Source organism: Stomoxys calcitrans, chromosome 3, assembly GCF_963082655.1.
Source record: "Stomoxys calcitrans chromosome 3, idStoCalc2.1, whole genome shotgun sequence".
Lineage (NCBI taxonomy): Eukaryota > Metazoa > Arthropoda > Insecta > Diptera > Muscidae > Stomoxys > Stomoxys calcitrans.
The window spans coordinates 173,589,209-173,731,105 of NC_081554.1; the positions used below are offsets into that span (position 1 = coordinate 173,589,209).

Below are 141,897 nucleotides of genomic sequence, written 5' to 3' on the forward strand. Positions count from 1 at the left end.
AAGATAAAATTACACACACAGTTAAACTATTATACTAAAATAAATAAATGAAAATAATAATTATTAAAAAAAACATACACATTTTCTTACAAAATCATACAAAATTTTTTTTTTTCTAAAATTTAAAAAAAAAAATTTAATTAATTTATTTAAATAGAAAATAAAATGAATGCGTTTTTTTAGAATTTTAAAAGTACTAAAGCAAAAAAAAAACGCTATATAAATATGTAAAAATTAAAAACAGCCTTTTGTCATATTGGGTTGCCCAAAAAGTAATTGCGAATTTTTCAAAAGAAAGTAAATGCATTTTTAATAAAGCTTAGAATGAACTTTAATCAAATATACTTTTTTTACACTTTTTTTCTAAAGCAAGCTAAAAGTAACAGCTGATAACTGACAGAAGAAAGAATGCAATTACAGAGTCACAAGCTGTGAAAAAATTTGTCAACGCCGACTATATGAAAAATCCGCAATTACTTTTTGGGCAACCCAATACAATTTTTTTTTTTAAATAATTTGTTTACAAAACTAATAAAAACAAAATATTTTTAAAATTAAACTTAGTATAAGCATACACAGAATAAGCAAAACAAAAAAAAAAATATAAAAATTTTATATAAAAAAATATTTTAGAGTTCCCCATTTGAGGATGTCTTATTTTGCTTTTGCATTTAAAATATAAAAAAAAATATTGTTAACAAAAATATATAAAAATTAATGTAAATGTTTCGAGAAATATACACAAGTTTCTATATAGAGAGTAGAAGAGAGTGAGAGTGACAATTATAGTTAGGGACGAGAGTATGTGAGTGTTTTGTGATTTGTTGCATAAGTTTTCATTTTGTTTTTTTTTTTTTTTTTTTTTTTGTTACATAATTATACTTATTATTGTTGTTCATTTCTTAACATAATTATTATAATATTTCTTTTATTGTTTTATGTTGTTGTTGTTGTTTTTGGTATAATGTTTTGTTTTTTTCAAATTTTATTGTAAAAGGTACAGTTACTCTTTTTCTGTGTCTATATGTCTGTGTATGAGTTGTATATATGGAGTGTTTTGTTGTTTTTCACTTTTTCTAAAATATTTTATTTTTTTGTATAATTTCTTTCTTTTTTCGCAGTTTTTTACTTAAGTGGTTTTTTCTTAGTTTAATTGTCCACCGAATTCATTCTCAATTGTCCATAACATGTTTGACACACTCGCACCGGTTTCAATATTCTCAGTCGAGATATTTCCGATTCAAAACGACTGCATTTATTGCAAAACACTTGGCCACAATTGCGACAATGATGTTTGCGTTCGTAGAGAGTGAACCTGTAAAGAGAGTAATTGAGAGAGAGAAACTATTAAAAAGAGAAAATTAACCATTGTCATTAGAGATGGGCATCTACCCTAAAAATAACCACACATTGGGTATTTAGCGGGAAAATTCCCCTAAATGTTTTTTGGGTAGATTTCCATACTTATAAGACATTAGCTGACCCGGGCCCGCTCCGCTGCGCCTTCTTTTACTTTATATGGAACAAAATTTTCCTTGGAATATTGATTTTCGACAATCAAAGAGCTTTTAGTGAAATACCATGCTACAGTCTGAATCATATATCTTTATTGGTCTACGAATTAAAAGTTTGGATGTAAGGTGTACTCCATTCTTAAAATACTTTATTTCAGCCCGATATTCTCATATCAGATTTAGGGGTGGTTTCGGTGGTCCCTGAAAAAATCTTTCAAATACCATTTATTTAAACTCCATATTGCCATTGGTTTAGGGGAGTTTACACGATGAAGCGTCCCCCAAACACATTGCCCCAAAATATTGGGTTGCCCAAAAAATAATTGCGGATTTTTTAAAAGAAAGTAAATGCATTTTTAATAAAACTTAGAATGAACTTTAATCAAATATACTTTTTTTTACACTTTTTTTCTAAAGCAAGCTAAAAGTAACAGCTGATAACTGACAGAAGAAAGAATGCAATTACAGATTCACAAGCTGTGAAAAAATTTGTCAACGCCGACTGGTCAACACCGATGGTCACTCAAAAAATTGCTGTTTGTGGGGTATTTTGGGAAAGGGGTAGACCCCCAGAAAATTGGTCCCAAAATTGGGTATCAATTCTGGCTTTACCCCCAATACCTTTCATTTAAGCACCACATTGACATGGTCGGTAAATATGCCCGATTTAGGGGTGTTTTGGGGATTGGGGAGGTCCCCCAAACAACACTAAGCCCAGAAAACATATCAGCAACGTGCTCTATTCTCATATAACTATATATCATTTATTTTAACCTCATATTGCCATTGGCCTCAAAATTGGACATCAAATTCATTTTCTCTCATTTTAACTCCTTATTGCAAAAATCAGCAAATATGTCCAGTTTGGGGTAATGGCCCTAAAAACTATGAATATTCAGTTCCACTCTCTTTAAGACCCAAATTCTCTTGGTGAGCAAATATGTCCTATTTGGGGGTTGTTATGGTGGTGGGACGTCCGCTCGACAGTTGGTCCCTAATGTCGATATCAGATACGTGGTCTACTACCAAATACCTTTAATTTGAGCTCCATATTTCCATAGTCGGCAAACATGACCGGCTTGGGGGATGTTTTGGGGGATGGGCGGCCACTCAGTGAGTTGGCCTTGAAAATATATATCGGATTCGTGTTCTACTCTAAAATCCCCCTCTTACTTGAGCCTCATATTGCAATAGTCAGCAAATACTTTCTATTTGGGTGGTGTTGGGGGGGTGGGGTGACCCCATAGACACTTTTCCCGAATATTGATATCAGATTCGTGCCTTACTCCCAAAGATGTTTCATTTGAGCCCCATATTGCTATGGTCGTAAATTTGTCCCATTGGGGGACGTTTTTGGGGAGAGGCGGCCCCCAAACACTTGGTAACATATTTGGATATTAGATTCGAGTTTGGGGAAGGGGTGTACCCCCAGAAACGTGGTCCTACATTTGGATATTAGATTAGTATTCTACTCGCAAATACCTTTCATTTGAGTCCCATATTGCCATGATCGGTAAATATGTTCGATTTAGGAGTATTTTGGGGGTTGGGTGGTGTTGTGGGGGTGGAGTGCCCCCATAGACACCTTTTCCGAATATTGATATTAGATTTGTGCTTTACTCCCAAAGACCTTTCATCTGAGCCCCATGTGGCTATGGTCCTAAATGTGTCCCTTTTGGGGGAGGTTTTTGGGGAGATGCGGCCCCCAAACACTTGGTCTCATATTTTGATATCAAATACCTTTTATTTAAGCCCCATGTTCCCATGGTCAGACAATAAGTCCTGTTTGGGGGGTGTTTTTGGGAAGGGGTCCACCCCACAGAAACGCGGTCCCTCATTTGGATATCAGATTCGTATTCTACTCGCAAATACCTTTTATTTGAGTCCCATATTGCCATGTTCGGTAAATATGTCCGATTTAGGGGTGTTTTGGGGCTTGGGGCACTTGGTCCGACAATTGGATATCAGATACGTTTTCTTATCCTAAATACCTTTCATTTGAGTCCCATATTGTCGTGATTGGTCTAAATATATGTTTGGTAGGTTTTAGGTAGGGGCAGCTCCCCTAGGTACCCCATCCGAAATTTTTATACCAAATTTTTATTTTTAGGGTACTATATGAGAGCACACAAAATTTCGCTTAAATCGCACCACCCATCTCCGAGATCTGGCGTTTCTGCATATTGCTATAGTCGTCGGTGTATATGTGTGTTTTAGGGGGAGTTTATGAGGTGAGGCGTCCCTGAAACACTTGGCTATGAAACAGATACAGATTTGACGCCCTTCTTGCCATAATCCACAAATATGTCCAGTTTGAGGGATATGCAAGGTGGGGCGGCCACCCATGTACTTACTTTATCAGCATCGTGCTCTACTCTCAAATTTCTTTAATTTGAGCCCCAATTGCAATGGTTTAGGGGGAGTTTATGAGGTGACACGACCCCCAAACATTTGGCCTCAAAATTGGATATCACATTCTTAAAGATCCGTAGGTCCATCCCAATTTGAGGGTAAAATAAAAAGTGTACTCCCCTGCCAAAGACCTTGTATTGCAGTCCTATTCTATCCTGATCGGCCTTCATATATTATTTCATATTATTCATATATTAATTTTAATTCCTTTTTTTTAATAGGTTAGGGGGAGGGGGATTGACCTCTGACACGCCCTTTCATTTGAGTACAATATAATCTCGGACATCCTACATGACAGTTTGGAGTTGCATTTATTGGGAGGAGAGGGTCGGTCACCCCGACGCTAAGAACCAAACGACAATTTCTATGAGGCTTTCATTGTCGCAATCTACTGCCCTGCGGAACGGTAGGACGTGACCCAGATACTTGAATCCTTGTTCCAACATTAGATTCGAAACGTATTTTCATAGACCTTTCTTTTAATTGGCATATTATCATGAAAGGTATTTAGTGGGTGGGCCGGTCCCAGACTTTGTCCTAATTTTGCATATCGAATTGGTAGTCAACTCCCAAAGACCTTTTATTCGATACTAATTTTGTGACATTGGACATTTATGCCCGTTTTGAGGGTTTTTGGGTTTGGGGAGGCTCCCTAGACACCTTGGACCAAATTCTTATAACAGATGTGTCCTCGGCTTTCAAATATCTTTCGTTTGATACCCATATTGCCCCAATCGGTAAACATATCCTGTTGAGGGGTTTTAGGGGGTGGGAAGGTGCCTCAGACACTAAGGAATAAATTTTTATATCAGTATTGGACTCTACCTTTAAAAAGCTTTTATTTGATACCCATATTGTCCCAATCGGTAAATTTGTACTGCTGGGGGTTTTTGGGGGGTGCGGAAGGGCCCTCAGACACCAAAAAATAAATTTTTGTGTTCGATTTGTATTTTACTTTTAAATACCTTTCATTGGATACCCATATTGCTCAAAGCGGTTAAAGAGTCCTGTTGGATGGTGTTTTTGGGGGTGGGGGCCCTCGACACCTTGGGTAACATTTTAATGCCAAGTTCGTACTCTATCCTTAAATACCTTCCGTTTGAAACCCATATTGCCCAAATCGGAGAAAGTGTCCTCTTGGGACTTTTTTGGGGGTGGGGGACCCCTCGAAAATTAAGAGTGAAAATTGTATACCAAACTCGTACTCTACTCTTAAATACCTTTCATTTGATACCCATATTGTCTCAATCGGTACACATGCCCGTTCGGGTGGGTTTTGGAATGGGGCGTCCCCCCAGGTTATTTGACCGTAACATTTTTTACCAATTTCGTGTCTTTGGGGTACCATAAGATGGCATACGAAATTTCACTTAAATCGGTGCACCCATCTCCGAGATTTGGCGTTTTTGAAAATTCGGTTAAGGGGGAGGGTCCGTCCCCCCTTCTTATAATGTTGCCATATTCTTATATGGATTTTGCTCTTCAATTATTAAACATCAATGCTTACTCAATGTTAATTCTCCTCTTCCATACTTACTTTACATGGCATTTAACACATTGATCGGCTCCCTCATCTTTAAGCCAATGATCGGCCACTCCACGACCAGGTTGTTCGGTTACACACCATGAATAGATGCGACCTCGTGCATCACCTGCAGTATATGAGAATTTACCACAGTTTTTTTAGCACATCATCAAAAACTTTACTTTAGTTTGCCTACATACCAACATATAAAATTTTGTGATCTTTGGAGACTGTCAAAGCTGTAATACTCGCCGGTTCGGCATTATCTTTACGATCATAGGCCGTGTGCATGGTGAGTTTTGAACGAAACATTAATTGACGTTGCCATTTAAAGCCTTAAATATGGATGAAGAAAAAAAAAGAAATTTAAATGCCCTTCAAATATTCTTCAAGTATTTTCCGGACTCACCTTTCTTCAAGCAATGCTCTCCACGATGTTTATCATTATCGATCATAACAAAGCCATCGGTAAGACTAGTATCAGATTTGCTTGGACGCATAGTGGTTCGTTCCTCTTCTGAAAAGTTTCAACTTAGCCAGAACATTTTTAAAGCGATAATTTTTCAATGACCTTACCTTCATTGGATTTGCTTGATCCACCTGTTCCCTCCACTGTTGACGATTTAATTTCATGCAAGGATTTCGCCCCCGAAAATGAGGATTTCCGTCGTTCTGTTGTCACGGGTAAATTCTCACATTCTTTAGCAGGTTTTTCCGATTGTGTTGAGTTATTTGAATGTTGTGAGGCCTCTGATATGCTGCTTTCGGAAGCTGATTTATGGATTTCTAAAGAAAAATTGAGAAAAAAAAATATTTTTATAACAAGATAAATACCCTATTTAAACTACCATCTCCCAAAAGAATTGATATTAATACTACCTCTTCCCAAAGGAAAGGGTAATAAAACTATCTTTTTCCTAAGTAGGGGGTACTAAAGCTACTGTATATGTAAGAAAAAGAGGACCCAAAAATGCTTAAAAGCTTAATAAAGATGAAGAAATTGGAGAGAGTTCAACATAGTATCTGTCGAACTCCTGGCTGCAACGCAGTTTCCTGTTCCACTGCACCGAAGACGTTTGAAAGAATGAAGTGATGTCGCGAAATGTGACAGAGACAAGCTCAAAAACTCTTGAATACCTAGCTGCGAGAAAAGAGGACCCCAAGATGTTTAAAAGTATAATAAAAGATTAAGAAATTGGAGAGAATCCAGCTCAGCATCTCTTGAACTCCTGGCTGCGACGCAGTTTCCTGGGTCTTCAGAAGTTGGCACTGCACGGAAGACGCTTGCAATAGTAAAGTTAAGTCGCGAAGTAAGACAGAGACAAGCTCAGAAACTCTTGAATACCTAGCTGCGAGAAAAAGGGGACCCAAAGATACTTAAACGCTTAATAAAAGATGAAGAACTTGGATAGAGGCCAGCTCAGCATCTCTCAAACTCGTGGCTGCGACGCAGTTTCGTGAGCCTTCAGAAGTGAAAACTGCAACAAAGACGCTCGAAAGAATAAAGTGAGACAAACTCAGAAACTCTCGACTATCTAGCTGCGACGTAATGCATCGGGTCCTCGCACTGTTTTGTGTTCAACAGTTCTGAGTCACACGATAACAGAAGAAAATATAGTCCAAATATTAAAATTCCCGAATGGAAAGGGTAAAAAAGTCCCCTACTCGAAGGAAAAGGATATTAAAAGACCTCTTTCCGAAGAAATAGGGTAATAAAAGTCCTCTTCCCGAAGTGAAACGGTATTATAAGTACGCTTCCCGGATATTAAAGGATACCAAACTATCCTTCACTGGGGGAAAGGGTACCAAACTATCCTGCCTTAAGGAAAGGGAACCAAAAGTGCTCTTCCTGTAGGAAAGGGTACCAAACTACCATTCCCCAAGGAAAAGGGTACCAAACTAGCCTTACCCAAGGGAAAGGGTACCAAAACTTTCCTTCCCCAAGGGAAAAACTACCCTTATCCAAAGGAAGTACCAAAACTGCCCTTATCCAAAGGAAGTACCAAAACTACTATTCCAAACAACCCTTTCCTGAGAAAAGAGGAAGCAAACTCCCCTACCCTAAGCGAAAATGTACCATACCACCCTTCCATGGGAAATGGTGCCAAAACAACTCTTTCTCTTGGGAAAAGGAACCAAAACTACCCTTCCCCAAGGGAAAAAGTACTAAAACCACTCCTCCCCAAGAGAAATTTAACCAAAACTACCCTTTTCCAAGAAAAATGGTATATAACTACCCTTTCCCAAGGAAAATGGTACATAAATACCCTTTCCCAAGGGCAATGGTACAAAACTACCCTTTTCCAAGGGAAATGGTACCAAAACTACCCTTTCCTAAGGAAAATGGTACCAAAACTACCCTTTTCCAAGGGAAATGGTACATAAACTACCCTTTCTTAAGGGAAATGGTACAAAAACGTCACTTCTCCACCAAAATTACCCTTCCCTAGGGAATAGGTACCAAAACTACCCTTTCCCTTGGGAAAAGGTTCCAAAACTACACTTTCCCAAGGAAATTGGTACAAAACTACCTTTCCCAAGGAAAATGGTACATAAACTACCCTTTCTTAAGGGAAATGGTACAAAAACGTCGCTTCTCCAAGGAAAAGGGCAAAAAAACACCTTTACTTTGGAAAAAGATAATAAAATTAACCTTTTCTTGGGAAAATATACCAAAACTATCCTTCCTCTTGGAAGAACGTGCCAAAACTACCATTCTCTAAGAGAAATTCAACCATAACTACCGCTTCGCAAGGGAAATGACACAAAACTACCTTTCCCAAGAGAAATGGTAGCAGAACTATCCTTTCTCAAGGGGAATGGTACGAAAACTTCGCCTCTCCAACGGAGAGGGCCCACAACTACCTCTTTCCCTGGGAAAAGGTACCAAATCTACCTTTTCCAAAGAGAAAAGGTACCAAAACTTTCCTTTTCCAAGGGAAAAGGTATTACAACTACCATTCCGCAAGGGAAATTGTACCAAAACTATCATTTCCCTAGGGAAATGTTACCAAAACTTTGCTTCTCGAAGTTAAATGATACCAAAACTAAATTTCTCCAAGGGAAAATGTACCAAAACTACCCTTTCCCAAAAAAAAACGTACCAAAACAACACTTTTCCAAGGAAAAGGTATTACCATTCTCAAGGGGAAGGGCACCAAAACTACCCTTTCCCATAGAAAAGGCCACCAAAACTACCCTTTCCTAAGGTAAATGGCACCAAAACTACCCTTTGCCAAGGAAAATTGTACAATTTTCCCCTTTTCCAAGGGTAATGGTAAAAAACTACCTTTTCCCAAGGGAAATGCTACAAAACAACCCTTTCCCAAGGGAAATGGTACTAAAACTACTTCTTCTCCAGGCAAATAGTACAAAAACTTCGCTTCTCCATAGAAAAGGACACCAAAACTACCCTTCCCATAAAAAAGGTACCAAAACTACTTTTTTTCCTTGGGAAAAGGTACAAAAACTAAAGTTTTCCCTTGTGAAAATGTACCAAAACTATCCTTCCCCAAGGGAAAGGGCACCAAAACTACCCTTTCCTCGGGAAAATGTACAAAAACAAACCTTTTCCTTGAGAAAATGTACCAAAACTACCCTTTTCCTTAAAAAAGTTACCAAAACTATCCTTCTCCAAGGGAAATTGTACCAAAACTATCATTTCCGAAGGAAAATGGTACCAAAATTTCGCCTTTTCAAGGTAAATGGTACCAAAAATACTCTTCTCCAAGGGAAATAGTACCAAAACAACGCTTTCCTGAGGGAAAAGGTACGAACCCCACTTTTCTCTAGGGAAAGGATACCACCCTTCCCCAAATAAAAAATACTAAAACTACGCTTTCCTAAGGGAAAGGGTACCAAAACTACACTTCCTCAAAGGAAATTTTACCAAAACTACATTTCTCTATGGGAAAGGGTACCAAGATTACCCTTCTGCAAGGGCAATAGTACCAAATCTACTCTTCCCCATGGGAAAGGGTACCAAAGCTACCCTACCCCAAGGGAAGGGGTACCAAAACCAAGCTTTCTTAAGGAAAAGGGAACCAAAACTAACCTTCTCGAAGGGAAAGTGTACCAAAACTACTCTTCTCGAAGGAAAAGGGTATCAAAATTGCGATTCCCCAAAGGGCAGGGCCAAGGCGATTCCCCAAGGGGCAGGGAAAGGGTACCAAAACTACCCTTCCTCAAAGGAAATTTTACCAAAACTACCTTTCTCTATTTGAAAGGGTACCAAAATTACCCTTCTGCAAGGGCAATAGTACCAAATCTACTCTTCCCCAAGGGAAAGGGTACCAAAATTACCCTACCCCAAGGGAAGGGGTACCAAAACCAAGCTTTCTTAAGGAAAAGGGAACCAAAACTACCCTTCTCGAAGGGAAAGTGTACCAAAACTACCCTTCTCGAAGGGAAAGGGTACCAAAATTGCGATTCCCCAAGGGGCAGGGCACCAAGATTACCCCTCCCCAAGGGATAAGGCACCAAAACTACCCTTCCAAAACTACCCTTTCCCTTGGTAAAGGGTATCAAAACCACGATTCCCCAAAGGATAGGGCACTAAAATCAACCCTCTCCAAAGGAAAGGGTACCAAAACTACCCTTCCCCAAGGAAAAGAGTATCAAAACTACCCTTCGCCAAGGGAAAGGATACCAAAACTACCCTTCTCCAAGGGAAAAGTTAACAAAACCACGATTCCCCAAGGGAGGGGTACCAAACTAACCTTTCTTAAGGGAAAAGGAACTAAAATTACCCTTCTCCAAGGCAAAGCGTACCAAAACTACCCTTCTCCCAGAGAAAGGGCACCATTCTCCAATTACGATGATACTAAAACTACATTTCTTCAAGGGAAAGGATACCAAACTACCCTTCTCCAAGGGCAAGGATATAAAATCTACTGTACTCTTTTCTAAGAGAATTCGTACCAAAACTACCTATCCCCAAGAGAAAGGCTTCCAAAACTACCCGCTCTGTGAGGTTAAGGTACCAAAACTTTCCTTCCCTGAGGCAAAAGGTACAACAACTACCCCTCACCAAGGAAAAGCGTACCGAAGCCCAATCCCAAATAGGTATTAAAACTATCCTTTCCAAAAGGAACGAGTACTTAAACTATCCTTTCCGAAAGGAAGGGTTTCTAAAGCTACCCTTTACGTAAGGAACGTTTACTTAAACTACCATTTTCGAATGGAACGGGTGGTAAAACCACCCATTCTGAAAGAAACGAGTACTAAAATACCCTTTCCCCCTGGAATGGTTATTTAAACAACCACTCCTTTCCCAATGGGAAGGGTACTTAACCCACCCTATCCTAATGGGAAGGGTACTTAACGCACCCTATCCCAAAGGAAAGATTACATAACCTACACTTTACCAAAGGAAAGGATACCTATGCTACCCTTTCCCAAAGGAAGGGACACTTTAACGACTCTTTCCTTATGGAAAGTGTACTGAAAGTAGCCTTCTCTAAGCGAAGGAGCCTTCTCTTAGCGAGGAGTACTAAAACTACCCTACCCTTAGGGAAAGAGTGCTTAAATTACACTTTCCTAAGGCAAAGAGTACTAAAACTTGTCTTTCCTTAGTTATATAGTATAAAAAATATTCTCCCCTTAGGAAGGAGTGCTAAAACTAAAATTCCCGGATGAAAGTACATTAAAATTTATCTTCCTTTAGGGAAAGAGTACTAAAACTACTCTTGACTTAAAAGTGTACTAAAAGAAATCTTCTCTTAGGAAAGGGGGAGTAACGTCATATTTCCTCTGGCAAAGTGTACTGAAAACGCCCTTCCGCTAGAGATAGTTTATCAAAACTTCCCTTCATTTCCCTTTCCTTAGGGAAATGGTACTACAACCACTTTTCTCTGAGGAAAGGGGAACTAAAACTACTCTTTTACGCCGTAAATGGTTCTCAAACTTCTCCTTCGCAATGTCAAGGGTTTTAAGCCACTTTAAAGGGAAATGCCAACCCAGATATAGACCATATTTTTCTACCCAGTTAGTTACTTTCCGAACTTTTCTCCTTCATACATTTCTCCCCCCAAATTGCTTTGTTTCACTTACCATTTTCATCATGAGAGGATATGCTTTGCATTTGTTTAAATAATTCCATTTTCTTTGTCATTTCTCCGCCTATAGCTTCCTCTTCTTTATCCGAAGAGTTTTCGGGATTCTCATGTGATTTCACTTCGGCATATCTTTTTAGTTTACGTTCAATGGGTACCTGAACATATTCCAAAGACCACATCTAGAAAAAAACCAAAAAAATGTTTACACCTTTACAAAAATGTTTCAACTCTCAACTTACCCTAACAACACCATCTGTAGAACCTGTCATTACCACATTCTGTTGATCCCATTCGCGGATCTGTGAAAAGGCCACACACAATATCTGTTGCATACGATCGGCACTGCCCACACATGTATTGACCGTCGCCAAGGGATCACCATTTATGGACCAGACATGCAACCAAGTGGCCGAACAAGTGGCAATATCGCCTGTCAACTCATTTATAGCCACTGCAGCCACCACTCCCACATGACCTGGCAATTGGCGCACAAAAGTAAATCTTGTCATATCCCAGACTATAGCGGTACCATCTCTTGAACCCGAAACAATGACATTATAAGCTGCACTGGCTGCCAAACAGGTCACTGCATCCGTATGACCATGCAGGGAATGTTTGACCGTTAAGCTTTTGCGATTCGCATCAAATTTCCATATTGTTATGACCGAACTGGTGCCGGCTGTGACAATCATCTTGGAATTGGGACAAGCACAGGTGAGTATCTCACCCGAGTTTTGAGCAGCTGCTTCGGAAACGAAAGAAGCACGATCCGTATCGTAAAGACCAATACGCAGTGAATGATCAGCAAAGCCCCAGGCTATGTATTTGGTATAAGATGGAGGCATCATGACCTGGAAGGGAAGGTAGAAATATTGGATTGCAAATATTTGAATGAAATGACTTATTATGGTTTATTTGTTGAACGATTTATTCGATCAAATTCGATTATGCGATATGTATATCGCTTATGCGATATGTACATCGCTTATGCGATATGTATGTCGCTTATGCGATATGTATATCGCTTATGCGATATGTATATCGCTTATGCGATATGTATGTCGCTTATGCGATATGTATATCGCTCATGCGATATGTATATCGCTTATGCGATATGTATATCGCTTATGCGATAAGTCTATCGCTTATGCGATATGTATATCGTTTATGCGATATGTATATCGCTTATGCGATATGCATATCGCTTAGGCGATATGTACATCGCTTATGCGATATGTGTATCGCTTATGCGATATGTATATCGCCTATGCGATATGTACATCGCTTAGGCGATATGTATATCGCTTATGCGATATGTATATCGCTAGGCGATATGTATATCGCTAGGCGATATGTATATCGCTTATGCGATATGTATATCGCTTAGGCGATATGTAAAGGGTGATTTTTTTGAGGTTAGGATTTTCATGCATTAATATTTGACAGATCACGTGGGATTTCAGACATGGTGTCAAAGAGAAAGATGCTCAGTATGCTTTGACATTTCATCATGAATAGACTTACTAACGAGCAACGCTTGCAAATCATTGAATTTTATTACCAAAATCAGTGTTCGGTTCGAAATGTGTTCAAATTTTGTTCAGCGATGAGGCTCATTTCTGGTTGAATGGCTACGTAAATAAGCAAAATTGCCGCATTTGGAGTGAAGAGCAACCAGAAGCCGTTCAAGAACTGCCCATGCATCCCGAAAAATGCACTGTTTGGTGTGGTTTGTACGCTGGTGGAATCATTGGACCGTATTTTTTCAAAGATGCTGTTGGACGCAACGTTACGGTGAATGAACACATTTCGAACCGAACACTGATTTTGGTAATAAAATTCAATGATTTGCAAGCGTTGCTCGTTAGTAAGTCTATTCATGATGAAATGTCAAAGCATACTGAGCATCTTTCTCTTTGACACCATGTCTGAAATCCCACGTGATCTGTCAAATATTAATGCATGAAAATCCTAACCTCAAAAAAATCACCCTTTATATCGCTTAGGCGACATCTATATCGCTTAGGCGATATGTATATCGCTTATGCGATATGTATATCGCTTATGCGATATGTATATCGCTTATGCGATATGTATATCGCTTATGCGATATGTATATCGCTTATGCGATATGTATATCGCTTATGCGATATGTATATCGCTTATGCGATATGTATATCGCTTATGCGATATGTATATCGCTTAAGCGATATGGATATCACTTAAGCGATATGTATATCGCTTAAGCGTTTCTTTGATGAATTTTTTCCGCTTATGCAATTTATTCGCTTATGGGACATTTTCTTGTGGAATCAAAACGCTTATGAGATTTTTTCGCTTATGGGGTTTACTCAATTATGAGTTTTGTTCTCTTATGCGATTTATTTTCTTATGAGATATTGTCGCTTATGCTCTTATACGAATTCTTACCTTATTTTGTTCCACAGCAAACACAGTCTTATCTGGTTGTAATATCTGACCCACTGGTCCTTTGAGTTCCTTAATGGGTTGAAGGCTCGGCTTAAGATTATCCAAATTATGGAAGAATAAACGATCGGATTGTAAGACGGTTGTATTGCCCTGTATTAAAGCACTCGGATCAATCAGAGTGGAATGACGTGAGCCGGACATCTTTTTGGCGGGATGGGGTTTCTTAAACAACTGTTTGGGTATTTGGCCAAAATTGTTGATGAAACCAATGGTGGCGTTCTTTTTCAAGGGATCATCAATGCTTATTTCGAAAAAAAAAATGAAAAGAGGTTTAGTTGAAGTTGCAAACCTTATAGGGTAGACTTACTTGTAAATATCCACATTGCCTTCATAGAACAAATGATGAAAAACATTGACAGCCTCAATAGCAGCTGGTCCTTGTTGCTTATGGCCAAATATTAAGTCGATCCACTGTAAACAAAAGAAAATCCATGAAAAAATTGCATTTAAAAAAAAGGTTTTATAACACAAACTTTTGGAAAGTTTTTGCAAAAATTAAATTTTGTAAAAAATTAAATAAAAAAAATCATATAAAAAATATTAAAATTATATAAAATAAATAAATCAATTATAATTAAAATTAATATTTTTGAGGGAGGAGGAAAAAACCCTTTACGTATCTGACGAAACCGCTGTATGGCGGAATTATTTGGAAGTGACAGTTCCTGCAAAAATCCACCCCTCAGTGACTCACGGGTTCATAATACACCTCGGAACCTTTATCACAATATTAAAGGTGGAATGGTGGTGCGTAACCATCTCCCTTACCATCTTACTTTGTGTCTAAATCCAGATATTAGTCACGTCCTGCTCCCATCCTCAATTTATACTCCCATCGCCTTAAATCTCATAGTGACAGTGGCTGCCTTACACTTAATCTGTATTTGACATACATATGTTGGACTATTGTGGATAATCTCCAGTGTACTAGTGGGCGTGGTCCTCATCACTCCGCCTATGCCAAAACAACATGTTCCTTGAACTTGTTGTATGGTCCCTATGTTGCACTTTTTCTCCATAGTAGTCCACCAAACTACTGAGACGTAAGTAAGTATTGGTCTAATCATGCTTCTGTAGAGCCAGTGAACTATCCTAGGATTCCGACCTCATTTCGAGCCTACGGCTCGTCTACCTAGTATCCAACATCTGTGAGCCTTCTCAGTACGCTCCTGAATGTGACACTTCCAATTCAGTTTCCTGTCCAAGATCACACCTTAGTATTTGACCGTGTCAGATATCGAAATCGTCTTATTGAGGAAATGTAAATTGCTAATTTTGCCCATAAACATTTCACTAAGGAACAGGGGCAAACTTCCACATATCAATGAGTGGAGTCCGATTCAAGTTTAAGCTCAATGATAAGGGTCCTCCGTTTTATAGCCAAGTCCGAACGGCGTGCCGAAGTGTGACACCTCTTTGGAGAGAAGTTTTACATGGCATAGTACCTCACAAATGTTGCCAGCATTAGGAGGGGAAAACCACCGCTGAAAATTTTATTTCTGATGGTCTCGCCAGGATTCGAACCCAGGCGTTCAGCGTCATTGGCGAACATGCTAACCTCTGCGCTAAGGTGACCTTCATTGTGGATATGTAGTGCGTTAAATTGGCCCACCTTCGTCTTCCTCGTGAACAGGCATATTTCAGTCTTCTCTGGGTTAACATTGAGACCTCTGGCGCTAGCCCTTTCGGCCCTTTTGCATAGCTCGTACGGATCCTTACCCCTTAGAAGTAATATAACCTCCTCAGTCAGCATCCGTAATAGGTCATTTATGGTGGTCACCCATAAGAGTGGGTGCCCCACTTTCTCCCTTATATTTATGCCATGGGACGCACAATTTATCCACCTGTTCCTTAGCATATGGTTTATCCAGTCTCTAAGGACCGGGTCCACCCGGTACTGGTCTACGGATTTGATAAGTGTGTCGGTCAGCAAATTGTTAAAAGCCCCCTCGATGTCAATGCATACCGCCAGGGTGTACGTTTTGGCAGCCTCCACCGACCTTCCCTTGACATAGACAGGCTGTTTGTATTTGAGCAGTTCGCTGGATGTCCTACTCTTTATAATGGTGTCCAAAATGCGTTCCATAGTTTTGAGTAGAAAGGACGTAAGACTTATGGGTCTGCAAGCCTTCGGTGTCGCATAACTTGCCTTGCCGGGCTTGGGTATAAACACCACCCTTGCCTCTTGCCAGGCTTTCGGAGTATATGCAAGTCCTAGGCACGCTGTGAATATAGTGGCCAGATGGGGTGCCAGATAGTTTGCCTCTTTCTCTAGTAACGCCGGAAATATTCTATCAGGTCCGGGTAAAGCTCCTCAAGGATTCCTTCACCATAAATCCGTAATTATAAACCTGCGATCAACATCATTATTTTAAGATTCTGGTGTCTCCGTGAGACCCGCCGTATCCTGTGGAAAATGGGTTTTCATCAAAAGCCTCTACATGTCCTCCGTTGTCTCTGTTCTCACTCCCACTTCGTCTGTTAAAGCTTGAGTTTGCACATTGGTTTTTGGGAGAAATTTTTTAATTTGGCGTCGTCATTAATTCTATTGACCTGTTCACAGAAAAGCTTCCAGGAGGCACGTTTTTCCACTTTGGTAATCTTGTTGTATTCCTTGAGCCGTGTGTAATACACATCCCGATAAACTTCCGCTTTTTTACGACGCGCTCTGTTAAAAAGTCTGCGGACGTCTTTCCAAATATTGCGAATCTTCCCGGTCATCCAGGGTTTTTCTTGGTCTGATTTTCTTTCCCGAAGAGGATTGCCTTTAACCGATCCGAAATCCGATCTGTGTTGTTGTTGCAGTAACCACATTTTTATGTGGATGTGGGGATCCTCGTCAAAGTCCTGTAGCTGAGCAAGCTCGTTTCTGTCCAAAGGACCTATCGCCGCGGGAACAGGGTGGCCATTGGTTATTTTAAGGCGCCAATAACTCGCCTTGTCATATCGACCATCATAGGCACTCAGTATTTGTGCAAGACCTGGTACCGCCCGGCCTCTCACTGAGATTCTCCGCTCGATGCCGCTGATTGTCCTCGACTGCGATTGCAGTATGGATATTCCACTATCCGCAACCTATGGACGCGCCCGGTAGCTCGCAGCTAAGCTTCTCGTGACAGCACCGGTAAACTGTTTGAACACCTAATGATACCTAGACTTAATAAATGTATCAGAGCAGTGGGAGAAGACAGTTCATCAAAATGTCTATAATAGCCAAAGGTTACTAGATTTTATCCAAGAAACAGATACTTAACGAGGTTGATTAAAGGCTATCTGATCTACGATACAAAATGTCAGCGAACTCAGGACCCGAACATAGGTTCCATAGGTCTGAGATCAGACCTCAGGGTAAGTGAACACATATACTGGTCCCAGATATACAGATGTGGAAAGATAGAAGGCTGAGCGACGCAGAGTACTGGGAAAATTGATCAGATAATCTACGTAGAATGAAAGTAGCCCTGAACCCAGCGGGATAGAGGGGCAGGCAAAGGTCGGAAAGCAGACACAATGAAGAAGAGATGATTAAGCTCTAAACAAAAGGTCCACTTCGAAGTAATGCGAAAGCGGTTCGAGTTGGAATCTGTAACCTTGGTTGATATAGGGTAGGGTTTAAGCCGATACTGTCAGCTCCAGCGAATTTCGGTATCCTTTCCCGCTATGCTGTGTAACCAATTTCTTTTTATACCCTCCACCATAGGATAGGGGGTATACCTATTTCGTCATTCTGTTTGTAACTACTCGAAATATTCGTCTGAGATCCCATAATTCTTCTTGATCGTCGCGACATTTTATGTCGATCTAGCCATGTCTGTACGTCCGTCCGTCCGTCTGCCTGTCGAAAGCACGCTGACTTCCGAAGGAGTAAAGCTAGCCGCTTGAAATTTTGCACAAATACTTCCTATTAGTGTAGGTCGGTTGGTATTGTAAATGGGCCATATCGGTCCACGTTTTGATATAGCTGCCATATAAACCGATCTTGGGTCTTGACTTCTTGAGCCTCTAGAGTGCGCAATTCTTATCCGATTCGAATGAAATTTTGCACGACGTGTTTTGTTATCATATCCAACAACTGTGCCAAGTATGGTTCATATCGGTCCATAACCTGATATAGCTGTCATATTAACCGATCTTGGGTCTTGACTTCTTGAGCCTCTAGAGTGCGCAATTCTTATCCGATTGGAATGAAATTTTGCACGACGTGTTTTGTTATCATATCCAACAACTGTGCCAAGTCTGGTTCAAAGCGGTTCATAACCTGATATAGCAGCCATATAAACCGATCTTGGGTCTTGACTTGTTGAGCCTCTAGAGTGCGCAATTCTTATCCGATTTAGCTGAAATTTTGCATGACGTATTTTATTCTTACTTGCAACAACTGTGTCAAATGAGGTTCAAATCGGTTCATAACCTGATATAGCTGCCATATAAACCGATCTGGGATCTTGACTCCATGAGCCTCTAGAGGTCGCAATTATTATCCGATTTGCCTGAAATTTTGTACGACGGATCCTCTCATGACCATCAATATACGTGTTTAATATGGTCTGAATCGGTCTATAGCCTGATATAGATCCCATATAAATCGATCTCTCTATTTTACTTCTAGAGCCCCTAAAGGGCGCAATTCTTATTCGAATTGGCAGACATTTTACACAGGTCTCCAACATATAATTTAACTGTGGTCTAAACCGGACCATATCTTGATATCGCTCTAATAGCAGAGCAAATCTTTTCTTATATCCTGTTTTGCCTAAGAAGAGATGCCGGGAAAAGAACTCTACAAATGCGCTCCATGGTGGAGGGTATATAAGATTCGGCCCGGCCGAACTTACCACGCTTTTACTAGTTTTGATTCAACTTACCAGATGCAAATTCTGACTGACATAATCACACTCTAAAGCATTTCGATGTAACCTTATAAACTCTCGGGGATCCTGTTTGGCCCAAGGAGGCAATATGACACTAAACAAAGTTTCACCATTTTGTTTAGTACCTGTGGAAGAAAAAACCAAAATGTTTATATTTTATAATAAATCAGCTAGTGCTGGATGAGGCCTCTTACCCAAATCAAAATTATTTGAATTTGTTATAAATTCAGGGAGGTAGAAAAATTCAGGTATCAACTCTTTGACATCGGCCATATTGAATTTGGAGGCCGATAGCCAGGCTTCTTTGATGCTGTGAAACATGCGATCGGCCAAATCGAAATGGCCACCTTGCAGGCGTAAAAAGTGTTGGGTGAAGGGTTCCAGGCGTACCAGATACGAGCAGACAATCATGGCAGATGAGTAATGGGTGCCATAGTGATAGGGTGGGGTCTCGCCATGGGGATCATCCCATTCCTGAGGAAAAGAAAAATCATTAGGTTAGGTTTTTTTCAAGTTTTTTTGCCTGTTGGGACGAAGATCGTTTTTTCACAATTTTTTGTTGGGTTCTCTTTCGAGACTAGACGAAAGGAACAGCCAGAGATCGCAATACACCCACCACTATGGGACGCGTTTCGTTTTGTGTTAGAAGACTTCTCAACCAAATTAGGTGTGGAGGCTTCAAAGGCCATACTTTGTGGTGGGTTGTACTTTTATCTTATATACCGTGAAAAAGTGTCTACGATGTAAGCTCAACACTAACACAATTTTGACACCTTTCACTCTAGCTGTTCTCTTCCAACGCATGTGTTTCGACTACCTTGCTTCCATGCTTTAGGTTTTTTCTCTTACCTTAAATCTTTTCTGGAATTGCTCCAATCTCTCCTCGGACTGGGCCCCCATGGGCTTGGAAAAATCACGGAATGTTTTGGGATTACTAAAGTCCAGCTCTTCGGAATCATAGTCGGCCAATATCCAAGGGAATACAGGATATTGCATGAGATCATTATAGGAACGGCCGGCCAAGGTATTTAAATGCATTAAATATTGGAAATTGGAGATTTCACCACGCTAAACAAAGGAAGAAAAAATGTTACAAAACATCGAGAAGAGATTTCAAGCCTTTCTCTTCCAACTTACCACCCATCTTTGTGTCACCGAGGTCTCGCCTATTAAACTGCTAAATATGCCCGAGGTCTGCTCCACACTGGCCGTTCTCTTTTGCCCCGCCACCGATTGCTGGGCATTATCATTAATGGCGGTGGCATGAGCCATAAAACGCTGATACACCTTATTTCTCACCTTGCGAGGAAAGCTAAGCAAATAGTTGCGTCCATCCTCGGAGAAGACCTCCAAGGCTATGGGCTGCAGCAAGTAACGCCTTTTATGCACCTCACGTATCTCCTCATAGGCAAACTTGGAACATTGTCTCAGCTTATGTTGGCGTGTAGTGCCTCCCGAGTTTGGTATTATGGGCTCATAGGCCCCTGGAGGCAAAGTGTCTATATCTTTGATCTCACGATTCTTGAGCAAGGTAAAGCCATCAACTATATAACAATGCTCTTTGCCAAAGAGCAATAGGCCCTCAAAGGTATCCAGGCCTTGTATGCGAGCACATCTGAACATAAAGGAGATTTTCTCCTGCTCCTCCAATAGGCGCAGAAAAGTCTCATTGTCAGACATGGTGGACATTTCCTCATCTTCCTCATCATCATCCTGATTGTTGCCCTCCAAGGATTCCTGCGGTTGTGCTAGGCGATGCTCATTGGGTGATTGAGGGGGGGTGGTGGTCGATCCACCCGGTTCACTTTTCGACGTCTGCAATTGGGGATGATGCTGCTGTTGACCTGAGGCTTTCGCCAATTGATTGGCATCTACGGAATGTTGGTGCTGTAATGACTGTTGTAGCGTTAGCGCATCCGTTTCGCATAGTATGCGAGGCGGCTGCTGACAATGGGTGTAATAAATTTTACTATCAAAACTAGTGGCCACTTTATATTTTAATTGACGATTGTCGGGAATCTCCAATTCCGGCCTATATGGGTAGTGCAGATAGAAGAGATCATTGCGCATGGTTTTCTTGCGCATACGATGTGGTCCCTCGGTGGTGTCCAATATCCATTTGTCCAGAGTTGAACAACCCTCGGGACCCCATAGGCCTCGTTCGCGTGTTAATTCGGTTTCGGATTGCACCCAATCCTGGTAGACATAGCGTTGTGTGTGTTGCAGCATTTGAATGTATTGTTTGCAGCGCAATTCCCAGAGATCTCTGCAAATAGAGGGAAAAATAGTGAAAAAAAAAGGAAAAACGTGCTAAAATCGGCCGGGCCAAATCTTGGGTACCCATCACCATGGATTCCGTTAAAAATGTACCCTTATTAACTGAGTTTGTATTTGAATTATTTAGGTCTCAAAAAGTCAAATTGGGTTATGGGTACTTAGGGGGACCTTTATCACCATATTGACCGATTCGGATAAAACTTGGCACTGATGTTGTAAGTCATAAGATAGGGTTTTGGGCCAAATCAGGTAAAAATTAAGACTTCTAAGGGTGGAAGAAGTCAAATCTGGGGATCGGTTTATATGGGGGCTATATCTGTTTATAGACCGATTCGGATCATAATTGGCAAGGATGTTGAAAGTCAAGTCTTTTTCCAAATTTCAGCCAAATCGGATGAAAATTGAAGCTTTTAAGGGATCAAGAATTCAAATCCGGGGATCGGTATATATGGGGGCTATATCTGTTTGTGGACCGATTCGGATCATACTTGCCAAGGATATTTAAAGTCATAACACAAGTATTTGTTCAAAATTTCAGCCAAATCGGATGAAAATTGAAGCTTCTTAGGGCTCAAGAATTCAAATGCGGGGATCGGTATATATGGGGGCTATATCTGTTTATAGACCGATTCGGATCATACATGACATGGATGTTGAAAGTCGTAACTTAAGTCTTTGTTCAAAATTTTAGACAAATTGGGTGAAAATTGAAGCTTCTAAGGGCTCCGGAAGTCAAATCTGAGGATCGGTTTATATGGGGGCTGTATCTGTTTATAATCCGATTTGGATCATACTTGGCGTGGATATTAAAAGTCATAACACAAGTCTTTGTTCCAAATTTCAGCCAAATTGGATGAAAATTGAGGCTTCTAAGGGCTCAAGAAGTCAAATCCAGGGATCGGTTTATACGGGGGCTATATCTGATTATAGACCGATTCGGGTCACACTTAGTATGGATGTTGAAAGTCACAACATAAGCCTTTTTCTAAATTTCAGCCAAATCGGATGAAAATAGAGACTTCTAAAGGCTCAAGACGTCAAATCCGGGGTTCGGTATATATGGGAGCTACATCTGTTTATTAACCGATTCGTATCATATTTGACAAGTCTTTGTTCCAGATTTCAGCCAAATCGGATGAAAATAGAGGCTTCTAAGGGCTCCAGAAATCAAATCTGGGGATGGGGTTATATGGGGGTTATTTGGAGGTTATATGGGGGCTATATCTGTTTATAGACCAATTCTGTTGTAGTTGTAGCAGTTTGTTGTGTTCTACCTTTGGTCTGCTTGATTCTGTTAAGTGTCAAGACCCAGGAACTCTGCGACTAAGGTGGGGTGCGTCCACAGGAATGTGTATCGTATTGTCCCTGGTCACAATCGGGACATACATCTTGCACGTCGGCATCAATCCTAGTTCTGTGGGAATTGAGGCGGTTGTATCTGCTGGAACGTAATTGAGCCAGAACTACTTTGGTTTTCCGGGGGAGATCAATTTCTTCAGGTGCAGTGGGAGGTGGTCGTTCTCCAAGGACTACACTCACCCGGTAGCCATTTACCGCTTCTGCTACCGTGTCTGCATGAATGTTGTCTGGACCTGCTTGATATGCCGCTTGATCTAGAGGTTATCTCTTGTAGCGCTGAACCTCATGCTCTAGAGACAGTCGGTCGCAGTTCGAAAGGCAGCATTCTGACAGATCTCAACATTATTCCACTGCGTGTCACAAAGCTGACGAGTTCACTGAAGCGCGGATTGGTATACTCTCTGAAGCCAGTCCAATCGGCCTTATTCTGATTGATAAACATCCGGCGCTCAGAGGTCATGAAGTCGGGTGGTCGGTCGACGATGAGAATTATGAGGAGGTGGTCTGACCCCAAAGAGATGACGGCTTGCCAGGATACGTTACTCAGGAGATCAGAGGATGCAATGGAGATATCTGGCGAGCTGCTGCACCTCCTCGTAATCATAGTGAGGCCATCCTCATTCACAGTGCAAAACGTGGAGCCTTCAATATGCTCTGCCAAAGCTATGCCACGCTGGTCGTTACCTAGGGGAGAGTGCCATGAAGTGTGATGCGAATTAAGGTAGACGATTATGGCCAGATAGTAACCCACATATATCGGGGTTATAAGCTTGGCCATTAATTGGGACACAGCTACCAACCGGCAGTATGTACACGTTGTATAGCTTTATCTCGGAAGTACCGGACCTGATTGCTATCCCCATGCACTCCATGTAGGGGTCACTAGCGCCATGGTGTATCACGAAGGCTAATCTCCCACCTTCATTACTTGAACGATCCTTACGTAGCACATTGTATCCGTGACAACTGTGTAAGCTGCAGGTGTTGGTCAGCTTTGGCTCCTGGATCGCTGTGACCAATATGCTCTTTCGACTAATTAAATCCACAATCTCATCGATCTTGCCACGGAGACCGTTGCAGTTTAGTTGCAAAAATGATACACTTCCCGGCACTGGCCTGGCAATATTGGGGCTGGGATGCTGCCGTTGCGTAAATTGTCGTACAGGAGAGGTCGGGGGTCATATAGTCTGACGACGAAGAAGCAGTAGACGACGACGCATGAGACCCACTGCTGGCTATATTCGCACAGCACCTTCCAACATATCCAGTGTGACTATACTCCCGTAGTGAAGTGAGGCCAGAGCGAGATCGGAAATGTACCCACTCCATGCACCGGTTACACCTCACCGACCGATGATGGAGGCGGTTCTTTCAAACCTAACAGAACTAGTGTCCGGGGTTTTTTTCAATCCCGTCGCGGACCAGACCAGCGTGCGGAGAAGGCACTCCGGGATGTGCCTCTCCCATGACGAAATAAGACGAACACTTACACTGAGGCGGCAGCCCTTGCCGATGAGGAGTTCCATCGGGTCAATCCGGTGCGCACATCCGGCTGCCATGGGATTGAAAGATCATACTTGGCATGACTATTGGAAGTCATAACCCAAGTCTTTGTTCCAAACTGCATTTGGAGGTGTTACAAACTGAATGACTAGATTAGCACAGCACATTTTATCCGTGGTGGGTATAAAAATAACCGAATGTTGAATCTACGTGGACTACATTAACTTTTTTCTAATCAGAACCGACCGCAGGGTGAAAAAGGCGAACGAGTAAACACATTTTATTGTTTGCAACTCATACAACCTGGAACTCTTCCGTGTTATGTCACCCCCTCCCCTGCCAAATCGGCTCTAGTACACATTCGAAATCCCATTACCTTCGTTAAACCCTACAATACCCAAGTACTTGTCCCCCTAACCTTTAACCTTCCCAGAATCACCAACATCTTCACCCCTTAATACTCACTTTATCAGCTGTACATGTATGCCCGTACACTCAAAGGCACACTCTCGTGACATGGATGATTTGGTGCGCACAACATCATCCTTTTTGACTTTTGTGCGACTGGCCAAGCGTGTCAAGCCACCGGTGACTTTTTGAATTTTCGATTGGATTTGATTGTGTATCTCCCAGGGAATGCGATATGAAGCCTTGCGTTCTGCATCGACATAGTTGAACCACAGTTTGGAGGCCAATTCCATAACCTGTTCGCGTGTGGTCTGCAAATCGGGCGCCTTTTGATTGTTGGGAGGTGCGGAAAGGGAGACCTTGAAGACCTCTTCAATGGCGGGTTTCTTGCAGACATACAGCTCTTCCCAGACACGAAAAGCGGCACCCACAATTAAATTGCGACCCTGCAAAAAAAGAAGAAAAGGAAAATTACCAATAAAAGAAACCATGATGGATGCTTCATTACTTACCTGTAACTGATTGAGATCCTCATCCTTGGGCTCTATGATATCCGCCTGTGGATTAACATGCCATGTGGTATTACGCGTGGTAGCTGGCTCCAATATAATCTTCATATCCGAAGTCAGCTGCAACAGACAATAGGTTAGACAGCCTATAAACTCCAATTCATGATTTCCGGCGCCAAAAATCAGCAAACGATGTGTAATAATTTTGTGCAAGGCCTCCAGCACACTCATCTGCTCTGTTATGGCCTCTGTGGGTCGAGATAACAAAAACAAAATGGTACGATTCAATGAGTGATGCAACTGCTCCAAAGTCAGCGAAGATGTCCTCCTCTTGGCTTGGGCTATGAGTTTTATGATGAAATCAAAAATATCATGGGGATTGCGCGTCAAACAACCCTGCCACATTTTATCCACCACGCGGGCGGTAAAATAGAAGACATTGGGTGCCACATGTTGAGTATGACTTTGTAAGAGGGGCACCAAAGACAAGGCAGCCTGTTCTCCCACCAAAATGTCCGCAGCCAAAAGATGATCCATTAAAGCGGTGATTATCTCAGTTTGATATTCGATCTGCAAAGGCATTTCCGAGTTTTCCGGAGAGGCATCCAATACCAAATCTATGACAGGGGTGGTCTTGCCATGCATATTAAGGCTCAACGAATCCACCACTATTACCCTAAGGAAATCTATGATGCATTTGCGCACCGGATGATTCGTCAGTTTTATGGTGGCCTGGCCCAAAGAGGTTGCTGTGGTAAGACTCAAAAGGAAACCCCCAGTCTCTTCCACTGGCGAACTATTGCCACTGTTCGGTTCAGATTCGACATTCTCCTCCTTGCTGCTATTGGGGAAGAGTACAGCTACCAACGAAGAAATGACATCTCCTGACATCATGACCGGCATGAAATCGGTTAGATTCTGATACAGGCTGAATAGTAATTGTATAATGGTTTCCGGATGACTTTTCAACCAAGGAGCCATTTCTCCGCCATGTACTATGGCCCGCACCATGCCCAGGAGTACACATACTCCCTCAGGGCATATATTCATTTTGGGTATATTCGTATTGGCTGAGACGGGCGCTCCCCATAGGAAGGACCATACACGATCCAAATCGAATTTGGTATGTTCTGTGGCCAATAATTTAACCGGTTGTCCCATAATTAGGGCAGTGATGAGGAAATATAACTCGGGTACGTCTAGGTGATATTGCATAAGCCATTCCAAAGTTTGGAAGCCTGAAAGGAAAAGAAGGAATGATGGAAGAATAAGAAAAAGCCTTCAAAGAATTTAAGGACAATATAATTGAATGCAGATTCTTTTTAAAATGATTTGAAAGGTTGGTGAATGGTTTTAAAACATAGACAAAGGACATCGAAGGACGTTGAACTGGGCAAGTGGAACAAACAAAGTGAAAGAGGGGTCTCGTAAAGACTACTTTAACATTTAATTCAAAAGTGGTCAGGTAATAATCTTAATTTTTGTTACAGACTGTTATACCTTAAATATGTGTCCAATCAAGGAAAGGGTGTTAGTTCGCAATTTTGTAGTTTAGAGAGAGATTCGTAGTTTTAGTTTTTTTACTGATTCATCAAAGATTGTTTCAAATTTGATTTTTTCATGTAAATCACATAAAAAGGTACGAATATCTGTAACTTAAAAATGCTTTTAACTCCTTCAAAATATTTGTTTTTAACTTAAAATGCTTGTAACTCCTCCAAAATATTTGTGTTTAACTTAAAATGCTTATAACTCCTTCGAAATATTTGTTTTTAACTTAAAATGCTTGTAACTCCACAAATGAGCGTCTTATCGAGGAAGTGCTGATTTCTTTAACCAGAAATTACTGTCCGTAAAGGTGTTTACACTCGACGTCCTCGCACTACACCACTTCACGCATTCCGTGATCGCCGGGATCTTCGCCTGCAGGACCGTATTATTATGGTCAGGCAGGCAGTCTAAAACAGATCTCAGTGCAAGGTGTTGAGTGACGACTAGCTTTTGTTGAGGAAATTTGATGTAGTAGGAGTTGAGTACCTATCTCTGGACACTCTTACGTTCCCGATTTCTGGAAAATGTACAAATCGATCCGGTTACTGAAGCCAATCAAGGGTTCGAGTAAAAAAAAAATCGTTTAGGCCGATGTCCCTCATCTCGCTAGTAGCCAAAACACCTGAAACACTGATCTTCTTTCAAATTTCTGAGCTATACCGTGAACTTCACAAATTGCATGACACGATAACTGCTTTCCCCATCATTATCGCACATATTAGCCGAGGTCTCAGGCAGTTCAAACGATGTTATATGATGGCCTCAGAAGCATTTCGGTTTTTATGGACATCACGGTCGTTTTCAGTCTTTATCTGAGACTAAAATTGCAGGTCACAATCTATTGAAGTGAGCCACATTAGGTAAGGTGCTATCTCCGGCGCTGTTTCCCATTCCCTTTATTCCTTTGTAACACCTCTCATTTTAGTACACTCTGTCCAAGGTTATGGCCGCGTTGCTCTTGCTCATGGCCCCTTGTGCTATTGGTTGTGGCGTAGGGAAGTATGCTAGAAAGACCGAGTTGGTCTTGTTTGCACGTAGGATTTCCTGCTGCCTGATGGTAGAGTTTTGATTTTATCTGAGACTAAAATGGTAAGTCACAATCTGTTGAAGTGAGCCAGATTAGGAAAGGCGCTATCTCCGGCGCTGCTTACCATTCCCTTTATTCCATTGTAACACCTCTCATATTAGTACACTTTGTCTAAGGTTATGAATGCGGCGCTCTTGGTCATGGCCCTTTGTGCTACTGATTGTGGCATGGGGAAGAAAGCTAGTAAGACTTAGTTGGTATTATTTCCACGTAGGATTTCCTACTGCCTTATGGTAGAGTATCAAGGATGTATGAATAAGCCTTGGAGCTGCATGGCTTAATCAGGATTGGCTAAATTCATTGGTTTGAGTCAAGGCAGTGAGATGAACTGGGGAACTTTAGAGTTAGAGAAACTTTTGCGGCGTTTTATTTATGGCACAAACTTATAGGTTCTAGGTGGGGTTTATATCACAGGCTGATGCACTGTATATTCGTCTATGATGCGAACTGTTCTGATGTATGAATATATCTGGCGGCCTGTGGCACAATCCATTTTGGTCTAAACCTGCAAGGCTTTTTAACCCGGGTGAATATATTGCGGCCACCAGCGCCCTAATGCATAGGCAAGGCAAGGTCCATGCCGGGATTGAAAAGAACCCCGGACCCTGGTTCTGTTCGGTTTGACAGAACCTCCTCCATCATCGGTCAGTGTCGGTGAGGTGAAATCGTGTGCGAACATAGAAAGCTGTGGGTTACAAGCCTCGTCGTCGTCGGACTATGGGAGAGGAAATTCCGAGATATCATTAACGCAGCATAACGGTTCAAACCAGCCGATCGAATACCCCAAGTGTGGCCCAATTTCCCTGCGCAGGCAGTGGTACGCGCAGACGAGCGTGATGACAACTGCTTTGCATGCCATCACCGCACACATTTGCCGTGGCTACTATCAGCCCAGGCCATATGGTAGGACGGTTCTATCATATGGCACTGGATCTAACGAAGGCATTTGACACGGTCAGCCATTCCAAACTATTTGAGGACATCGCCAAGACGTCCCTCCAGCCAGGCCTGAAATGCTGGATCGCGAATTATCTGTTTGGTCACCACTCATTTGTGGAATTTAGGGATAAGAGGTCGAAGCACCGTAGAGTGAAACAGGGAGTTCGCCAAGGAGGAGTTATATCTCTGGCACTGTTTAACCTCTACCAACACGTCCCTACAGCCGGGACTAAAGCGCGGGGTCGCGAATTATCTGTGTGATCGTCAGTCATTTGAGGAATTTAGGGATAAGAAGTCGAAGCACCATAGAGTGAAAAAGGGCGTTTGTTTAACCTCTACCTATCCTCCATTCTACCCATTGTCCAGATAGTGACCAGGGACCACACGACACACATCACCTGCTTAACTGCCCCGCCAGATACACTCGACTCAGACCCAGATCCCTTAGGACGCACACCATCTTATTCGCAGAGTTCTTAGATTTGGACATAATAAAGCAGACGAAAGATAGAACACAGCAAACTGCTACAACAACAACATCAGCAGGCTGTGAGCTACAAAACGACTATGGCACGAACACCCTATTTTACCCTATTCAGGATGATTTACCAAATCGATGCTCGGAAATATTCTCATGTACGAGGTACATGCTTAAAATTCGTTAGTGTTTCCATAAATAAGACTTGAATTGTGGGCCCTAAAGTTAATCTGGTTTAGTTATGATTGATGACAACTTAAGTGTATGTGGTTTGTTTATAGCTCTAATAAAACTCCTCCACTTTACTTACCCGGTATATTCAAAGCTGCCGTCTTCACTTCACCCGCTATATGGGTGGGTAGATGCTGCAAAACATTTGCCGTAGCCACAATGACAGTACCAGTACCCGTTGAGGGCCTAGAATTCAATTGTTGTGCTGCTATGCCCATAGACTTCTTTTGGGAAACCATTTCGGTGAAACGTAGATATCCTCCATTATGGGTGGAATCACGAAAACGCACCAGAAAACTCTCATTGGCACAAACGACCACCAAAATACGCACAGCTATGATGACAGTGGTAAAGTGTACATTGGGTTGCATGAAGAGCAAAAGCCAATCCATGCCTAGGGTCTTAGAGATATCATCGCATATGATGTAATTGACAGTGTTGCGTGCGGTAAACAGCAGGCCATGTAACAGGGAAAGACAACGATTGCGTAGATAGATATTTTGAGCAGTAACATCATTTTCGGCAGTAGCAGCTGAATTGGAAGGATTAGGTGTAGGTTTCATGGAGGGTAAGATAAGAGATTTTTCTATCTGCTCTGCCTTGGGTAGCTTGGAAGCACAGTATTGTCCGAATAGCAAAAGATCCGAGTGTCTGGGCTGACCACCCAGCAAGGCTTCAACCAAATTGAAGAGTATCTCCCGTGTGGAATGATCCTGAATATCCACTATAATGTAAAGCAGCTTATTAAGCAGTTGCAACTCCCTCATAATCTTAACATTTTGTTTTTTCTCATTCGATTCCACAGCCAATTCCAACAGATGTTCCAGCAAAGAACGCAGCAAGCCATTTGGAGCATTATGCCATATATCAAGGTCACATAGCAGATCTTGAAAAGCGGTGACATTTGGTATGGCAGACATCTCCTGGCCACTGTTGACAGTGCCCACCAGGCCAAAGGTTAGATGGAGGATATGAGAATTCAAGAGATTCTTCTTTTTCTTGAAAAACATGCCCAAAGTTTGATAGCAACGCTTGCGATCCATTTCACTTTGGGCAGCACGATTGCTGCGTACCACACAGGTAAGGGCTTTGACCCCAGCATACAGAGACTCCACATCCTGGGCCATGGCTATAATGCCCAGCAGGACATTACAGCCACCCACGGTGTCAATCATGGCTGAAACGGGGTGTGGACTAAAGACGCGCACACCTAGGTAACCTACCACCACACCACCCAAAGTGCGACCAGCTCCAGCCAAATGACCAGCAGAATTGTGGAGAATCCTAAAAAGAAAAAAACAATTAAATGAGGTTTCTCTAAGATCTCCCCATAAAGACTTACTTTATGGGTGTGGCATTCTCATGCGAGTTCATGCCCAATTGTTTGGCTATGGATTTGTTATCAGCTCGACTATAGACCTTGCGTATCTTTACCAAAGTTAGCTGCGATACCGCCTTGGCATTTAGACCCAATAGCACTTTCTCCTCAGCCACCAGAGGTCCCAGAGATTCTACCTTCTTGCCCAATTGAGGAGCCTGCAGCGAGCCCATGTAATGCGGTCCCAAATTGTATATGGTCTGCACTGTCTGTTGATTGACCACATCTTCCAGCAGATGGCAAACACCCTGCTTCCAGCATAAACGTGAATAACGCCTCCATATGGGAGGAGTGCCCAAGTAGCCAAAGACCGAAGTGGCCACTGGTAGATTGGCTGAACCTGCTCCAGGATTTTGTGAGATATAATGGAGTTTTTGAGAGTGGAGAGGCTGGAAAAGGCAGAGAGGTGATTAATTTAAAAGTTTTATTTTTAGTTTTCAATATGAGAGGCTTACCGTTCCATCCAAATACAAAGACAAACTGGAATTTTTAAGTACAGCTCGATTGAGCACCACCACCAAATGATGCCATTGCCCTTCGTGCAATAAATCAGGACACCAAATTCGTGCACTGTTGTCATCTGAACCCTCGGGTTCCCAATCGCCTAGACCTTAAAGAATTAAAACAAGCAAAAATATGTTAAGTTCGACCGGACCGAATGCTGCGGAAACCTCCACTATGGATTCTGCTTAAAATTTAATCGAGAGATCAGTTTATATGGGAGCTTAATTAGATTATAGACCGATTTAGAACGTATTTGGTACATAACAGAATAATACGTGCGAAATTTCAGCCAAATCGGACAAAAATTGGGGCTTCCAGGGGCTTAAGATGTCTGATTGGGAGCTCGGCTTATATGGGAGCTATATCAGGTTATACATCGATTTGAACCGTACTTGGCACAGTTGTTGAAAATCGTAACAGTATACTTCATGAAAAATTTTAGCCAAATTGAATGAAAATTATGGCTTGTAAGGGCTCAAGAATTCAAATCGGGAGTTCTAACTAAATCTGAACCGATATGGCCAATTTTCAATTCTCAACGGCCTACATCAATGAGACTCTCTGTACAAAGTTTCAAGCGGCTGGCATAACGCGTTTGGCGGCTATCGTGATTTCCACAGACGGAAGGAAGGACTAACGGACGGACGGTCAAGACGATCAAGAATATTTACTTTATAGGTTCTCAGATCAATATTTCGAGGTGTTATCAACGAAATGACTAGATTAATATACCCCCCATCCTATGGTGGTGGATAAAAAAATAGTCTATATGTTTTCATGCCAGTTCTCTTTTCTACAACCGTCTTGCAATTCTCTCTCTCCATCAACACTCTTTTTCGCAATTCCCTCTCACAATTAGCAAACTCAACTTTCTCGTACGCAATTCTCACCCTCTCTCACTCACATTTCACTATCGCTCTCACAATTCTCTCTTTCGCTATCCCAGTCCTATGTTTTTCTTAAAATCCTCCTACTCTTCCACAAACTATGCCGTATCTCTCAAATAGCTCTCTCACTCGCTCACATAATTCTTTCTCAAATATTTCTCTGCCACATTTCTTTCCATTTTTATAAAATTATCTCGACGAACTCTATTTCACGCAATTTTTTCCTTCTTACAATTCTTTTTTCATTCACAATCTTCTATCTCTCTTACATTTTTCGCTGACTCACCTTCCCTCTTGCCAACAATTCTTCCTCTTATACAATTTTCTCTTCCCCTCACATAATTCTCTCTCATGAAACTGTTTCAAATCAGTCTCAATTTCTCATTCTCTCTATCAATTATATCTCATTTTCCAGTCACACAAAACATTTTCAATTTTGGCTCCCTCCATGTCTCATCCACTAGTAAACAATTTCCCACTAGTCTCTCCACCACGAACACTTTGCTCTCTCTCTCTCTCTTGCATAAAATTCTATCTTCCTCTAATACAATTTTCTCTTCCCCTCACATTATTCTCTCTCATGAAACTATTTCAAATCGGTCTCAATTTCTCAGTCTCTCTATCAATTACATCTCATTTTCCTGTCACACAAAACATTTTCAATTTTAGCTCCTTCGATGTCTCACCCACTAGTAAACAATTTCCCACTAGTCTCTCCACCACGAACATTTTGCTCTCTCTCTCTCTCTCTTGCATAAAATGCAATCTCCTGTTTTTCCTTCACACATTTCTACCACTCTTTCACATAATCACTCTCATTATTTCATCTTCTTCAACTCTCAATCTAGATATTCTCTATCTATTGCAGATCTCTTTCACAACATCTCAATTCGCTCTCTCATTCCGTAACACACGCTTTCACTCGCATAAAATTCTTTCTCTTCTCTATGCACAATCAAATTTCATTCTTGCGTCATCTTCAACTCTCATTCTAGTAATTCTCTTTCTATTGCAAATCTCTTTTACAACCTCTCCCAATTCGCTCTCTTATTGCCTCACATTCTGTAGCACAATCTCACTTTCATACAATTTTTTTATCAGCTCTCTCTCTTTCTGTAAACCTCTTCGCTATCAATATTCTGCCTCTCTTTCTCTTCGAATTATGTTTCTCACTATTTCTGTTTTATACACAATTCTCTTTTGCAAGCACAATTCTCCCATTTACCCACATTCTTCCTCTTTCCTTTGAAACACCCTCTTAAGATAATTAATCTAGCTACTTTCAATCTCTAATCTCTTTCTCACCAATCTCGCATTATTTCTCACTCTCTCTCTCTCTCTCGAAAGCAATCCACTGTCTCTATCTATCTGTCTCTATTAATCTATCATTATGCTCCCACAATCAGCATTCACACTACTCTCACATAAATTTCTCTCTCTCGCTCTCTCTCTTATGTAACATTTTCTCTCTTTCTCCTTAAATTCTTTCAACTATCCTCTCTCTCTATTAATCTATCATTATGCTCCCACAATCATCATTCACACTACTCTCACATAAATTTCTCACTCTGTCCCTCTCTTAAGTAACATTCTCTCTCTTTCTCCTAAAATTCTTTCTACTATACTCTGTCTCTATTAATCTATCATTATGCTCCCATAATCATCATTCACACGACTCTCACATAAATTTCTCTCTCTCCCTCTCTTATGTAACATTCTCTCTCTTTCTCGTAAAATTCTTTCTATTAACTTTCTCTCTTCACACTCCCTCAATTTGTTTCTCTTTTCCTTAACATTCATTATTTTTACTTACTTTTACTGGGCGTCACCAATGTCTCTTGCGTTGATACCACAATGGCCTTATCTCTGGCCGATAGCAGTATGGACAGGCATACCAAATTCTCTTCCCGGGGATTGTGTATGGTCCTCACCAGCGTCAACAAACGCACGCAATGAGGATCTGTTTTGGGATCAGAAAATTTCTCCACACAAAACCAAGTGGAAAAGGAGAGTCCAGTTTGGGGTGGAAAGATACGATCTCCTGAACCTATACCGCCTATGGTATTAGAGTCGATGGTGCCTCCTGCGGTAGCTGTTGCCTGGGGTGCCAGCGAGGGCAAATATAAGCAACCAAATCCTTCGGCTGACATATCCATTTCCACAAATGGCGGTAATGTACTCGAACCATGAGCCCTAAAATCCCGAGGTGTAGTCATAGAGACCAAAGTTTTTATACGGGTCAGCGGAACCGGTCCACCCATGGTGTAGCATTTGCTTAAATCGATATTTGCACAGGACAAAGGTTCACCCAAGCGCAGAAATTCTCTCAACTCAGTGGGCTGCAAGGCCTGGGCAGCCAATCTCTCTAGAATATATTGCATGGGCACATGCAAAGGATTCACTTCCTCCGATAAGGCTCGTCGGGCTATGGTCAACAGTTGCCCTGCCAAACCATAATCACACATTATCTGCTGATTGCGCTCACTGCGCACCAAGGACTTGATGATTTCACTTAGATAGACCTGTAGATTAATGGCCAGGGTCTTTTGCTGCACATGGGTAACGCTGGGCAGTAGTTGCACCATGCACAGTACCACCCCGGGATGTACTATGCGGGGTTCTGGTGTGGGCTGTGACAAATTCAACTGGTTGGGATGTGCTGGCGGCAAAGCCAACTCCTTGGTGGGTGAACGATTGTGCTGGTCATTGAACAGAGAGATTACATTATTCAAATTGGGAGATTCAAAATTATCCAAGGCAATGCTGTACAAAAGGCGATAGACCACGCACACATAGGACAAGGAACGAGGTATGGAACCATTGAAGCTGTTAAAGGGAGAAAACCATGTAAGTTGAGTAAAAATTTCTTTGTTCTTTAAAACTTACCTATAATTCAAAATATCTCCTGAGAAGACCTCATGATAATACTTCTGTGTGGCTATGTCGGCCTTGTAGATCTCCTTAAACTCTGGCAACTCGGTGTCATTGCCAAAACACCCTAACAATCTCAGGGTATCACACAAAGATGCCGTGCAGATCTCCTGATGGAAAAACTTGGCATTGGCCGGCTCAAAACGCATGGCAGTGGCCAAGGTTTGACACACCATTTGCAGCAGCAAAACCAAATCATCTTGCGGTATTAGCTGAGCCTCGGGATCATCACTCTCCACACGATCCTCATCACAAAGTTTGCCATCCAATGACACAAAGACACTGGTCAAATAGACAAAGCCTCCTACTTTACGAAACACGGTGCGAGTGCGATGGGAATCTTTGAGACAACCCAAAAGCATATTGAGTATTTGTATCTTAAACTCCACCTGATAAGGAGGCACCGCATGCATTACGGAGAGTATGAAAAGCATATCATCATCTCCGCCGGCGGACAGTATCAACTCCCTTATAATACCCAAGGCTTGGGGTCGGCAATGCTTGAATTTGACTATATCATGTATGCACTTTGCCCCACCACTCTCTCGAAAAACATTGGCATTGTTGTTATTGCCACTCAGGAGTATGGTCAAGGCTTCCAGCACATGTTTGCCCATGCTGTCGGATAAATCTTCGCCCTCAGCTTCCTCCACCACCACAGCACTCTCATCGTCCTTGGTGATTTTGCGTACATGCTCCGCATAACGATTGAGGCAGGTGACAAATACCTCCAGGATACCCACCTCACGATACACATCCTTGAATACATTGTTATGCCTAAGCACATTCAACAGGGTTTTCAGGCACAAAATACTACAACTGGTCGAATGGTTATTCTTCAAAAGCAACGACAACGAGATCAATTCCTTGCAGGGTACAAAATTCAATTGGAACACTATGAACTCCAAGAGATCGAAGAATTTCTCTTGTATTTGGGAACCCTTCAGGTGGATTCTCTCGGTGAATTGACTAAGGGTATTCTCCGATTCCAATATAAAGTAGTTGGCATTCTCTGAATGGTAAACTCTGGAGATGGCATCCAATATTGTGCAACACAATCCGGATGAGGTGGCTCTTAGGAATACCGTTTGCAGCACTTGAAAGGCATAGATGTTGCGCACACATGTCTCCCTTGAGGTGGCCTGAGGCATTTGGAAATTTTGCATTTTAAAGAGAGCATTGATTTGGGCCTGAGGCGGTCGCAACTCATTGTAACCGCACATGCACAGGGATGAGATCATAAGGACCAGATTGCGTATGGCAGCCTGGACCTCAACGGAATGGGTGCGAGTAGTATCAAATCTGTAAGAAGAAAGGAAAAGAGAGAAAGAGAGGGAGAGATATTAAAAATATTAAAAAAATTTCCATGAAAATTCGATAATTATGAAAGATTCCATAAAAAATCGATAATCACTTAATTTTGCTACGAAAAATCGATAATCATCATATTTTCGAAAATCAACAAAATTTTTATGAATATTCGAAATTTGATCATCTGTAAACTTTCTATTCCAGTGTTTCATTTTAGTGCAATATAGTGTAAAACACGATTAACCGTATCTTGTTATCTGTTATTGCATGTTATCGATACAATACCAGTGCAACTTTGCACTGATATTTTATTCTAAACTCCATTTACATTGCTCTTTAAATCCTATGTTTCTAACAATACTCGATTAATTGCTCGATCATCTGTTTTCCCTTTACAAAATCAGCTGACGAGAGCCTTTAATCCGGATTTAATGATTAGTGTAAACGGGGTTCTATACTATATAGTGCAAATCACCATTAATCGTTTCTTACTATCTGTTATTGCATGTTATCGATACAATACCAGTGCAACTTTTCACTGATATTTTATCCAGATAATCTTACTTGCACTGCATAGGACTAAAATAAAACACAGCATATGAAACCTCGATAACCATTAAATTTTCTATGCAATGGTTACCATCTATTTTTGTGAAAACTGGATAATTATAAAATTTCCTGTGAAAATTCGATAATCATCAGGATTTCCGTAAAAGTTTGAAAACCTTCAAACTTAACAAAAAATTTTCTATAAAAATTCAATAGGTATCAAATTAGATAAATTTCAATGAAAATCGATTATAAACAGAAAAATCCGATAATAATCAAGTTTTCTAGCAGAAGTTGATTTAAATCAAATGTTGTATAAAAATTCGATAATAATCAAATTTTCCACAAAAAATCGATAACCATAAAATTTTTTACACAAATTCGATAAAACCTATTTTAAAAATATTAATTATTCCCAAAATTTCGATAATCATCAAAAACTTTATGAATATTCGATAGTCAAAAAAATTGATAAGTCTGTAAACATTCTATGAAAATTCGATAACCATTAATTTTTTTGCGATGAATTCTATGATTGCCACCAAATTTTTGTAAAAACTGGATAATCGTAAAATTTAAAATAAAAATTCAATAATCATTAAGATTTCCATAAAAATTCGAAAACCATCAAACTTTTCAAAACTTTTTCTTTAAAAATTCGATAAAAACCAAATTCGATAAAATTTAATGGAAATCGATTATAATCACAAAAATCGATAAAAATCAAGTTTTCTATAAAAAGTTGATTTAAATCAAGTTTGGTATAAAAATTCGATAATAATCAAATTTTCCAAGAAAATTCGATAACGAAAAAATCTTATACAAAAATTCGATAGCCATAAAATTTTGTGCACAAATTCCCTAATTATCCGATTCTCAATATATGAATAATTTCCAAACTTTGTGTGAAGGTTTTATATTTGTTTATATATATTTTTAAAATTGAGTAATCGATAATAATTAAACTTATAAAACTTATAATTAATAATATAAAAAATCGATAAAATTAATTCTAGGAAAATTCGATAAATTTTTTGTAATGTAAATACGATGTTTAAAATTTTAAATGAAAATTCGATCCTTTAAATTTTAAATTCAAATTCCAAATCCAAACTCAATATTAAAAATATTTTTATTCGATAACAATCAATTTTTTATAAAAATTCGATTCTACTAAAATTTTCTATGATAGGTCGATAGTCGATATCAATAAGCAATATCAAACAACTTTTTTTATGAATATTCGATAATAATAAATTTTTTCATAAAATTTCGATTCTACTAAAAAATTTTCTATGATAGGTCGATAGTCGTTAATTTTTCTATCAAAATTCCGCATTCATCAAGTTGTCCATATAAATTCCACAATATTTGTTATCGAAAATTCAATCATTATCGAAATTTCTTGAATAATTCAACATAAAATTCTGTAACCTTCGACAATTCTAAAACTTTCAATAAAAAATCATTAACCAAAAATTTTATTTTAAAAAACGATAACCCTGAAAATGTTTATTGAATTTCTAGAATAATTCAATAATAAATAGTTTTAACATAAAAATTCGATAACAAACAATTTTTCTGTAAAATTTCAATAAAAAATTGATAAACATCAATTTTATTTTAAAAACGATAACCCAGAAAATGTTTATCGAATTTCTAGAATAATTCGATAATCAACAAGTTCACCATGAAAATTTAATAACCATTAAGTTACCTGTAATAATTGGAAAATTCTCAAACTTTCGACATAAAAATCGATAACCATCAATTTGATTTTACAAACGATAACCCTGTAAATATTTATGGAATTTCTAGGTTTACCATGAAAATTTGATAACCTTTAAGTTTTCGGTAATAATTCGACAATTCTCAAATTATCAATAAAAAATCGATAACAATACATTCTATTTTAGAAACGATAAGCCCGAAAATGTTTATGAAATTTCTAGAATAATTCGATAATCAACAGGTTTGCCATTAAAAATTTAAAATCCTTAAGTTTTCTGTAATAATTCAGCAATTCAGAAACTTTCAACCCAAAAATCGATAACCATAAATTTAATTTTAAAAACGATAACCCAGAAAATGTTTATCGAATTTCTAGAATAATTCAATAATCAACAGGAATACCTTAAAAATTCGATTAAAAAATCGATAACAATCAATAGTATTTAAAAAACGATGACCCAGAAAAAGTTTATCGAATTCCTAGAATAATTTAATAATCAACAGGTTTACCATGAAAATTCGATAACCCTCAAGTTTTCTGTAAAAATTCCAAATTTCTCAAACATTTAACAAAAAAAAAACGATAACCCAGAATATGATTATCGAATTTCTAAAAAAAATCTATAATCAACAGGTTTACAATGAAAATTCGATAACCTTCAAGTTTTCTGTAAAAATTCAAAAATTCTTAACTTTCAATAAAAAATCGATAACCATCAATTTTACTTTGAAAACGATGACCGAGAAAATGTTTATCGAATTGCTTAATAATTCAATAATCAACAGGTTTACCATAAAAACTCGATAAACTTCAAGTTTTCTTTAAAATTTTGAAACTTTCAATAAAAAACGATAACCATATATAACCCAGTAAATGTTTATTGAACTTCAAAAATAATTCAAGTTTTCTGCAAAAGTTTAACAATTCTCTAACTTGCAATAAAAAATCGATAAACATCAACTTTATATAAAAAACCATAACCCGTTAAATGTATTATGAAAAGAATAATTATCAATTTTCTATCGAAATCGATAATTATCAATTTTCTATCGAAATCGATAATTATCAAAGTTCTATCGAAATCGTTAATCACAAAATTTTCTTGAAAAATTGATAATCTCAACATATTCGATTTTTTAGTTCTTTTTTTAACAAAACTGGATTTAAAAATCCGATATGTTTAAATTTTGCTTTCAAATTTTCTAATAAAATTCACAAAATCATCAAAATTTAAAAACAGATTTAAGGAAATTTCCAAAATTAATATTTTTAAAGAAAATTCTATAAGCCTAAAAATTTCAATAAAAATCCGATAGTCATCAAAATTTTAATTGTTGTTAAAATTATCACTGCAAATTAAAAAAACACCGATAATTATCAAATGTTCCGCCATTTTCGATAACCCTCTTTCTAAAAAAAAAATTCGATAACAATGAATTTAGTTTTGAATTCCATCGTTATAGCACTTTTTGTCATTCTCATACTTACTTGAGCAAAAAATCGGTTAAAAATGTGTATCCATGTGATGCTTTAAAATCGTCCATCAGTATCTGTGAGACTTGACTAGAATCCTTCAGGAAACAAAAGACCGTAACAAACATCTCAACAATTTCCAAAGGATTGCCAAATGTTAAGCGTTTCATATTGTCAACACACAAAGCCATACAGCCTTTGGCTATAATAACATGAAAAAAAGAATAACAAAAACCAACATTAATCTCTCTGAAACTTGCGAGACACCCCATACAAATACAAACTAACAATGTATGTAACTGACTACAGCATCGGTGAGACCATGCCTGGAAATGGTGGTTAGAATTTCGGCTGCATTTTTACGCCACACTATGTTGTGTGTGGGACATGGTGAGGTGATGGCGGAGAACAGCAAACTTAAATCATCCATGCGAGCTAATTCTTCGGCCGGGTAAGGATATGAACAGAGCTTTACCAGAAGCTGCACAAAAACCTTTTGCAACAGAGTTCGACGCTCAAAGGCATTAAAATCGCTAGGCCTATCGCTGGGTGGATCATCTTCAACAGCAGGCAAGTCAAAAAATAGATAGAGGCATTTGACCAGAGTGGAGGGCACTGCAGCAGCTGTCATCACCTGGAAGGGGGGAAAGAGAAACAAATGTTGTGAAAAATTCCATATAAAACTGAAGTTTAGAAATTTCAGATATAAGAAATCCAAATAATATAAACATTTGATTTGTCTTAATTTTTCTATCAAAATTCGATAAGCATCAAATTAACTAAAAACATTTGATAATCATCAAATTTTTTAACAAAAATTCGATAATCCGCAAAGTTTTCTATAATCATTAAAAATTCTAAGAAATTCGATAATCAACATATTTCATGTCTATAAAAATTCGACAATTATAAAATTTTTTATAATTATCGAATTTTATCAAAAAATTTCCAGAGAAAATTCAATAATCATAAAATTTTATGTGAAAATCCGGTATTCAAATTTTCTACGAAAATCCGGCAATCAAATTTTCTAAGAAAATCCGGTAATCAAATTTTCTACGAAAATTCGACAATCAAATTTTCTACGAAAATTCGATTATCATCAAATATTCAATGGAAACTCCTAAACCTTAAAATTGTTCATGAAAATCCGATAATCACAAAATTTTTACGAAAAATCGATAGTGGTAAAATTTGCTAAGAAAATTCGATAATCATCAAATTTTCTATGAAAATTCGATAATCATTCAATTTGAAAATTCGATAATCATCAAATTTCAAAAATCGGTAATCATTAAATTTGAAAATTTGATAATCACCAAATTTGAAAATTCGACAATCATTATATTTCTACGAAAATTCGATAATTATCAAATTTTTTTATGAAAATTCGATAATCAATAATTTTTCTATGAAAATTAGATAAATTTTCTTAGAAATTGTGATTATAAGCAAATTTTCTAAGAAAATGTGATTATCTTTAAACAGTTTATGAAAATTCGATAATCATAAAATTTTCTATAAAAATTCGATAATCATTAATTTTTCTATGATAAATTGATAATTACAATTTTTTTGTAAGAAATTTTGATAACCATAACATTTTCATAAAAAATGATAACCATCAAACTTTCTATGAAAATTCATTATTCATCAACATTTTTATAAAAATTCGATAGTCATCATAAAACCTCAACATTTTCTGTGGAAATTCGTTAATCTTAAATTTGCTTATGAAAATTTAGAAATCACCAAATTTATTTTTGAAAAATCGATTTAATCGATTCGATAAAAATCAAATTACTAAGAAAACTTGATGATCATATAATAATATCTAATAAATTATGATAACAATCGATTTTCCAAAAAATCGATGAAAATCGACTTACGATAAAAAAGATAAAAAGATTTTTTTGTCGTATTTTCAATGAATTTGTCTAAGGAAGCTTTTTCTTCATTAATTGTCATATTTTATAAAAAAATTTCGATAATTACCGATTGTCTAAGAAACTTTCGATACCTATAATATGCTGATATCCAATAAATTATAATATCGTAACAATTTCTAATAAAGTGTGCTAACAATCGATTATAATTTTTCGATTATACTCGATAAAAATCGAGTATAATCGATTTTCGATAAAAATCGAGTATAATCGATTTTCGATTAAAATCGAGTATACTCGATTTTAGATAAAAATCGAGTATAATCGATTTTCGATAAAAATCGAGTATAATAGATTTTCGATAAAAATCGAGTATAATAGATTTTCGATAAAAATCGAGTATAATAGATTTTCGATAAAAATCGAGTATAATCGATTTTCGATAAAAATAGAGTATAATGTTGTTATATGGTCCTGAAGCATGGGTACTTGTGAAAGAAGTTGGGGCAGTATTTGGAGTATCTGAGAGAATGATTCTTTGTAAAATATATGAACCACTTTGCGTTAATGGAGGATATAGGCTTCGTATGAACCACGAGCTGTATTACGACGATACCATAGTTACACGTATTAAAATACAACGGCTGCATTGGCTAGGCCATGTTGTCAAAATGGATGAAAAAGCTCCAGCAAAGAAGTCTTCAGAAGGAAAAAACGGTGGTACACGCAAACCGGGAAGACAAAAGCCCGATGGAAAGATCAAGTGGTGGGAGACAACTCGAAACTTGGTGTCGGGGATTTTAGAATGAGGAGGCGCTTGGAACGCTATTTTACGTTCGGCTAGAGTTGTTCTGTTATAGCCAATTAAGTAAGTTAAGTAAGAATAAAAATTTGAATGTAAACGTGCTATAATAATTATGATAACAATCGATTTTGGAAAAAAAATTTATTATAATCGATTTCCTATAAAAACCAATAATTGTCAATTTTCGACAAAAAACTAAAATAATCGAATTTCGATAAAAATTAATAATAATAAAATTTCGACAAAAATCTAAAATAATCGATTTTCGAAAAAAACTTAAAATAATCGATTCTCGATAGAAATCGATTTTCAAAAATAATCATTTTCAAAAATAATCCATTTTCGATAAAATTGATAATAATTGAATTCGATAAAATCGATTTTCGAAAATAACGATTTTTGATCAAATCGATAACAATTGGTTTTCGATAAAATCGATAGTAATTTGTTTTCGATAAAATCGATAATAATTAGCTTTCGATAAAATCGATAATAATTGGTTTCGATAAAATCGATAATAATTGGTTTCGATAAAATCGATAATAATTGGTTTTCGATAAAATCGATAATAAAATATTTTCGATAAAATCGATAATATAATAATTATGATAACAATCGATTTTCGAAAATATGGATTATAATCGATTTTCGATAAAAATTAATAATAATCAATATTCGAAAAAAAATCTAAAATAATCGATTTTCGAAAGTAATCGATTTTCGACCAAATCAATAATAATCGATTTTCGATCAAATCAATAATCGATTTTCGATCAAATCGATAATCAATTTTCGATAATAATCGATTTTCGAAAATTTCGATTTTCTATAAAATCGATTTTGAATAAAATAGATTTCCGGTAAAATCGCTTTTCATTAAAATCGATATTAATCGTTTTTCGATAAAATTTATAATTATTGATTTTCGGTAAAATCGATAATAATCGGTTTTCGATAAAATCAATAATAATCAATTTTTAATAAAATCTATAGTAAACGATTTTTTCATATAAAAATTCGATAATTTCCAAATTTTCTACGAAAATTCGGTTTACATCATTGTCGATATTTCTGCGAATTATTATGATTTATGATATTATTATGATTTATAATATATTTAACAATATATATTTTTTTAACTGATTCTGATCAGTTATAATCATTACATTTTTAAAGAAAATTATCGTTGAAAATCTATTGCTACTAATATTTTGGTTAAAATTCAATTTCATCTAACACTTGTTTAGCTGTTTTTCATTTCATTTCATTTAACCTCATTTCCGCTTAAACTTACCTGTATCAGTGACACATCACCATTCGCCAGCAGATTCAAGGTTGACAACAGCATCCAACCGCTGCTGGTCTCTTCGGTGGTTTCTATTTCGAGAAACTTGACAATTGCAATTGAGGCAGCCTCGGTGCTTTGGTTGGAGGCACGTTTACGTATCTCACCGACCATGAGACGTGAGACCTGTTGACAAAAGGCAACGACATCCCAAAACTTTTCACTCATATCCGAGGCAGGACAAGCACTGAAAACCTGAAAGCACATTCAAAACACACACACACGAAGAAGACATTAAAGGAAATTGCCATGTATGCACCCACACACACATGCATGTGTGTTTGAGAAACTTTTCGCATAACATACATACCTTACAGAACAATGGTAACATTTGATAGAGTTTCATGTCCCTTTCCTGTTCGCTGAGGGGCTCCTTGGGATGTGTGTACTCATTGAAAAGTTTCTTGAGCGTGTGTAAACTTATTTGAACGCGAGCATCCATCATGGCATCCTCGCTAACCGCCGAGGTCAAAGTGGAGCCCCCATTAGCCGTGGAGGAGGAACCCACTGAGCCATTGTTGCCAGCCCCAGGACTCCCATTGCCAGCCGGAGCACTGCCGGCACCACGTAATTTTCGCATTACATTCATGCTGTCCTGGGGGAGGGGCAAACACCCTCCCTCCCTGCAAGTGATTGAGAAGAGCTTTAAAAGCTCTTCTTTTGAGGATTTGTGGTAATACAGCCACTCCTCTGTTGTTGATGGTTGGCTTCTTTCCAACCTTACGTCTCCTTACACCTGGCGTTGATCTGCCTCTTTCAGTTTCCCCTGAGATGTTGGGAGGATGTTAAATGATTTGTATGTCTGTGAAGGCAAAAGGAGAAAAAATGTCACTCAAGTTCCATATACATTGCTGTAAGCCAGTGTAATAAGGTGGCAAGGCCCATTGTGGGTTCATTTGAATAATCTTGCATTTGATTAGAATGTTTAGCAAATTTTCATATAAATCGCAATAAAGAACGACGAGATACTGAATATATCTAAGGAAACATCAAACTTAGCTTTGTTTGATATGCATTTCAATTTTACCCTCGGTCGAAGAACGATGAGAGAAAAAGCAGTTATACTGGTATATGTATGGTGGTGGTGCAATGTGGGTGTTAATTAAGACGATTTGTAGTCATAGAAGAGAAAATTTAAGTTATTTTAATTAATAAAATTACAAAGTTTAGTTAATTTTTTTTTTGCTTAAGGAAAAGATTTTAATGGAAAATAAAAGTATCCATATTTATCAAATTTTGGAAATTCTTTAAATTTTTTTACTCCCATATTTCCGTGGATGGTTAATATCTTGTTCGTGGGTTGTTAAGCAAACGAAGCATCCTCAGGAACCTGATCTCAAAACGGGATATTACATTTATGAATGAGCCATTAAAACCTTTCATTTTATCCCCATACTAGCCGAATCGGGCCCTCTCCGCTGCGCCTTCTTTAACTCTCTAATGCCTTTTCAGGGTGGCGACATTTCGCCCTGAATGTGGATATCGAATTCGTGCCACTGTAGCCTATGTCCGCTATGTAACGCTGAACGCCTGCCTAAGAATCCTGGCGAGAACATCGAACAGATTTTAAAGCGGTGGTTATCCCCTCTTAATGCTGGTGAAATTTGCGAGGTATAAAGCCATTCATGGTCATGTGAATTCTCCCCAAAGAGGTGTCGCAAAGCGGCTGTTCGGACTTGGTTATAAACAAAAGACCCTTTTCCTCTCTTTTGAGTCGTATCACACATCATCCAATCCTTAGACCAGTACCGGGTGGACCGGATCCTTAGAGACTGTACAAACCATATGCCAAGGAACAGGTGTATAAATTGTGGGTAAGGTTAGGTTAGGTTGGGTTTAAGTGGCAGTCTGCCATTATGCCACAGGTACAGGAGATGGGGAAGGCGCCTCCTAAAGGGTGATTTTCTAAGCTATCATCTTTTTGGCAACACTAGTTTAAACAGGTTAGCATGCCCGCTGAACGCCTGAGTTTGAATCCTGGCGAGACCATCAGAAAAAATTTGCAGCGGTGGTTTTCCTCTCCTAATACTGGCAACATTTGTGAGGTACTAGTCATGTAAAAATTCTCTCCAGGTGTCGCACTGCGCCATGCCGTTCGGACTCGGCTATAAAAAGGAGGCCCCTTAACTTTGTGCTTAAATTTGAATCGGTCTACACTCAATGATATGTGAGAAGTTTGCCCCTGATCCTTGGTGGAATGTTCATGGACAAAATTTGTTTGTATTTTGGTCTAAACAGCTCACGTATGTTTCGTTTTTTGTTTCACTATCAAATATCTTCACTTTGGTCTATAATTTAACTATAAATCGTCCTACAAAAATTTTATTATCAAAATGGGTGCTCTGTTAAGAAAGTTCATCGTGCGCTTCTTCTATTGAGCAGCGAAGCTCATTTTTGGCTCAATGGGTACGTAAATTGATTGCAAAAGCTATCAATGCATCCAGAAAAAGTCACAGTTTTGTTCGGTTTATAGTCTGGTGGCATCATTGGACCGTACTTCTTTAAAGGTGATGCGAATCGCAACGCAACTGCGAATGATGAGCGCTATCGTGCGATGATATCCAGCTTTTTTTACCCAAGACGTTCCCTTATGCCACACAGCATGCGTAACAATAGCTTTTTTGAGAGGCGAGTTCGGTAAACATTTTATTTCACGCTCTTAAAAAATCACCCTTAAGTTCCTATCCATTGAACTATCCAGATCATTTTAAAAAGACCAACAACTTGCGAATGTTCATATCCGCTAAGTGAGGCAAGTTCTCAAAGAAATGGGAACCTAAAGTGGAATTCCTTCTGACTGTCAGTGCGGGACACACACAGGAGATGTTCTATAGTCTCTTCTTCTTCGATGTCCTCACAGCTTCTGCAAAAGTCATTACTTGGCATCTTCGGTCTGTCAGCAAGTTTTCCGATCAGACAGTGGCCTGTCATGACGGACTTAGCGTTCCTTTAGGGACAGTAAAGAGGTGGACCTCTTCAAGTCTAGATGGATCACATAATTTTAGAATGCCCACAACCCCCCTTTGTGACCATCTATCATCTGTTGACCTTCGGGCTTGATCCTTAGTTTACATGTCGCTAGAAGCATACCCACCAGATTCCAGTTCGACTGGGATGTGTTAGGCAGTTCCTATGGGTCGACTATGGATGACAACCCAAATTCAGTAGCGTTGCCAACGGCCAAATTCGTTACAGAAATTTTCATTTTTGTATTGAATTACGGACTTTATTACAAAAATACTCATATTCGTAGTTTTGTCTCCTGGCAACGCAAATGTTGCCGAATTGCAATCCATAATCGACCCACTAGTCTCGCCAGCACGTCCGCTCTACAATTCACTGGGATATCTCTGTTGCCCGGCACCCAGAACAGATGAATTTTGAACTGTTCAGCCATCTCGTTGAGAGATCTGCCACAGTCGAGGGCGGTTTTCGAATTCAGAAATAAATTCTCCAGGGATTAAATTGCTGCCTGAGAAGATATTTATGCCAGTCGTCGTCACATCTTAGCCATTCCACCACTTATTTAATGGCAAAGATATCCGCTTGACACACTGCAGTGTGGTTAGATAACCTTCTCGATATGACCAGTTCAATTTTTTCAGAGTACAGCCCAAAGTCCACCTTGTTGTCTAGTTTGGAACCATCTGTCTGGAAGTACTCGTATATGTAACTTCTATCACCAGGAATAATGTACTTCCAACGAGTTCTATCAGAAATAGTGGTATAATGCTTTCTATCAAAAATCGGGCATTGTATTAAAGATAACAAAGTGTCCGTAGGCGCCCCATGACCAAAGAGAAAGCTCTCCTAGCCTCAAAGCAGTATAAAACTAAAAGACTCTACAAGGTTTTTTTTTTGACAGGCAACTATATGTCTGAATGTGCCGGCGTCATTCGATGGTTCCCCAAAGTCAATATTTTCAATACACTTATGGCTAATACATACAAATATTCCTTTCATCCAAGTTCTTTGTACAAAATATGCATCTAGTGCATTTATTAAGTCCATTTCTTTATAGGATCAGTGCCTTTGCATTCTCCCGAAAAGTGTATAAGAATTGTAGCAATATCAGCGGAAAGAGTTTTGCGGCCGTGGCAGTGAAAAGAGTTCACTGGCCACTATGGTCGTGTATTTTCACATGGCTTTTAATGCTTGGGCATTGGCTCATGTTGGATTTTTCTTAGTGTAATTTGACACACCCTTTGTTTATACCGTTCTTGTTGGTTGTGATATCGAATCCAAGGTATGAGTACGCTACGAGTAACATTGACTCTAGGGCATGAGTACGCTACAGCAACAATTTGTCTATTGTCCGGGGGAATTAGGCGAAGCATAAAATTCAGTGCATCAGATGCTGTCGTCCTCAGTGCGGCTGTTATGCACAAACAAGTCATCCTTTGCATCCGACTATATATTAAACAGCAGGTGGACATTTTAAGCCCCGTCCACCAGACTACAACACCATATAGCATTATAGGCCTGGCAACTGCATTATAAACCCAGTGCATAACAAGCGTTTTAAGAGCTCAATTTTTGCCAATGGCTCTCTTGCAAGTTTATAACGCAAGAATTACCTTTCATGCCCTCTCCAAAATGTAGGATTTGAAGTTCAATTTCCTGTCCAGCACAAAACCCAGGTATTTTGCGCTTTCTGTAAATGAAACATACTCTCCCACCAAGAAGACAGGTGCCATTGTAGGCAACTTGAATCTCCTGCACGGGTTTACGCTTAGACCACTTTCGGTATTCCACTTTGCTGTGGCACGTAGAGCTTCCTGAAGTATTTTATATCCCCAAGAGTGCTGGGAAACTTTCCACTTGCCGCATTTGTCACGTCATACGCGACCATGTTACATCTTTTTCTTCCAGAGTCAACAATATATGGTAAATGGTAATATTCCAAAGTAGAGAAGACAGTACACCTACTTGAGGTGTCCTTCTGATGGCCCATCTTTTTAGATCTACAGATCCAAGGCCTGCCGTAATGCATCTTTTAGTAAGTTATTAATAACTTTCTAACGGTAAAGTTGATGCCTACAAACTACAGCTCCTTCATGATTGACGTTGGCTTAACATTATTGAAAGCACCTTCAATGTCAAGAAATTCTATCATTCTGCATAACTTGACAGCGAGAGAACCTTCTATGTAGCCGACTAGGTCAAGACGGTCTGTTTCAGTATACTTGCCCTTATTTTATACGAGGGTCGCCTTTTATATTTCGGGATTAGAGAACAAAAACAAATATTAATCATCGAAAATCGCTTAATTGTTTTACAAAATATTCCCCTTTAAGTTCTACACACTTTTGCATGCGTTTGAACCAATTGTCGAATCACTTTTGCCACTTTGATTGAGGTATCTCTAAAACATGCATTCTGAATGCATCGAAAAACGTTGACCTCTCATTTTATTTTTAACGTACGGGAATTAAAGGAAGTCATTCGGTGCCAAGTCAGGACTATACGGCGTATGACTCATAAAATCTATGTTATGAGTGCTCAAAAATGCAGTTATTTGGGCCGATTTGAACGAGAGCTCGCATTGTCGTGGTGAAGAGTGATCCCTTTTTGGCGGTTGGTTTTCCTGATGGACTACTCAGAATTTAATGTTCTGCATTGTTCCAGTGTTACGATTGCGACATGTCCAGTTTTTCCAAAAAACTGGCGATCTTTAGCTTGGAAGTGTTTCGTGCGCGAGAAACTTTTGTTGGATTTGGCTCATCATCTTTCGGGCTCATACGCGTAAATCCACCATCTATCACCTGTCGCGATATCATGGACATGTTTCGAAGCACCGCGGTCGTATTTTTGCAGCATTTCTTTCGACCAATCGATACGAGCCTTTTTTTGAGCAATTGACAAATTGGGTAGGATCCAACGCGAACAAATTTTTTTGAGGTCAAATGTTCCTGCAATATTTAATGTATGCTGGTCCCACTAATGCCTAAGGTTGTCTCAATCTCACGACAGGTCATATGATGATCTTGCAATATCAGTTGGCGTACAGCTTCATTGGTTTTTGGAACACCGACTGATTTTGGACAACCTTCACGAAATTCGTCTTGGAGTGAACCCCGACCTCGGTTGAATTCACCATGCCATCGATAAACATTGGTCCTTGATAGAGCTTCATTGTCAATAATTGAATTAAGTTCATCGATGCACTGTTGTTGAGTTAATCCACGTCGAAAGTTGTAAAAAATAATCGCAAGAAAATGTTCACGATTCAATTCAATTCTTTGGGCGAAATGAATCTTTAATGTTACTGTAAACAACACAAATATCGCTCGTATGTCAAAACGGTCTGAGCACGCATAACCTCAAAAATGTCAATCTTTACGATAGAGCTGTCAGTTGACAGAACAGGGTTGTCCAATCCCGAAATATAAAAGGCAACTCTCGTAGATGGGAGATCTCTAGGTATCTTTGTCCTAAGATATGTTTCTATAAACCTTTTTAGGGTTTTCAGCATAAAGGATGACAGAATAATAGTACGAAAATCTTTCCCCTTTTGTGTGGTAAGGTTTCATGTTTTTGAAATGAAAATTACCTTTGTGAAGCTCCATTCAACAGCCACATACGACATGCTGATAAAAGCAGAATCTCCCTAAACCAAGGAGCCAGGAAAAAATTTGTGAAAATTAATTGTGTTAGTCCCCTCGACGTTCGTACCGAGTTTGGCCCAGATCGGATTATATTTCTATATATCGGCTATGGTTTCATCAATTGTCCATTATTCACAAGATTTTGATGAAATGTGGGTAATATACATATATCCGAGGTAAAAGGTATTCAAAGTTTAGCCCGGCCGAACTTAATGAGTTTCTATTGGTTTGGTCCTCTCTACCAAATAAGACACCAAAGGCAAACTTAGCTATGGTTGAAATTATAAAAATTGCTACAAATTTCATTAACCCTTCACCTTGTCATGGCCAAAAACATTATCAATTAACGCCACCTCTTTCATTGTGTACCGCCAATTTCATTTAAACAAAAACAAACAAACAACAAACATGCAAATTGTTTATATACGGGCATTGTATGTAAAATTCACAACAATGCTATTTATAACTCGCACTCGCACTTGCTGCTTTTATTTAAATCTCATTACGACTGTTTTGTGGTCTCACAAAATAATGAAAATGCCTCCCATAAGAGAGCCTGAGACTGGGCGAGCGACGGGGAGCGAGAGTAGGCAAGCTGTGTTGGGAATGACACAACAAAACAACAGTTGAATAAAAACGATTTAATATTTTTCGAGCTTATTATTATTATTTGTGCTTCTCTCTCTCTTGCAGTTGCTCTACCTCTCTCTCCTTCTCTCTTTGTATTTGTTGAGCAAAGGCAAAGGTTCTTGGAGGGAAAGCAGAGTTATTTTTCGTTATTTGTTTACAACAAACGATAGACTACAGTGAGTGAGTCATTTGTTAACAACAAACAATAACGAAATGAATAATGCACAATGGGGTGGAGATAAGCAGGCATAGGCATAACCATTACATTAGGATCGTTAGGTTAGGTTGGAGAGTTTGTAGGTCATTTAAATATTGATATCAGATGGTAATAGAATTCTGTTAATATTGATATAATCTCTAACCGTCAAACCGTGAGTACTTTGATACAGAATACATCTTTCAAAGGGCCATTCAGACCAAATTGGTAGTTGTATAGCTGTCATGCAGATCACAGTGGCTTAATTTTGCCAGTTGGCAAAATCGTAATATATGACAAATTCTAGTAAATTTTGCCCAAGCAACCATGGTTATAAAATATAAAAACCCAATTTCCGGTTTTTAGTGAGAAACTATGAATGAGAAAAAGTTTGCTGTTTACCATCGGAAACTCGATGGGTAATATTTCTCAGAATTGGTCAAAGATTTCGATTTTGATAACTGCCAAAACTCATCTTACAACACTTATATGAAAAATCACCGATGCTGGTCCAATTGCTTCCCACATGGTTGAAATTTGGTACGACAAGTATATTTGTACCATCAAACAACTGCACTAACCGTCGCCCAGATGGATCTATAAATAGACATGCTTAATTGGCTATGACAGAGTATTTATTCCACAAGCCGAACGTAGAATAGCGTTCCAAGCGCCTCGATCTTCTGCGCTAATTCTTAAATCCCCGACACCAAGTTTCGAGGTGCCTCCCACCATTTGATCTTTACATCGGGCTTTTGGTCTTCCCGGTTTGCGTGTACCATCGAGTTTGCCTTGAAAATACTTCTTTGCTGGATCTTCTTCATCCATTCTGACAACAAGACCTAGCCAACGCAGCCGTTGAATTTTGATGCGTGTAACTATGCTATGGTCGTCATACAGATCATACTGCTCGTGATTCATGCGTCGCCTATATTCTCCATTATCGCAAACTGGTCCATATATTTAACGAAGAATCTTTCTCTCAAATACTCCAAGCACTGCTTCATCTGCAGTCACAAGTACCCATGCCTCAGAACCATATAACAACACGGGTAGTATCAGTATCTTGTATAGTGTAATCTTCATCTGTCGAGAGGTGGCCTTGTTTCTAAACAGCTTACTTAGTCCAAAGTAGCATCAGTTTGCTAGTATTATTCTTCGCTTAATCTCAAATCTGGTGTCATTCGTTTCGGTTACGGCGGTGCGGAGGTAGATAAAGTTACTGACTATTGCAAAGTTGTGGTTCCCAACTTTCTCCATTTTCTAATCTGCTAGGTTGTGCAAGGCGCTTTGGGAGTTGAAACCATCCATTTCGTCTTATCTCCATTTACTGCCAGACCCATTTTCACTGACTCTCTTTTGATTCTTTCAAAGGCTGCAGTTACTACTTCCGGTGACCGACCTATGATGTCAATGTCGTCGGCATAGGCGAGTAGCATGTGTTCTCTTGTGATTAGTGTGCCATATCTATTCACATCTGCATCTCGTATAATCTTCTTCAGCAGGATTTTAAAGAGGTCACACGATAGGCTGTCTCCCTATCTGAAACCTCGTTTGGTATTATATTGTTCCGAGAGATTCTTTCCTGTTCTAACTGAGGAACGAGTATCAGCAAGTGTCATCCTGCAGAGTCTTATTAATTTTACGGAGATACCAGACTCTAACATGACTTGAAATATCTTTGAACGTAAAGGGGTATCGAAAGCGGCTTTGTAGTCAACAAAGAAATGGTAGGTGTTGATTTGTTCTACTCGAGTCCTTGCCAGGATTTGGCGCAATGTGATTGGTCTGGTCTAGGGTGGATTTACCAACCGCTTTGATAGGGCCCAATTATCTCATTGACTTTAGGTTTTAATCTTTCACACAGTACACTCGAGAGTATCTTGTATGCGATTGGGGGGAGACTTATTCCTATGTAGTTGGCACATTCCCTCTTGTATCCTTTCTTGTGTACGGTGTATGCTGAGGTTCCAATCATCGGATATGCGTTCTTCTAGCCAGTTTGCTGATGCTGATGCATACGCCTTATGAGCGTGTCGCCTCCGGTCTTAAATAGTTTAGCGGGTAATCTGTCGGCTCCTGCTGCCTTGTTGTTCTTCTGTCGGGTCACTGCTATTTGAACCTCATTCTGACTAGGAGAAAAACAGTCTATACCATCATCATTGATTGGTTCTGCGGTATCCTCTTCGCCACCAACATCGGACACTAGCAGTTGGGTAAAATGTTCTTTCCATATCCTCAGCATGCTCTCTGTGTCAGTTACCAGATTTTCTTCTTTGTGTCTGCAGGAGGATGTGCCTGCACCAAAAACATCGGTTTGATGTTTATTTCTTTGGTAGAATTTCCGGGCTACATTCTGACTCCTGTACATCTCAATTCGCTTACACTCACATCTTTTCATTTCCTTTTTCTTTCTGCGGAATAAACGTTTCTCCTCTCTCCTTTTCTCCCGATACCTCGCCTTCATCTGGCGCGTTGCTACTGATTTCAGGGTTGCTCTATACCGCATTCTTCTTCAGTGGCATCTCGACACTCTTGGTCATACCATGGGTTTCTTTGGGGAGGTTTTCGGTACCCAAGTACGGATTTCGGGGCACTTTCCATGGAGTAGGCAATGGTTTGCCACTGCGCCGTTATATCATCGGAACAAGGAGTGCTTTCATCAAGCAGTTGGGTCAGTCGAGTGGAGCATACCGTTGCCATCTGTTGTGTTTGCAGCTTTTCAATATCCAGCTTCCGTGCAGTTTCAGATGGAACTTTCCTCGCCATGTTCAAACGGGTGCGAACCTTTGCTGCAACAAGGTAATGATCCGAATCTATATTCACTCCACTGATCGATCGTACATCTAACACGCTGGATGAATGCCTTCCATCTATCACAATGTGATCAATTTGGTTTCTCGTAATTTGATCGGGTGACAGCCATGTGGCTTTGTGAATATTTTTATGTTGAAATCTGGTGCTACTAACTACCATGTTTTTTGGCGCGGCGAAATCTATTAGCCTCAACCCATTATCGGACTTTATCTCGTAGAGGCTAAACTTTCCGACTGTTGGACCCAATATGTCTTCCTTCCCTATCTTCGCATTTAAATCTCCTGCAACGATTTCAATATCATGGGCGAGGCAGCACTCTCTCTCAATATCTCTCTAGGCGCTAGTAGAAAATATCCTTGGTCTCGTCGTCCTTGTCTTCCGTCGGGACATGGGCACAAATAAGGATGATTTTCAAAAATTTGGCTTTTATGCGGATTGTGGCTAGCGTCTCATCCACCGGAGTAAAGCTCGTGACAAGGTTTTTCAGTCTCCGACTAATCACAAATCCACAGCCAAGTACAAGCCTCGTGTTATGGCAGCTACAGTATAGTTCGTCCCAGTTTGATGTTGTTGTGGCACCGCTCCCAGTCCATCGCACTTCCTGTAAGGCGGTAATGTCTGCCTTGTACTTCTCTAATACATCCGCCAACGCGTATACTGCACCTTCTCGATAGAGAATGCGGACATTCCAGGTGCAGATCCGCAACTCATGCCCCTTTTTATACCCTCCACCATAGGATGGGGTTATACTTATTTCGTCATTCTGTTGGTAACACCTCGAAATATGCATCTGAGACCCCATAAAGTATATATATTCTTGATCGTCATTTTAGGTCGATCTAGCCATGACCGTCCATCCGTCCGTCCATCCATCCGTCCGTCCGTCTGTCTGTCGAAAGCACGCTTACTTTCGAAGTAGTAGAGCTAGCCGCTTGAAATTTTGCACAAATACTTGTTATTAGTGTAAGTCGGTTGGGATTGTAAATGGGCCAAATCGGTCCATGTTTTGATATAGCCGCCATATAAACCAATCTTGGGTCTTGACTTCTTGAGCCTCTAGAGGGCGCAATTCTCGTCCGATTCGATTGAAATTTTGCACGTAGTGTTCTGGTATCACTTTCAACAACTGTGCAAAGTATAAATCAAATCGGTTCATAATCGGGTATAGCTGCCATATAAACCGATCTTCGGTCTTGACTTCTTGAGCCTCTAGAGGGCGCAATTCTCGTCCGATTTGACTGAAATTTTGCACGCGGTGTTTTGGTATCACTTTCAACAACTGTGTTAAGTATAATTCAAATTGGTTCATTACCTGACATAGCTGCCATATAAACCGATCTTGGGTCTTGACTTCTTGAGCCTCTAGAGGGCCCAAATCTCGTCCGATTTGACTGAAATTTTGCACGTAGTGTTTTGGTATCACTTTCAACAACTATGTTAAGTATAATTCAAATTGGTTCATAATCGGGTATAGCTGTCATATAAACCGATCTGGGATCTCGACTTCTTGAGCCTCTAGAGGGCGCAATTCTCGTTCGATTTGACTGAAATTTTGCACCTAGTGTTTTGGTATCACTTTCAAAAACTGTGTTAAGTATAATTCAAATCGGTTCATAATCGGGTATAGCTGTCATATAAACCGATCTGGGATCTCGACTTCTTGAGCCTCTAGAGGGCACAATTCTCGTCCGATTTGACTGAAATTTTGCACGTAGTGTTTTGGCATCACTTTCAACAACTGTGTTAAGTATAATTCAAATCGGTTCATAATCGGGTATAGCTGCCATATAAACGGATATTGGGTCTTGACTTCTTGAGCCTCTAGAGGACGCAATTCTCGTCCGATTTGATTGAAATTTTGCACGTGGTGTTTGGGTACCACTTCCAACAACTGTGCAAAGTATGGTTCAAATTGGTTCATTACCTGATATAGCTGTCACATAAACCGATCTTGGGTCTTGACTTCTTGAGTCTCTGGAGGGCGCAATTCTCGTCCGATTTGAGTGAAATTTTGCATGTAGTGTTTTGGTATCACTTTCAACATCTGTGTTAAGTATAACTCAAATCGGTTCATAATCGGGTATAGCTGTCATATAAACTGATCTGGAATCTTGACTTCTTGAGCCTCTGAAGGGCGCAATTCTCGTCCGATTCGATTGAAATTTTGAACGTGAAGTTTTGGTATCACTTCCAACCACTGTGCTAAATATGGTTTAAATCGGTTCATTACCTGATATAGCTGCCATATAAACCGATCTTGGGTCTTGACTTCTTGAGCCTCTAGAGGGCGCAATTCTCGTCCGATTTGATTGAAATTTTGCAAGTGGTGTTTGGGTACCACTTCCAACAACTGTGCAAAATATGGTTCAAATTGGTTCATTACCTGATATAGCTGTCATATAAACCAATCTTGGGTCTTGACTTCTTGAGCCTCTAGAGGGCACAATTCTCGTCCGATTTGACTGAAATTTTGCACGTAGTGTTTTGGCATCACTTTCAACAACTGTGTTAAGTATAATTCAAATCGGTTCATAATCGGGTATAGCTGTCATATAAACCGATCTGGGATCTTGACTTCTTGAGCCTCTAGAGAGCGCAATTCTCGTCCGATTTGGCACAAATTTTGTACAACGGCTTCTCTCATGACCTTCAACATAAGTGTCTAATATGGTCTAAATCGATCGATAGCTTGATACAGCTCTCATATAAACCTATCTCCCGATTTTGCTTCTTGATCCCCTACAAGACCCAATTCTTATCCGAATGAACTGAAATATTACACAATGACTTCTACAATGTTCAGCATTCATTTATGGTCCAATTCGGACTATTACTTGATATAGCTCCAATAGCATAACAGATCTTATTCAATACTGCGCAAAGAACTCGACAAATGCGATCCATGGTGGAGAGTATATAAGATTCTGCCCGTCCGAACTTAGCACACACTTACTTGATTCGTTTGCGTGGATCGCCAACGTTAGGGGCGTCCGTTTTTACTATTCCTTTGTTTCTCATAGTGATTCTCATAGTTTTTTGAGGGTGGATTACTGGCCCAGAACCTCAACCGCATCGGTTTTGTGGGATCGCACATGTATCCCTCGTTGTCGCGAGCCGCTTACTCAAAGATCCGATGCTCGCCTCCAGACGCCCCTAACCTCTATATAAATAGACATAGTCCCTATAAAAACCCATCCCTCGATTTGGTTGCTATAACCCACCATGATGGTGGGTTGCCAAGATTCGGCCCAGCTGGACCGGACCTCTTTTTTGCTGTTTCAATTATTTTCCAGTGTTCATGCCATTGTGCACTGACTAACGCTTATCTTCATCACGTTCTTCATGTGCACATTACGTACATTGCGTGTATGTAGCGGAAAGAAGTTCTTACTTTATTTTTACGCTTTTATTTTTTTTGGAGACGACGATGAATTTTGTTTTCATTGTGTGATAATATCATTTTGTCGTCATCAGAAAAACAGCATTTTGGGAGCAGTGCCATTGGTATTAAGCAGATTTTCCACTCCCTGCTTTATCCAAGAATCCTAATGATGGCAGCAGGTTGTTTTGACTGGAAACACCTCAACGCATAAACATAACTCCCTGACAAGCAAAAAATTACAACGGTATGGAGGAAGTTCATAGGCCGTCCACAAACTCAATTTTATGCTTAAAAATAATAACTGCGACTTAGTGTTTCTTTAAAAGGGCAATGACAGCGACAATTGAAGACACACAAAAGGTGAGGCTAAATTTTGGGAAGTTATTTTCATTACTGAAGAACTTCTTTTGTTTGTAGGAAAATTATGAATAAATGTAAAACCAAAGCTTCAACAGACAATGAAGGCAAGGTTCCTTAGCACCGGATATTTAAAATAATTTTTTATTATTATTAACGGTAGATTTAAACCAAGTTACGACAACCCTTAGTATGAAGTTATTGACCGATATGAATCGTACTCGTCATGCCATACAATAGCGCCATCTAGAGGCTCTAATCTTGAGAACGGTTTATATGGTAGCTATATCAGGGTATGGTCTGGTTTAGACCATACACATGACACAGTTGTTGGAAGTCATACCAAATCGATATGTGCAAAATTTCAGCCAAATCGGATAAGAATTGCGCCCTCTAGAAGCTCAAGAAGTCTAATCGGGAGATCGGTTTGTATGGCAGATATATCAGGTTATGAACTGATTTAGACCATACTTAGAATAGTTGTTGGAATTCAAACCTAAATGACATATGCAAAATTTCAACCAAATTGGATAACAATAGCGCCCTCTATAGGCTCCAGAACTCTAAACGGGAGATCGGTTTATATGGCAGCTATATCAGGTTATGAACTGATTTAGACCATACTTAGCATAGTTGTTGGAAGTCATACCTAAATGACATATGCAAAATTTCAATGAAATTGGATAGCAATTGCGCCCTCTAGAGGCTCAAGAATTCTAATCGCGAGACTGGTTTATATGGCCGCTATAACAGAATATGGTCTGATTTAGACCATACTTAGAATAGTTGTTGAAAGTCATACCTTAATGACATATGTAAAATTTCAATGAAATTGGATAGCAATTGCGCCCTCTAGAGGCTCAAGAAGTCTAATCGGGAAATCGGTTTATATGGCAGCTATATCAGGTTATGAACTGATTTAGACCATACTTAGAATAGTTGTTGGAAGTCATACCTAAATGACATATGCAAAATTTCAACCAAATTGGATAACAATAGCGCCCTCTAGAAGCTCAAGAAGTCTTATCGGGAGATCGGTTTATATGGCAGCTATAACAGGTTATGAACTGATTTAGACCATACTTAGAATAGTTGTTGGAATTCAAACCTAAATGACATATGCAAAATTTCAACCAAATTGGATAACAATAGCGCCCTCAAGAAGTCTTATCGGGAGATCGGTTTATATGGCCGCTATAACAGGATATGGGCTGATTTTGACCATACTTGATATAGTTGTTGGAAGTCATACCTAAATGACATATGCAAAATATCAACCAAATTGGAAAACAATAGCGACCTCTAGAGGCTCCAGAAGTCTAATCGGGAGACCGGTTTATATGGCAGCTATATCAGGTTATGAACTGATTTAGACCATACTTAGCATAGTTGTTGGAAGTCATACCTAAATGACATATGTAAAATTTCCATCAAATTGGATAGCAATTGCGCCCTCTAGAGGCTCAAGAAGTCTAATTGGGAGATCGGTTTATATGGCAGCTATATCAGGTTATGGACCGATTTAGACCATACTTGACACAGTTGTTGGAAGTTATACCAAATCGATATGTGCGAAATTTCAACCAAATGGGATAACAATTGCGCCCTCTAGAGGCTCAAGAACTCTAAACGGGAGATCGGTTTATATGGCAGCTATATCAGGTTATGGACCGATTTAAACCATACTTGGCACAGTTATTTGAAGTCGTAACAAAACACCCTATACCAAATTTCAGCCAAATCGCATAAGTATTGCGCACTCTCGTGGCTCAAGAAGACAATATCCACGATCGGGTTATATGGCAGCTACTAGCTTTACCGGGCCATTTTCGATATTCTCATGATGTCCGATTTATGGGTGTTTTCGGGGATGAGGTAGTCCCCCAGACACTTGGCCTTGAAAAAAATATCAGCATCGTACTATTTTCTAAAATACCGTTTATTTTAACCCCATATTGCCATTGGCGTGAGGGGAGTTTATGGGATAAGGCGTCCCCCAAAAACTTGGTGCCAAAATTGTTTATCAAATTGGTTTTCTAATCTCAAATACCTTTCATTTGAGCCACATATTGTCATGGTCAGATTCGTATTCTACTCCCAAATACCCTTTATTTGAGCCTCATATGGTGTTATGGGGAAGGGGTCCTTTGTCCTACATTTGGATATTAGATTCGTATTCTACTCGCATATACCTCTCATTTGAGTCCCATATTGTCATGGTTGGTAAATATGTCCGATGTAGTGGTGTTTTAGGGGTTGGGGTGGTCCCCCAAACACTTGAGTTGAAAATGAGTTATCAGATACGTTTTCTAATTCTAAATACCTTTCATTTGAGTCCCATATTGTCGTGATTGGTCTATTCATATATTTCGTAAGTTTGGGGGGTGGGGCCTCCCCCCTAGGAACCCCATCCGAAATATGGATACCAGTTATTAGGTTACTATAAAAGAACACACAAAATTTCGCTCAAATCGCACCACCCATTGCCGAGATCTGACGTTTTTGAAAACTAGGGTAAGGGGGAGGGTCCGCTCCCCTTATTAAAAAAGGCAGTACCCTATTAAAAAATGCAGTACCCTATTTTCACCACGGGAATATTATGCACCATCTGTGAAAATTTTAATCCATTCAGCAGTTTGTGAGTCTATAAGAAACACAAACAAGCAAACAAACTGACAAAGAAGCACAAATTGACAAAACATGGACCGATATGGCCCATTTACAATCCTAACCGACCTACACCGATAAGAAGTATTTGTGCAAAATGTCAAACGCCTAGCTCCTCTCCTTCGAATGTTAGCGTTCTTTCGACACACAGACTGATGGACGGACAGCCTCACGGACATGACTAGATTGGCTTAAAATGTCCTGACAAAATTAGTATACCCTCCTATGGTGGAGGGTATAAAAATGTCCGATGTTGGAAGTCATAGCAGATGTCTTTGATATAGCCAAATGAGGCTTCTAGGGGGTTAGGTTAGGTTTAAGTGGCAGCCTGCCATCAGACTCACTTAGACGTTTTCGTCCATTGTCATACCACAGGAACAGAAGAAGGAAGATGCCTTCTAGTTCCTAACGTTGAACCACCCAGATCGCTTTAAAAAGCCCAGTAACGAATGTTCACATCCGCTAAGAAATGAGAACCTAAAGTGGAACTTCTCTAACTGCTAGTGCGGGACACACACACAGAAGGTGTTCTATAGTCTCTTCTTCCTCGATGTCCCTACAGCTTATGCAAAATTCGTTGCTGGCAACCTTCAGTCTGTCAGCATGTTTTCCGATTAGACAGTGACCTGTCATGACGGACACAATGATTGAGACGTCTGTTCTAGCCAATAACAGCAAAGCAGTACACCTCTTCAATTCTAGATGAGGTCACATAGTTTTGGAATGCTCACAGACCGTGCCCTTCGGGTTCTAGAAGTCAAGACCCAATGTTGGCCCAATTCTTATCCGATTTGGCTGAAATTTTGCGTTAAGTATTCCGGTATGACTCCCAATAACTGTGCCGAGTATATCTTTATCAGTCCATAATGATATATCCGCCATATAACTGATCCCCCGTTTAGACTTTTTGTGCCTCTAGAGGGCGCAATTCCTATTCGATTTGGCGGAAATTTTGCATGACGTGTTTCGTTATGACTTCCAACAACTTTGTCAGCAACTGTGCTAAGTATGGTATAAATCGGTCTATTACCTGATATAGCTGCCACATAAACCGATCTTGGGTCTTGACTTCTTGAGCTTCTAAAAGGCGCAATTCCTATCCGATTTGGCCGAAATTTTGCGTAAAGTGTATTGTTTTGACTTCCAACAACTTTGTTTTGACTCCAACAACTTCATATCCTGAAATTGCCACCATATAAACCGATCTCCCGATTAAACTTCATGGGCTTCTAGACGGTGAAATTCTTATCAATTCACAAACAATTCCTAATTTCCTCTCGCCAACGCAATACACTGCATTCATAGGGGACATCCCAACGGTACCGGCTAAAAACACCAACCTGTATCACCACTGAGGATTAATTGGACCTCAGAACCGTTTTCGTATTTTTTCGAGGTGGACCTCATATCTGCTAATTTTCCATACTATTCATCACTGCGTTCAGCTGCATCTTCCTGTGTAGTACTTGTTCGGCGAAACTCATCAACGCCTCCCAATTCTTCTTGTCTTCCAGCATCCTCCGGACTATTGTCCCAGGCGAAACGTCGGCAATCACTGTTTCCAAGTCTCTGCGTTATTCAACTCAGCGCTTGCAGTGGAATAATGTGTGTTCCACATCGTCTGCTACCTGTAGCTTCTCATAAATACACTTGCTAGAGAAGCAAATGCCCATTCTATGCAATTATTTTTGGAAGTTACCATGTCTAGTCAGCATCCGCCGTGTTTCCTATCTCTTCACAACCTTACAAAGGGTATTAGTGAGTCCTGGGCCGATTATCATATGGCCACCTTTGTTGCCCTAGCTCGATAATATTTTCTCGTATGATTATCACACTGTCCCCCCTGGGTGACACACTTCGTGGTATATATCCTGGCTCACTCCAAGGCCCTCGATAGTCTTCTCTCGTATGACCCACGTATATTCTGGTTGAATCTCACACTGTCCTTTTTAGGTGTCCCACTTCGTGGTGTAGAGCCATGACCTGTAGGTCTATCGAAATCATTCCTGCTATTTCAAGGGCTGCGGGCTCCGCCACTGTCCGGTAGTATGATATGACCCTAAGAGCCGCCGTCCTCTGTACCGAGAGCAAGGATTGCGCTCGGCATGCTTTCTGCAGCAGGCTCCATATTTGGCTCTCATATAGGAGGATGCTACTGCATGTCTCCATAAAGAGTCTGTGCTTGCTCGGGAGAAGCCAAGCTATGCTGACAAAAAAAAAAAATTACCCAAAATTTAATATGTTTCCTTATTCGTAGTATTTTAGCAATGAAAACTAGCCAAAGAACCAAGACTTTAAAATAAAGATGCCATAAAGTTTGGTCGAAATCGGTTCAGATTTACATACGTCGTCCGATTTTGAGATATATTGCAATAAAGTGTTTATTTGTGAACCGATTCTCTCGAAATTTGGCAACAAGGATTTTCTTATGACTCAGCATATAATGTCTTTGAAGACTTCCAACAATGGTGCAAAGATGTCTCAATTTTTGACCGATTTGAATATTTTGTTATGACTTCAAACATCCGTGGCAAGTATGATTTAATTCGGTTTATAACCTGGTATACCTCCCATATATAAACAATAGCACGTTTATATTGAATTTTCAACGATCTGGATTTAACTAAATCCAAAAACAAATCCTGTTGGTTTACACTGCACATGCACAAGCGTGCATCCGTATACATAAATGTGCATATTACACACATCGACACACAATTCTTGAAAATAGTTGCATATTTTGGTACTTTTATAGATTATTCGGCCATGATATTGGGTTTATTTGGGATTTGAAAATAAAACCTGCAAAATGAGATTTGTTTTTGCATGGTAAAACCTGCAAAAAAACACAGGATTTAGCACTTAATCTCGAAAAGGCCATAAAAAAGTTTTTATTCAAACAAATTCGATTTATGTTAAAAGAAATGTTTAATGGCTATCACTTTTATGTACAAATGAATGAAATTGCGACAAATTTGATTTATGTATTTTATTTAAAAATTCCATTTTTCTTATAAGAAAAAAAGTCTTTTTCTCCCCTTATGATTCACCTGCCATATCATCTGTTCTCTAACTCATTTATGGCTTATTTATCTCACATTAAAATGCAGAAAAAATCACCCAATCAACGCCCCCCATTCTAACTGAGTACACACATAGACACACATAGAACGACACATTGCTTGCAATCCATTGCAAATGTACACCCATAATCAGGGATGCCAACTTAGTGTTTTTCGCACACAGAACTGTAGCCGTTGAGTGAAACGGACGAGTTTTTTTCGCTCCTCAAAGATAAAAAAATATCAGTATCTCGGTACTACCTATTACGAAAAAATGTTTAAGCCTTTTTGGAGTAGGCTAGAAATGGACTCCAAAGACCCAACAGCTGCGGCGGTGGCGACAGACCGTAACATGTTGTCCTTCCATCCAATAGGTGTGGGTGCCTTGGCACCTGTAGTCGAGAGTAATCCTTCCAGCGCACAACTAGTCGTCAGACTAATTAATGAGGAAGAGACGGATAAACCAGAGGGATGCACAGTTCGTACCCAGCCTTTAAGTAAAGGTGGTGTTTCCGACTCGGATTCAGACAGCGACGGTGTCAATGAAACTTTCATCGCAGCCGAATCGAGAGATGAGGGCATCGGGATGATGGCAGATGTGAGCGATGGCTTTGCTAAGCTGTGTCAATGAAACTTTCACCGCAGCCGAATCGAGAGATGAGGGCACCTGGATGACGGCAGAAGTGAGCGATGGCTTTGCTGAGCTCTTACGCAGATCGAGAAAGCGATCCGGGGCACGATGAAGGAGAGAGAGAGGAGTATGTACCGGCAGCATAATCGGGCGAAAGTGTACGATGCTGAAAGGAATAGAACTGACATTCCAAGCACTTTTACGGAAGCTGGAAAAAGAATCAGATCTCCTGGAGACAATAACATTGCTAAAATGCTGAAGAAGAAAATAAGCTCCCCGCTTTGAAGTATTTTTGGAAAACCAAGACAGCCATCCCGCAATAGAGACTTCAAGTTAGACATATTCGGAACAGGAACGAAACAAGCGCGCACGGCCCCTGAATATTTATGGAGGGCTGTGACTTCCAAACGCAGGCCACAACCATCACGGATGAGGAATAAGGTCGCTGAGAATGGTAAGGAGCCGCCCTCTTACGCCAGAGTGACAAGGAAGCACAACAAAGATGAGCTGACTTATGCAGTCATCAATATCGGCTGTGCATCCGGTAGGATTCCACCAGATCATCGGTCCCAAGTGGAGGATCTGGTTAACGATCGGATTTTTGAACATGTATGGAACTCTGTAGAGGGTCCACCCATATGATGAGCTGCAAGTATAGAGGAGACATCTATGCGCTGTATTTTGCGTCGGCGGAATGTATTGATACCGTCAAACAGCTCGTCAGAGGTATCCACGTTACCTGGGAGGGCGCAAAACTCGACCTGGTGAGAAAGATGGATTTCCCCAGCTCACAAAGGTCTTCATTGAGGACGGGGCAGTAAATTTGAGACGGAACGCATGTTGGGATTCTTGGGCAAGCAAAACCAGGGTTTGGTCGCATAGAAGTGGGAGGTCTTCCACAGGGAGGATAAGGAGGAAGGAACTCTCCTTATGGTTGGCATTGATCAAGTCTCCGTGACGAGTTTGGCTAAGACTAAAGGCATGCCGCACTATGGGAGCAAAGCTGCCTTTTTCAAGATTGGGAAGACAAGGGCAGGCAGAAATTCTCATATTGAGACTTCAGGCCGTGGAGTGGCAGGTAACTCAATACCGCACAGCGGGCTGACAAAGAGATAATCTCGGCTTCTATCAATATCGGAAAGTCTATGATAAGCAAAGTTATGACTTCCAACAACTGTGCTAAGTACGGTCTATAACCTGATATAGCTCCCATATAAACCGATCTCCCGATTTGACTTCTTCAGCCTCTGGAAGTCAAAATTTAGCATGTAGTGGTCTGTTAAGACTTTCAACAACTGTCCCTAATACAGTCCAAATCGGTCTATAACCTTACAAAGCTCCCATTTAAACCGATCTCCCGATCTGACTTCTTGAGCCCTTACAAGCCGCATTTTGACCAATTCGGCAGAAATTTTGCACGTGATGTTCCGTTATGACTTCCAACAATTGTACTAAGTACGGTCTATAATATAATATAGCTCCCAAATAAACCGATCTCCCGATCTGACTTCTTGAGCCCTTATAAGCCGCAATTTTTGACCAATTTGGCAGAAATTTTGCACGTGGTGTTCCGTTATGACTTCCAACAATTGTACTAAGTACGGTCTATAATCAAATATAGCTCCCATATAAACCGATTTCCCGATTTTACTTCTTGAGCTCTTACAAGCCGCAATTTTTGTCCGATGTGGCTGAAATTTTTCATGCGGTGTTCTTTTATGACTTCCAACAACTGTGCTAAGTGTGGTCCGAATCGATCTAAACCCTGATATAGCTCCCAAATAAACCGATCTCCCGAAATCGTACACTTCTTGTGATCTTTTGGGATTTTAGACTTATTCCAAGAACCATTTTAATGTTAAGCCACGATTTATCATTACTATAAAACTTTACGCTTTTTTACCCTTTTTACAATTTTTGTTACGCTTTTTGATGGCAACATGTTGGCATCACTGCCCATGATGTATGTAAATATGTCATTAGCGTAGGCATTATTGTATTTATTTTCACATAACATTGTTTTTTCTCACATGCAATTGTTGTTTTGTTTCTGCCACCACCGTTGATGGGAGAGAGAAGAAGCAACCTCCCTCAGAGTACGCTCTGCTCTTTTCTCTGCTTTAATCAAAAAGTTTGTTTACCGACTAAAGTTTTGATTTGTATGCTCAAAGAAATGAAGGCAACAACAACGACGTTGGCACAACACCCGCAACACCAGCAGGCATAGCAGAGGCCCCTCTAACATTACGATTTATGCTCATTTGTACTCATATCACACAGCGACAATTGTGTCGTATTTGGTTGTAGGAAAAAACGATGTGACGCATGTAAGTCTGTCTGTCTGTCTGCCTATTTGTTGGGTGCTATTGTTAAGGTTAGCCATTGGTTTGGTGTCTTCCGCCCAGCTGTTATGTTTATTGTATAGTGCTTATCTTTGACTCCCTTCACCCAACAAACTCCCACACAATCTCTCTCACTCACCTTTTTTGTGATTGAATATCAGTGAAGGAAGCTCCTACACGCACACGTACTCAAATTTATCATCCATTTACATCATCGTGACTCTCCCAACGCTGTTTTTGATGTTTGTTGGGCTCACGTAGAGTGTGTCACGCATTTGGTGTTTTTATACGACGACGATGACTTTCTTCGTAAAAAACAACAACAACAATAACTCACAATTGAATTGAAGTAACAAATCCCCATAACTCAAGCACGCACCGACAAGCATAGACGCGCGTATGTGTGGTTATGGCTGCTTGTAAGAATTTTTGTGTGTTGGGTGCTTTGGTTTGAGAGGTAAATGATGCCCATACCCTGGGGAATTCAATGTCAAAACAGGCAATGCCTTATGGCATCTGCCTGATGTATAGGGGATACATGATTGTTAGGTGATATGTCTGCCCCCCCAAAAGTCTAAAAGTAAATAAAAACCACCAACTATCTGAAGTTGATTTGTTGGGCAGAAAGTCTAAATTGATCTTTGACTCTGAGGTGAAATGGTGTCCCAAACATCCATAGAGGATTTCAAAGAATTTTACCACCATTTGCTGACGTAGTCAAGTAAGAAGTTTAGTTTTTGGGAAATGTATATTGAGAATTGAGGCAGGACATTTAAATACATAGGAAATGAAGACATCGTTTTTGGCCTGAATGTTAGGCAATTAGGACAGCAGGAAGGAACATCTGATAAGGTAATAAGGATAAAAGATATTGCCCCGGAAAAAAAAAATGTCGAGTACCACCATAATTCGCCAACTAGATATTCAAAGGGCTTTTACTAGATCGAGCTACCGAATCGATCACATTGTGATTGACGACAGGCACTTGTATGTTGGAAGTATGGCAGTATATTGGAAGTATGATCCATATGAGATAATAACTGGGATCATTACTCCACACAGAGCAATTTTTCGTAAAAACAGCAAAAATGTTTGCTGTAATAACAGAAAATTTGCTGAAAAATAAGCAGCAGATAGGATGTGAGTTAAAAATCTAGTCCTTCCGTTTGTAACAACTCGAAATATTGATCGGGTGCCTATGGTCCCTGGAGGCCACCGTAGCGCAGAGGTTAGCATGTCCGCCTATGACGCTGAACGTCTGGGTTCGAATCCTGGCGAGACCATCAATAAAAATTTTCAACGGTGGCTTCCCCCTCCCTAATGCTGGCAACATTTGTGAGATAATATGCCATTTGGCTTAAACACTCCGTGAGTGAAACACGTCTCGGCAATTTGAGTGACCAAGTGGCACGATCATGCCATGGGTGAATTGAGTCTTGGTAATCTGAGTAGGCAGCGTCTCGCTCGGAGCCGTTGATCACGCTTCCGATGTATTCGCCTACTCTCACCTCCCGGTGGGAGTGCTTCGTTAAGTCCGTGAGTGAAACATATCTCGGTGGCTAGCCTTGCAAGCGTCTTGCCTTTGTCTCACAAGAACACAAGACCACTGAATCATTGATCACGCTTCGTCTTAAATATTTTCTCCCGCGTCCTTGTAATCAAATGTCGCAGGAACTTTTGAGTCATTTATCAAGCGTTCATTCCAATAACCTACTGCTACATCTCGGTGACAAGGTGAGTGAATCACGTCTCTGTAAGCGAGTAGCCTGCGTTTCGATGAATGTCCCGCTGACACAGGAGCCCCTGAGCCATTGGTAGCAACCGGATACTCCCGCGCTACGGTGACTAAGTGGCTTTATCACGTCGTGCGTGAGTGAACACGTCTTGGTAACCTGAGTGCCCAAGTGACACGATCACACCTTGAGGGAATCACGTTTCAGAAATCCGTGTAGCCAGTTTTTCGCTCAGCGTCCCGCTGACACAGGAGCCAGTGAACCATTAACCATGCGTTCATTCCAATTGCTTACCCACGCGTCCAAATGTTGATCGATTACGCCTTTAGTGAATCACTCTTCAGTAACCAAAGTAGCCAGCATGTCCCGATAGTCATTGACTATGCAATCGACCCATTCGCCTACAGCCACCTTCACGGAATCTAGTGTTTCGATCGCGCCTAGAGTGAACCAGGTCACGGTGACTATGCTAATCAGCGTCCTGCCCTTGTATCTCAGACACAGAAGCCGCTGAGTCATTGATCCCGCGTTTGTCTCAAACATCTTCTCCCGTGTCCTTGTATACAAATGTCACAGGAGCCACTGAGTCATTGATCCAAGTGTTGACCAAGCTGCTGCGTCACTCCGTGAGTGAATCACGTCTCGGTAAACTGAGCAGCCAGCGTCCCGCTGAAGGTCCCACTGACACAGGAGCCATTAATTTGGCTCTTGTTTCAATCGTAGACTCCTATGTCCGAGTGTTCACCAAGTGGTTCGATCATGTCGAAAGTGAACCATGTCACGGTGACTAGCCCAGTCATCGTCCTGCACTTGTCTCTCAGACACTTCAGCCGCTGAGTCATTGATCACGCGTTTATTCCAACAGCCTCCTACCACAGCCCTACAACTTTCCGGTGACCAGGTGGCTTCATCACGCCGTGAGTGAATCACATCTGGGTAAACTGAACAGCCACCGTTTCGCTGAATGTCCCGCTGACACAGGAGCCATTCTACTCCCCCGTCCAAGTGTTCACCTAGTGATTCAATCACATCGAGAGTGAACCATGTCACGGTGAATAGCCTAGTCAGCGTCCTGCTCTTGTCTCTCAGACACCAAAAACCGCTGAGTCATTCATTCAGTCCGTTCATTCCAACAGCCTCGTAACACTTTCCGGTGACTAGGTTGCTTGGTCACGCCGTGAATGAATCACGTCTCAGTAAACTGAGCAGCTATCGTCTCGCTGAATGTGCCGCTAACACAGGAGCCATTAATTAGGGGTTTGTTACAATCGTCTACTCCCATGTCGAAGTGTTGACCAAGTGGCTCGATCACGTTGTGAGTGAATCACGTCACGGTGACTAACATTGTCAGCGTCCTGCCCTTGCCCCTTAGACACGGAAGCCGCTTAGTCAATGATCACGCGTTTATTCCAACAGCTTCCTACCACTTCCCGGTGACCAGGTGGCTTGATCACGCCGTGAATGAATCACGTCTCAGTAAACTGAGCAGCCTGCGTCTCGCTGAATGTCTGGCTGACCCAGGAGCCATTAATTAGGCGTTTGTTCCAATCGTCTACTCCCATGTCCAAGTGTTGACCAAGTGACTCGATCACTTCGTGAGTGAATCACGTCTCGGCAACCTGAGAAGCCAGTGTTTCATTCAGTGTCCCGCTGTTGCAGAAGCCACTGAATCAAAGATCTCGAGTTCGTTCCAACCCCCTACGTGTTGGTGATCAAGCGGTTCGTCGCGAGAGAGTTATCAGTATAACAGTTTACGTAACCAGTCTAAGAGAATCACGGCTCGGTAACCTGAACATTATCATCATTTAATGGTCCTGTTTGTGACATGAATATCAATCCTCCGTCTAGTCATCTGTTAGTATTCCATAAAAAATAAATATACATACAATATATGTGTATTTATAAATATGAACGTATAAACCTGTGAACAATAACATCTTTGGCCATTAATCACTTAGGTTACATACATACCACCATACACACATTTCGTTTGTGTGTTTTATGGGATTGATTTATGACATAGATGTTTTGATTAGAATGACGTATGTGCTAGTATTTGTGTCAAAAGGAAGGAGGAATTACTTTAGTTGTAAACAAAATTAGTTAAGACTATTATGTGATGGTGTCTATTGAGATATTTATCAATTTGCAAGAAAAATAAATTCCGTAAAAGGGAATATATCTTCAACAGGGTCTTATATTGATTAAAAAGTACTTTGCACAGTGTACTCGTATCTAGGTTGCAGATACACTGTTATTATTATATGTAAGCCCTCTATTTAATGGTAGATAAGAAACTTATTTTTACAACCACTCTCTCAATGCAATGCTTATATATAAATTACCATTAGAGGGTAGTTGTAAAATGTTTTTATTCCCTGGTGAAACTAAAATTGCGTCTTGTGTTATTTTTTGTGTTTTTTTTTTCAATTATATTATCAAAAACTAAATTGCACTATACCAGCAACGCATTCACCAACAGACGGACACAACAATTAATCGAACTGCAAAAGCGAATTGTACAATAAGTAAAAAAGATGCAATAAAAAAAATTGTATGAATAACCCAGACGAGAACTAAAACAGAGATAAAGAAATAACCACCATACTTGATTACCTACTCAAACCGCATATACAGACACTTTAGCCACATTATTGTGATTTTTTTAGTTTCTAAATTGAAAATAATTGTCTCTTATAATTTGAAACGCCAAAGACGATCTCTCTCTATATGGTTGGTTTTTTTGCATTGCTTTGCTCTACCGCTCTACAACAAACCAAATCAAAAACCTTAGAAAAGGCAATAACCACCTGTATGGAGCTGCCGCTGTCAATAGATGTGGGTGGCTAACGGCGATGAGCTCATAAAAGTGGGGGCAGGCAACCCCAAGACACTTATTTTTTTTCTTATTTATTTCAAGCAGCAAAGATGTGCTAACAAAGCAAGCGATGTGTGCGATTTTAAACAGAAAACTAAAAAAAATCGACCAGCAACAAATAAAAATGCTAACAAATTTTAAACAATAACAGGCAAGTGAAGTCATGAACATTTGAAAGTAGATAAACTATTTCACAATGCAAAAGTTTTAGGGTGGCCACATTGAAATATTATAAGAGTTTTAGTTTTATAACGAATTTCATTTCTTGAATAAAACGCATTCAACTATGGTCTGAAGCCGGACAATATCCTGCAATGGAATCTCAATATCATAATTATTTAAAATTGTATGGATGTTGGTGAAATTTTTAAGCCAATCAGTCAATCATAATATAAAACAACTACTAATTTATTTTTAACAGCCCACAACTTTTCGCTATCAGTATAAGAATTTTTAATATCAGTATAACAATTTTTGTAGTCATTATAAGAACTTTAATTATCAGTATAATACTTTTTGTAGTCATTATAAGAAGGTTTTGTGGTCACTATAACACTTTTCAAAATCGGTATAAGACCTTTTGTTGTCAGTATAAGTTTTTTTATCATTATAAGACTTTTTTTCAGTACAACAATTTTTGTAGTCATTATAAGAACTTTAATTATCAGTATAATACTTTTTGTAGTCATTATAAGAATGTTTTGTGGTCAGTATAACACTTTTCAAAATCTGTATAAGACTTTTTGTTGTCAGTATAAGTTTTTTTGCCATTATAAAACCTTTTTTTATCGGTATAGACTTTTTTGTTATAACCATAAGACCTCATGTTATCAGAATATTAATTTTTGTTGTCAATATAGGAATTTCTAATACCAGTAAAACACTATTTGATATCACTGTAAAACTTTTTGTTTACAGTACATGACCTTTTGTTATATGCATACGACTATTTGCTATCGATATAAAACATGATGTTATTAGTTTAAGAACTTTTAATAACAGCATAACACTTTTTGTAATCAGTAAAAGACTTTTTGTTATCACTGCAAAACTTTGTTTGTTGTCGGTATAACAGTTTTCGTAACCAGTAGAAGACTTTTGTTATCTGTATAACAATTTACGTAAATAGTCTAAGACTTTTGTTATCAGTATAACAGTTTTCGTAATCAATCCAAGTTTCTGTATTACAGTTTTCGTATAACACTTTTCGTAAATAGTCTAAGACTTTTTTATCAGTATAACAGTTTGCGCAACCAGTCTCAGACTTTTGAAATATTTATAACAGTTTCCTTAAATAATCTAGGACTTTTGTTATCAGTATAACAGTTTTCGTAAGAAGTCTAAGACTTTTGCTATTACTATAACAGTATTCGTAATCAGTCTACGACTTTTGTTATCAGTATTACAGTTTTCGTAATCAATCTAAGACTTTTGCTACTAGGATAACAGTTTCTGTATTATAGTTTTCATATAACAGTTTTCGTAACCAGTCTAAGACTTTAGTTATTAGTACAACAATTTTCGTAACCAGTCCAAAACATTTGGAATATTTATAACAGTTTTCGAAACCAGTCTAAGACTTTTATTATCAATATAACAGTTTTCGTAAACTGTCTAATGCTATTGCTATCAGTATAATGGTTTTTGCAATCAGTCTACGACTTTTGTTATCAGTATTACAGTTTTCGTAATCAATATTAGACTTTTGCTATTAGTATAACAGTTTCTGTTTTCAGTCTAAGACTTCACTACCAGTGTAGGACTACTTTATCAGAATATGACTACTTTATCAGTATAGAACTACCTTATCAGTATAAATCTATTTTTATCAGTATAACACTACTTTATCAATGTAAGACTAATTTATCCGTTTAAGACTACTTTACCAGTATAAGACAAATTTATAAGTATAAAATATTCTATCAGTACAAAACTACTTTATCAGTATAAAACTACTTTATCAGTATAGGACAGCTTTATCAGTATAACATTACTTTATCTGTATAAGACTACTTTATCAGTAAAGGAATACTTTATCGACAAAATACAACTATAGCAGCAAAATACTACTTTGTCAATAAAGGACTACTTTATCTGTATAAGACTTCTTTATCCGTATAAAACTACTCTATCAAAATAAGATATTCTATTAGTTCAAAACTACTTTATCAGTATAATACCAATTTATTTGTATAAGACTACTTTGTCAGTAAAAGACTACTTTATCGGCAACATACTACCTTATCAGTATAAGACTACTTTATCTGTATAAGACTATTTTACCAGTAAAAGACTACTTTATCAGCAACAGACAACTTTATTAGTAAGGGACTACTTTATCAGTATAAGACTACTTAATCACTATAACTGTCGATATCGCAACAATCGATATTTACGATATTTATAATAATACATATCGAAAGTATCAATACTATCGTTAATTTTCCATCACTTATAGTTCAAACGAAAATGAGAAGTAAAAATTGGGATATCGTTTTATATAGAAGCTTTATCAATGCACGGATCGAATAAAACCAAATTTTTAGATTCACTTAGAAGTCATGAGAGGAATAATTGCAAAACTGTTTAGCTCAATCGCATGAAAATTGTGCCCTCTATAAGAGCAATGTATAGTATAGGATACATTCAGTGTCGGATCGCTTAATTTTATTTTGTAATCAGTGTAACAGTTTTCGTAACCAGTTCAAGACTTTAGTTGTCAATATAACATCATTCGTAATCAGTATAGCAGTTTTCGTAACCAATCTAAAACTTTTGCTATCAGTATAACAGTTTTCATAATCACTCTAAGACATTTCTTACCAGCATAAGTATTCGTAATAAGTCTGAGGCTTTTGTCATCAGTATAACAGTTTTCGTATTCAGTCTAAGACATTTGGTATTAGCATAACAGTTTTCGTTAAGTTAAGTCTAAGCCATTTGTAATCAGTATAACAGTTTTCGAATTTAGTCAAGGACTTTTTTTATCAGTATAGAACTACTTTGTCAGTATAAAGCTACTTTAACAGTATAACATTTTTATAGGTATAAGACTATTTTATCAGTATATGACTAGTTCATCAGTAAAGGACTACTTAATCAGTTAAAGGCAACTTTATCAGTATAAAACTACTTTGTCAGTATATAACTACTTTTTCAATATTACGCTACTTTATCAGTATAAGATAAATATTGTATATTGGCATAAAACTACTTTACCGCTTAATTAGTATAAAGCCGGTAAAAACTACCTTTATATAACAACCTAATCAGTATAAGAAAACTGAATTAGTATACGACCACTTAATCAGTATAAGACCAACTAATTTGTATAAGACCAATTAATCAGTTTAAGGCCACTTATTCAGTATAAAACTATTTACTCAATACAAGGCGACTTAATTATTATAAGACCACTTAATCAGTACAAGATTTCCTAATCAGTATACGACAACTTAATCAGTATAAGATCACTTAATCAGTATTAGACCACTTAATCAGTATAAGACCACTTAATTAGGTTAGGGCATCCTAATCAGTAAATGACCAATTAATCAGTTTAGAACTACTGAATCAATATAAGAACATTTACTCAGTACAAGACCACTTAATTATTATAAGACCACTCAATCAGTATAAGACCATTTAATCAGCATACGACAACTTAATCAGCATAAGACAACTTAATTAGTTTAGGACCACTCAATTATTATTAGACCACTTAATCAGTATATGACCATTTAATCAGTATTAAACCACTTAATCAGTATAAGATCATTTATTCAGTATTAGACCACTTAATCGGTTTAGGACCACTGAATCAGTAAAAAACGACTGAATTAGCACAAGACCACTTAGTTATTATAAGAACACTTAATAAGTATAAGACCACTTAATCAGCATACGACAACTTAACCTATATAAGACCCCTTTATCAGTATTAGACCACATAATCAATACAAGACCATTTAATTGGTTTAGGACCATTGAATCAGTATAAAACCACTTAATTAGTACAAGACCACGTAATCAGTATAAGACCAATTAATCCGTTTAGGACCACTTAATCAGTATAAAACTATTTACTTAGTACAAGACCAATTAATTATTATAAGACCACATAACCAGTATAAGACCAATTAACCAGTATAAGACCAATTAATCAGTACAATACCACTTAATCAGTATAAAACCACGTACTCTGTATAAGACCACTTAATTATTATAACACCTCTTAATCAGTATAAGACCATTTAACCAGTATAAGACAATTTAATCAGTTTAAGACCACCTAATCAGTATAAGACCAATTAATCTGTTTAAGACCACTTAATCAGTATTAGACCACTCAATCAGTTTAAGACCACTTAATCAGTATTAGACCACTCAATCAGTATAAGACCACTTAATCAGTTTAAGACCACTTAATCAGTATAAGACCACTTAATCAGTATAAGACCACCTAATCAGCATAAGACCACTTAATCAGTTTAAGATCACTAAATCAGTATAAGACCACTTAATCAGTATAAGACCACCTAATCAGTATAAGACCAATTAATCTGTTTAAGACCACTTAATCAGTATTAGGCAACTCAATCAGTATAAGACCATTTAATCAGTATTAGACCACTTAACCAATTAATCAGTTTAGGACCACTGAATCTGTATAAGACCACTTAATAAGTATAAGACCTCTTAATGAGTATAAGACCATTCAATCTGTATAGGACCACTTAATCAGTATAAGACCACTTAATCAGTTTAAGTCCACTTAATCAGTATAAGACCACTAAATCATTATAAGACCACCTAATCAGTATAAGACCAACTAATCAGTATAAGACCAATTAATCTGTTTAAGACCACTTAATCAGTATTAGACCACTAAATCAGTATAAGGCCATTTAATCAGTATTAGACCACTTAACCAATTAATCAGTTTGGGACCACTGAATCTGTATAAGACCACTTAATAAGTATAAGACCTCTTAATCAGTATAAGACCACTTAATCAGTATAAGACCACTTAAACAGTTTAAGACCACTTAATCAGTTTAAGACCACTTAACCAGTATAAGACCACTTAATCAGTATAAGACCACCTAATCAGTATAATACCACTTACTCAGTATAAGATCGTCGTTTCAGTATAAGAACTTCTTATACTATATAAGAACTCAAATGCCGCCTTATTAGAATAAGACCATCTTATCAGACTAAGACTACCTTATTAGTATGAAAACACCTTATCAGTAAAATACCTTATCAGCATAAAGGCTCTTAATTGATGAATAGTTTGAATTGATTCCTTTCACATTTAGCCTACATACAGACTATTTTAAGTTTTATTGTTGTTGCCCAGTGTACTCCATGAACTCGTAAGTGCTCAATTATTTTTTTTTTTCTCCTCTTGATCGATAACTTTGTCACTAACAGAACTTTGTTACTTCCAAACAACAAACTTTACATCCCATTACTTTTCTTTCCCAAATGCCAAGCTATAAATAAAACAAATCAAACGTGACTTAACATCAATAACATTGACATTGAAAATTGAATTGAAATTGATATTTGGTTCCATTAAGCAAACCATCAAGCAAGCATTGGGAGTCATTCCCCTAACCGGTCGGTAAAGAAAGGGTAGAGAGTAAGAGTATAAAAAACCCCAAAACAAAAAGTGACAAAATCGCAAAATAAACAACGACAACAAAAAAATGTGTGAAGTATAGTGGTTTTTTGTATTTTTTTTTATAGTATAGTATATAAACAATTTCATTGTTAAGCACTGCGCACGACTGCGTCATCTTTGGTTGGTTGATGCTGCCTCTTATTCGGTGCCTGCTTCTTTTTTGGTTTGACAAGTACTACATATTTGAAATGGATTTCCCATGAGCCAACATTAGTGACTGCAAACCAGAAATAGATTCTACACATGATAAAGCTTGGCATAGTTCATAGGAGATACATTTGTCGTGAGACTTGAGGTACATATGATACAATGGGGAGGCCTACAGTGGTTGGTGATAGGTAGACAACAAAAACTTTATGATGAAAGTGATTTTTGATATATGCCAACGAAGAAAGAGAAAATCCTGGGGATTCTTCAAAATATGGGATGTGGAGGATTAAGAAGCCATATGACGCTTATATGTACAAGTGAACTTGAAAAGAGCGACTTTTTGGGCTCAGTAAGAAATCACACTAAGGAATAGGACTAAAAAAGACCCACAAAGCTGGAACACCATATGAAGGTCCCCATAGCTACAGTATGAGCAACTGTGAGCCCGTTTACAGCTACAATATCAATGAAGTGGCCAGAATGTTGGGCCTATTTATAAATGCAAAATCATCGAAAATGTCATTCCAAAAGTGTTATATTGGGTTGCCCAAAAAGTAATTGCGGATTTTTCATATAGTCGGCGTTGACAAATTTTTTCAACGGCTTGTGACTCTGTAATTGCATTCTTTCTTCTGTCAGTTATCAGCTGTTACTTTTAGCTTGCTTTAGAATAAAAGTGCGCGAAATTTTGTTTACATTTGTATGTTTGGCGTCATATTTTACTTTTTTATTTCCGTAAAGGAAAAAACGCGGAGCAGGTTGCTAAAAAAGTTACGAGATGTGTATGGTGATAAAGCCTTAAAAGGAAGACAGTGTCAAAATTGGTTTCGCAAATTCCGTTCTGGAGATTTTTCACTTAAAGATGAGCCACGTTCAGGTCGGCCAAATGAAGTTGATGATGACCAAATCAAAGCATTAATCGAATTAGATCGTCATGTAACTGAGCATGAGATAGGAGAGAAGTTAAATATACCAAAATCAATCGTTCATTATCACATAAAAAGTCTTGGACTGGTGAAAAAGCTTGATATTTGGGTACCACATGTATTGAAAGAAATTCATTTAACAAACCGAAGAATCAACGCTTGTGATATGCACCTTAAACGCAATGAATTCGATCCGTTTTTAAAACGAATCATAACTGGAGATGAGAAATGGATTGTTTACAACAACGTTAGTCGAAAACGATCATAATCCAAGCATGGTGAACCAGCTCAAACCACTTCAAAGGCTGATATCCACCAAAAGAAGGTTATGCTGTCTGTTTGGTGGGATTGGAAGGGTGTGGTATATTAATTCTGATGTTTACTGTCAACAATTGGACAAATTGAATACAGCCATCAAGGAGAATCGACCAGAATTGGTCAATCGTAAAGGTGTCATATTCCACCAGGACAACGCTAGACCGCACACATCTTTGGTCACTCGCCAAAAACTGAGTGAGCTTGGCTGGGAACTTTTGATGCATCCACCATATAGCCTTGACCTTGCACCATCAGACTACCATTTATTTCGATCTTTGCAGAACTCCTTAAATGCTAAAACTTTCGGCAATGATGAGGCTATAAAATCGCACTTGGTTCAGTTTTTTGCAGATAAAGGCCAGAAGTTCTATGAGCATGGAATACTAAATTTGCCAGGAAGATGGCAAAAGGTTATCGAACAAAATGGCAATTATATATTTGATTAAAGTTCATTCTAAGTTTTATTAAAAATGCATTTACTTTCTTTAAAAAAATCCGCAATTACTTTTTGGGCAACTACTACAAGAACAGTTCTTGCCTTTCCTGCCTTAAAAAATGAAGATTAAAGTTTTTATTTCTGTTTATGGAGCCACTGTTCCATATTAAATGTGAACACATTATTAACTGCGGAAAAGACAAGACAAAATTCTTAATCGCATGGGAAAATAGGGTTGTAATTTTCGATTGCTTTTTTGTTTGTTTTGCTGATAGCTGGGTTTTGGGTTTGTCTAATGGTTGCATTGTTTTTTTGAAGCTAAACCACGTCAAGAAAACCACATAGTCATTAAACAAAGGGGCTTTAATAAGTTTGTAGCACACTTAAGTGAAATTCAAAGACAAAATATTCATTAAAGTCATATAAATCATAAAATATACTAGGTCATATGGCTACCATGGCTACTGTGATGCCTTATATTGGTTGCCCAAAAAGTAATTGCGGATTTTTTGAAAGAAAGTAAATGCATTTTTAATAAAACTTAGAATGAACTTTAATCATATATACTTTTTTTACACTTTTTTTCTAAAGCAAGCTAAAAGTAACGGCTGATAACTGACAGAAGAAAGAATGTAATTACAGAGTCACAAGCCGTTGAAAAAATTTGTCAACGCCGACTATATGAAAAAATCCGCAATTACTTTTTGGGCAACCCAATATAAAAATTACTACCCGATTGGTTGAAAAGTTCCTCACGTTGTTTTGTTATTACTTCTAGCTATAGTGCCATGTAAGGTCAAACTTGGTATGGATTATTTGATATAGCTTCCATATAACCTGATCTCCCGGATTTTTGAAGCCAGCTAATATTTAATCATAATGTTGGACAACAGGCAACATTGACATTAAACAATATAACACTTTAAAAGGCTGAAGAGATATTATTGTGTTCTAGTATAACAGTTTCGTTTAAGAGTTGAACACTCTTTAAGGTTACTGTAGTACCCTTTCCTTAACGAAATGGTAGTACCCTTAACATAAAGAAAAAGTAGTTTTAGTACCCTTACCTTAGAGAAAAAGTAATTTTAGTACATTTTCATTAAGAATGGTTAAATTTATAACACTTTCTTTAAAAAAAGGGCAGTCTTTGAACACATTCTTCAAAAAAAGGTAGTCTTTGTACACTATACTATTGGGTTGCCCAAAAAGTAATTGCGGATTGTTCATATAGTCGGCGTTGAAAATTTTTTTCACAGCTTGTGACTCTGTTATTGCATTCTTTCTTCTGTCAGTTATCAGCTGTTACTAAAAAAGTATATTTGATTAAAGTTGATTCTAAGTTTTATTAAAAAATGCATTTACTTTCTTTAAAAAATCCGCAATTACTTTTTGGGCAACCCAATAAAAAAAGCGTAGTCCATTCAAACTAAAACAGGGTAGTTTCAAAAAAGGGTAATACTTGTACCCTTTGTATTAAGAAAGGGCAGTTTAAGTACCCTCTCAAACAAATAAAAAGGCGTTAAGTTCGGCCGGGCCGAACTTTGGATACCCACCACCTCGGGTATATATGTAAACCAACGTTTTTTCAAAATCCGGTGAAAAATGCATACCTTACGGCCCATAGCAGCCAAATCGAAATATATTCCGATTTGGACCAAATACTAAAAAGTACATGTCATTTTTCAATTGTGTATAACAAAATATTGGTCTTTTTAGTAGCTATATCTGAAAATAAACCGGTATGAACCATCTGCGACATGGAAGTCGCAAAGCCTAACGTAAGTCACTGTGTCAAATTTCAGTGAAATCGGATGACAAATGTGGCTTTTATGGGCCTAAGACCCTTAATCGGAGGATCGGTCTATATGGCAGCTATATCCAAATCTGAACCGATCTGAGCCAAATTGACGAAGGAAATCGAAGGGCCTAACACTACTCACTGTCCCAAATTTCAGCAAAATCGGATGACAAATGTGGCTTTTATGGGCCTAAGACCCTTAATCGGAGGATCGGTCTATATGGCAGCTATATCCAAATCAGGACCAATCTGAGGCAAATTGAAGAAAGATGTCGTGGGGCCTATCACAATTCACTGTCCCAAATTTCAGCAAAATCGGATGACAAATGTGGCTTTTATGGGCCTAAGACCCTTAATCGGAGGATCGGTCTATATGGCAGCTATATCCAAATCTGAACCGATCTGGGCCAAATTAACGAAGGAAATCGAAGGGCCTAACACAACTCACTATCCCAAATTTCAGCAAAATCGGATGACAAATGTGGCTTTTATGGGCCTAAGACCCTTAATCGGAGGATCGGTCTATATGGCAGCTATATCCAAATCTGAACCGATCTGAGCCAAATTGACGAAGGAAATCAAAGGGCCTAACACAACTCACTGTCCCAAATTTCAGCAAAATCGGATAATAAATGTGGCTATTATGGACCTTAGACCCTAAATCGGCGGATCGTTCTATATGGGGGCTATATCAAGATATAGTCCGATATAACCGATCTTAGAACTTAACCTGCTTATGGACAAAAAAGGAATCTGTGCAAAGTTTCAGCTCAATATCTCTATTTTTAAAGACTGTAGCATGATTTCAACAGACAGACGGACAAACGGACAGACGGAGGGACATGTCTAGATCGTCTTTTTACGCTGATCAAGAGTATAAATATTTTATAGGGTCGGAAGGGGATATTTCGATGTGCTGCAAACGGAATGACAAAATGAATATACCCCCATCCTTCGGTGGTGGGTATAAAAATGTTAATACTAGTACCATTTGTATTGTATTAAGAAAGGGCAGTTTTAGCACCCTTCCTTTGAAGAAAGGGTAGTTTCAGTAGCCAATCTTTTAAGAAAGGTTAGTGTTTGTACCATATCTTTTAAGAAAGGGTAGTTTTAATACCCTTTGTTTTAAGAAAGGGTAGCTTTGGTACCCTTTGTTTTAATAAAGGGTAGTTTTAATACCCATTCTTTTAAGAAAGGGTCATTTAGTACACTTTCTATTGAGAATGGGTGGCTAAAGTACATTTCTTTTCAGAAAGCATAGTTTTAGTAACATTTGTCTTAAGAAAGGAAGTTTTAGCACCCTTTCTCTTAAGAAAGGGTAGTTTTTATACCCTTTCTCTTAAGAAAGGGTAGTTTTAGAAGCCTTTCTCTTAAGAAAGGTTGGTTTTAGTACCTTTTTCCTAAGAAAGGGTTGTTCTAGTACTATTTCTCTTAAGAAAGGGTGATTTTAGCACTATTCCTTTCAAGATAGGGTAGTTTTGGTACCCTTATTCTTAATAAAGCGTAGTTTTAGTACAATTTCTCTTAAGAAAGGGTAGTTTTAGCACCATTTCTCTTAAGAAAGGGTTGTTTAAGTACCCTTTCTTTCATGAAAGGGTTGTTTTCGAACACTTTTTTAAGAAAGGGTAGGTACTAAACCTTCTTCTAAGAAAGGGTAATTCTAGTACCCTTTATATTAAGAAAGGGCAGTTTTAGTAACCTTTATATTAAGAAAGGGCAGTTTTAGTAACCTTTCTTTGAAGAATGGGGAAGTTTAATACCCTATTTTTTAAGAAAGGGCAGTTTTAATACCCTTTATTTGAAGAAAGGGTAGTTTTGGTACCCTTTCTATTATGAAAGGGTAGTTCTAGTACCTTTTCTTTTCAGAAAGGATAGTTTTAGCATCCTTTCTTTTAAGAAAGGGTAGTTTTAAAACTCTTCTCATTGAGCTTAAAATTGAACCGGACAGCACTTATTGACTTGGGAGAAGTTCCTGCCAGTTCCTTAATGGATTATTCATGGTCAAATTTGTAGTTTTAGTATACTTTTTTCTAAGAAAGGGTAGTTTTAGTACAATTTCTCTTAAGAAAGGAAAGTTTTAGTATCCTTTCTCTTAAGAAAGAGTAGTTTCTGTACCCTTTCTGTTAATAAAGGGTAGTTTTAGTACAATTTCTCTTAAGAAAGGCTGGTTTTAGTACCCTTTCTTTAAAAAAAGGGCAATTTTTTACCCTTTTTTTAAGAAAGGTTAGTTTTAGTACCCTTACTCCTAAAAAAGTAAAGTTTTAGTACACCTTCTCTTAAGTAAGGGTAGTTTTAGTACCCTTTCTCTTTAAAAAATTGTACTTTTAGTACCCTTTTTCTTAAGAAAAGGGTAGTTTTAGTACCATTTTTTAAGAAAGGGTAGTTTTAGTACACTTTTTTTAAGAAAGGGTAGTTTTAGAACACTTTTTTTGAGAAAGGGTAGTTTTAGTACACTTTTTTTAAGAAAGGGTTGTTTTAGTACAATTTTTTTAAAAAAGGTAGTTTTAGTACACTTTTTTTAAGAAAGAGTAGTTTTAGTTTTGGAACCCTTTCTTTTAGGAAAAGGTAGTTTTAGTACCATTTTTTAAGAAAGTATTGTTTTTGTACCCTTTATTTTATAAAAAGTGTCCTTTCTCTAAAGAAAGGGTAGTTTTAGTATCGTTTCTTTTAAGAAAATGAAGATTTAGTACCCTTTCTTTTTAAAGAGGGTAGTTTTAATACCCTTTCTCTTAAAACAGGGAATTTGTGTACCCTATTTTTTAAGAAAGGGTAGTTTTAGTACCGTTTCTCCAAGGAAAGGGTAGTTTTAGTACCGTTTCTCCAAGGAAAGGGTAGTTTTAGTACCCTTTCTCTAAAGAAAGGGTAGTTTTAGTACCCTTACTCCAAGGAAAGGATAGTTTTAGTACCCTTTCTTTTAAAAAAGGGGTAGTTTAGTACCTTTTCTTTTAAGAAAGGGTAGTTTTAGTTTATTTTAAGAAAGGGAAGATTTAGTACACTTTTTTTAAGCTAGGGTAGTTTTAGTACCCTTTGTCTTAATCGCATTTGTTGTCCGATTGAAATTTTGCACAAATTTCTTTTCTTGGTCCAAGGACAAACTTTTTTGATTTTGGAAAAAATCGGATCAGATTTAGATAAAGTTCCCGTATATATCTTTCAACCTATATGGCCTATGAAGGCCGTAGTCGCCATAATTTTTATCCGATATTTAGAAAGTTTTTGCCCGACATGTTTTGTTTGATGTCCCAATACGTGCACAAAATTTCATAAAAATCTGTTTAGATTCAGATATAGCTCCCATATATATCTTTCATCCGATATGGACTTTAAAGGCCGTAGTCACTACAATTTTGGTCCGATCTTTACAAAATGTTGCTTGAGATGTTTTATTTGACGACCTAGAACGCTTGCAAAATTTTATAAAATTTGGTTTAGATTCAGATATAGCGCCCATATATATATCTTTCATCGGAAATGGCTTTTTAAGGCTGTAGTAGCCACAATTTTGGTCCCACCTTTTCAATAGGTATTCAGACCCTCCCCCATACCCCAATTTTCAAAAACGCCATATCTTGAAGATGTTTTCACCGATTTAAGCGAAATTTTATATGCCACCTTATGGTACACCAAAAACAGAAAATTGGTATAAAGTTTTTGGGTCCAATAATCTGGGGGGACGCCCGATCCCAAAACCCGCCCGAACGGACATGTGAACCAATTGGGTCAATATGGGTATCAAATGAAAGGTATTAAAGAACAAAAACACCACCGGGACACAGGACACTTTTACCGCGTTGGCCAATATGGGTATCAAATGAAACGTATTTAAAAGTAGAGTACAAATCTAACATACAAATTTATTCCTTGGTGCCCTACCCACCCCCAAAACCCCCCAGGAGGAGATGTTTACCGATTGGGACAACATGGATATCAAATGGAAGGTATTTAAAAGTAGAGTAAAAAGTTGACATACAAATGTATTCCTTGGTTTCAAGGTACGCCCACTAAACTCCCTTCTAAGCGTTTATGTTTAACTACTATGACAATATGGGGCTTAAATATGAGGTATTTGATATTAGAACACAAATTTGATATCCAGTTTTAAGGCCAAGTGTTTGGGGGTAGGCTTACCCCATAAACTCCTTCTAAACCAATTGCAATTGCGGCCCAAATAAAAGGAATTTAACTGTAGAGCAGGATTCTGATATTTTTTCAGCAATAAGTGCGTGGGTGGCCGACCCACCCTACATACCCCTCAAACTGGACATATTTGTGAATTATAGCAAATAGGGGGCTCAAGTCTGATATCTCCGACTCATCTAATACACTCCCCCTGAACCACACCTACATACCGACTACAGCAATATGTAGCTCAAATGTGGGTTTTGGGAGTAGAGTATGAATCTGATATCGACTTTCGGGGTAAAGGGTTTAGCTACTCTTATCCACCAACAAAACCAAGATAATGAATTAGATCTAACATCCAAACTTTAATAGACTGACCCTCCCTTACCATGTTTTCAAAAGCGAAAGATCTCCGAAATGGATGTGGCGATTTATGCAAAATTTAGAACGTTAAAAAAAAAACTCAAAAACAGAAATTTGGTATGCTTCATTAAAGTGGGATGTCTACTGCGGCCGACCCACCTTCAAATGGAAATTTAAACCAATAACGATAATATTAGGCTCACTCCCAAAAACACCCCCATACCGGACATATTTACCGACCACAGCAATATTAGACTCAAATGAAAGAAATTTGTGAGGAGAGCAGCAATATGATATCCACATTGGGTCGAAATATCTGAAAGGCCGTACCAGACCCCCAAACAGGATTTTTCCTCACCGTGCCAGTATAGGGCTCAGATAAAATAAGAGAGTGAAAGAAGGCGCAGCGGAACGGGTCCTGTCTGGGAAGTTTTATATATACCCTGATAAAGCGCCCATATAAAACGATCTACCGATTTGAGTTCATGAGCCCCTACAAGCCGCAAGTTTAGTCCGGCTGAAATTTTGTATATAGGGTTCTGTAATGACATCCAACAACTGTATCAAAGACAGTCCAAATCGGTCTATAATCTGATACAGCTCCCATATAAATCGATCTCCCGATATGACTTCTTGAGCCCTTACAAGCCAAAATTTTTGTCCGATTTGGCTGAAATTTTACAGGTGGGGTTCTGTTTTGACTTCCAGCAACTGTATCAAAGACAGTCCAATATAACCTGATATAGCTCTCATATAAACCGATCTCCCGAATTGACTTCTTGAGTCCTTACAAGCCGTAATTTTAGACCGATTTGGTGGAAATTTTGCATTTAGTGTTCCGTTATGAATTCCAACAACTGTGCCTAGTACGGTCCAAATAAGTCTATGACCTGATATATCTCCCATACATACCGATCTCCCAATTTGACTTCTTAAGTCCTTACAGGCGCAATTTTTGTCCGATTTGGCCGAAAATTTCCATGCGTTGTTCTGTTACGACTTCCAACAACTGTGCCCTTCAACTAAGTTTATTATGCATACAATTTTAGCAAAATCCTTGGTGATGGGTTCCCAATATCCGACCCGGCCGAACTTACCTCGCATTGAGTTCTTCTACATTCAGTTTTAAAACTAAATCCCTTTTTTAATGAAGATTACTTGGAAAACAACAGCCTCTAATGACCACATATAAATTCCATTTCGCAGCTAAACAAAAAGCGAAACCGTAACAAAAAATTCTTTACATAACTTTTCAGCTTCTGGCAAGTGAGTGTCCTAAGCCTGAGTCATTAATCACATTTTTGGTGATGTGCAAACAAAAAAAAAACAAGTAAAAGCGTGCTAAGTTCGGCCGGGCCGAATCTTATATACCCTCCACCATAGATCGCATTTGTCGAGTTCTTTTCCCGGCATCTCTTCTTAGGCAAAAAAGGATATAAGAAAAGAGTTGCTCTGCTACCACAATTAAATTATATGTTGGAGACCTGTGTAAAATTACAGCCAATTCGTATAAGAATTGCGCCCATTGGGGCTCACGAAGTAAAATAGAGAGAACGATTTATATGGGATCTGTATCGGGCTATAGACCGATTCAGACCATAATAAACACGTTTGTTGATGGTCATGAGAGGATCCGTCGTACAAAATTTCAGGCATATCGGATAATAATTGCGACCTCTAGAGGCTTAAGAAGTCAAGATCCCAGATCGGTTTATATGGCAGCTATATCAGGTTATGAACCGATTTGAACCTTATTTGACACAGTTGTTGAAAGTAAAAACAAAATACGTCATGCAAAATTTCAGCCAAATAGAATAGGAATTGCGCCCTCTAAAAGCTCAAGAAGTCAAATCCCCAGAACTGTTTATATAACAGCTATATCAGGTTTTGGACCGATTTCAACCATACTTGGCACAGTTGTTGGATATCATAACGAAATACTTCGTGCAAAAATTCATTCAAATCGGATAAGAATTGTGCCCTCTAGAGGCTCAAGAAGTCAAGACCCAAGATCGGTTTATATGGCAGCTATATCAGGTTATGGACCGATTTGAACCATACTTGGCACAGTTATTGGATATAATAACAAAACACGTCGTGCAAAATTTCATTCTGATCGGATAAGAATTGCGCACGCTAGAGGCTCAAGAAGTCAAGACCCAAGATCGGTTTATATGGCAGCTATATCAGGTTATGGACCGATTTGAACCATACTTGACGCAGTTGTTGGATATCATAACAAAACACGTCGTGCAAAATTTCATTCCAATCGGATAAGAATTGCGCACTCTAGAAGCTCAAGAAGTCAAGACCCAAGATCGGTTTATATGGCAGCTATATCAAAACATGGACCGATATGGCCCATTTACAATACCAACCGACCTACACTAACAAGAAGTATTTGTGCAAAATTTCAAGCGGCTAGCTTTACTCCTTCGGAAGTTAGCGTGCTTTCGACAGACAGACGGACGGACGGACGGACGGACGGACGGACGGACGGACGGACGGACGGACGGACGGACGGACGGACGGACGGACGGACGGACAGACGGACGGACATGGCTAAATCGACATAAAATTTCACGACGATCAAGAATATATATACTTTATGGGGTCTCAGACGAATATTTCGAGTAGTTACAAACAGAATGACGAAATTAGTATACCCCCCATCTTATGGTGGAGGGTATAAAAAAGAAAACACAAGACCACAACTACTGCCTGCAAAGTGTCCCTAAATTAAGCCTCTACAGCGAAACGGGAGCTGTAGGCCATTGGAGGCAGTCATTACTGCCAAACATTGCAGTGCCCTGTATGGAAAAAAAAGCCTTGTGCAAAGGTTTGACTTACTACTGCCAGTGCCGATGACATTAAGCCTCTGTGTAGTGTAATAACCAAAAAACGTTGTCATCACATCATCTAATGATGTTCTTTGGCCTCTCATTAGACGATAGATGCTGCAAATATGTGGGCCACTATAATTTGTAGTTGTGGTGCTCAGTTTATCTACTGCCTGACGAGGGAGGAGATGTATAGAGGTTTGGATGCCCCGTTTGTTTCATCTTACCCAACCTACAGCATTGGTTAATGGCCAGTTGCTGTTTGAGGTATATGAGGCTGAAAAGTGATATGAACGAATTACAATGGCTTACCTTGGAACCGTATACTGACCTCCTGGCATCATTTGCGTTTTTTTCGCCTATCTTGGGTTTTGTTGTTTTGTTGCTTTGGCTGCCAACAAAAGCAAGTAGTGTGGAAAGACTAACTGAGGCAACAGTGATGGCGGTGAAATGAACCATATTAGCAAAGTATCTTGAAAAAAACATTGGAACATTTGAAGTGTGTTGGTGAGTGGGGCAACGCACAAACATAAATATGGGGCATTCCATAGCAAAGATAAAAATGGTATCTTGGACATCATTAAGAGCTAACAAATCAATTATCTTTTTAAGATAAGTTACCAGGATGAACAATCCCAAAAATTCCTACCAATCGCCCATATAGACCAATTGAGACACTAAGGGACAACCAGACACCTGGGCACAAGTGGAGGGGTACGCCCTAAACCCATAAATTACCAGGCATGGGATATGGCTTAAAACCCAATCATTTGAAAAATGTTTTTGAATATGAGATTACCTAAAAATTTCTCATGGAGTGCCCCATATGATACTATTACGGCTTTAGTAAGAGATCTATCTATTTTTCTTATTCACCATACTTGCGTTCATGCGAAGTACTTAAGAAGTGTTATGAACTGAATTAATAGTTCTCGTTTTTATTTTCACAGCAGCTATTCATAGACTGGTGGCAGTAAAAAACGTTTATGGCAACAAAAAAAGAATGACAAAAAACGCTGCCTCATGAAAATATGAAACTGCGTTCAAATGAGCACATAAACGGATGTTTCACATCTTGGTTTAAGGTCTTTTTTTTTAAAAAAGCTGGATAAAACAATAAGAAAAGTATTACAAAAAGTCAGAAGGTAACAGAGGCTGGCTTCCGTGAAAAACCTGGGGATAGAAAGAAAAAAAAAAAGCCGACTTATAACAAGTAGAAGCACATTAAGTTGGGCTATAGCGATTTGGACCGTACCTGACACAGTTGTTGGAAGTCATAACAGAACACTATCTGCAAAATTTTAGCCAAATCGAAACAGAACACTATCTGCAAAATTTAAGCCAAATCGAAGAAAAAATTTGGCTTCCAGAGGCTCAAGAAGTGAAATCGGGAGATCGGTTTATATGGGAGCTATATCAAGTTATAGACCGATTTGAACCGTACCTGACACAATTGTTAGCAGTAATATAGGAACGCACCATACAAAATTTCAGCCAAATCGGACAAAAATTGCTGCTTGTAGGGACTCAAGAAATCAAATCGGAAGATCGGTTTATATGGGACCTATATCAGGTTATAGACCGGTACGGACCGCAATTAGCACAGTTATTGGAAGTCATTACAGAACACTACCTGCAACATTTCAGCCAAATCGGACAAAAATTGCGACTTCCAGGGGCTCAAGAAGTCAAATCGGGAGATCGGTTTATATGGGAGTTCAATCGGGTTATAGACCGATCTGGACCATACTTAACAAAGTTGTTGGAAATCATTATAAAACACTGTTTGCAAAATTTTAGCCAAATCGGACAAAAATTGTGGCTTTCAGGGGCTCAAGAAGTCAAATCGGGAGATCGGTTTATATGGGAGCTATATCAAGTTATAGACCGATTTGGACCGTACCAAACACAGTTGTTGGAAGTCATAAAAGAACACCACATGCACAATTTCAGCCAAATCGGACAAAAATTGCGGCTTCCAGGAGCTCAAGAAGTCAAATCGGGAAATCGGTTTATATGGGAGCTATATCAGGTTATAGACCGATTTGGACCCTAGTCGGCACAGTTATTGAAAGTCGTAACAAACCACTATCTGCAAAGTTTAAGCTAAATCTGACAAAAATTGTGGCTTCCAGGAGCTCAAGAAGTCAAATCGGTAGATCGGTTTATATGGCAGCTATATCAGGTTATAGACCGATTTGGACCGTACTAGGCACTGTTGTTGGAAGTCATAAAAGATCACCATTTGCAAAATTTCAGCCAAATCGGACAAAAATTGTGGCTCTTAGGGGTTCAAGAGGTTAAATCGGGATATCGGTTTATATGGGGGCTATATCCAAATCGGAACCGATATGGCCCATTTGCAATCTCCAACGACCTACATCAATAGTTGGTATCTGTGCAAAATTTCAAGCGGCTAGCTTTACGCGTTCAACCGCTATGAAGATTTCGACAGACGGACGAACGGCTAGATCGACTCAGAATGTCGAGGCGATCAAGAATATATAGGGTGATTTTTTAGCAATTATCATTTTGGCAACACTGTTTTGAACAGCTCACATACGTTTCGTGTTTTTGTTTCACTGTCTCATCTCTCAACGAGATGGCTGAACAGTTCAAAATTCACGTATTCTGGGTTCCAGGCCACAGAGATGTCCCAGGGAGTTGTAAAACGAGACTAGAAACTACCCTACACATTCCAGGGATACTTGAATCTGTGGATATACCTTTAGCGACATGTAAGCTAAGTTTTCAAGACCAGGCCCGAAGGACAAGGAATGATAGATGATCACAAAGAGGGGGAGTTGTGGACATTCCAAAACTATGTGGCCTAATCTAGTCATGAAGAGGTCTACCGCTTTGCTGTCATTGGCTAGAACAGACGTCTCAGTCATTGTGGCCGTCATGACAGGTCACTGTCTAATCGGAAAACATGCTGACAGACTGGAGCTTGCCAGCAACAACTTTTACAAAAGCTGTGAGGACATCGATTGGAGGCCACCGTAGCGCAGAGGTTAGCATGTCCGCCTTTGACGCTGAACGCCTGGGTTCGAATCCTGGCGAGACCACCAGAACAAATTTTCAGCTGTAGTTTTCCCCTCCTAATGCTAAAAACATTTGTGAGGTACTATGCCATGTAAAACTTCTCTCCAAAGAGGTGTCGCACTTCGGCACGCCATTCGGACTCGGCTATAAAATGGAGGCCCCTTATCATTGAGCTTAAACTTGAATCGGACTGCACTCATTGATATGTGAGAAGTTTGCCCCTGTTCCTTGGTGGAATGTTCATGGGCAAAATTTGCATTTGTATTTGTGAGGACATCGAAGAAGAAGAAGAGACTATAGAACACCTTTTGTGTGTGTGTTCCGCACCAGCAGTCTGAAGGAGTTCCACTTTAGGTTTTCATTTCTTTGAGAATCTGTCTGATTTAGCGGATGTGAGCATTCGCAAGTTGTTGAGCTTTTTAAAGAGATCTGGATTCTGGTCTGGTTCAACGGTAGAAACTAGAAGGCATCTTCCTTCTTCTGTTCCTATGGTATCACAATGGACAAAATCGTCTAAGTGAGTCTGATGGCAGACTGCCACCTAAACCTAACCGAACCTTCACTGTCATACCTCTTCAGTTTGGTCTTTAATTTACCATGAATCGTCTTACAAACGAATAACGCTTGCAAATTATTGAGTTTTTTTTTTTTATCAAAATGCGTGCTCTGACACTCTTCTTCCATTTTAACGACAAAGCTCATTTTTGGCTCAATGGGTAATCTTCACTCCAAAATTGACAATTCTGTTTAGTTACCAGAATTGTCGATATTGGAGTGAAGATTAGCCAGAATCATTGCAAGAGCTACCAATGCATCCAAAAATAGTCACAGTTTAGTGCGGTTTATGGGCTGGCGGCATCATTGGACCGTACTTCTTCAAAGATGATGCGAATCGTAGCGTAGCTGTGAATGGTGAGCGCTACCGTGAGATTATATTCAACATTTTTGTGCCCAAAATGCAAGAGCTTGTCTTGCATGACACGTGGTTTCAACAAGATGGTGCCACATGTCACACAGCACGCGTAATAAAGGGGTTATTGAGGGGTGAGTCTAGGCAGCCTAGATCGTGCCGTTTAACGCCTTTAGACTATTTTTTGTGGGGCTATGTTAAAGCTCATGTCAATACAGACAAGCCAGCTTCAGTTGACGCATTGGAAGAAAACATTGAAGCATTTATTCCCGAGATACCGGACAAAATGCTAGAAAGAGTGTGCCAAAATTGAACTAAGCGGATGGACCATTTGAGGCGAAGTCACGGTCAATATTTGCATGAAATAATCCTCAAACATTGAACTATAGGGACCGTACTATCGATTCAAATAAAGATTTCATGCATTTTAAAACTTTTTTTTAACTTTCCTATGGCTTTTAAAAAATCACCCTCTATATATTTTATGGGGTCTTAGATCAATATTTCGGGGTGTTACAAACGGAATGACCCCAGCCTATGTTGGTGGGTATGAAAAGGGGCAACCAAATGAAAGTCCCAAAAAGGTTAGCGTTAAGTAAGGTCGCCGGAAGAATATGAGGCTCATTCAGCGATTGTGAAACACGTTTAGGCCATCCTATGTTACTTCTAATGACAATGGCCTTCGTTAGATCCTTCAGAGTATGAATTTTGTATGAGTTAATAAGAAAAATCTTTGTAAAATTCTATTGGGTTGCCCAAAAAGTAATTGCGGATTTTTTAAAAGAAAGTAAATGCATTTTTAATAAAACTTAGAATGAACATTAATCAAATATACTTTTTTTACACTTTTTTTCTAAAGCAAGCTAAAAGTAGCAGCTGATAACTGAGAGAAGAAAAAATGCAATTACAGAGTCACAAGCTGTGAAAAAATTTGTCAACGCCGACTATATGAAAAATCCGCAATTACTTTTTGGGCAACCGAATATTTAAACAGATTTTGGTTTTCAATTCCATTATTGTCTTTATTTCACAAGAAGGAAAAAGGGAAAATCCAATTCATTTCCCATTTTCAGATATTTATTTCCCATTCTTTATCTTCTCTATAATAAATCTCTTTTTTTTTTGTTCTCAAACTTTTGTACTTGTCCCCTTCTTTGTCTTAGCGACCTCCATTCATGTGGAAGTAAAATAGAAAATTTGCTCAAATTAGTTGAGCTGTTGTTAAACTATTCATGGAAGTGGAAGAGCTACTTTAAGCGAATGTCGACAGTTAAAACTACAATACAACAATAATAATGGCATGGAGAATAGACACATAGTCTGAGATTTTAAATTGAGGTTTATTTTAAGACAGATGCTTGTGATTACACTGGCCAACAAAAAAAAAAAAACTAGATTAGCGGAAATGGCGATGTGAAGGAAGGTCACATTCATCAAAGTCTAGATTGGGGGGAAGGGGATGTGGAATGAATAAAGTGAGAACATAAACCTGTAAAACAAAAAAAAAAAAGAAATACGAACAGTCCAAGATATATAAAAAAATTAGAACAAAATTCACATCATTGTTATTGGGGGAAAATGCACTTTATAGGGTGCACCCCCGATTATATCCGGGAAGGACCTAAGGGATCTTGGGAATTCTGAACCCCTCTTAACCCTAGGCAATATGGTTAGCAAATAAAAGGTAGTAGGGAGTAGATTACGAAGCTGTATGAAAATTGGACCCGGTAAGGACTATGGGGTCTTGAGAAAGTTTATAATAGTTTTGGATGGTTTTATAATTTTCCAAAAAAAAAAAAAAAAATCTGTGTGAAAAAATTTGGTGAGCGCCGCGACCGAAAAAAATAAGAAAAAAATTCCGCGATTTTGTGGAAAAAGGTTTTTCGAATAGAAAGATCGAAGTGCACGCCAAAACACGACTAACTATTTATCTGTCACAAACAAACTGGCAATCCAAAATAGCTCATATTACCAACATATATAACAGACATATATACCAACATAACAGAAACAAGTAAAAAAAAGTTCGGCCGGGCCGAATCTTGGGAACCCACCACCATTCTGCTAAAATATGGGAGCTATATCTAATTTTAGACCGTTTTGGATCATACTTGGCACAGTTGTTGTTAGTCATAAAAGAACACTGTGTGCAAAATTTCAGCCAAATCGGACAAAAATTGGGCTTACAGGGGTTCAAGACGTCAAATCGCAAGATCTGTTTATAAGGGTGCTATATCAGGTTCTTGACCGATTTAAACCGTACTTAGCACAGTTGTTAAAAGTCATAACAGAACACTATGTGCAAAATTTCATTTAAATCGGATGAAAATTTAGGCTTCAAGGGGCTCAAAAAGTCAAATCGTGAGATCGCTGTATATGGGAGCAATATCGAATTATGGACCGTTTCGGACCGTACTTGGCACAGTGAGTGGAAGTCATAACAGAACACTATGCGCAAAATTTCATTCAAATCGGTCAAAAATTGCGGCTTCCAGGGGCTCAAAAATCCACTCGGGAGATTGGTTTATATTGGAACTATATCCAAATCTGAACCGATATAACCCATTTGCAATCCCCAACGACCTACATCAATATTAAGTATCTGTGCAAAATTTCATGCGGCTAGGTTTAGGCGTTCGATCGCTATCGTGATTTCGTCAGACGGACGGACGGACATGGCTAGTTCGACTCAAAATATCGAGACGTTCAAGAATATATATATACAATTCGAGGTGTTACAAACGGAATGACTAGATTAGTATACCTCCATCCTATGGTGGTGGGTATAAAAATGCGAAAATCTTAGTGTACTTAAACTACACTTTCCCAAAGGAAAGTGTATCAAAACTACCCTTTCCCAAAGGAAAGTGTATCAAAACTACCCTCTCCCAAAGGAATTGTACTAAGACCTCTTTTAATCAAGGGAAAGTGTACTAAAACTACATTTTCTCGAAGGAAAGTGCAGTAAAACCACCCTTTCCCAAAATAAAGTGTACTAAAACTACCTTTTCCCACAGAAACGTGTACTAAATTTAGCGTTTCCCAAAGGAAAGTGTACTAAAACTACCCTTTACCAAAGAAAAGTGTACTAAATTTAGCCTTTCCCAAAGGAAAGTATACTAAAACTACCCTTTACCAAAGGTAAGTGTTCTAAAACTACCCTTTCCCAAAGGCACGTATATTACAACTCCTCTTTTCTAGGTAAAATGCACTAAAACTATACTTTACCAAACGGATGTGTACTATAGCTACACTTTCCCACAGGAAAGTGTAATAAAACTATCCTTTCCCAAATGAAAGTGTACTAAAACTACCTATTCTTAAAGGAAAGAGTACTTAAACTACCCTTTCCCCAAATAAAGTATACTTAAACTACCTTTTCTCAAAGTGTACTCAAACAACCCTCTCCCATTCCCAAGGAAAGTGTACTAAAATTACCTTTTCACAAAAGAAGGGGTACTAAAACCACCCTTTGCGCGAAGGAAATTTACTTGAACTACCCTTTCCCAAAGGAAAGTGTACTAAAACTACCTTTTCCCAAAGAAAAGTGTACTAAATTTAGCCTTTCCCTAAGGAAAGTTTATTTTAACTACCCTTTCCCAAAGGAAAGTGTACTAAAACTAACTTTTCCCAAAGAAAAGTGTACTAAGTTTAGACTTTCCCAAAGGAAAGTGTACTAAAACTACCCTTTACCAAAGGTAAGTGTACTAAAACTACCCTTTCCCAAAGGCACGTCTATTACAACTCCCCTTTTCCTAGGGAAAGTGCACTAAAACTATCCTTTCCCAAACGAAAGTGTTCTAAAGCTACACTTTCCCACAGGAAAGGGCAATAAAACTACCCTTTCCCAAACGAAAGTGTACTAAAATAACCCTTTCGCAAAGGAAAATGTACTAAAACTACCCTTTTCCAAAGGAAAGTGTACTCAAACAACCCTCTTCCAAAAGCAAAGTGTACACAAGCTACCTTTTCCCAAAAGAAAGTGTACTAAAACCACCCTTTCCCAAAGGAAAGTGTATTTAAACTACCCTTTCCCAAAGGAAAATGTACAAAAACTACCTTTTCCAAAGAAATGTGTACTAAATTTAGCCTTTCCCAAAGGAAAGTGTGCTAAAACTACCCTTTCCCTAAGGAAAGTGTACTAAATCTACCTTTCCCAAAGAATGGTATACTAAAGCTACCCTTTACCAAAGGTAAGTGTGCTAAAACTAACCTTTCCCAAACGCACATGTATTACAACTCACCTTTTCTTAGTGGAAGTGCACAAAAACTATCCTTTCCCAAAGAAAAGTGTACTAAAGCTGCACTTTCCCACAGGAAAGTATAATAAAGCTACACTTTCCAAGAGGAAAGTGTAATAAAACTACCCTTTTCCAAACGAAAGGGTAATAAAATTACTCTTTCCCAAAGGAAAGTGTGCTAAATTTACCTTTTCCATAGAATAGTGCATTAAAACTGCCCTTTTTCTAAAGGAAAGTGTACTAAAACTACCCTTTCCCATAGGAAATTGCACCAAACCTACCCTCTCCCTTAGGAAAGTGTACTAAAATTTTCTTTTACTAAGGAAAGTGTACTGAAACTACCATTTTGCAAAGGAAAGAGTACTAAAACTACCCTTTCCTAAAGCAAAGTGTACTGAATATACCTTTTCCAAAGATAGTATACTAAAACTACCCTTTTCCAAAGGAAAGTGTACTAAAACTACTCTTTCGCAAAGAAAAGTGTGCGAAAACAACCCTTTCCCAAACGAAAGTGTACTAAAACTACTCTTTCCCAAAGAAAAGTGTACGAAAACAACCCTTTCCTAAACGAAAGTGTGCTAAAATAACCCCTTTCCAAAGGAAAGTGTACTAAAATTATCCTTTCCCAAAGGAAAGTGAACTAAATTTACCTTTTCCACAGAATAGTGTACTAAAACTACCCTTTCCCCAAGGAAATTGTACTAAACCTACCCTCTCCCTAAGGAAAGTGTACTAAAATTTTTATTCCCCTGAGGAAAACTAACCTTTCCCAAAGGAAAGTGTACTAAAACTACCCTTTCCCAAAGGAAAGTGTACTAAATCTTCCTTTCCCAAAGAATAGTATACTAAAACTAACCTTTTCCAAAGGAAAGTGTACTAAAACTACCCTTTCTTCAAGGAAATTGTACTAAACCCACCCTTTCCCTATGGAAAGTGTACTAAAACTACACTTTCCCAAAGAAAAGTGTACGAAAACAACCCTTTCCCAAAGAAAAGTGTACTAAAACGAACCCGTTTCCAGAGGAAAGTGCACAAAAACGTCCATGTCCCAAAAGAGAGTGTACTAAAACTACCTTTTCCCAAAGGAAAGTGTACTAAAACTACTCTTTCTCAAAGGAAAGTGTACAGAAACTCCCTTTCCCTAACGAAAGGTACCTTTCGTACCCTACTATCCTTGGTAAGGCGTACTAAAATTACCCTTTCCCAAGTTAATGTGTACTAACATTATCATTTTCCTTGGTAAAAGGTACTAAAAATATCCTTTCTCTTAGTAAAGTGTACTAAAATTACACTTTCGCTTTCTACAGGTTACTAAGACTCCCCTTTCTTTTGGTAAAGGATACTTATACTATCCTTTCCCTTGACAAAGGGTACTAAACTACCTTTTCGTACCCTACTACCCTTGGTAAGGGTTACTAAGATTACCCTTTCCCATGTAATGGGTACTAAAATTGCCACTTTCCTTGGTAAAGAGCACTAAAATTTCCCTTTCCTTTGGTAAAGGGTACTAAAATTACCCTTTCCTTTGGTAATGGGTACTAAAATTACACTTTCGCTTTGTACAGGGTACTAAAGCTACCCTTCTCCTTGGAAAGGGGTTCTAAATCTACCTTTTTCCTTGCTAAAGAGTATATAAGCTATCATTTTTCTTGGCAAAGGTTACTGCCTTGGAAAAGGGTAATAAGAGTACCCCTGACCTTGGAAAATGGTAACAATACTACCTCTTTCCTTGGAAAATTGTCTTCCTGTGAACGAGTACTAAAACCTCCATTTCCTTGGGAAAGTGCGCTACAAATTTGCCTTGGAAGAGGCTTAAGTTCACCAGCATGTTCCTTAGTCTTCATGTCGTACAATTAGTTAACAAACTGTCCAGTATAAATATTCCTTTCACTTTTCACTACATTCCATTGGAAATTTTTACGGAAATGGAAAAATGTTTTCACTTCCTTTTTCATGTTTGTTAATTGAACGGGAAATGTACCCTTGAAACTATTATAAAATTTTCCCATTAAAAAAGTCCAAGTTCCGAGTTGTTGTTATAAATAAAGATAGCCAGGATAGAGAGGGAGAGAGAAAAAAAAGAGTCCCTTTAAACAGTCAAACACACGTTTAGCAATAACTAACATACACCCACATTCCCTTAAACATACCTGAATTTATGGTTATCGAAAGGATATCAATACCCTAACACACACACACACTCAAGATAGCTCCCCTTTCTCTCAACAAGCGGATACAGACAGACACAAAGTAAATCAATATTTCTATAATGACAAACGAACAAAAAATACATTTTGTATATCTTGTCCTGCTCCCCAAACTCTCTCTCCTACAACTGGCAGGGAAAAAAATCCTTCAATTCAAAAGAAATCCAGCTAAAAATCCTTTTCTCATTTCTGTCAATCCTTCACATTCGAGTAGACAGGAAAACAGGCATTTAGATTCATATTCAGCCAGACAACAACAACAACAACGACAACGATAGCAAAAATCAAAAGGGAATCCTTTCAAATGCCTAACGCCGACAAGGACTTCCTTTACATTCCTTGATGGCACAGAAAAAAGGGATTTCGTACATATTATAAAATAAATTTTTTTCTTGTTGTTGTTGTTGTTGTTTGCGTTGCCTTCACTGCTGATTTCTGTTTGTTTGTTTTAGAGCTTCGCAAAACTGGAAAAAAAGGAAAACGAGAACGAGCACATCGATGACAGTCACAAGTGACAGCTGTGACAAATGGAACCGAGGACTAATATTGACAGACAGCATTGGAGAGTGTGCCATCATACGATGAGAGGGGAAAAAGCAAAAGAGCGAATTGGGGAGCAAAAGAGGACCAACAATACAAATAAAATAAATTGAAAATTATACAAAACTCTGTGTGTGAGTGTGAGAGTGTGGATGTGAGTGAATACAAAAGTGAATGTGATTAAAGGACAGTCACAGGTGTGAGGAATAAATAGCACAGTTTGCTATAAAAAATAAAATTTCAAAGGAAATTTTTATGAAATCGAGTTTCAACTCAATTACCTTAGGAGACCTTAAAGAAATCACAGACAGCGCGGAGGACTTGAAGTTAGTCGAAGGCTTTAACAACTTTTCTCCAATTTTTCTACAGTATATGAGGGTTTAGCTAGAATCCGTCCATGCCCCAAACGAAGACAAAGATGAGCAGGCCAATGATATAATCCAGGAGCGCTAAAAGACTATACGCTTCCTTTGACCCTATCAATGAAATAATTTTAAAGGATGGTGTTATTACTTAGAAAGTTTTACCAACTTGTACGAATTTTTGATGACAGGGATCTAAGCCTTTACCAAGTAGCCACTTTTTAAAAAGCATTGCCTGATCAAGTTACTAAAACTACTCTTTCCCTAAGGAATGTGTTGTAAAACTACCCTTTTCCAAAGGAATGTGCACTAAAACTACCCTTTCTCTAAGGAATATGAACAAAAACTACACTTTTCCTTAGGAGGATGTACTAAAACTACTCCTTACCTGAGGAATATGTACTAAAACAACCATTTTCCTAAGAAATATATACTAAAATTACCTTTCCCTAAAGAATTATGTACTAAAACTACCCCGTCCCTATGTACTAAAACAACTCTTTCCTTAAGAGAATGTACTAAACCTACTCTTTCTCTAGGGAAGGTGTACTAAAACTACCCTTTCCCTAAGGAAGATGTTCTAAAACTACCCTTTTCCTGAGAAAGATGTACTGAAACTCTCCTTCCCATAAGGATTATATACTAGAACTGACTTTTTCTTAAGGAGAATATGTACTAAAACTGCCCTTTTCCTAAGGAATATGTACTAAATCTACCCTTTCTCTAAGGAATATCTACAAAAACTACACTTTCCCTAAGGAGGATGTACTAAAACTGCTTTTTCCTAAGGAGGATGCTCTAAAACTACTCTTTTCATAAGGAATATGTGCTAAAACTACCCTTTCCCCAAGAAATGTGTACTAAAACTATACTTCCCCTAAGGAAAATGTACTAAAACTGCAATTTCCTTAAGGAATATGTACTAAAACTACCCTTTCCCTAAGGAATATCTACAAAGACTACACTTTCCCTAAGGAGGATGTACTAAAACTACTCTTTCCTTAAGGAGGATGTTCTAAAACTACTCTTTTCATGAGGAATATGTACTAAAACTACCCTTTCCCCCAGAAAGATGTACTAAAACTATCCTTCCCCTAAGGAATATGTATTTAAACTGCAATTTCTTTAAGGAATATGTACTAACACTACCCTTTCCCTAAGAAATATTTTTCTAAAACTACCCTTTCCCTAAGGAAGATGTAAAAAAACTACCCTTTCCCCAAGAAAGATGCACTAAAACTACACTTTCCCTAAGGAGTATGTACTAAAACTACCCTTGTCCTAAGGAATGTGTACTAAAACTGATCTTTCCTGAAGGAATACTACCCTCTTCCTAATGAATATGCACTAAAACTGCCCTTTCCCTAAGCAAGATGTACTAAAACTACAAGAAGATGTACTAAAACTTCCCTTTTTCTAAGGAAAATGTATTTTAACTACCCTTTCCTCAAGATATATATACAAAAACTAGCTTTTCCGTAAGGAGGATGTACCAAAACTACCCTTTCCCTAAAACTCCCCTTTTCCTAAGAAAGATGTACTAAAACTACCCTTTCTCTAAGGAGGATGTATTAAAATTACCCTTTCTCCAAGAAAGATGTTCTAAAACTACCCTTCCCCTAAGGAATATGTACTAAAACTTCCCTTTTCCTAAAAAAGATGTACTTAAACTGCCCTTTCCTAAAGAAGATGTACAAAAACTACTCCTTTCCCAAGAAAGTTGTACTAAAACTACACTATTCTTAAGGAATATGTACTAAACCTACCCTTTCCCTATGAAAGATGTACCCTAATATATACGTATTAAAACTATCCTTTCCTTAAGAAAGATGTACTAAAACAACCCTTTTCCTAAGAAATATGTACTAAAACTACCCTTTCCCTAAGGATGATGTACTAAAACTATCCTCCCTAGCTATCACTTACCGCACCTATTCTGCATAAGTGAGCTCGTAGTCCCATGTGTCCCGTTATGATACCGAAAGCTATATTGACCTCCTTCTAACTTACTTTCAGTAGAAGCCTTGTCGTCTCACGATCTGGATCTCCCAATAGGATTTCGTCCTAACGACCGTTTCGCTGTTCCACGGAGTTCGTAGCTCACGCTCTTAACTCGGAGTGCGTCGACCCGAAAGGCCTCGGGTTAACCTAGTTTATCGACGGCAGTTCTCTGATCTCCAAAAGCGCAATGAAAATATCAGGTGGTGGTTGATACCTCGAAACTTGGTGTAGAGATTATAAAATGAGCGCAGAAGATCGAGGTGCGTGGAACGCTATTCTATGTTCGACTAGTGGAACAAATGTTCTGTCAAAGCCAATTAAAGAAGTTTTACATGGCATAGTACCTCACAAATGTTGCCAGCATTATGAAGGGAAAACCACTGCTGAAAATTTCTGATGGTCTCGCCAGGATTCGAACCCAGGCGTTCAGCGTCATATGCAGACATGCTAACCTTTGCGCTACAGTGGCCTCCACAAAACAATGCGGATCGTGCCATCCTCAGAACAGGCGTTAATTGCCCTGATAGCCAGTCTACTGTTCGTCAAGGTGTTCACACTCGACGTTCTCCCGTTAACACCACACCAACTCACGCATTCCGTGATCGCCCGGATCTCCATCTGTAGGACTGTATTATGGTCAGTCAGTTGAAAATAGATCCCAGTCCTTGGGGTCTCCAAGTAGACACCCAGGCCCCCTCTCTATCCTTTAGCTTTGATCCATCTTTTTAGCATAAACTTCCAGATGACAGTACCAGAGATCCGTTAATTCTAGACAGTGCCGTTGGCGGCAGTGTCTCGCACTTGACCCCAAGTGCCTTCTCATCGGAAATTTCTTCCACTCCTGCCTCGCCTCAATTATACCGCGAGGGTATGGCCTATCCTCTATCTATTCTCCCATCGAATTAAGTCTCATGGACGTAGTAGCTGTCTCACACTTAATCTGTATGTCTATGGGTCGGTTATCTACAAAAGTATGCAGTGCCCAAATGAGCGGGGTCTTCACCGCTGCGCCCATACCTAGACATGTGCTCCGAACCTATTGTATCATCCTTACTTCCGTTTTTTCTCCATCGTAGTTCACCAAACTACTGAGGCGTAAGTAAGTGTTGGTCTAATCACACTCTTGTAGAGCTAGGGACTATCCTCGGAATCAGTCGGCATTTCGAGCCTACGGCCCGTCTGCATAGTCTCAAACATCTGTGAGCCTACTAGGTACGTTACTGAAGGTGACACTTCCAATTCAGTTTCCTGTCCAAGATCACACCTAAGTATTTGACCTCGTTAGATATCGAAATCGTTCTAATGAGGAAACTTGGTACGTTAAATTGACCCACTTTCGCCTTCCTCGTCAACAGGCAGATTTCAGTCTTCTCGGGTCAATATTGAGATCTCTAAGTCTAGCTCAGCTGTATGCCATCTCCAAGATACTTTCGGCATTCTGCATAGTACTTTCCAGGATATTTGTTTGCGTTTTCATTTTCTGATACGCAAGTCTGCATAACGTCATGAGATCACGGTTATTCAGGGATTGTAAAAAATCCGCCATGTGTTTTGAACACACAGTCTTCGAATTCAAGGCCCTAAACTCTTTGATACTACCCACGATTGGGTTTCAAGTTTGAAAGATCTCCTGCCAGAACAAAGACAGTCCCTAACGTTCAAGGGTACTCGGAACCATGTCTTTGTTTGGTATAGTTGATATGAATTTGCAGAATGACTTTGGAAAGAACCTCTGCAAGCCATTCAGTACCGACAGAAGTATCAGATAAGGAGAGAGCCTATTGCGTGATCTTTTTAACATTCTTTTCTTGAAGGTCATACTCAATGCAATCACTTTAGAATCAAATTAATTTTCTGTTGCTATATTTGTTCCTCAACTATAGACTAAAGAAAAACCAACAACAACAACCAACACAAAAGATGGTCAAAGGCAGAACATGCCATAGCTGGGAGAAAGTAAGGTGGATAGAAAAAGTGAAAGGGAAAAGGGATAAGCACAACAAAATACCATAATAACTGACAATCGATTGTTGTCTGATTATTAGAAGAGTAGAGAAGCTCTAACAAAGGAGAGTGGCAGAGGGTGATTCAAATGGAGCACTGCAAACACTCGATAACAATTACGTTAACACAAGCAAAGAGCAAGAGGCCATGGACGACTCCAGAGAGAAAATAAGAGTGAGAGAGAGGAGGGAGAGGAGGTAGAAGGTGCTTTTGTGCTTTTGTAAAGAAGAGTAGCATAATAATAAAAGCCATTGATGCCAAAGAAGAAAGGACTTCAGTGAGACAATATTGACAGTTCGCATTGGGCAAAGTCGGCAGCAGCAGCAGCAGCAGCAGCAGCAACAACAACATTAACGTTGTGCACATCATTAGCACTCTTTATCATTATCTGTGTCATTTTGAAAAACACACTGACAGCACCATACATATAACCCAAAGACATTTATTAAACGAAAGGAAAATAACGTACACTCTCTGCACATTGAAATAAAGATGGCCAAAGCTACAGGGGCAAAGGAGACGTAGGAAGGTGGAGGGGTGAAACTCATAAACCACAAACACTGTAAACGGATATGGAATCCTTTTGTTTTGCGGTCTGTAGTCAATAAAGTTCACTGCTATTTTTAGCTTTCTCTTCTTTCTACAGCGCTTTTATACAAGGCTCGAAATTATACCAGTATATCCTTCAAGCTTAACAAAAGTGGAGGATATTTTATTATTTGTGTATATTTTAGATTGCGCCAATGGCTTTATTTATTTAGCTTTAATAAAGTAAATAAATTTTAATTTTTATTGATTTTTCGCGTTTTTGCCATCTTGTGTTTGTGGACTCATCATTGTTGACTTGATGTTCTAAAAATCCCATACCCAAGTGACTTGAATGAATGAATGGAATGTAAAGAGGGTTGCCGTTATGGCCATACAATAAAATAAAATAAAACAAGTAAAAAGGTATTAAGTACGGCCGGGTCGAACTTTGGATACCCACCACCTCGGGAATATATGTTAACCACCTTTCGTCATAATGCATCATTTATGCCTGATAAGCTGCTTTATCGAAATATGGTTCGATTTCAACCAAATTCGACACGAATATTGAGAGGTCTAATAAGTACAATTTGTTGTTCAATTTTGTAGATCAAAATATTGGCCTTTTTGGTGGCCATATTCAAATATAGACCGATCTGAATCATATATATGTCGAAAAGCCTAACATAAGTCACTGTGTCAAATTTCAGTGAAATCGGATTATGAATGTGCCTTTTATGGGGCCAAGATTTCAAATCGAGAGTTCGGTCTATATGGCAACTATATCCAAATCTGAACCGATCCGGGAAAATTGCAGAGGGATGTCCCAGGGCCTAACACAACTCATTGTCCCACTGTTTGGCGAGATCGGATAATAAATGCGCCTTTTACGGGCCCAAGACGTTAAATCGGGAGATCGCTCTATATGGCAGCTATATCCAAATCTGGACCGATTTGTGTCATATGCCAGGAAGATGTCGAAGGGCTGAACACAACTCACTGTCCCAAATTTCAGCGAAATCGGATAATAATTGCGGTTTTTATGGGCCTAAGACACTAAATGTGCTTGTAGTGGCTCTTAGAGTAAAAATCGGGCGATATACATATATGACATTACCTAAGTCTGGGCCGATTTCTATGAAATTCACCACTAATGTCGAGAGTCAAGAGAAGATCCTCCCTGCCATATTTCAAGAGAATCGATTAACAAATGACCATTTTATTGTAATATTATTGCAAATCGGACGAACATATATATGGGAGCTATATCTAAATCCTAACCGATTTCGAGCAAACTTTAAAGACATTATGGAAGTCGTCCAGGAAAACATTGAACAAAGTTTTGGCAAGATTGGTCAATAAATGCGTCTACATTGGCTCTGGGAATGAAAATCAGATGTCAATCGGATGAAAACTGGTAGGTAAGGTTTAAGTGGCAGTCTGCCATCAGCCTCACTTGGACATTTTCGTCCATTGTGATACCACAGGGACAGAAGAAGGAAGATGACTTCTAGTTCCTACCGTTGAATCATTTAGATCGCTTTAAAAAGCTCAACAACTTGCGAATGTTCACATCCGCTAATGCAGACAGGTTCTCAAAGAAATGAGAACCTAAAGTGGAACTCCTTCTGACTGCTAGTGCGGGACACACATACAGAAGGTGTTCTATAGTCTCTTCTTCTTCGATTTCCCCACAGCTTCTGCAGAAGTCGTTGCTGGCAACCTTCAGTCTGTCAGCATGTTTTCCGATTAAACAGACTGAGACGTCTGTTCTTGCCAATGACAGCAAAGAAGTAGAACTCTTCAATTCTAGATTAGGCCACATAATTTTGGAATGCTCACAGCCCCCTGTTTGTGACCATCTATCATTCGTTGTCCTTCTGGCCTGGTCCTGAAAACTTAGCTTATATGTTGCTAGAGGCATACCCACAGATTGTGTAGGGTAGTTTTTAGTCTGGCAAGCTCGTCCGCTTTACAATTCCCTGGGACATCTTTGTGGCCCGGCACACAAAACAGGTGAATTTTGAACTGTTCAGCCACCTCGTTGAGAGATCTGCGACAGTCGAGGGCGATTTTTGCATTTAGATATACGTTCCCCAGGGATTGCCTGGATGTCTGAGAAGATATTTATTCCAATCGTCGTAATGACTTTATATCTTAGCCATTCCACCACTTCATTAATTGCAAGGATCTCTGCTTGATACACACTGCTGTGGTCGGGTAACCTTTTCGATATGACCAGTTCTAGATCTTTAGAGTTCACCCCAAACCCCACCTGTTTGTTTAGTTTGGAACCATACGTATAGAAGTCCATGTAACTCCTGTTACCAGGGATATCGTAGTTCCAATCGGTTCTATCAGGAATAGTGGTACACTAATTTAGGATGTAATCCACACTGCCTGGACATTGGATATTGTATGGTCCGTAGCCGACACATGACCATTGAGAAAGCTCCCTTAACCTCACGGCAGTGGTCGCTACAATTTATCTAGCCGCAATGTCTAGTGGCATAAGATGGTGTCGTCCTCAGTGCGGCTGTGATATACAAACAAGCAGTAAGTGAACTTTTAAAGCGCCGTCCACCAGACCACAATACCATATAGCATTATAGGTCTTTTAACTGCAGTATGAACCCAATGCAGGACACGCGGTCTAAACCCCCCAACTTTTGCCAATGGCTCTCTTGCAGGTGTATAGGGCAAGAGTGGCCTTTCTTGCTCTTTCCAAAATGTTGGTTTTGAAGTTCAATTTCCTGTCCCGCAAAACATTCAGGTATTTTGCGCTTTCTGTAAATGGAACATTCTCTTCACCCAAGGAGACATGGTCCTCTTTAGGCAACTTGTATCTCCTGCTGAAAACAATTACTTCTGTCTTGTACGGATTTATACCTAGACCTCTTTCGGTAGCCCACTTTGCTGTTGCACGTAGATCTTCCTGAAGTATATCTCTTAGAGTGCTGGGAAACTTTCCCCTAACCGAAATTGCCACGTCATCAGCATACGCGACCACTTTTACGCCTTTTTCTTCCAGAGACAATAACAAATTGTTAATGGCTATATTCAAACGTAGATGTCAGGACAAGCAAACTAGGTTCGGCGGGGTTGAATATTATATACCCGGCGGGGTTATATATTATATATATAGCAGCTTAAAAAACTCACGGTTTTCAATTTCATCGAAATCGGGTTATAAATGCAGCCAGACCAGATTGCTCTTTATGGCAGCTATATCTGAATATAGGCCGATCTAAACCATATTTGAGTCGGATATGTAGAGGCTTAAAACAACTCATTGAATCCAATTTTTGCGAAATCGGATAATAATTGCGGCTTTTATGGGCTTAAGACCCTCAATCGGCAGATCAGTCTATACGGCAGCTGTATCTAAATATTGTCCGATCCGGACCAAATTTGAGTCGGATGTCGGGAGGCTTAAAAAACTCACTGTTTTCAATTTCATCGAAATCGGGTTATAAATGCAGCTTTTATTGGCGCAAGACCTTCAATCGCCAGATCGCTCCATACGGCAGCAATGTCTGAATATAGATCAATCTGAACCATATTTGAGTCGGAAATAAAGAGGCTTAAAACAACTCACCGATTCAAAATTTTGCGATATCGGATAATAACTGGGGTTTTTATGGGCTTAAGACCCAAAATCAGAAGACCGGTGAATAAGATATCGACGGGCCTAGTAAAACGTACTGTTCTACATTTTAAAGAAATCGGAAATAGAAAAGTGCGCCTGTTATAGGCTTAAGACTCTAAATCGTAATCGTAAATATGTAAATATGGTCCGCTATGCACCATTTCAAAGAAATCGGGTAATAAATGCGCCTGTTATCGGTCTATATGGCAACTATATGTAAATATGATCCGATATACACCATATCCGGGTCGGATGTTGAGGCTCCTAGTCCAACTCTTTATTTCAAAATTTTACAAAATCTGATAATAAATGCTGATGATCGGTCTAAAGCTGAAGATCGGTCTCTATGGCAACTATATCTAAATATAGCTCGAAATAGACCATTTACGGGGCAGATGTTGGGAATCTTGGTACAACTCACTGTTTCAAAATTTCGGCGACGTCGGGTAAAAAATGCGCCTGTTATAGGTCTAAGACCCAAAATCGGCAGATCTACCCGGATGTTGAGGCCCCTAGTCCAACTCATTATTTCAAAATTTAGCAAAATCGGATAATAAATGCAGAAGATCGGTCTAAAGCTGAAGATCGGTCTCTATAGCAGTTATATCTAAATATAGCCCGAACTAGACCATTTACGGGGCAAATGTTGTGAATCTTGGTACAACTTACTGTTTCAAAATTTCGTCGACGTCGGATAAAAAAATGCGCCTGTTATAGGTCTAGGACCCAAAATCGGATGTTGAGGCCCCTAGTTCAACTCATTATTTAAAAATTTAGCAAAATCGGATAATAAATGCTGAAGATCGCTCTAAAGCTGAAGATCGGTCTCTATAGCAGCTATATCTAAATATAGCCCAAACTAGACCCTTTACGGGGCAGATGTTGAGAGTCTTGGTACAACTCACTGTTTCAAAATTTCGGCGACGTCGGTTAAAAAATGCGCCTGTTATAGGTCTAAGACCCAAAATCGGCAGATGTAATCAACTAAATCTAAATAAAGCCCGATCTAGACCATATTTAGGACAGATTTTGGCAATCTTGGTACTACTCACTGTTCCAAATTTCAGTGAAAACGGGTAATAATTGCACCTGTTATAGACCTAAGATCCTAAATCGCCAGATCGGTTTATATGGCAGATATATTCATATATGGTCCGTTGTGGCTTATTTAAGAAATTAACCAGCGTATAGACAAAATACGAGTCTGTGCAAAATTTCCTCTCATTATCTCAAAAAACTTTTTTTTTTCCTCCCCCCTCTAGATCTAGATTTTGTACAACAAATTGATTAAACCGAATCCAATTTCTTTGGCTATTTCCAAAACTTTTGGCAACACTGACTACATTGTCCCCCGCTGTTACATCCAACCACAATAGGCTTAAAATACCTCGCTGCAGTCTTTGCCAAATGGCCTACCCATTGACCACCACTACTGCGAACACCCCCCTTAGTTGGTAACTGTCACTTGCCGCAAACGAAATGTTTGAGCGGCAAGAACAAAACCATAGTAAACATTGGCAATGGTTGGAAACATTGTATAGTACAACTTAAAACCTGGGGTAGACAACCTTTAGTTCATTTTTGTGTTTTTTTTTTTTTGTTTTTGGTTTTTGTTTCAGCCAGATGTTGAACACAATGAATTGCGTGTCTTGGTTTTTGTGTGGGGCAAAAACTTTTTTGTTTTTGGTTAGGTTGAGATAACGAAAACGGTTTCGTTTACATTGGAAAATGAATCAAAAGCTCATTTAATTTTCAAACACAATGGGTTTGGCCAAAAATTTATTCACCCTCCCCCCACATTTAGGAGAAATAAGTTTTCAGTTTTTCATTTTTATATTTAGCCTGGTTTTAAAGAGGAGGGTGAAAAAGCACTTTAAATTACACATTTTTGAAGCTATGCTTTACTAATATCCTTAGTCAGAATGAAATTCCAAGATAATCTAACCATATCCGATCCTATGTCTGTCAACTGGCTGTTACAGAACATTAGGTACTTTAGCCAAAAAACACAAAAAAATTCACTAATTACCCTTTTTATAATTTTTCACTGCTAAAAGTCTTACCACACCTCACATACAGCTTTTTTAGCTTAATAGAGTTTGACAGATTTCCGCATGAAAAGAGGAACAGAATACCAACCCCTACAGGTGGTGTTTATTGGCATTTTTCTTAAACCGCTGAATGTCACAGTGAGTAGGAAAGACATTAGACGGAAGTCGATTGCATACACGAGAATAAGAATTCTCGGTCCTCTGGCCAATGAACTACAAACGGGTGTGAGTTCCTGAAAAGTCTGGTAATTCTGACAACATCCATATATCAGGAATAAGAAGACGAATATTAGATGAACACCTACCATGAAAGTGCTTATAGAACAGCGTCAGACAACAGCGTCAGTTGGATGTTCGGAGTCTTAAAGCAGCTCACTGTCTCAAATTTCAGCAAAATCGGTGAATAAATGCGGCTTTTATGGTCTTTAGGAACCTAAAGCTAGTCTCTATGGCAGCTATATCTTAATATAGCCGGATCTTGATCATATTCGTGGCAGATGTTGGGAGTCTTAATACAATTCACTGTTCAAAATTTCAGCGAATCGGGCTATAAATGCGCCTGCTATAAGCCTAAGACCCAAAATCGGCAGATCGGTCTATATGACAGCTATATCCAAATATGTTCCGATCTGGACAATATAGGACTATATGGCAGTTATATGTGAATATAGTACGTTTTACAGCATATTCAGTTCGGATGTCGAGGTCCTTTCAGCAAAATCGGAGACTTAATGCGCCTTTTATGGTCTTTAGATTTTTAAGCTGAAGATAGGTCTCTATGACAGCTATATCTAAATACTAGATGGACAGGGCCAGCTCCGCTGCGCCCTCTTTCACTCTCTTATTTTATTTGAGCTCTATAGGCCACGTCAGCAAAGAAGTCCTGTTTGGGTGTGCTGGTACGCCCTTTCACATATTTCGCGCCAATATGGATATTATATTGGTGATATTCTCCCAAATACCTTTCATTTGAGCCGTATATTGCTATGGTCGGTAAATATGTGCCGTTTGGGGGTGCTTTAGAGGGTGATCCCCATATATCAGATTCGTGATCTGGTTTGAAAAACCTTTCATATATTGTCATAGACCTTTCTTTTAATTGACATAATATCCCGATCGAACTACACGTCCTATTGAAGGGTATTTAGTGGGTGGGCCGGTCCCAGACTCTGTCCTAATTGTGCATGCCCATTTTGTGACGTTGGACATTTGTGTCCGTTTTAGGGGGTTTTTGGGCTTGGGGAGGCGCCGTAAACACCTAGGACCAAATTTTTATAACAAATGTGTACTCAGATTCCAAATATATTTCATTTGATATGCATATTGTCGCAATCGGTAAATATGTGCTCAAAAACCAAGGAATAAATTTTTATATCAGCATTGGAATCTACCTTTAAATAGCTTTCATTTGATATCCATATTGTCCCAATCGGGAAATTTTTTCTGCTGGGGGGTTTTGGGGGGTGGGGAGAGCCCTCAGGCACCAAAAAAATTAGTTTCTGCTTTTAAATACCTTTCATTAATACCCATATTGCTCAAAGCGTTGGGTGGTGTTTTTGGGGGGTGGTGGCCCCACGACACTTTGGTTAACATTTTAATGCCAAGTTCGTACTGTACCCTTGACTACCTTTCATTTGATACCCATATTACCGAAAGTGGTGAAAGTGTCCTCTTTGGGCATTTTTGGGGATGGGGGACTCCCCCGGAACTTAAGAGTGAAATTTGTACACCCAATTCGTACTCTACTCTTAAATACCTTTCGTTTGATATCCATATTGTCCCAATCGGTAAACATGTCCGTTCGGGTAGGTTTTGGGATGGGGCGTCCCCCCAGGTTATTTGACCCCAAAATTTTATACCAATTTCGTGTTTTTGCGATTCCATAAGGTGGCATAAAAAATTTCGCTTAAATCGGAGCACGCATCTCCAAGTTTTTGAAAATTGGGGTAGGGGGGAGGGTCCGCCCCCTCTTCGGATATCAAAAAATGTAGTACCCTATTTTCACCGGGGGCTCAATCTCTACCATTTGTGAAAATTTCAAAAAAAACCCGTTTCAGCCGTTTTTGCATCTATACGGAACAGATTAACAAACTAACAAATAAACAAAAAAAACAAACAAAGCACAACAATTTCATTTTTGTATAATAGATAGCCCAGTCTGGACAATTTTCGGAACAGATGTTGGGAGTGTTGACACAATTCACTGTTCCAAATTTCAGCGAAGTCAGGTAATAAATGCGCCTGTTATAAGACTAAGATCCAAAATCGGCTGATCGGCGTATATGACAGCTATATCCAAATATGTTCCGATCTGGACCATTTTTGGTTCAGATATTGACGGGCCTAATAAAATTCACCCTAAAACTGAAGATCGGTCTCTATGGCAGCTATATCTAAATAATGCCCGATCTAAACCACATTCGGAACAGATGTTGGGAGTCCTGATGCAACTCACTGTTCCAAATCTCAGCGATGTCTTAAATGCACCTGTTATAGGCCTAAATTCAAAATCGCCAGATCGGTCTATATAGCAGCTATATTCAAATATGTTTTGATCTGACCCAGCTTGGTTCAGATATCGGAGGGACTAGTACAACTCACTGTTTTGAATTTCAGCGAAATCCGATAATAAATGCGCCTGTTACAGGCTTAAGACCCTAAATCAGCATATCGGTCTTTATGGCAGCTGTATGTAAATGTGTTCCAATATACACCTTATTCGGGTCAGATGTCGGGGCCCCTAGTGCGAAATCAGTGTTTCAAATTTTAGCAAAATCGGAGTTCGCATGGTATCTTCATGCTTCATATCCATACCGATTCGTTTATGTGACAACAGACAGCACTGAATCTCTCATGCATTAAAATCGAATCGATTCATTCGATCCCACTCAGAAGTTACTCGCAAATCGTCCCTAAATCGCCTCATGTCCTTGGAAACATCCAGAGCCACAATCTTACTCTCACCAAACTGGTGGATTGAGTGACTCCAACATTCTGACAGAAATGCCATAAGGTCGCAAAAAGCGTGATTTCTGCCAAACCACACTGTTGATAGCTAAGGAGGCCTTTGGATTCTAAATACCTCACAAGATGGGGATTAGCCATGCTCTCTATAATCATGGAGAGAGACGAGCAATTCGCAGGGTTGTTAGCCTCACCCTATTTGGGTATTGTCTGAATGTTTACAATCTTCCAATGCGCCGTGAAGACTCAAGCACGGTAAACAAGTATGAAAAGCTGGTGTAATTGTAAAGCAAGCGTCGAAGAACACTTGCGCAAGAATAGTGTTGATATGCCATCCGGGCCCGGGGATTTATTTGCGTCTAGATTCTCAAGAAACTTTTTGAATCCACGAAAGTTCTAAAAAACATCGGAGGCACGCCAGATACATTTTCGATTGAGGGGAGTGGTTGATTGCTATCCGACAGGAAAGAGTACCCTGCAAATATAGCAGCTAACAGGTAAATCTTATCAACCGGGTCAGTGAACGTTTGAACATCCTTTACAAGAGTTGGGATCCCAGCACGAGATAACTGTGAGCAGCTTACAGTCTGGAACTTTGAGGTCTTATCTGCGTGGTGTTGATCGATTTTACAAGAAGCTTAGTTGCGAGCTACCGGGTGCGTCCACAGGTTGTGGATAGTGGAATGCTCCATACGGAGTAGCTGGAACGACAGTCCCGGACAATCAGCGGTATCGAGCGAAGAATCTCAGTGAGAGGCCGGGCGGCAACGGCTCCTGCATAAATACTGAGTGCTTATTATGCTCGATATGACAAGGCGAGTTATTGGCGTCTTTAATTAACAATGGCCAATATGTTCCCGCGGCGGTCGACCCTTTGGAGCGGATCAAGCTTGCTCACCTACAGGAGCTCGATGAGATCGCCACCTCTACATGAATATGTGATATAGCCACATATTCATGTGGAGGTGGCACACCACCTAACCAATATCATTGCTCCCACTCTGTATTTGGTCTGCACTGCTCTCATGCTTTGAATTGCAGAGCATATGCAGACCAAATATAGAGTGAAAGCATTGATATTGGCATATCATGCCATTGACTTCTACCCTTCTTACAAACGACCAAAAGCCCCTAATTCCTCGTTTACTTCAGTACGTAGGCCCTGTTCGTAAAGAAATATTTCGCGCCTAAGCACTTTGGCGTTGTGTGCGCAGCAGTTCAGTAGCATTCTTATCCAAGCGCCAGTTCCGCCTGTGCCACCTCTTTCGATCTGACTGCATCTCTGCACGTCTGGTTAAACCAAAATTTGTCATCTGATTTAACCGTTATCGTCTTAACAGAAAAAAATGTCTTCATTCCATTTAAAATTAACTTCTCGGTCATTTCAGCAGTAGCATTTATATGTCCATCAACTAAGCTCATTTGAATTAAATGTTTGGTTTTGTCTCTCCAACCTTTTTATTCTATGAAAAAAAGAGTAAAAATTCAACAAGCTTGAGGTCTTTATGATTAATTAATCTTCCTTTCTTTCCTGATATTCCGCAATTAAATTGAAATGCATATTCTCGGGTTATTTTCTACAAAGATCTAGGTATAAATTTTTATATAAAACAAGTAAGAACGGCCGGGCCGAAACTTATATACCCTCTACCATAGATCGCAGTTGTCAAGTTCTTTGCCCGATATCTGTTTATAGGCATACAAAGGACAATGGATAAAAATTGGGGCCATGCTACGTTTGGATGTTGAAGACCAATGTGAAAGTGATTGTGCATAATTTCAGCAAAATTGGATAAGAATTGCGCCCTCTAGAGGCTAAAGAAGTATAGTCGGTAGATCGGTCTATATATGGGAGCTATATCAGGTAATGAACCAGTTTATATGGGAGCTTTATCAGGTTATTAACAGATTTCAACCGTACTTGGCAGAGATGTTGGAAGTCATAACGAAACACCTCCTGCAAAATTTCAGCGGAATCGGATAAGAATTGCGCCCTCTAGTGGCTCAAGAAGTCAAGACCTAAGATCCGTTTATATGGCAGCTATATTTAAACATGGACCGATTTCGCTCATTAGTAATCCCAACTGACATGCACTAGTAAGAAGTATTTCTGCAAAATTTCAAGCGCCTGGCTTTACTCCTTCGAAAGTTAGCGAGCTTGCGACAGACCGACGAACGGATATGGCTAGATTGACTTAAAATGTCATGACGATCAAGAATTCATATGCTTTATGGGGTCTTCGACGAATACATCGAGGTGTTACAAATGGAAGGACAAAATTAGTATACCCCCATTCTATAGGGGAGGGTATAAAAAGTTCAAAGAATTTGACAAATGCTATTCATTGTGGAGGGTTTATAAGATTCGGTCCGGCCGAACTTAGCAGGCTTTTTCTTGCCACAAGTTAGGTTGGGAAAAATTTGGCAGAATCAATGGTGGATACGTAATATTTGGCCCAACCGAACTTAGCACACTTTTACTTATTATACTGAAATGAGCCATGGGGCTCCCGAGCTCCCATATAGACCGTTTCCCGTTATGATTTTTTGAGCCCCTGGAAGCAGAAACTTTTGGTCCGATTTGGCTGAAATTTTGCATGTAAATTCCGTTAATAATTCCAACAACTGTGTCAAAACGGTCCAAATCAGTCTACAACATGATATCGCTCGCATATAAACCGATCTCCTGATTTGACTTCTTGAGGCCTTAGAAGCCGCAATATTTGTCCGATTTCGCTGAAATTTTGGATGTAGTGTTCTGTACCAAGAACGGTTCAAATCGGTCAATAACCTGATATAACCCCCATATAAACCGATCTCCCGAGTTGATTTCTTGAGCCCTTACAAGCCGCAATTTTTGTACGATTTGGCTGAAATTGAGTATGTAATGTTTGGTTACGACTTTCAACAACTGTACCAAGTACGATTCCAATCGGTCCATAACCTGATATAGCTCCCATATAAACCGATCTCCCGATTTGAGTGTTAAATCCTAACAACCCGCAATTTTTGTCCGATTTGTCTAAAATTTTGCATGCGGTGTTCTGTTACGACTTCCAACGTCTGTGCCAAATACGTCCCAAATCAGTCTATAGCCTGATAGAGCTCCCACATAAACCGGTCTCTTGATCATCCTTGTTCGGTTCCTAAAAGCTTTGACAGAAGTTTGGTTTGTAGAATAAAATTTTGCCCTTTAACTAAATTTGTATATCTACCATCGAAGGATGGGGGTATATTCATATTGTTATTCCGTTTGCAACACATCGAACTATACATATCCGACCCTATAAAGTATATATATTCTTGATCAGTGTAAACGTCTAAGACGATCTAGCCATGTCCGTCCGTCTGTTCTTCTGTCTGTTGGAATAACGCTTCAGTCTTAAAAATAGATATATTGAGCTGCACAGATTCCTTTTTTGTCCATAAGCAGGTTAAGTTCGAAGATGGGCTATATCGGACTATATTTTGATATAGCGCCCATATAGACCGATCCGCCGATTTAGGGTCTTAGGCCCATAAAAGCCACATTTATCATACGATTTTGCTGAAATTTGGGACAGTGAGTTGTGTTTGGCCGCTCGACATCGTTCTTCAATTTGGTCTAGATCGGTCCAGATTTGGATATAGCTGCCATATAGACCGATCCTCCGATTTAAGGTCTTAGGCCCATAAAAGCCACATTTATTATCCGATTTTGCTGAAATTTGAGAAAATGAGTTGTGTTGGGCCCTTCTTCAAATCGGTTCAAACTTGGATATAGCTGCCATATAGACCGATGTCTCGATTTAAGGTTTTGGGACCCAAAAAAGGCACATTTATTGTCCGATTTCGCCGAAATTTCGGACAGTGCATTAGGTTAAGTCCCTCTATAAACTTCTGCAATGTGGCGCAGATGGGTCCTGATTTGGATATAGCTGCCATATAGACTGATCTCTCGATTTGTGCCAAAAAGGCACATTTATTGTCCGATTTCGCCGAAATTTGGGACAGTGAGTTGTGTTAGGTTCTTCGTCAGTTTTCTTCAACTTGGCCCAAATCGGTTCAGACTTGGATATAGCTGCCATATGGACCGATATCTCGATTTAAGGTTTTGGGCCCATAAGAAGCACCTTTATTGTCCGATTTCGCCGAAATCTGGGACAGTGAGTTGTGTTAGACTCTTCGACATCCTACTTCAATTTGGCCCAGATCGGTCCAGATTTGAATATAGCTGCAATATAGACCAATCTGCAGATTTAGGGTCTTAGGCCCTTAAAAGCCACATTTATTATCCGATTTGGCTGAAATTTGGGAGAGTGAGTTGTGTTAGGCCACTCGGCATCTGTCTTCAATTTGGTCTTGATCGCTCCAGATTCGGATATAGCTGCCATATAGACCGATCTCTCTATGTAAGGTCTTGCGCCCATAAAAGGCGCATTAATTATCCAATTTGCTGAAATTTGGGACAGTGAGTTGTGTTAGGCTCTTCGAAATCCTTCGTCAATTTGGCCCAAATCGGTGCACATTTGGATATAGCTGTCATATAGAACGATCCGCCGTGTTAGACCCTTCGACATCCTTCTTCAATTAGAGCCAGATCGGTACAGATTTGGATATAGCTGTCATATGGACCGATCTCTCGATTAAAGGCTTTGGACCCATAAATGACGTATTTATTGTCCGAGTTCGCCGAAATTTGGAACAGTGGGTTATGTTAGGACATTCGACATCCTTCTTCAATTTAACCCAGATCGGTTCAGATTTGGAAATAGCTGCCATATAGACCAATCTCTCGATTTAAGGTCTTGCGGCCATAAAAGGCGTATTTATTGTCTGATTTTACTAAAATTTGGGACAGTGAGTTGTGTTAGGACCTTCGACATCCTTCTTCAATTTGGCTCAGATAGGTCCAGATTTTAATATGGCTGCGATATAGACCGATCTCTCGATTTAAGGTTTTGGGCCCATAAATAGCGCATTTATTGTCCGGGTTCGCCGAAATTTGGAACAGTCAGTTGTCTTAGGCTTGGTTTCAAGTTTTCAGTTTTCGACATAGCCGCCATATAGACCGATATTTCGATTTAAAGACATGGTCCCATAAAAGGCGCAGTTATAATTCCATTTCACTGAAATTTGAAACAGTAACTTATTTTAGGCTTTTCGACATCCGTATTGTACTTATTAGTATTTGGTCGAAATCGGAAAATATATCGATATAGCTGATATGGGCTGTAAGGTATGCATTTTTCACCGGATTTTGATGAAAGTTGGTTTACGTATATACCCGAGGCGGTGGGTATCCAAAGTTCGGCCCGGCCGAACTTAACGCTATTTTACTTGTTTTTTTTTTTTGTTTTTGGTCGCTGGTCATAGCTCGTTGGCTTCCTGGGGCTAATATTTACTATGGGACTTCTTTTGGTGAGCATAAAATTCCAATTTTTTAATGAGGTTATTGAACTTTTCCAATAATAAGAAGCCTTCTCGTTCGAACGACGTGCCTAATAACTACTCAGTTTAGTAGAAAAGTTTAAACATGGCAGTATACCTCACAAATGTAGTAAGCATTAGTAAGGGGATAATGACTCCTGAAAACTTTTCTGATATTCATGCCGGGGTTTGAACCCAGCTGTTTGTCATCATAGCCGGACATGCTATCCTCTGGGCCACGGTGTCATTATTGAGCTTAAACTTTAATCGGACTGCACTCATTGATATGAGAGAAGTATCCCCTGTTGCTTAATGGAATGCTTATGGGAAATTTTGTAGTTAGTATTGAACTCTGTCTGTGGTTATAATGAAAAATTCGGTATTTCCAATATAGACCTAGAAGAACTGGCCTCAATATTTGAGGCATTAAAAACAAATTAAAAATAGTTGAAAGACATTAAGGTTAATTCTAGCGTATATCCAAAAGAAATTGGCAATTGGTGAAATCGAAAAAAAAAACTTAACAAATACTTGATTTTTGTTGTTGTTGGCATAGAAACTCCATTCCATGGCATGTGCCACATTCTATAGCGATGTGTTGTACTACTCTCATTAATAGTGTAGTGTGGAAATTGTTGTTGTTGCTGTTATAGGTGGTGGTGGTGGTGTTGGTGTTGATGGGCCAAACTCAAGAACAATCCAATAATCCGCAGCGAAGAAGAAAACCCTTAAACACCAACAATCACTTTGCTCTTTGTAAACCAGCAGCAGTTCGTCATTAGACAGCCAGCCATACCAAAACACCCCACCACCCACCACAAACCAACGCACACACCACTGATAAATGACGGCTTGAATGGCATCAGCACTCATACCACTCCACTCTACACCACAGCACCACACTCTCTTCTCTGAAACAGCACTCTTCACTCACTTTTGCCATAAACTCTCAATATACACACAATTTCATTTTTTTTTGCTCTCTTTTTTTATACCCATTTGTGCTAATGCTTCTTCTTCTTCTTGATTTTCGTTCATGGCTGTATCTTTTGAATGCAACTTCTTACTTCCACTTTTTTTTCTGTGTGGTGTATTACCCTCAACACAGCACACAGCACACGAACGAGGGCTATGCACACTCAAACTCATACATGCATATATATACAATCTGGTGTACGTCGTACAACATACACAGCGTATTTTGGGGGATAGATGTTGGTTGGTTGCTTGGTTAGTTGGTGTGATTATGTGTGTAGTAAAAAATTTTCACATATTTTTTACATTTTCTTCATTTCAAATGCAAGATTTTCATACAAATTCACTTGGCCAACACTCACTTTTAATGAATTCATCTAGAGATGGGCTTTATTTGCCCAATATTAGACATATATTTGCATGGTTTTATTTTAGATAACTTTGGTGAAATTTCATTTGATTTTTTCTGCAACAGCAAATCGATGTTGTCGTTGTTTTCTTGCCCCAAACACACTAAAATTATTTTTCCACAAGGCAAACAATTACTATAACGCACTTCCTGCACTTTTGTGCTTTAAGAAATTATTAATAATTTTTTTTCTTCTTTTCTTTGTATTTAATTTGCACTTTTTTCTTCTTTTGTTTGAAAAACCTTCTTCCGCGTCACACACAAACACGTCCGCTTGCTAGAAAACTCTTCGACGAATTGTCAATTTCTTCTGAGCATGACAAATGGGTATTCTGTCGTTGCTGTCAGTTTCTTTGACATTTTGCTTTTTGGTTTTCTATTATTTGACATTTTGGCTCGACTCTCTTTCGTTGCGTTACTCTCTTTGTTTGTTTCGTTTGGTACTCTCTTTAGCTGGTGGTTTGTTTTTATCCAGTTGTTCTTTGTTTATGTTTTTTATGTGATTTGTTTTGCTCATCTGATTTGGCATTGAGAGCAAAACACATGCTCTTTTGCTCTCTCCGTAGACAATAGAATACAAGGGCGGTCCATAATTGGTTTACCGGCGTTGCTAAAGAGTTAACAACGGCGGACGGAGTTAAATGATAGCCGTCGGTTAAATTTAAAGAATGAAAATGAAATGGCATGATTGCTGATTGGAAAAATATTGGTATCAAATGAAATGCTATTTGGGAGTAGAGTATAAATCTGATATTAATATTAGGGACCTACAGGGAAGCTAACACGAAGTTTTACAAAGTTAACACTGGTATATCTGTCAAATTAGAAACTACAGCTCATAAGACTGTTTAAAAGTCACAAAATTTATTTGCTTCTGAGTTTACCCTAAAAAGTAAGTTATTCGTGATGGAGTTCAAGCGTGTATTTTTGGCTGGAAAATCACAACCACACTTAAAAAAAAAAGTGACTCCATGGTTCAGTTAAAATGAACTAATCTTGCATTATGTATTGGGTTGCCCAAAAAGTAAGTGCGGATTTTTTAAAAGAAAGTAAATGCATTTTTAATAAAACTTTGAATGAACTTTAATCAAATATACTTTTTTTACACTTTTTTTCTAAAGCAAGCTTAAAATAACAGCTGATAACTGACAGAAGAAAGAATGCAATTACAAAGTCACAAGCCGTTGAAAAAATTTGTCAAAGCCGACTATATGAATCAAAAATGGCTGAACCGATTTTCATGAAATTTCCACAGATGGTAGAATTTGAGCTCCCGGGGAAAAAAAGTGTACTACATTTTTTGATATCCGTAAAGGGACGGACCTTTCCCCTTACCACCATTTTTAAAAACGCCGGATCTCGGGGATGGATGCACCGATTTAAAGAAAATTATGTATGCCTCCTCATGGTACCCCAAAAACAAGAAACTGGTATAAAATTTTGAGTTCAAATAACCTGGCGGACGCCCCATCCCAAAATCCACCGGAACGAACATGTTTAACGATTGGGACAATATGGATATCAAATGAAAGGTGTTTAATAGTAGAATGCGAACTTGGCAAAAAATGGCACCATAAGTGTCAGAGGGTCCCCTACCTCCAAAACACCACCCAATAGGACACTTTTATCGCATTGGGCAATGTGGATAACAAATGAAGAATTTTAAAAATCTATAAAGGACAGGCGCTCAAGAAGTCAACAACAGGAAGAATAACTTATGGTTGTCACACATACCAAACATCCGTGAAACCAGAAAAAATTAAAGCTTCAAGGAACCGAACAAGGATGATCGAGAGACCAGTTTACATGGGAGCTATATCAGGTTATAGACTGATTTGAAGCGTATTTGGCACAATTGTTGGAAGTCGTAACAGAACACCATCTGCAAAATTTCAGCCAAATCGGACAAAATTTGCCGCTTGTAAGGACTCAAGAAGTCAAATCTGGAGAACGGTTTATATGGAAGCTATATCAGGTTAAAGACCGATTTGGACCGCGGCATGGTTGTTGGAAGTCATAACGGAACACCACGTACAAAATTTCAACCAAATTGGACTAAACTTTGTGCAAAATTTCGGACAAATCAGATGAAAATTGGGGCTTCCAGCTGTTCAAGAAGTCAAATCGGGAGCGCAATTTATATGGGGGCCATACCAGGTTATAGACCGATTTGGGCCGTACTTAACGCAGTTGTTGGAAGTCATAACAGAACAATATGCTTCCAGGGCTACAGAAGTCAAATCGGGAGATCGGTTTCATGGGAGCTATATCCGGTTCTTGTTCTTGTTGTGTAACGCAGTTGTTGGAAGTCATAACAGAACAATATGTGCAAAATTTTCGCCAAATCGGATGAAAATTGCGGCTTCCAGGGCTACAGAAGTCAAATCGGGAGATCGGTTTCATGGTAGCTATATCCGGTTCTTGACCGATTTGGACCGTACTTAACCCAACTCACTGTTCCATAATTCAGTAAAATCAGATAATAAATAAGCCATTTATGGATGAAAGACCGTAAGTCGAGGGATCTGAACCATACTCTACCCGAACCATGGAAGGTCTAACACAGCTCTAGCTTGTTGTTGTTGTAGCGTTATTTTCAGCCATATTGTTGTAGCTAAATTTTCGCGCGGGAACAGGTTGGCCATTGGTTATTTAAAGGCGCCAATAACACGCCTTGTCATATCGAGCATCATAGGCACTCAGTATTTGTGCGAGAGCCGTTGGTGTCCGACCTCTCACTGAGACTCTCCCCTAGATATCGCTGATTGTCCGCGACTGCAGTTGCAGCTACTCAGTATTGAGCATTCCACTATCCGCAACCTGTGGACGCTAGACGGTGGATGGTAGTTCGCATCTAAGCTTCTCGTGACAGCAATGAGCACCACACAGATCGGATCTCAATGTTCCAGCCTGTGTGAGGCTCACAGCTATGCCGTGCCGGAACAGCTCTTGGTGCCAAATTTCAGCGAAATCGGGAAAAATTACCGGCTTCCAGGAGGCTTAGACCTTACATCGTGAGATCGGTTTTAATGTGGGCTATATCGAGATGGTGACCGATAGCAATACGGCTGCTATTTAAACCACCTACTGTACCAAATTTCAGCCCAATTTAGCAATAAATGCTCATTTTGTGGTTCCAAGAACTTAAACCGCGAGATCTGTATGACAGTTATATTCAAATATTTACCAATCTGAACCATATTCGGCATGAATGGTAAGGGTCCAAGCAAAATCTCTGTACCACATCTCAACTCAAATCGGACAATAAATGCGGCTTTTATTGACTTAAGACCATTTAACTGGAGCTCGGTTTCTATCGCCCTGAATGACTCACTTGTGTTAGCACGCCCCAGAGCCAAGCCAAGGAGTGAACAGCGACCTCCATGGCGGACCCCAGAACTGGTTGGTCTAAGGATGGGTTGCAAAAAGCTCTTTAACCGGGCGAAAGCCACAAGGCCACCACACTATTGGGACGTTTTTAAGGCTAAGCTAAGAAAATACAAGGACGAACTGAGAAAAACTCAGGCCCACGCTATGGTGGAGGATATTTGATACCCTTATTGTGCCCAACGGACCAATTTCGGATATGGATGGCATGTTTGTGGTTTTTGAAACTTTTAAGAAAATCGGGTAATTTTTGAGGGGTTGCGTTACCCCAATACTTCGATCTGATTTTGTGTGCCAGATTCGAAATCTACTCCCGAATACCATTAATTTGAGCCCCATATTGAAATGAACGTCTCATATGTCTGTTTGGGGGGAGTTTTGGGGTTTGGGGCGGCCCGATGGCTACTTAGACTCAAATTTTAATACCATATTCGTATTCTACTCTCCAATACCTTACCATTGTCCCGATCGGCCCACTTTTGATTTTGGGTTTGGTTTTTGGCATAAGCGATATGGATCCTCCATCCCCCTTCCGATACCGAAAAATTATATAACCTATGTTTCCTTGCAGACCAACCTACACAATATGCGAAAATTTCGAGAAGGACGGTTCTACCATTTTTCAGTCTATACGGAACAAATAAACCTAGTCCCATATATCCGTGATTGGCTAATGTGCCCATTTTGCACTTTTTGTGGGGGTGGGGTGACCCCCTTTACATCGACTTGATTTTGTATGCCAGATTCGTTATCTACTCCCGCATACTTTTCATTTGATACCCATATTGTCCTTATCGGTCCACTTTTGATTTTGGGTGGTGTTTTTGGAGTGACGGTGGAGGGTCCGCCCCCTTCCGTTATCAATAAATTATAAAGCCTATTCCTACTTCCTGACCATGTTCGTAATCTACTCCCGAATATCTGTCATTTGAGTCCCATATTGTCATGATCATCAAATAAAGCTATTTTAAGGGGTTTTGGGGCTGGGGCGGCCCCCCAGGTGCATGGACCCAACTTTTATTATGAAATTCGTACTCTACTCCTGAATACCATTTATTTGAATCACATATTGTTCCGATTGGTTCACTTTTATTTTTGGGTAGTACTTTTGGGGTAAGGGGGAGGCTCCGCTCCCCCTTCAGATATCACATAAAATGTAATACCCTATTTTTCACCACAGGATCATTATGCAGTGATCAGTGAAAATTTCAAGCAAATCGGTTCAGTCGTTTCTGAGTCTATAAGGAACACAGAAACAAACAAGCAAACAAACAAACCTACAAACAAACACAAATTGATTTTTATATATATGTTGTAAGATTAATAACTAATTTATATGAGAGTGTAACCCTGCACACAACTAACACTTTGGTGGCTGTGTTTCCTATGCCTCTCTGCGATAGCTGTGTTTAATTAGCATAGACCGCAGTTTAATCTTTTACAGTTTACTTCATCTGGTTCGTGCACCGGCTAAAATTCGTCATATATCTCAGACAAACCAAACAAAAATTTGGTTAAGTCATATTTTGTATAGATGGCAGTGAAGTGATGACTAGTTGCCCACAATGTAATGCATGGAATAGACTTTTCTATAGACATAGCTGTTTGTTGCCCCGAAGTATTAGGTGCTAAGGCACCCTATTTGACACTCAAATATTTTATATAATTATACCAGCATCCATTGGGTGGGGTTTAATTATCTTAACTAGTAACACTTAAAAAATATGAAATACTAGCTTTTTGAAAGTGGATTTTTATACCCACCAACATATGATGGGGGTATACATATCTAGTTATTCCGTTTGTAACACCTAGAAATATTGATCTAGGACCCCATAAAGTATATATATTCTTAATCGTCTCGACATTCTGAGTCGAACTAGCCATGTCCGTCCGTTTGCCATCCGTCCGTCAGTCAAAATTTCGATAGCGGTCGAACGCGTGAAACTAGCCGCTTGAAATTTTTCACAGATACTTAATATTGATGTAGGTCTTTGGGGATTGCAAAAGGGCCATATCGGTTCAGATTTGGATATAGCTCCCATATAAAACCATCTCCCAATTTGATTTCTTCAGCCACTGGAAGCCTCAATTTTTGTCCCATTTGGGTAAAATTTTGCATGTAGTGTTCTGTTATGACTTCCAACAATTGTGCTAAGTATGGTCCAAATTGGTCTATAACATGATATAGCTCCCTGATAAACCGACCGCCCGATTTGACTTCTTGAGCCCCTGGAAGCCACAAATTTCATCCGATTTCGCTGAAATTTTGTATATGGTGTTCTTTTATGACTTTTAATAACTGTGACAAGTACGGTCCAAATCGGTCAATAACCCGATATAGCTGCCATATAAACCCACCTCCCGATTTGACTTCTTGAGCTTCTAGAAGCCACAAATTTCGTCCGATTAGGCCGAAATTTTGCAAATAGTGTTCTCTTATGACTTCCTCCAATTGCGTCGAGTACGGTTCAAATCGGTCTATGACCCGATATAGCTCCCATATAAACCCACCTCCCGATTTGACTTTTTGAGCCCCTGGAAGCCACAATTTTCATCAGATTTCGCTGAAATTTTGTATGTGGTGTTCTGTTATGACTTTCAATGTCTGTGGCAAGTACGGTCCAAATCGGTCTATAACCCGATATAGCTCCCATATAAACCCAACTCCCGATTTGACTTCTTGAGCCTCTAGAAGCCTCAAATTTCTTCCGATTAGGCCGAAATTTTGCAAATGGTGTTCTCTTATGACTTCCACTAATTGCATCGAGTACGGTTCAAATCGGTCTATAACGCGATATAGCTCCCATATAAACCGAACTCCCGATTTGACTTCTTGAGCCTCTAGAAGCCTCAAATTTCGTCCGATTAGGCCGAAATTTTGCAAATGGTGTTCTCTTATGACTTCCACTAATTGCATCGAGTACGGTTCAAATCGGTCTATAACGCGATATAGCTCCCATATAAACCGAACTCCCGATTTGACTTCTCGAGCCACTGGGAGCAACAATTTTCATCCGATTTCGCTGAAATTTTGCTAATAGAGTTCTGTTGTGACTTCCAATGACATTGCCAAGTTCGGTCCAAATTGGTCTATAACCCGATGTAGCTCCCATATAAACCCACCTCCCGATTTGACTTCTTGAGCTCCTGGAAGCCACAAGTTTCGTCCGATTTGGCTGAAATTTTGCAAATAGTGTTCTCTCATGACTTCCAACAACTGCGTTAAGTACGGTTCAAATCGGTCTATAGCCTGATATAGCTCCCATATAAATCGATCTCCAGATTTGACTTCTTGAGCCCCTGGAAGCCACCAACTTCGTCCGATTTGGCTGAAATTTCGCACATGATGTTCTCTCATGACTTCCAGTAATTGTGTTAAGTACGGTCCAAATCGGTATATAACCCGATATAGCTCCCATATAAACCGATCTCCAGATTTGACTTCTTGAGCCCCTGGAAGCCACCAACTTTTATGATTTTTAATAACTGTGACAAGTACGGTCCAAATCGGTCTATAACCCGATATAGCTGCCATATAAACCCACCTCCCGATTTGACTTCTTGAGCTTCTAAAGCCACAAATTTCGTCCGATTTCGCTGAAGTTTTGTATGTGGTGTTCTTTTATGACTTTTAATAACTGTGACAAGTACGGTTCAAATCGGTCTATAACCCGATATAGCTGCCATATAAACCCACCTCCCGATTTGATTTCTTGATCTTCTAGAAGCCACAAATTTCGTCCGATTTCGCTGAAATTTTGTATGTTGTGTTCTGTTACGACTTCTAACAACAGTGTCAAGTATGGTCCAAATCGGTCTATAACCTGATATAGCTCCCATATATACCGATCTTCCGATTTGACTTCTTGAGCCTCTAGAAGCCGCAATGTCTCAATGTGTAAATCGGTCTCTCGATTATCTTTGTTCGGTTCCTAGAAGCTTTAATTTTGCTAGTTTGACAAAAGTTTGGTATGTAGAATAAAATTATGCTCTTCACCTAATTTAAGTTAGGTTAGGTTAGGTAAGAGTGGATGTCCTTTACAGACTAAACCTCCACCGAAGTCCATCAAATTCGATTCAGAATTAGATTTGGCTCCCAATGTCCACTAATAGAGAGGTGCAGAGTATTATATAGTCGGTACCTCCCGACTTTTGCCTTTCCTTGCTTGTTTCTATATAAAATTTTCTCGAACTGCCTACCTTTGTTGCATCTCAATTATTAGCGTTTCAGTTCTCCCCCTCCTTGTCAATTACCAAATTCACCTGCATCACCGTAACTCCAGATGGTTTGTGAGCTGCAAAATAAAATTTTGTTTTTAAATCAGCGAATCTGTAAACAAAAAGTAATGAACAAAGCCTACAACTCAGGTTGATTTATTTTAAAGCCCAACAAAATACAGGTGGTAGAGAATTAAAGCTGCAACTGTGTCCATTGTGCTGCAATTGGATGTTGAAAAGAGACTCCAGTTGTAGTCCTTTATGAGCAGCAATGGTAGTCCTGTATATTTAGCTCCAATTGGTTTTCTTTTTTTTGGTTTTTTGGTGTCAAAAAGGATGTAAGGATGATGGTTTGGCTGTGACACGAGTTCACACTTCCTGTTGTGGCAGGACTAAAGGTTAAGAGTCTTTTGACTGTTTGGTTGGATATTTTCGGCTTTGCTATAAATGTACATCTGGTATTGAAATCCACTTAGCCTGGGTAAATAAAAGGCTAAGGTGAAATAAACACTTGGAGGCAGATACAAAAAGTGAGCATGGGGATGTTTTTTTTTTTTACAGCTGAACATTATAAGGAGTTTGGAGGCGATTTGTGTGAGATGTAAGAATTTGGGGAAATTTTTGAAAATTTTAAAAAATGTTTTTTTTAACAAAAATTTATTGGTTTAAGGATAAGATGGCAGAAAAACAGCTTAAATATGGTAAGAATTCTAAAAAATTGTAACATTTTGATGCTCTATACCACAGTGAATATAATTTCAAGCTAGTTTCACGAAAACTATGTGCAAAATTCAATCCCTACTCCATACTTAGAATATCTTATGCATATTGTGGATGTCATTACTAACCTTTTTATGTTACACTAGCATCCCGCTGGTCCGCTTCGCTGCACCCGTTTTTGATACCCAGGTCGGTTTATACGGCAGATATAACAGGTTATGTACCGATTTGAAATATACTTAGCACAGTTGTTGGAAGTGATACCAAAACACATTATGCGAAATTTCAGACAAATCGGATGAGAATTGCGACCTCTAGAGGCTCAAGAAGTCAAGACCCATGATCGGTATATGAGAGCTACATCAAAACATTAACCTATTTGAACCATACTTAGCACAGTTCTTGAAAGTGATACCAAAACACCCCGTACAAAATTACAGCCAAATCCGATGAGAATTGCGCCCTCTAGAGGCTCAAAAAGTCAAGACCCAGATCAGTTTATATGGCGGCTTTATCAGGTTATGGACCGATTTGGACCATACTTAGCACAGTCGTTGGAAGAAATATAAAAACATCACGAGCAAAATTTCAGTAAAATCGGATGAGAATTGCATCCTCTAGAGGCTCAAAAAGTCAAGACCCAAGATCGGTTTATACGGCAGCTATATCAAAACATTATCCGATTTGAACCATACTTAGCACGGTTGTTGGAAGTGATACCAAAACACATTATGCGAAATTTCAGTCAAATCGGATGAGAATTGCGTCCTCTAGAGTCTCAAAAAGTCAAGACCCAAGATCGGTTTATATGGCAGCTATATCAAAAAATTAACCGATTTGAACTATACTTAGCACAGTTGTTGAAAGTGATACCAAAACACCACGTGCAAAATTACAGCCAAATCAAATGAGAATTGCGCCCTCTAGCGGCTAAAGATGTCAAGATCCAAGAAATGTTTATAGGGCAGCTATATCAGGTTATGTACAGATTTGCGCCATACTAAGCACAGTTGTTGGAAGTCATAATAAAAGACCCATGCAAAATTTCAGTCAAATCGGATAAGAATTGCGCCCTCTAGAAGCTCAAGAAGCCAAGACCAATGATAGGATTATGTGGCAGCTATACCAGGTCATGGACCGATTTGGACCATACTTTGCACAGTTATTGGAAGGGATATCAAAACATCATGTGCAAAATTTCAGTCAAATCGAAAAAGAATTGCGCCCCTAGAGGCTCAAGAAGTCAAGACCTAAGATCGGTTTATATGGCAGCTATATCAAAACATGGACCGATTTGGCCCATTTACAATTCCAACCGACCTACACTAATAAAAAGTATTTGTGCAAAATTTTAAGCGCCTAGCGTTACTCCTTCAAAAGTTAGCGTGCTTTCGACAGACAGACAGACGGGCGGACAGACGGGCGGACAAACGGACGGACATGGCTAGATCGACTTATAATGTCATGACGATCAAGAATATATATACTTGATGGGGATTAAGACTCATATTTCGAGGTGTTACAAACAGAATGACGAAATTAGTATACCCCCATCTTATGGTGGAGGGTTTATAAAAACATCTTCTAGTTGTCAAATACAATATATTCATTCAAGGCACCAATTACTCCACAGTAAGTACATTTCCTTTCAAATATCGTATATGTGTCAAGACTGGGAAAATGTTTGTCAAATTGCTTAATTTTAGCCATCGTTTGCTGTAGGAGAAGATAAGCTATTTCATACTATTTTGCACCTTTTGATACCAAAATGTACGAATTTTGAATGGTTCATTTAGTTACCCATAATATATATTTTCTTCTTGTACCCACATGCCAAATTTCAGAATCCTAGGTCAATCTGTAAAGAAAATACCAAATGGTACCAAAATGTACAAATTGTGAATAAATCATTTAGTCATCAATCACATTTTTGCTAATCCATTATTTATTTCTTAGTTGTACCTACATGCCGAAATTCAGATCTCAAGCTCCATCAATAAAGAAAGTACCTAATAGTACCTATAAAAATTGGTACTATTTGGTACTGTTAGAATTGTGGAAAAATCATTTAGTCGCCCATTATATATTTCTAAGTTTTATCTACATGGTACCAATTTTGGTACCAAAATGTACGAATTGTAAAAAGCTCATAGTCACCCATTATATTTTTCCTAGTTGAAGCTGAATGTCAAATTTCAGGCCTCTGGCTCTATGTACACAGAAAGTACAAAATGGTAACAATTTTGGTACCAAAATGTACGAATTGTGAAAAAAATCATTTAGTCGCCTATAATAAGTTTTATCTACAAGCTAAATTTCAGACCTCTAGCTGCATCTGCAAAGAAAGTACAAAATGGTACCAATTTTGGTACCAAAATGTACGAACTGTAAAAAGCTCATTGTCACCCATTATAATTTTCCTAGTTGTACCTGCGTACCAAACATCAGACCTCTGGCTCTATCTGCACAGAAAGTACAACATGGTACTAATTTTGGTACCAAAATTTACGAATTGTGAAAAAAAATCATTTAGTCGCACATATTTCAAAGTTTTATCTACATGCCAAATTTCAGACCTCTGGCTGCATCTGCACAGAAAGTACAAAATGGTACCAATTTTGGTACCAAAATGTACGAACTGTAAAAAGCTCATAGTCACCCATTATAATTTTCCTTGTTGTACCTGCATATCAAATTTCAGACCTCCTGGCTCTATCTGCACAGAAAGTACAACATGGTACTAATTTTGGTACCAAAATTTACGAATTGTGAAAAAAATCATTTAGTCGCACATATTTCAAAGTATTATATACATGCCGAATTTCAGACCTCTAGCTGCATCTGCACAGAAAGTACAAAATGATACCAATTTTAGTACCAAAATGTACGAATTGTAAAAAGCTCATAGTAACCCATTTATTTTTCCTAGTTGTATCTGCATGTCAAATTTCAGACCTCTGGCTCTATCTGTACAAAAAGTACAAAATGGTACCAATTTTGGTACCAAAATGTATGATATGTAAAAAGCTCATAGTCACCCATTATATTTTTCCTAGTTGTACCTGCATGCCAAATTTCAGACCTCTGGCTCTATCTGCACAGAAAGTGCAAATGGTACCAATTTTGGTACCAAAATTTACGAATTTTGAATAGATCATTCAGTCAACCATTATATATTTCTTAGTTGTACCAATATGCCAAATTTCAGACGTCTAGCTGCATCTGCACAGAAAGTACAAAATGGTACCAATTATGGTACCAAAATGTACGAATTATAAAAAGCTCATAGTCACCTATTGTATTTTTCCTAGTTGTACGTACATCATAAAATTCAGACCTCAAGCTCCATCTATAAAGAAAGTACCGAATAGTACCAATTTTGGTACCAAAATTTACGAATTGTGAAAAAAATCATTTATTCGCCCATTATATATATCTAAGTTTTATCTACAAGCTAAATTTCAGACCTCTAGCTGCATCTGCAAAGAAAGTTCAAAATTGTACTAATTTTAGTACCAAAATGTACGAATTGTAAAAAGCTCATAGTAACCCATTATATTTTTCCTAGTTTCACCTGCATGCCAAATTTCAGACATCTGGTTATATCTGCTCAGAAAGTACAAAATGGTACTAATTTTGGTACCAAAATTTACGAATTGTAAAAAAAATCATTTAGTCGCACATATTTCAAAGTTTTATCTACATGCCAAATTTCAGACCTCTAGCTGCATCTGCACAGAAAGTACAAAATGGTACCAATTTTGGTACCAAAATGTTCGAATTGTAAGAAGCTCATAGTCACCCATTATATTCTTCCTAGTTGTACCTACATGTCAAATTTCAGCTTCATCTGTAAAGAAAGTACCAAATGGTACCAATTTTGGTACCAAAATTTCCCAATTGTGAAAAAAATTATTTAGTCGCCCATTATATATTTCTAAGATCATACAGTCATCCACCCTTTATTTCTTTGTTATACTTACATGCCAAATTTCAGACCTCATGCTCCATCTGAACAGAAAATAAAAAATGGTACGAATATTGGTACCAGAATGAAACAATTTTAAATAGAGCATTTTGTAGTCCATCATTTGTTTAGCATCTGCACAGAAAGTACAAAATGGTACCAACTTTGGTACCGAAATGTACGAATTGTGGAAAGCTCATAGCCACCCATTATATTTTTCCTAGTTGTGCCTGCGTGCCAAATTTCAGACCTCTAGCTCCATCTGTATAAAAAGTACCAAACGGTATCAACTTTGATACTACAAGTTACGAATTTTGAATGGATCATATAGTCAGCCATCATATATTTCTTAGTTGTACGTACATGCCAAATATCAGACCTCTGGCTCCATAAGTAAAGAAGGTACCAAATGGTACCAATTGCGGTACTAAACGTAAGTCCCGTTACCAGTAATTTCTTTAATTTTTTTTGTTTCCCCCTCATCCTTTTCAGCCAGATGTCTTTTAAGTCAAATTTCAAAATTCTACCTCTATCCATCCGCTCTGTGCAATGTTCACCCATTTCGTACCTTGTTGTTACTGTTTTAGTACCTTGTACATTTAGGTACAAAAACAGCAACAAAAAGGTACAAAATGGGTAAACTTTGCACAGAGCGGATAGATAGATGTGGAATTTTTGAAATTTGACTTAAAAGACATCTGGTGCAAAAGGTCCAAAAAGTCTTATAGTCACCCAATTAAGATTACCGTAGTGTACCTAAGTTTCAAACTTTGGAGCTTTAGTTCAATATACAGAGAAAGTACCAAATAGTACCAATTTCGGTACTAAACGTACTATTTCTTCCACTTCCAGTACAATTTTCCAATTTTTTTACCAAACCATATTTTTTCGAGGCGCTCTTTAATTTGAACCCAATAACATAATTCAGCCCTTTCCGTTCGTGATGGGCAAATACTGTACCATTTCGTACACTTTGGTACTTTTTAGTTGAAGGAATCCTTGAGGAGCTTCAAACCGTGTAAGTCACCTGGACTTGATGGCATATTTCCGGCGTTACTACAGAAAGAGGCAGACTATCTGGCGCCTCATCTGGCCAATATTTTCCCAGCGTGCCTAGGACTTGCATATACTCCGAAAGCCTGGCAGGAGGCAAGGGTGGTGTTTATACCTAAGCCCGGCAAGGCAAGTTATGCAACACCAAAGGCCTACAGACCTATAAGCCTTACGTCCTTTCTACTCAAAACCATGAAACGTATTGTGACCACCTTGATAAAGAGTAGGACATCCAGCGAACTTCTCAAATACAAACTGCATGCCTATATCAAGGGAAGGTCGGTGGAGACTGCCCTGCACGAGGTTGTGCATATAATAGAAGAATCCTTCGATGCCAAAACGTATACCCTGGCGGTATGCATTGACATCGAAGGGGCGTTTAACAATGTGCGGAGCGACACAATGATTCAATCCTTAGGCCAGTACCGGGTGGACCCGATCCTTAGAGACTGGATAATCCATATGGAATAGGTGAATAAATTGTGTGTCCCATGGCATAAAAATAAGGGAGAGAGTGGTACAAGGCACACCACAGGGGGGCATTTTATCGTCACTCCTATGGGTGACCACCATAAATGACCTATTACGGATGCTGACTGAGGAGGGATTTGAACCCGTCTGCGTCTGCTGCGCAGATGATGTTATAATACTTCTAAGGGGTAAGGATCCGAAACAGCTATGCAGAAGGGCCGAAAGGGTCTTGCATATGGCATATGACTGGGCTAGACCCTGAGGTCTCAATGTTAACCCAGAGAAGGCTGAAATATGCCTGTTTACGAGGAAGACGAAGGTGGGCCAATTTGACGCACCACAATTCCTCAACGAAACGACTTCGATATCTGACAAGGTCAAATACTTAGGTGGGATCTTGGATGGGAAACTGAATTTGAAAGTGTCACACTCAGGAGCGTACCGAGGAGGCTCACAGATGTTGGGCAGTATGTAGACGGACCGTAGGCTCGAAATGGGACCTGAATCTGATGATAGTCATCTGGCTCTACAGGAGCGTGATTAGGCTAATACTGACGCCTCAGTAGTTTGGTGGACTGCTATGGAGAAAAAGTGCTACATAAGGACCATACAACAGGTTCAGAGAACATGTTGTCTTGGCATAGGCGGAGCGATGAGGACCATACCTACTAGGGCACTGGAGACTATTCTAGATATTCGACCCATGGACATACAGATTAAGTATGAGGCAGCCACTGCGGCTATGAGACTTATGGCGCTGGGAGACTGGATTGAGGATGGGAGCAGCTCATAATCGAGGCGACGATAGGAAACCTGTAAGGAAGGGAAGAGGTTTTCGATCGGATACCTGAGATGAACCTTGAAGTCGAGTGCGAGGCACTGCTGCCATCAGCACAGTCTTGGATTGACGAAACCCTAGCATTGCCATCTGGAAGATCATGTTACACGGATGGATCAAAGCCAGAGGACAGAGTGGGCCTAGAGGTTTACATTGAGAAAACAGGCACTACGATCCGTTTTAGACTGCCTGACCATAATACGGCCATCTGTTTTAGACTGCCTGAAGGAGGCCACCATAGCGCAGAGGTTAGCATGTCCGCCTTTGACGCTAAACGCCTGGGTTCGAATCCTGGCGAGACCATCAGGAAAATTTTTCAGCGGTGGTTTTCCCCTCCTAATGCTGGCAACATTTGTGAGGTACTATGCCATGTAAAACTTCTCTCTAAAGAGGTGTCGCACTGCGGCCCGCCGTTCGGACTTGGCTTTAAAAAGGAGGCCCCTTATCATTGAGCTTAAACTTGAATCGGACTGCACTCATTGATATGTGAGAAATTTGCTCCTGTTCCTTAGTGGAATGTTCATGGGCAAAATGGGCATTTTGACCATAATACAGTCCTGCAGGCGGAGACCCGGGCGATCACGGAATGCATGAAGTGGTGTGGTGCTAACGCGAGGACGTCGAGTGTGAACATCTTTACCGACATTATGATTGCCATAAGGGCAATACCAACCAGGACGGTAAGTTCACGAACAGTCTTGCAGTGTATGAAAGAGATTAACGCCTTCTCTGAGGATGGCAAAATCCGCATCGTTTGGGTGCCGGGCCATAACGGAGTAAGGGGGAATGGTTAAGGCCAAGGGACTGCCGTCAATAAACTCGGTTAACGCGAAGCTTTTCGGGTCGACACAGTCCGAGTTAAGGAGGTAGGCGACGAATGCGCATGCAACATTGTGGAACAGCGAAAAGGTCGGTAGGATGGCGAAAATCCTATGGGGGGCTCCATATCATGAAAAGACGATGCTATTACTGAAAGGAAGTAAGAAGGAGGTCAGTATAGCTGTTGGTATCATAGCGGGACACATAGGACTGCAAGCTCACTCATGTAAAATCGGTGCGGCAAGTTATAGCATGTGTAGAGCATGCGGGGAAGATGATGAGACGTTGGAGCAATTCCTTTGTCATTGCCCGACTTTCGTGTTTAACAGATACCGGCACTTAAGTGGGGACACAATACCAGACATGAACCAACTTAGGGGAGTGGAATTGAAAAAAATTAAGGATGTTGTTAGTAGCACGGAATTCCTAACTTAAAATTTTCTTTTTAGAGGTTACTTTAAAGTTTTTAGAGCGCACAACGAGCCGATTATTGGCTTGAGTGTATGTCCATAGTGGCATGGGGCGGATTAATTATCCCGGGCCTATGACCATTCGTGCAAAATTTCATGATTCTAGCTTGAGCCGTTTGGGATGGTCAATGATCAGCCCAAAGTCAGTCAATCAGCAAGCAGACAGTCACGCAACTCTTTTACATTGGGTTGCCCAAAAAGTAATTGCGGATTTTTCATTTAGTCGGCGTTGACAAATTTTTTCACAGCTTGTGACTCTGTAATTTCATTCTTTCTTCTGTCAGTTATCAGCTGTTACTTTTAGCTTGCTTTAGAAAAAAAGTTTTATTAAAAATGCATTTACTTTCTTTTAAAAAATCCGCAATTACTTTTTGGGCAACCTAATATATATGGATAGATTCCTTACCTTATGCAAACATCCCTCCTATACTTCCCAATCATAGAGGTCCTTACAAAGCAAGCAAATAAAATTGAAACAAACATTGATGTGAATCAAATCAAAGAACCTGTTTTTGACATTTTCGAACCCTGTTTTTGAAGACACAAAAACATCTTCCAAATAAGCGAAACTGGAAAAAAAGGATATGCCATATAGGGCACAGATGTTTATGTCCTTCCAACATCAAAATGCCAAATAAACCACATCAAATATTCGCTATGCAAAGAAATCGGCAACGCATGCTATGCAGTAAACACTCTGCGAACAAGATGTAGAAGAAGCCCCTAAAGGCCACTACAACATTTGGGGAGCAATTAGCCTAAGCACCTGTTTACCACTGATGTGTGCGTGTACTTCCTTAAGGTTTAAATTAGACATACGCCCTCCAAAAGGACTCTTAAGCGAAACTGGTTTACGATAAGCAAGTGCTGCGTGAGTGAGGAAATACGTTTTCATTTCGTTCTTTTCGGCTGCCCTTTTGCAGCCATCACTCATCTTGTAAAAAAAGCTGTGTGTTTTTTTTTTTTGCTTGCCAAGATCCTGTTGAGACTCATAAAGAATATCACATTACCACATTGAATAATGGGCTAAATGTCTTTATGTCGTTTTACATTACAAGTCAAAACGGAAATCTATAAATTTTGGATACGAGCATACACAGGTGGCTTTAGGATGAGAATGTGTGGCTAAAGTATGGCACGTGTTGCAGTTTTTTGTTTGATGTGTGCTTTTAAATTACCATTGCTTTAAACAAGCCAGTTGCTATTGGAGAAGAACTCAAGAAGAGAAATTTACACTCCAAGATTTAAGATGTCGGAGTTAAATCTCCCATCTCTGTAGGGTTGTTACTGATGCAATTTTCGTAGGATGTGAAGCAGTTGGGCCTAATCTTTGATTTCTGACAAAGGAATACGGAGAAAAGAAAATGTAGAAAGAAATATAGAATCCTTTCTCTTAGATTTAAGATACCGGAGTTTAAACTCCCATCTCTGCAAGGCATCAATAACACTGCAATTATCGTAAGATGTGTAGCAGTTAGACCTAGTCTTCGATTTCTGGAAAAGGAATACGCAAGAAAGAACAAGTAAAAAGAAATATGCATAATGTCGATAAAATTTAGAATCCCTTCTCTGAGATTTAAGATACCGGGGTATAATCTCCCATCTCTGCAAGGCATCAATAACACTGCAATTATGTGTAGCAGCTAGGACTAGTCTTCGATTTCTGGAAGAGGAATACGGAGAAAAGAGAATGTAGAAAGAAATATACATAAGTCGATAAAATTTAGAATCCCTTCTCTGAGATTTAAGATACCGGGGTATAATCTCCCATCTCTGTAAGGCATCGATAACACTGCAATTTTCGTAGAATGTGAAACAGCTAGTCTTAGTCTTCGATTTCTGGAAAAGGTATACGGAGAAAAGATAATGTATAAAGAAGTATATATAAGTCAATGGAATTTAGAATCCCTTCTCTGAGATTTAAGATACCGGGGTAAAATCTCCCATCTCTGCAAGGCATCAATAAAACTGCAATTACGTGTAGCAGCTAGGACTAGTCTTCGATTTCTGGAAAAGGAATACGGAGAAAAGAAAATGTAGAAAAAATATACCTAAGTTAATGGAATTTAGAATCCCTTCTCTGAGATTTTAGATACCGGGGTATAATCTCCCATCTCTGTAAGGCATCGATAACACTGCAATTTTCGTAGAATGTGAAACAGCTAGGCTTAGCCTTCGATTTCTGTCAAAGGTATACGGAGAAAAGAAAATGTAGAAATAAGTATACATAAGTCAATGGAATTAAGAATACCTTCTCTGAGATTTAAGATACCGGGGTATAATCTCCCATCTCTGCAAGGCATCAAAAACACTGCAATTATGTGTAGCAGCTAGGACTAGTCTTTGATTTCTGGAAAAGGAATACGCAAGAAAGAACAAATAAAAATATATATGCATACGTCGATGAAATTTAAAATCCCTTCTCTGAGCGGGATTACACCTAATCCACAAAGAAGACGAAATACATGGGACTTATACTATATTCGAAACTTTCTTGGAAATGGAAGACGGAGTAAGGAATCCTTGGGTCACTGTGCACTTTCTAGAAGTGTAGTAGGATGTTGGCTTGAAAGTAGGCAGTTCGTTCAAAAATGGGAGGACTGAAGATATTTGGGTTAAGGACAAATCTAAGAAAGATAAGGCTTTGCACAATAACCCCCAATCAAATAAGTTCCAATGAAATAAGTCCCAATGAAATAAGTCCTAACTAGCCCACCCAAGAACGCTCCGCTGTGCCTCCGAGAATTCACAGAATAGAAATGAACTTATATATATTGGGTTGCCCAAAAAGTAATTGCGGATTTTTTAAAAGAAAGTAAATGCATTTTTAATAAAACTTAGAATGAACTTTAATCAAATATACTTTTTTTGCACTTTTTTTCTAAAGCAAGCTAAAAGTAACAGCTGATAACTGACAGAAGAAAGAATACAATTACAGAGTCACAAGCTGTGAAAAAATTTGTCAACGCCGACTATATGAAAAATCCGCAATTACTTTTTGGGCAACCCAATATAATCTTAATTTCTAGGTCTCATTGGTGTATCTTGACTTCAAATATACTCCAAATTGTTGATATACACAACTTGCGCAGAAGGTATGAAATAAGGCCCCAATGCAATAAAACCCCAAACTGAAAATAAAATAAGGCCCCAAACTGTTATACATGAAACCAAAACTACGATAATTGAGACTTTATTTAGTTTTTTTGGGGCTTTATTTCATTTCAAAGCTTAGAGATTTATTTCATTATGCAATAAGTCCCCAAATTTGGGGTGTTTTTCACTTCGTTGCGGCCTTATTTCATTTTTAATTTTGGGCTCTTATTTCATTATGAAATCAAGCCCCATATTTGGGGTCTACTTTCATTTTCAGTTTGGGGCGTTATTGCATTGGAGCCTTATTTCATACCGCTCTTGCGTACACATTTCTGTTGAATGCAGTGCATATTACAAAAAGTTGAGATTGTGAAGCAGCACAGGCACTTAGCCCAATTTGTATACCCTCCACCATAGGATGGGGGGTATAATAATTTCGTCATTCTGTTTGCAACTACTCGAAATATTCGTCTGAGACCCCTTAAATTATATATATTCTTGATAGTCGCGACATTTTATGTTGATCTAGCCATGTCGGTCCGTCTGTCCATCCGTCCGTCCCTCCGTCTGTCTGTCGAAAGCACGCTAACATCCGAAGGAGTAAAGCTAGCCGCTTGAAATTTTGCCCAAATACTTCTTTTTAGTGTAGGTCGGTTGGTATTGTAAATGGGCCATATCGGTCCATGATTTGATATAGCTGCCATATAAACCGATCTTGGGTCTTGACTTCTTGAGCCTCTAGAGTATGTAATTCTGCTGTGCCAAGTATGATTCAAATCGGTTTATAACCTAATATAGGTGCGTGAGGTGTTTTGATATGACTTTCAAAAACTGTGATGAATATAGCGCAAATCAGTCCATAACCTGATTTACCTGCCCTTTAAGCCGATCTTGGGTCCTGATTTTCATCAGCCATGCAATTCTTATCCGATTTGGCTGAAATTTCGTGAATTGTTTTGTTATCACTTCCAATAACTGTACCAAGTATGGTTCAAATCGGTTCATAACCTGATGTAGATGCCGTATAAACCGATCTGGGATCGGCCAGCGTAAAACTCTAAGACGATCTAGACGATCCATGTCCGTCCGTCTGTCTGTTGAAATCACGCTACAGTCTCTAAAAATAGAATTGGAATTTTGCACAGATTCTGTCCACAAGCAGTTTGAAGATGGCCTACATCAGACTATACCTTTATATAACCCCTATATAGACTGATCCGCCGATTTACGGTCTTAGGCCAATAAAAGCCACATTTATTATTCGATTTTGCTGAAATTTGGGGCAGTGAGTTGCGTTAGGCCCTTCGACATCTTTCGACAATTTGACTGAGATCGGTCCAGATTTGGATATAGCTGCCATATAGACCGATCTCTCGATTTAAGGTTTTGAGCTCATAAAAGGCGCATTTTTTGTCCGAAGTCCCCGAAATTTGGGACAGTGAGTTGCATTAGGCCCTTTGACATATTTCCGCAATTTGGCCCATATTGGTCTAGATATAGACCGATCTCTCGATTTAAGGTTTTGCACATATAAAAGACGCATTTATTGTCCGTTTCTGCCAAAATTTGGGACAGTGAGTTGTGTTAGACCCTTCGATATTATTCTTCAATTTGGCTCAGATCGGTTCAGATTTGGATATAGCTGCCATATAGACCGATCTCTCGGTTTAAAGTTTTAAGCCATAAAAGGCCCATTTATTGTCCGATGTCGCCGAAATTTGGGACAGTGAGTTGAGTTAAGCCGCTCGACGTTCTTCTGCACTATGGCCCAGATCGGTCCAGATTTGGGTGTAGCTGCCATATAGACCGATCTCTCGATTTGGGGTCTTGGGCCCATAAAAGCCACATTTATTGTCCGATTTTGCCGAAATCTGGGACAGTGAGTTGTGTTAGGCCCTTCGACATCCTTCGTTAATTTGGCTCATATCGGTTCAGACTTGGATATAGCTGCCATATAGACCGATTCTCCAATTTAGGGTCTTAAACCCATAAAAGCCACATTTATTATCCGATTTTGCTGAAATTCTGGACAGTGAGTTGTCTTAGGCCCTTCGACATCCTTCGTCAATATGGCTCAGATCGGTTCAGATTTGGATATAGCTGCCATATGGACCGATCTCTCAATTTAAGGTTTTGGGGCCATAAAAGGGCGCATTTATTGTCCGATTTTGCTGAAATTAGCGACAGTGAATTATGTTAGACCCTTCGACATCCTTCGTCAATTTGACTTAGATCGGTCCAGATTTGGATATAGCTGCCATATAGACCGATCTCTCGATTTAACGTTTTGGGCCCATAAAAGGCGCATTTATTGTCAGATTTTGCAAAAATTTGAGACAGTGAGTTGTGTTAGGCCCTTCGAGATATTTCTTCAATTTGACACAGATCGGTCTAGATTTGAATATAGCTGCCATATAGACCGATCTCTTGATTTTAGGCTTTGGGGCCACAAAAAGCGCATTTATTGACCGATGTCGCCGAAATTTGGGACAGTGAGTTGTGTTAGGCCCTTCGAGATATTTCTTCAATTTGACACAGATCGGTCTAGATTTGCACATAGCTGTCATATAGACCGAACTCTCGATTTAAAGTCTTGGCCCCATAAAAGGCGCATTTATAATCCGATTTCACCGAAATTCGACACAGTATCTTATGCTAGGCTTTTCGACATCCGTGTTGTATGTGGTTGAGATGGGATTATTTTCAGATACAGCTACTAAAAAGATACATATTTCGATATAGCTGCCATGGGCCATAAGGTATGCATTTTCACAGGATTTTAACAAAAGTTGGTTTACATATATACCCAAGGTGGTGGAAATCCAAAGTTCGGCCCTTCCGAACTTATCGCCTTTTAACTTGTTTTTTTTTTTTTTTTTTGTTATTCATAGCCACTGTGTGTCGTCTTAAGTCTCTTAGCGGCGAGTGTTGCCTTGTATAAATTCGATGGGCCTGATGATCCATCGTCTCTAGCGCCTTTGTTGTCATTTTTCTCATGGCCCCACTTATACCAAGACAACATGTCCATTACGCTTGTTGTAACGTTTTTTACGGTGCTCGAAAGCGCAATTCAGAAACTTCCTTATCCCTGTTTCGAGCCATTGCCTCTAGTGCATAGTGAGCAACATATGCTAGTCCTTTCCACACACTCCGGTATGTAGTACTGTAAGTTAAAACTCCTGTCTAATGTTACTGAAAGTTGGTTCAATCGATCGGTTATTGAAAAAGTTTTTTGGAGTCTGGGTCGTTGTAAAGACGTTTCTTCGCCGTACTAGTGAACAGAAAAACCTTCATCAATGGTTTCGCCGTGTGCCCTTCATTGGCATCGGCTGTACTGCCTGAGGATATTGATCGCTCCCTATGGGAGACCGTAAATGGTTCATCACCAGTTCTTTGATTTTATTTTTTCAGCATTTCTCTTCTGTTTTTATATCCATACATCCCTTGTATAGACCTTCATCTTTATGAGGGACATATAATTATTTTTTCTAAAATTTCTTCTAAGTGTATTTACAGTAGGAACTCATTTCTTGATTTACTGAACTAAAATCCCTATTTGATTCAATTAAAATTATTTGATCAATTTCTATTGATACCAAGC

The 141,897-nt window shown here is 39.1% G+C and overlaps 1 protein-coding gene across 1 annotated transcript; it reads right to left on the reverse strand.

Annotated features, from left to right (window-relative positions):
• Positions 1-1,129: 1,129 nt before the first annotated feature.
• Positions 1,130-119,531, reverse strand: LOC106083046 (WD repeat and FYVE domain-containing protein 3). Its single transcript, XM_013245863.2, has 25 exons — positions 119,208-119,531; positions 44,322-44,813; positions 43,961-44,206; positions 40,264-40,609; positions 39,991-40,177; positions 34,866-36,212; positions 33,793-34,805; positions 31,044-31,198; positions 30,553-30,977; positions 29,290-30,494; positions 24,928-26,162; positions 24,473-24,861; positions 20,006-21,134; positions 19,718-19,936; positions 19,063-19,342; positions 18,863-18,993; positions 14,305-14,408; positions 13,938-14,238; positions 11,747-12,358; positions 11,503-11,686; positions 6,028-6,237; positions 5,861-5,965; positions 5,652-5,786; positions 5,464-5,578; positions 1,130-1,315 (listed from the first exon to the last, which is right to left on the reverse strand). Exons 2-25 carry the CDS (start codon positions 44,598-44,600, stop codon positions 1,150-1,152), a joined length of 10,518 nt encoding a protein of 3,505 aa, XP_013101317.2. The 5' UTR covers positions 44,601-44,813; positions 119,208-119,531; the 3' UTR covers positions 1,130-1,149.
• Positions 119,532-141,897: the final 22,366 nt, after the last annotated feature.

Coding starts and splice junctions, on each gene's coding strand:
- LOC106083046 (XM_013245863.2), bottom strand. CDS start 44,600: ATGAATGTAATGCGAAAATTACGTGGTGCCGGCAGTGCTCCGGCTGGC. Junction 6,238..11,502: donor ATCCTCTCATGATGAAAATG/GTAAGTGAAACA, acceptor ATTTTTCTTTAG/AAATCCATAAATCAGCTTCC. Junction 5,787..5,860: donor AGAGCATTGCTTGAAGAAAG/GTGAGTCCGGAA, acceptor TCCATATTTAAG/GCTTTAAATGGCAACGTCAA.